Consider the following 144,179-nt stretch of genomic DNA (forward strand, 5'->3'; position numbering starts at 1 on the left):
CTTAATTTCTTGCATCTAAAAAAGCATATTATACGGTGCAAAATTTATGACAAAAGAGAAGAATTTTTTTTTTAAATTAGGTTAGTTGAACATCTTTTTAGTTTTCAATAAGAATGCTTTAAAAGTTTTTTTTAAGGAAATAATTTTTATTAAAATGAAAAGAAGTTTACTTTGATTTTAATAGAACTTAACAGATTCCATTTATTTTTATAAGAAATCTTATTATTTTTAAAAAGTTCATATAAGAAGAGCATCATTTTGATTCTAAGTGCCTTTTTTTCTAAGCAGAAAAAACTCAAGTACGCCTTCGTATTCAGTATACGCGATTTTTCTTGTCTAGACATGAGCGGCCGTCTGTTGAAAAAATAAAGGTTTCATTTTCAAGCAAAATGTAATTGTTGCGACAAGATTAATAAATTATATTTTTTATTTATCATTCAAGAACATGACATCATATAATAAAACGGCAAACACTTATTTTGTGGTACAAAATACGCGGCCCACAAAAACCGAAGGGGTATAAATTATATACCGAACGATAGGAAATTTTATCTAGATGTGCAGAATGTATACTTTATTTATATTTTTTTTTACCGAAATAGATAAAAACAATAAATTAAAATTGAGGAAAAAAACAAAAACAAATGTGCTGAACGCCCTCTCCCTTCTGGAAGTGGAAACTTCTAAAAGCAAAGACGAGAACCTTCGAAGACATTCTCGAATTTCGAATAAAATTAAGTGTTGCATATTCTTAGTAGTAAATAAAGTGATTTATATAGTGTGCTTATTTGAGCATAAATAAAAGTTACAATTGGCACTCGAATTTTGAGTGCGGGGTCGGCTAGTTTACATTAACATTTAACACACATATATGTTTTACTTATATGTACAAACAAATAATTTAAAAGGTTCTTCAAAATTCATTGATTTTATTTTGTAAAGTTATACAAAAACATAAATATTTCATACGTTGAAACGATTATCTGAAAATACAAAAAACATTAATTAAAAATATCTTTCAATATTTGCACTTTTTTTTCAAAAACCTCTTTAAAATATTCCATTGATACAGTTTTCAATTTTGAAGCCTGCAACTGCATGGGTCTATTAGCCTTAATCATCATAATCAAAATCGTCTTCCTGTACTTCGGTGTGCCTTCATACCAATTTTGGTCATAAATTGAAAATAATAATTTCGAACTCTATGGATTAATTAATATTTATTTTGAATTTGATAAAATTTAAAAAAAACCCAACTTACAGCCTCAAAAAGATTCATTCCAAGTGAACATCTAAAGTAAACTGACAAAAACAGCAGAAACAGTTGCAAAGCAAATGTTGGAGTTTTTACCAAATCATTCGAATTGATCAATGCAAACAAAAACAAACAAGCATAAATCCTTACACAAGTGAAGGCAAAAAAATTACCATAGCTATAAATTTCATTTATATCATTGCAAATACTGTGAAAAAAGATTGAAGATAGAAAAAGTTAAGAGTTATGAAAAGGTATTATAATTTACCTGTCTAATCGATATTGAAATCGAATCAATTTTCCCAATTTTTTATTAGATTCTTCTTCCTGCCTGGCATCAAGCTTACTCAATGTCTCACCTAAATATAAATAATGCATGCATAATTGAGCAATGGATGTTGCAATTATTACATCATCCTTGAAATAAATATAAGCTCCACCATAAACAGTTGCAACTTCAGAACAATAAATCACAGCATATGAAATAAAGCTTGAGTTACCAAACATATTCCAAGTAATAAAAGGATACAAAAACTGATAATCTTCGTCAGAAGTTGTCCAGTAAAAAATTGATTTACATATTGGTATTAGAACCAACAATGCACACGTAATTAAAAGTAAAATTCTAAATGTTTTATTCTTTTCAATAATTGATTTAGCATGGATATCGGTAATATAACTTTTTCGGTCATCATAATTATTCGGAAAAATTGAGTCCAAATTATTTAAAAGATCGACAATCTTCTTTTTCTTCGTAATGAATGTACATTCTCTATAAAATACTATCAAGCAACCAACAAGCCCTGAACCGAATTCAGATAATTCATTTAGATTCCAATTAAAGTCCTGAAAGTTGTACATCAGAATTGTTATCAAAAAGCCGAGTAATTGAAAAGATACTGGCGTAATACAAACTATCGACAGTTTTAGATTCAATTCTATGGGCGAAGTTGGTGTTTTTCGTTTGATAAAAGGATATTTAAAAAGCGAAATAAAATGTTCATCGAAAGTATAGATTTTTCTTCCAGCCATGATTAAAGTGAACTTTAAGATTTGATGTGGAATGAATGAAAACTCAATATTTACTAACCTAGATAATATTTAACTTAGAAATATATGCACAAAATTTTTTTTAATTAATTTTATGCCAAATGTAGATATTCAGAAGGCAATTAAAGAAGTACTAGATATAACTGAGTAAAAAAACATGTGCCGATAGAAACATATTCATTGTGTATTCCTTTTGACTTTTGAGGTTATTATTTTGAAATTACGTGATAATAATAGATAATAAGTTAGTTAATTTAACTTTAATTGTGATTTTAATTAAAGCACGCCAAAAAAGTAGGTTTATTTTTTTTTAAACTTTAATTCAATGAATTGAACAACTGTGTCTTTCTCACTTATATACTTAGATTTTTTGAAGTTTGTCTTCGTGTTTGTTGTTATCATGTCCTTAAAACTAAATTTTCTTCATTGCCACCCATTGAATCAGAATTACATGAATGGGTGTTATTCCAAAGCAGTGGTGTTTTTTTTTCTACAAGTGTGAGTTGCATAGATGAATAATGCACATTAGGGTGGGTAAAAAAAAAATCGAATTTTTTGTTTTGATTTTGTACTCCGATTAATAAAAGTTATTAAGACCTTTTTTATGGAGCAATATGTTTCCTACAGAATATGTCTTGCGCTTGATTATTATAATTTTTCAATTTGTTACAAAATTAAGAACAAAAGACGAATTTTTAAAGATTTTCTCGATTTTTGGACCTCAAATATCTATTGAAGGGTTGGAAAAGAGATCCTACAAGATCATGTAAAGATATTAGCTAAAAAGTCGATTTATAAAAAAAAAGATTTTTTTTTAGTAGAAGCTTGATGTAAAAATGGAAAATTGCTAAGCGGAGGACCTTCCCATTAATATAAAGAGCTCATATTTGGTGTGTATGTTTAAGAGGTGTCTAGCAATCGATTTTTTGGAGTACAAAATAAATAAAAAAAGAATTTCGATTTTTTGACCCACCCTAATGTACATGCAACGCAAATGATCGGAATCAGTGGCGGATCTATGAAGCGGGGTCGGTCGTAGGGGATTTAAAAAAAAAATGAATTTTTTTAATTTAATATTTTTTTAAACATTGCTGTCATTAAATTTTGGTTTCCATGGTTTATAAATAATGGCGTTTCAAACTTTATTTTTAATTAATTAAGTTGATTTCCCGTAAGAATATATAAATTTTAAGCCTAGTACCTACGGAAATCATGAACAATTTTATCTTCCATACAAAATTCTCTCCAAAATATAGATTACACTTCCCAAATCACATCACACAAAAATTTCCCAAAACCTTTATTTATCATTTCTTACTTAATTGAGGGTGTTGATTCCAAAAATAAAATTAATTTTTCTCAATCAGCTAGTTTTTTTTTTCTAAACGCACACAAGTTCATTAATGATTTTTTCAATTTTTTTTTTTTTTACTTAAATTTAATTTTTATTTTACTTACTGAACCGAAATACATTACATTTTTATTTATTAATGTATTACTTTAAAAGCGGATAGGATTAGAAAATCTAGAAAAAATATTATGAAATTACTCCCAAAATCTAAAAGATGAAAAAAATATCTCAAAAACTAGAGCTCATAGGAAGAAACCAAATGGATTTTTAATATAAATTTTCTTAGAATTTTTTTAACAAATGTTTAAAAGAAGGAAAACTTAAAAATTGGTATGAACATTAGGGTGGGTAAAAAAAAACACATTCTTCGAATTCCAAATCCTAATAGCGCGTAAAAGTTGCGAATGGTGAAGACTGGGGAAGGGTTTTTAAAAAATAATCAAAACCGGTTTGTTTCTTCTGCCTCCAGTTTGGGATTGAAAAATTTGTTTAGAAATTGTATTTTTAGAAACAAATTTGACCACCCTAACGTCGTATTTTTTAATATAATAGCTTTAGACAACTCTTTTATGAGTTAAATATTAAGAGGTATATTGTTAAAATTAAATAAGAACTTCCGGACTTCATGGCGTATTTATAGAAATACATAATGTAAAATTTGAATTTTTACGATATTTTTTCGTTTTTTTTTAATTTCATTATTTTTACCAAATAAGATATAAAAAGCAAGTTGACACAATCAGTGAAAGTCATGAACTCGATGAAGATTTAATAATCTGTAGGCCAAACTGGCTTTGACTATTTATCATTGTCCTCGCCACACAGTGGTGCATTTGTTGCTTTATGGCGTCAAATATCATTTGCATGCTCGTTAACTTTTATTTTTTCAAAATGGTGGTTCCAAATGTCAAAAAGATGTTCGCTCAACCAATCAAAGCAACATTTATGAAAGCTGTACGACTACCTAGAAAAATGTGGCAAATATTGCAACAAAAAAAAAAAAAACCTATTTTTCACCAAACGCAATTTTTATTTTTTATAATATATGTATGAATGAACCTCAATTTTCTTTTTTTATTTTGAAACAAAAATATAATCACTAAGGTATACAAAAAAAAATTAATTTTAACAGCCTCCAGAAATTGTTGTCCTTACCCAGTCCATATAATAATACACACTGGCTTGCATATCTGGAAAACCATTAGCGCAAGGCACTCCCCAATTCACCAAACCGTACAGCTTTCCATTGTGAACCAAGGGTCCACCTGAATCACCATGACAAGCTCCTTCTCCTTCAGTAGTCATAGTGCATATGTGACAAACACCAACACCTTCATCTCCGCTCATAGCCTCCTTACACTCTTCGTGAGGCACATAATTCACAGTAAGTTTTTGCAAGTCCTCAGGTGGATCACCATAAAGCTCGGTTGTTCCCCATCCTGACAAAATAAGCTGATCTCCTGGTTGTAAGGGCTCATCGGGAAGTGCAATCGATGCAGTCTTATCGTTGAATTCTAATGGTGAATTCAGCAGTAAAAGAGCAATGTCATTCGCAAACTCTGGATTGTTGTAGTTGCAATGGATAAATATTTGTTTGATAGATGTGGAGTTTCCAGGGTTACTGTATTGGTTTGTTCCACTTATGACCTTCAACTTGGAAGCTCCATTGCCTGTTTCATAACCGTCAACACAATGAGCAGCTGTGGCAATCCATAAGCTGTTCAATATAGCTCCTCCGCACATGTGATTATTTCTTTGGTCTTGCAATGAAATCTGGTAAGGAAATTCTCCATCTGCAGCTGCACTTCCTCCAACTATTCGACTTTCGATTCGATTACGTCCATAAAGTCTTTGCTTGAGAGGCTCTTTAATCCGTTTGGTAAGTACGGTACTTACAATTAAAAGTATAAGAAAGATCTGTTTTTTCATGGTCAGAGTCTTCTAGAGTACAAATTGGTATATCAGAATGACTGAAATGTTTCTATTTTTTATACTTTTTTTTGTAAATTTGTATTAATATTAAGCAAACAAAGCATTATGACTTTATAACACCGTTTAAGAATTTTTAAGGTTCTCATTGATTAGAACCTGTTAACTGCCAATATAATTAAAAAATTTTACAATATGACTGGAAGGTATTAGATATAAAAATGCCGACAAGACTTATTGATTGGCAGCAATTGTTTGTGATAAAAAATTATTACAGTGCAATACTGGATAAATTTATGAGATAACAGTACTCGAAGAATGTTCTGCTATTTTATTTAAGGGAAATGCATTTTTATTGGTTTATTTTTTCCTAGTTTTACTTAGAAAAACTTATTATTTTAAAGTTTAAAAGCAGAACAAAATTAAGCCAACCAACAAAGCTTTTGACTAGCAAGGTTTATTAAGAGTCTTTTTTTTTTACATTTAAATCAACTATTTTTGTAAAAAAAAAAAAAACAGCACGGAATACAGAACTTTTTTTAGTAGGAAGTAGTACACTGAGGGCAAAATCGCAACGTAAAATCTAATATTGTCAAAGTTGATTTAATGTTGGAAAACTAATAAATAAATTGAAAGAAACAACGTAATAAAATTTTAAATTTTTGTCGAACTTTAGTTTTTGTCTTTTTTTTTAAGTTAAAACAACTTTGATTTAAGGATGTTTTATAACTACAAAACACTTTAAACTAACGACTTTCTTCTTTGATTTTAAAATTTTCGTCTTCAACACAAAATCATTCCTAAAAATAGTAAAGTCAAGGTGGTTACTGTTGATTTAAGTTGTTTTTTCCCTCAGTGTAGTAGAAAAATTTGTAAATTGTTCATTTTTTTTTATAAAATTCACAATTATATCATTGGCTTTTGTCGTCAGCCAGAAAAAAGAGTAGGTATCTATAATAAAAACAAGTACAATATATATAAAGTAATTTTACCTTTTGTTTTACTTCTATAAAACCAATTTGAATTAATTGAAATTATTCAACAAGGCAATTATTAATAATAAGAATTAAAAAAAAAAAAAAAAAACAGTAAACTGAGGGAAAATCCACCATAAAACTATATAATTCAGTATTTTTAACGATTTTGCGTTGAAGATGATCTTTTTAAAATCAACATGGAAATAAGATTATTGACGTGATAACGTCTTATAAATCGATGAACCATGGCAGCCACCACAAAAAAAGTGGCCCCATTTTCTCCCGTTAAATAATATAAATATCTTTTATAGCTTAATAAAAAAAAAGGATTTTTAAAAATTCCGTCATTTAATAGGGTAAATAGGGGTTAAACAAAGTTGCAAAAAATTGGCTATTTTCTAAATGCGACATTGTAAAGAGTTGAATTTTTTTAATCGATAGAAAAATTCATTGCAAGACTGACAATGTTGAAAAATTTTCTAAAAAATTTCAAAACCAAGTAATAATTGGTGTTCTTTAACTAAAACATGAAATAGACCTTTGACGAAGTAGTGATTATAGGTAGGGGAATTTTTTTTTGACAATTTGATAAACGTCATTCGAAAGATAATAAAAAAAAATTAGGGGTATAGTACGGATTTTTTTTAAGTCTCTGCGTTTCGAAATATGAATTTTTGAAAAGCACCTACTTATTTTGAGGTGTTTTTGGGTACCTAAGTTGTTATTTTTTTTTTTTTTTTTTAAATCTAAAACTAATAGAACATGTAGTCTATGACCGTGCGCATACATGTTCAAAATCTTAGAATTTAAAAGGATTTTGACCGAATAACGGGAAAAACAAGTTTTTTGTTACAAGTTTTTTGACCGTTTTTAACCGTTTTTTATTTTTATCTTTTGTTCTTCAACAGATAAATGATAGACAGGACTATATCTGTGCAAAATTTAAATCAATTTTGTAGTCACATTTTTGAGATAACGGTAAAATAAAGTTATATTTTTCAACAGGTAATATCTTTTTTCTAGGCATCGCAGAAATATGATTGAAACGTCATATAAAAGGTGAAATACTGAGCTTTCACATTATATAAATTTTTTATAGGTTGTCATTGAAAAAAATTGATTCAATAGCATGAGAAGATAAAATTATCTGTTTTTTTTTTTTTGCTTTTTTTGATGAAAATTCTAGATGTCTAATAGACATGATCGATATAGCTATATATTTTGAGCTGAAGCAATAAGCTTTCAGATGATATAAAATGTATTATAGGTTGTTATATAAAAAAAAAATGTTGGCTTTTTAATGGTATAATTTTTTTTTTGTAAGCTTTTAAAATAAAAAATTAATACATATAATGAGAAAAAAAAAAAGTTATTTTTTTTTATGATTGTTTGAAATAAATAAACGCTTCAATTGACTCATTTTAAACAAAAGCACACAACCTGTTTTACGACGTTATCACGTAAAATCATCGTCCGTAAACCGGTTTTACAGACAACCTCCTTTTTACTTGCGATATAGGTATTATAGGGCAAGTTTAGGATTCGTAAAAAAATCGAACTTGAGATAACAATTTTACATGACATTACGATGATGGAGAATGCCAAAAAAGTGGGTCCGGCAATTCTGTCTGTCTGTCTGTCTGTCTGTCTGTCTGTCTGTCTGTCTGTCTGTCTGTCTGTCTGTCTGTCTGTCTGTCTGTCTGTCTGTCTGTCTGTCTGTCTGTGTGTCTGTCTCTATCTGGAGCTGCACCCTAAGCGAGTGAAGTGATTTTCTTCAAACTTGGTAGTTAGCAGTTTTTGGTGATTCCCTAGAGGGGAAATTGACCAAAACTAACGGTACCTGCCATATAACGGAAATAGAAAAGTTAATTTTTTTCAAAAACGGCTCTAACGATTTTGATTAAAATTTTTGTACTACACATAAGAGCCAACTTTTTAAATAAAAAAAATATTTTTTGTACCGTTATTAACGGTACCTGTCATAGAACGGTTTTTTTCGTTTCTGAATATCTCGTACAACATTAACCCGATTTAAATGAAAATTTTTATACAAAAGTGTGTAAGTAAAGATAATATTAAAATTTTAGAAAATTTTCAAAAAACGCATTTTTGGATTTTTGGAAATTTTTTTTTGAAAAATCAATTTTTTGAAAACAAATCAATGAAAAATTTTGAAATATAGTTTTTATGTGTAAATTAATTATTTCTTCAAAATGGCATACCAACTTTTTTTTTGAAAAATGTTAAAAAAATTTTATATATAAAAATTTATTTTTTTAAAAACGGCTCCTACAATTTTCGAAATTTTTTTTCTCAAAATACCTTTTTATACAAGAAATAAAATGGCATATTTGTTTTTTTTTTTTAAGATAATTTAAAACGGAGTTTAATTAATTATAAAAACAGATTTAATTTTTTTATACTACTTATGAAATTTCTTCAAAATATCAAATTTTAAATTTCTTGAATAAATAGCTTTAACATTATAGTTACTTTAAGCATAAGAGCAAGTACGTGCGACCCCAGTCGTGCAATTTATTTTTTGTGGTTTTCGATCTTATGTCAACATATTTCAAAGTATAGTTCATATTTGAAACAAAGAAGTTTCAACTTTAATTTATTTTTTCCCTAAGTGTACCTGGTGAAATGAAGAACATTATTCCGACCCCAACCGGACTCTGTTTATTTTAGATAAAGATCATCAAACTTTGAACCCCTTTGTCTAATAAACGAAATATTATTATTTTTTATTACAGCATAAATAAATTTACAATGTAATTAAATTTTCAGCACTAACTACCAGAAGCTTTCGGCTGGAATAAACGAAACAAAAATGCACATTTGTAAATAAATTGGTTTTAAAATCTAAAAGACTAATTTTTTTATTAAGTTCGGTAAACATTGTTCACCCAATTTAAATGTATAGTATACTTTTACTTATACTACACTCGTAGTTAAAATAAATTCCTTTATAATATAAATTTGGAGTTTTCCACTAATTTGGTTTTAATACTTTATAAACATTTTATAACTCTTCTAAATTGCACTGTGTGTTCCATTATTCTTTTCAAATTTCAAATGCTTATACAGTCGAATTCGAATATTTAAAAGTTGGTTATTATAATAACACATTTTGTGGATATTCAAAAAAATTATTTAAAATATCAATAAATTCTTATTTTTGATTATTGGTTTTTCGAAAGTTCGGTTCAATTTAAATTTTTATAAGACTACCATTTTTTAAAGCATAGTGCCGAACTTCAATGTTGATCTTCCACGTGATGATATATGTGGATTCTACTGTTCTTGTATTTTCTATAATACAACCCTTTGTCGCGTGCTGGCACAATTTTGTTTTTATTATAAGTCAATAAACCTACAAAATATTGCTAAAATAATTCAAGAAATTTGTTTAAAACGTCATAATCATAATCTTATCAAAAATATTGATATTTTGAAGCAATTTTTAGATAAAGCAAAATGTCTAGTCACTTTGTTTGGCTATAAAATGAAAAGGTTCACAACAAAATTCGATAATTTAAAATAATAACAGCTTTATCGTAATGCAAGTAGTAACTGTGTTATTAGTACTGGTAGTGAGTTCTACCTATGCCCACATTGTTAGGGATCGCATAAAGAACTCTAAAGTTAATAAAAACAAACGAATTTTCGGTGGTGAGCCTGCAGAACCAGGATTCGCAACATATCAAGTGTCAATACAAACACCATTATTCGAACACATTTGTGGAGGAAGTATTATCGGTGATCGATATATTCTTACTGCTGGACATTGTATAAAAAACTACATTAACAAGCACAGAGAGTCAGAATTGCAAATTGTAACTGGAACCAATCGTTATGACAAACCTGGTGGAGTATATTATGTTAAGGATTTGATTCTTCATTGCAACTATGGCATCAAGGAATACCACAATGATATTGGGCTGATTCGCCTAAATGAGTCAATAGTGTTTAATAAATTCACACAACCAATTCTTCTTCCAACTGAACCTTTGAAAGATGGTGACGAAGTTGTGCTAACTGGATGGGGTAATACGGATTATATCAATGATCTTCCGGATGATCTTCAAAAGATAACACTTAAGTATGTTCCACGAAAAGAATGCCTAGAAGCTTTGGATAACAATCCAGGACTGGATATTGGACATATTTGTACTTTTACAAAAGAAGGAGAAGGTGCTTGTTATGGTGATTCGGGAAGTCCATTGGTTAAGGACGGTTTTGTTTTTGGTGTTGTGAATTGGGGCTTCGCGTGTGCAACTGGTAAACCTGATGCACAGGCGAATGTGCACTTTTACAATGATTGGATAAGGACTCAAATGAAAGATTAATGGAATGACAGATATATCAAATAAGAAGCACGTGTGGATAAATTCATTTATAATATCAAATTTAATTTTAATAAAAAAAAGGCTTATTTTAAACTGGTAGGAAAAAAACTCGAATTTTGTAGCTGGAGATTTGCTTTATCAACTACAGTCAAACAATTTTCCAACAAAATATTCCACTTACCGAGAGTGGTTGAAAATTTGCAGCCAGCTCTTAGACCATAACAAAATATTACTCACCTTAGTGATATGCAATGTTTTTTGTCACTTATTTGTTGTAGTAATATTCCGATATAAATGATTTTTAACGTATATCCAATAGGAGTTGAATTTTGTTTTCTATTGTGTGAATCGTAATCGTGCGTGATGCGTAAATGTTATTCTTTTTGTCATTCACTTTCTGAACGGATTGTGTGCAAATGAGTGTAACCTGTAACGTGTTACTTTGTAAACACTAAAGTGGCCTAGAAGCACTGAAATACTATCAAGTTGGTTGGTTGGTAGGTATATACTGTTAAGCATTAGGTAGGTGTAACCTGGCATTATTGTTTTTCTTAAATTGGTTTCTTGTAGTGTAGAGCATTTCTGTATTACTGATGCTAGCCAACATTGTAGCAATAATAATGATGGTTTATATGTATTCGTGTCAATTTAGAGCTTTTAGTCATTCATTATAGTTTTCCCACAAATTTGTTTTGAATGATTGAGTTATGCAATTCATCACAAGTCCTTAAGTTGTGAACTTTAAATCCTCGATTGGAGACAGGGCAACCACTGAAGAAATGCTATGTGATCTATACAAAAAATCCTTTTTATTTTTATTTCAGAAATACATAGCGTCGCTGTAGTTTAAGATTAAATTGACACAAATTACATGAATCCAAGTTTTGTAGCTAGTCCTACAAAAAAGGAATAAATACAAAAATGTAAAATAGAGCACGTATACACCACAGTGCACGTGGACAACGCGCAAATGATGTGAATAGCAACTTTGGGCTTCGTGCCAAAATAACTAAATTGAAATTAAATAACACTTTCAACAAATAATTGAACAACTCTTTAAAATTTGACATAACGTTTCTTTAATATTTCTGTGAGTTTTATGTCGTTTTCGATTTGCTCTCCGGAAGCGTCCGGAATCATTTGAAGACCTCTGAAAGTGTTTTATTCACACAAATATGACAGGCAGAACGCTTCTCAGAATATAGAAATTCTCTTCTTGATTTCAACACAGAATTCAAATCAGAATTCACTCAAATGTCAAAAATAAAACACTCAATCAGTGTTTTTTTTTTGTTTTTCATTCGACAATTTATTGTTTTCTGAAATTTAAATTAATAACAAATCAAAAATTAATACATTAATGGGTAAATTACCATTTACTTCGAATAATAAATTCATAATTTTCCAACTCTAACGCCATAACTTTTGTTTGCAAGAAGAAAAGAATACAAATATTTGACATTTGAAATTTCAGACAAATAAAAAAAAAAACAGAATTGAGTGGAAGCGATTTGAGCTGTTCCATTCGATTTCAGAATGAGTGAAACCAATCGAAAACGACATAATATTTAAATATTTAAAAGTCAAATTAAATTTCTACCAGAAAAGCAAACAATTTTTATTTGATTACTCACCAATACAGGTGTAAAATTTCAGAATTGAGTGGAAGCGTTTCAGGCTGTTTTTTATTCGATTTCAGAATGAGAATTATGTTGTTTTTAACAAAAAAAATAATATTTTTTTCTGACTAGCAAATTTTTAATATAACTATCTGACACTTTGCTGATATTACAAAATATGGAAATGTAAATCAGAACGTTATGTCAAAATTTGAAAGCGATCAGTAAAGAACTTTTCAGATTCATCTTGATTTCAACTGAAGATTTCTCGAGATAGAATTTTTACTTGCACTATAGGGGGTGGATACAGGTGATATGGCGAATCGCCATTGGCGATGCCATTTTTTACGAAAACTGACATTTTGTTTATTTACGCATATCTTGTTAAAGGATGGATTGATTTTATTAAAACCATACGCACAGATATTTAATATCATTATCTTTTAAAAGAATTGTGTTATTCAAATTTCAAAAAAAATATGGTCTGGTTAGATTAGAAAACATTTTTTTTTTTTTCATTTTTTTTTTTCGTTAAAATTCCATTGGGAGCCTGTCAAAATTCGGACTTCAAAATTCTGCTTTTTTCAATAAAATTCTGTTTTTCAAAATTCTGCTTTTTTTCTATTCTGTCTTCATAATTCTACTTTTAAAAATTCTGCTTTTCAGAATTCTGCCAGCATTTTTTTTAGCCAAAAAATTTTGCTAATTCTGCTTTTTTTCATAGCATATGCGTTTACTATACCAAAATACACTCATTAATGTTTTTTTAGGTTGATATTTTCTTAACTGATTGCTGTTTAACAACCACAAATAATTTTCAAAATTTATACGAGTATACCTACCGTTAAAAACTAATTGTGTGATAAAGTATATTCCTTTTCTTATTTAATGTTTTGAATATCAATTTGTATTTGACTAAGGGCCAATTTTTCAATAGTCAGTTAAATAGTCAGTTAGTACTTATTCCTCAGATATAGCAAAAATCATTTTTTCAACAGGCAGATATAGCTATTCCTAGGAATAAAACTATCTGCTTCTTTCAGAGACGAATAAAAATTATTCTAAGGAATAATTTCCACACAAATTTTGTTTCAATTGTCAAAGCTACTTTGAAAGAATTTTGACAAAAAATTCAGAGGAACACAAGAAAACAAATACAATTATAAATAAAAACGACGTTTAATTTTGAATATTTTTGAATTTGACAATTTTTTTTTGTTATTCTGTAGAATAAATTATTCTTGATTGAAAAATTCAATGTTGTTATCTGGTTGTTTATGAGCCTAATAACTTTATACGTCGAACAGTTAACTGACTGTTTATTAGAAGATTGAAAAATCGGCTCTAAGAGTCAATTTTTCAATAGCCAGATAAACCCCAGTTAAGGCTTATTCTTAGGGACAAAATCCTAGCTCATATTTTTATAGAGGAGTTTTGAAAAAAAACCAACAAATAGGTGCAGGGAAAAATGATCAAATTTAAATACGATACAACAGCGGAGATAACCTTATTCAAATATGGTTTAAGATTAAGAAAAACAAATAGATTTATAAAAACAAAATTTTAATCACAAAACAACATTATTTACACAACAAAAAACTTAATAATTTCTAATATCATACAAAAGCCGACTATTTACATTGATATGATAAATAACTTCCTCCTTAGAATTGGGGTGGTAAATATGCACTGCTAGCGTGACCAGCATGTTGGCTGTAGCTACCCGACTGTTGACCATGTCCTCCATGTCCTTGTTCTACACTATTGCTACCAAGAGATCCAATAACAGATGTCACAGGAGCAAAACCTTCATCGGTAACCTGGCTAGATCCACCCAAAGAATCGTACTGAGATTGAATTTGTTCCTGAGCATGTGCAGCTTCTTCTGGTGTCTTGTACTTGATGAAGTAAACTTCTGGTTTGGTGGTAGAAGTGTGTGGTTCCAAGACTTCAGCATGAACATCAGCAGCATCAGTCTTTTTGTTGAGAACATAAATGACAGTCTTATCTTCATTAACAGCTGGAGTAATCTTGACGACAGTCTTCTTGGTTGACTTAGCTGGAGCCTTAATGAAGACTACATTGTAGTTCTTTCTTGGAGTTCCAACTGTAATGTGCTTTTCTCTGTATTCTTCATCATTCTCTTCTGGGGCAGAGTGGATAAAGAAACGTTTCGATACAATTGGTTCTTGTCTTTGAGGTTGTTGATGATGTGGTGAGAGATAGCTGCTTGATGGTGATCCATGGCCGAATGAAGTTTGAGGTTGAATTTGTTGATGCCCACCGCTGAAATAGCTCGATGAAGAACCAATGGATGATGGGTAGCTTCCTCCTAATCCTGATGATCCAACTGATGAAATTTGCTGATTATAGTTGTATCCTTGTGGAGCAGCCAAAGCCACAGCTGATAGGCATAAAACCTAGCAGAAATATATCAAAATTAAATTAGAAGAAATTTTAAAGAAGAAATATGAGAGAACTTACAATAAATCCACGCATCTTCTTGCTTAATTTGAAGTTATCCTTAAACGAAATTAAGTTTTTTGTTGATGAAGCTCTGTGATGGAACTGATGATGACTTAGACCCTGAACAAAGTTTATATACTCCAAATAATATAGCTCGAAGCACAATTGAACGCAAGATAATTATCCAGCCTTCAAGATTTGATCTCAAGACTTACTCAATTTAGCAAGATGAAGAAGAGATTCCCCCTCATCTGTCAAAAAAAAAAATAATAATCATTTCCCTCAAACGTTTCTGATTCAACATTCCAACACTTTTTTTTTTATTCGATTGTCTATCCATTTCGTTAATCATTTTTCAGTATAAAACTTATATACTTTCGCAATCATCAAAAAAAAAAAGTGAGTTGACCGAATGTTCGTTTTTTCGGTTTGCCTTTCCTTTTTTCATATTTTTTTTTTTTTATTATTATTTCATCTTTGACCAACTAACATAGTAAGACAAATGATGGTCATTATTAATAACACCGTAACAAGATTTCAAAGCTAATAATAGGAAGAAGGGGGAGAAGATGAGATATCTAAAGCCTAAACACTTTAGCGCATCTTAAAAAGTCTGAAGAATCATCTAAAGTCATCATCGCCCCATACAAATTTTAAAACCTCAAAAAAGAAAAAGGTAACTTTGCTTTCTAGATGCGTAACGAAAGTGAAAAAGATGGTAGGGAGAAAATTATTAATTTTTCTTATACCTTTATTTTGAATACAAAAAACAACCAAAGTTACTAATTAATTGTCTAATTGCTGTGGCAGCGAACGTTTTCCATTGTTTTCTTTCACCAAAATATTATGGACTAACCAAAATGCCACAACACATAAATATGAAAAAGAAGAGTAGGCAAAGTGTCCAAGCAAATCATTAATAATAGAAAAAAGATTGAAAAAGTCTTCGCGCGTCCGCTTTTGTTTAAAATTTTATTTTGTGTAGGTACACAAAAATTAATGAGAGGGAACTTTTTCTAGAGCAGCTTTTGTTGAGTGTTAATTTAAGGTTTTAGAAGTGAAGTAGGTTGTATAAATATTTAATGCATCTCTTTAGACATTGTTGAAGTCAATAAAAAGAGTATGTGAAGCGATTGTATTTTCAGTATGATTGAAAACATCACAGATATAAAAGCGTGAAATTTGGAAGCATATACAATTTATTTACGAGTGTGGTCACTTAAAAACAGGAAGAGGACAACGTATCGTTATTCTAAAAAACCATGACAACAAAAACAAAAGTTGATGAAATATTATATCCTCTTCTTTGGTGCAAAAGTTTTATAGCAACATAGTTTATAAGCCTTCAATAACACAATAAATTAGATCTAGGTAGTTCGTGTTCATTCACACACAAGTTAAAAGTTAAATTTAACTAAAATTCGACTTTACAAAGGTAGTTTTTAATTAAATAATTATTAAAAGTAGGGGAGCCAGGGATGCTAATTTTGCAGTAAGTAGAACTAATGAATTTTGATAGGTTCTAAGACAAAAAAGTCTTTCCATTTCAGGGAAAGAGAGTATAAATATTTTCACATGAAAATACTCGAGCGTGAAATCCTGCTCCATGTTTTTGTTAACCGATAGATATTTATCTGAGGGGTAGATAGTGAGCGGTGGGTGAAAAAAGCCTTACAAAAAATAAAAACAAAAAAAGTTATTCCAGCTTGTCAGATATTGAAAAGGAACGTTATGTGAAATCTAAACTTTATTTAAATTACTGACGTCGACGTGCGAAATTTTTCTATTCTTGGTTTAACTCTATGTCAGAGTCTCCCTAAATGATAATCTGACAGTAAAAAAAATTTCATGTGACAGTTTTTGAATAGACAATTTTTTTTTTTTGTTAATTTCTTTTGATTAAAAGCAAATAAGTGAAAAGTGTCGAGCAGCAGCTGATTGTTTAATTCTGAAAAAATTTTATTAAATGAATTAAAAGAAGGACATGAGATTTTTGACATAAATTATTAAATATCCAAACAAAGATAGAAAAAAAAAAAATTAATCTTCATGCAAAAATTGCTCTACCATACTTTTAAAAGGTTTTTCGGTAATAAGTTAGCAACTTTTATAATAATATGGGTTGACAGATGAACAAAAGTTATAACTTTTCAGAGACGTCAGATTGCGTTGATTTTAGATAATTTGGAATCAGCATTAAGAAAAACATTGGAATCATGTATCATATATATGCCTATTATTGCTTATTTCGAAAATCTAAATTTTGGGGTTTAACTGTAAAAAGCGTGAGGAAAGTTATAGAATGCCAAAACGAAGATATTAAGCAAAAAAAAATTCTATTAGCATTCATTTCGAGGCTAAGCCCTTATTTGACTGGACTGTTAAGTATCTTTTTAATAAGAAGAAAAATTCCAAATGTGCAAGCATTTTCTAATTAATAAATATTATTAAATTATAATTTATTTACATGAATGAAAAATCAAAAAAAAAAATATTTTTGTTTAGTTTTAAGATCCAAATCTGATAGGCAACAACCAACCCTATAAAACATGGAGTTGCTCTTTTCAGATCTTTTTTGTTCTGACAGTTTTTACATATTTGAGCTGTTCTAAATTTCTATTATTAAAGAAAAATAATTTAATCTTAAAAAAAACTTCAAATTAAAACTAATCCTGACAAATTTGACTTAAAGCCAATATTTTGACCACAAATTTGCAAAATGAGATGGGTATGAAACCGTTGAATCAGTTGAATCTGTCGGATCCTAGTTTTTTTTAAATTTTTTATTTTCGAACCAAATGCAGTTATTTTATCGACAGATGGAGTTGAATCTGTCGGATTATATCCGTCAACCAATTTTTGTTTAAAGTGTCTTTTCTTTGTAAACAAAATATTTTGATACATTGTGCTTTTAATTTGTAAAATATCAATTTCTCAGACTTTTCAGCGTCTGTGTGTTCATGGTATAACGATGGTTTTAACTTTATCACAGATTGAAAACCGTAGGATTATACGTTTTTTTATGTTTCTGATAGTATTTCCTTCTAATTAAGTTCGAATCGCAAAGCAGTCCAATACTTTTTTTTGGTATACTTTTTAAATAATTTCTTTTTATCTAAAGCACTTCACTCAACATGTTTTTTTTATGACGATATCACGTAAAATTATCGTCCATAAACTGAATTTATAAAAAAACATATTTTTATTTTGCAAATTCTAAATTTGACTTAAGTGCTGCTTTGCATTTGTATGATCTGTTATATCATTTAAAAGGTCAGATAATGGAAACAAGAGTTAACTCATCAGATAATAATTACTCAAACTTTGAATTTTCAATAAAAAAAATGTTCCACATACGCCACCGTGACCCTCTAAGATTTTTTTTTGGATTTAGATTTTTTTTAGGTTTAAAATTTAAGATTTAATCAAAGCTTTATCATTAAGGTGGGATTAATAAACTTTAAAATATTTACAGTTTTTTTCACATTATTAAAACTCTTTCATCAAATAGTCCGTGGAAAATGTTAGATGAAAAGGAAAAGTAATGAATATTCTTGTTCAAAAGTTTATTTTTTGGCATTTAAAAAAAAAATTTTCTAACGACGTTAAGCACCCTTAAAACCGCCTGAAAAATATATTTTGGTTCTTGTGGCAAAAATATTGCTGACCAGCGCATTGTTAAGGCCCAACAGTAGAAAGTGGCAGACAAAATTAAATTTTTTACTTTTATAAATAAGAAAATAAGTATCAAAAAATATATTTAACATATACATATGTATGTTAAATATATTATAATATACATACGTACCTTTTTATACACAATATAATTTATATTCGTGCCAAAATTTTATATTTTTTGAGCAAATATTACCAAAGTTATCTTGTTTGACGGTTTATATTTGATTTCTTATATAAACTTTCCGCCGTCTTGGGGACCGGGTTAATGTTAAAATAAAGAGCAGAGATTTTTTTTTTAATTATTTAGAACAACAGTCGAAATTCAACAAACAAAATTTATAAGGACCAGTCTAGTCTCCACACACTCTATTTTTGGTCAAGAACATTAAGAATATATAATGTACTATTTAATACAGTTAAATTTGACGAAAACGTGGATGTCATCACAAAGTCTTATATATATTATGTACCTTCAACAAAAAATTGAATGTAAATCAATTTTGCTGACTAATTGATTCAATCTCATTAGGATACTTGCATCTATACAATACTCATAAAAATTATGTTAAAAAAATATGTATAAATTGGAGAAGATGATTCTAAATACTCCTGCTTTTTAACTTGATTTGATTACATCATCGACCATCAGGTTTTTGGTTTACATTTAATCCTCACTGACATAAAAGGAAAGTCGCTTCTGACTGTATTGTGTTGTTGTACCACTATTTCAGTCGCTAACACCTTTTTTAACATTCTCCTTTTAATAGTCGTACAACTAATTTTACATTTGCTAAACCTATTAGTCTTATCTCTACAAAGCGATGATTAATTATTGACAATGGTTTCCCATTCTCAAAAAAAAATAACGTGTTGCTCACTTCTAGCTTAGACCTCCCATTTGGATAACCTCAATGATCTATTCATTCATATAACGCTCATAACTCAGGTTGATTGATGTTAACTCAAAAATTTAAGCTGTAAACGAATGTGGTGCGAAATTTACAACCAAAAATAATGTTACGTCGTTTGTTTTATTATGTTTTTTTTTTGCGAATTATTGTTAGCAAATCTAGCATTGAGTTTTTTTTACAAACTGGACTCAACGGACACATAAATAATAAATTAATTTACTAATAATTGATTTGAATGTGAGGAATCATAATTATACCTAATATTTGATGGTTTTTTTCAAGATTTAACACAAGATCGCCAGCCAAATTTAGGAAAGTGAATGTTCCTTTCTTCTTGACCTAACAATTATGCATGAAGTTCAACAAGGCGCTTCAGGTCAATATTTAACATTCTACAGTTTATAACACTTCGGGTTTCTCATAAGAAACATTCACAAAGTGTAGGTGCTTTGCCAAAAAAAAATTTAACTTGACAAATCAAAACACAAATTAAGGATACAGACACCACCCAGCGTTAGACACTCTTAATATTACTAATAAAAACCAAAAGTAAATTTGATTAAAAAAATGGTATTTCGACTTATTATGTAACGTGGACTGCACTCTGCTGTTTGATTGTTTTTATCAAACCATTCCAATACACGAAAAGCAATTGAGAGTTATAAAACTGCACCATGGTTCAATCTTTTCTTGCCGATTAAATTTATAATACACTGAACAAAATAAAAGTTCAAGTGGTTACGATAGAACTATTTTCTCTTCATTTTTAGATCAGTCATAAATATATCTATCAGCCATTTCAGACTTATCCATTTTATACTGGGTAAATGTTTTTTTTTATTTGCTCTTAGCAAATTTTGATATCAGAAAAAAAAAATCGAACTGCCATACAACCGATTTCTTTATTTTAACTTGTTCTAAATTTAGAAACATTTTCAAAATATAATTTTTTTATTTAAAAAAAAATGTTCAAACTAATTTTTTTATGAAGGACCGATGAATTTTTTTGAATTTTGTGAGCAACAATTCTAAACAAATTTTTTCTAACATCTTTTTTTTTCATTAAAATACCTAGGTACTTGGTTTGGAGTTTAAAACCAATCTAAAAGATATTTTTTTGTAATTTTAAAAACAAATTTTACGTTTTTATTCAAGTTTTTAACGAAAGGAGAATGCCCAAATAAAACCCAGCATCGATAAGAATGAGACCTATACGGCCTGAAAACGCTCCAATAGTAGATAACAAATCTTTGCCGCCGGGTACAAAGGGGGGGGTTAAGTCATAATTGATAGTTTGCCTGAAAATGTGAAGTTGAGCCAATCGATGAAATTTTGAGCATTGATCCTCTTATTTTTATAGAAAAGAGTTGTTCTAAATTTATGTTTTTGATACCAAATAAAAGAGAAAAAAGAGGTTATTCTTATTTCATCGAAACCCGGAAAGTGCAATTTTGTGACTTAACCCCTTTGTACCCTGCGGCAAAGAAATATGAAATTTTTTTCAAAAAACCATCCCGGAACTTGCTATGACGATTCTTATTATCAAACAATAAAGTGCTTTTTCAACAAAAACTTTTTTTCAGGGAAGTTCTATTGTCTTGGTTTTAGTTTTATGAGATGCAGCAATGATCATGTGCCATAAACTAAGGTTTATTTTTAACCCTCTGTCGGCATACGGGTGCGAATTTGGCAGGACGAAAATAAAAAAATTACGTTTTTTCAAAAAAAGTCGTCACAAAAAAGTCTCTTTATAAGGGTGAAAATATTTTTTTTCGGAATTCAATATACAATATTCGAATTCCTCGGAATATTCTACATCAATTTCATACTTGATTCTCTCTAAAATATTGTGACCGAAAAAAGTTCTAACGACATGAAAAAGTATAAACCAAATTCACAAGAGGTGTGCCTACAGAGGGTTAAATGACGTTGTTAGCTTGTTTTTGGTTAAAATGCACATGATAGATAAACTTTTACATTCAAACCAAAAAATCATATTCATCACATCTCAAACTGAGCGAGTATGACTTAGTTGAAGGCTGAAAACATTGCAGAACGGTTTATCTATTATATATATTAAAGTTTGGTTTTGTGTACGTTCGCTAACCGGCCACACCGACTGACTAATTTTCTTAATTTTTTTTTTAAATCAAAGAGGCATAAGAGGAGAAGGTTTAAGGCAAAAAAAATTTAAGATTTTATAGGGTAAATAGGGGTAACACGACATTGAAAAAAGAGGCTATTTTCTAAACGGCAAGTCGTAAAGAGTTGACTTTTTTTTTAAATGATAGACAAATTTATTCAATAGTTAAAAAAGACATTGAAAAAATTCAAAAAAATTTCAAACCCAAGTTGTGAAGGTTTTTTTGCAGTCATAGACCTTCGACAATAGACTAATTAGAGGTACGCAAAATTTTGCACAGAAATTTGAGTTACACCATGAGAAAGATATTTAAAAAGAAAATTAGGGGTCTAAAACGGATTTTTTTCATAGGCCCTGTATTTTGAAATAAAAATTTTTGAAAAACAACCTAATTTTTAGGGACATTTTTGAGTAGTCTTTTATTTTTTTGGAATTTTTAAAAGTCTGCAAAAAATCTCAAATTTATAGGAAATATAGGTTTTAATCATGCGCATGCATGTACAAACTTTTGAATTTTTAAAATGATTTTTGACCGAATAACGGGAAAAACAATTTTTTTTTGTCCCAAGTTTTTTGGCCGTTTTTAACAGTTTTTTATTTTTATCTTTTTTTCTTCAATAGATAAATGAATGAAATTTACAGTGTAGATAGATAATGGGCAAGACTATATTTGTACAAAGTTTCAATTAATTTTGTAATGACAAATTTGAAATAACGGTAAAATGAAACTCTATTTTTTAAACACGTTACATCTTTTGATCTGGAGCTTACAAAAATTTGATTTATCTTTATTGAGCATCCTGATAATATTACCTTTCATTTGATATATCACACATAACGCTACATTCACTACAAGCTTCACAATGGTAAATTAAAAAACTTCAGAAATACCTCAAAATACCTGTGGGGATCTGTTGCCCATGACGAGCCACCAGTGCGTTGCAGTGAGGGAAGTACCGTAATCTCAGTGTGTTATTTCGACGTGGTTGGCTTTAAAAAATTCTAACTTCTTTTGTAGTCATCTCAGAAATAAGATTGAACCGTCATGAGAAAGGTGAAACAATAAGCTTTCACGTGATATAAAATTTTTTATAGGTTGTCATTGAAAAAAAATTGATTCAATAGCGTGTGAAAAAAAATTATAAGTTTTTTTTGCTTTTTTGATGAAAATTGATCGTTTTCGCTTTTTTTCAAGAAATATGTACAGCTGTGTTCAAAATAATAGTAGTGCCTGCATCAAAATAACATTTTTTATAATTACGGTGCTTCTACGGTTAAAAATTTAGTTTCTTTGATGTCAAAGTTTGTAACGGTCAATTACTAATAAATGTATCATAGTTTTAAAATGAAAAAGAAGGTTCCAAATAATTTTTCATTGACTTTTGGTTGTTCTTTCTAATTTGACCTGTTCAAAATAATAGTAGTTAAAGTTATTTTTGAAGAATTTAAAAGCGGTTTATAACATAGAATATTTATTTTTGGTTTAAAAGTAAGTACTCATATAATAGGAACAATTTTTCAACAAAAAACGATTTGTTTCGGTTTTAATCTATTTAAAGTTCGAAGAGCAAAACACTGCAGTTCGGATAACGGAAACTTTTACGAAAGCTGCTTGAAGAAGGGAAAACCTACTTGGAAATTCAAGGTTTTATGAGGATGCTCCCCTGCAATGGAAGCCAATGCAATAAACTCAACGAAAAACCCCAAACGCGCGGTAGAAAAAGAAAAAAGACCGTCGTAGATGACAGGCGTACTGTCCAGATGAGCAAAGCTGAGCCTTCAGCATCGTCGTTTCGAATCCAGAAGGCTTTAAGCCTGGATTGCAGTGCAGTGAACATTCGGAGGCGACTGTTAGAGACTAATTTGTACGCTTGAAGTCCACGAAAAGTTCTGTGAAACATGTTAAAAAGCGTATCCAGTTTGTAAAAGATTACATAAACTGGCCAGCGAAGTAATAGCGTAACATATTGTTTACTGATGCGAGCAAATTTGTCCTCTTTGGTGGTACTGGATCTCCAGAATACGTCCGACGTCCACCCAATACGGAATATGTTCCAAAGTAAACGACGGAAAAAGTTAAACATGGAGGGTCGAAAATTTTAGTATTTTAACATATTTCTTTGTTAACAGCGGTACTTTATGTGAACTTCAAGCGTACAAATTAGTCTCTAACAGTCGCCTCCGAATGTTCACTGCACTGCAATCCAGGCTTAAAGCCTTCTGGATTCGAAACGACGATGCAGAAGGCTCAACTTTGCTCATCTGGACAATACGCCTGTCATCTACGACGGTCTTTTTTCTTTTTCTACCGCACGTTTCGGGTTTTTCGTTGAGTTTATTGCATTGGCTACCATTGTAGGGGAGCATCCTTATATAACCTTGAATTTCCAAGTAGGTTTTCCCTTCTTCAAGCAGCTTTCGTAAAAGTTTCCGTTATCCGAACTGCAGTGTTTTGCTCTTCGAACTTTAAATAGATTAAAACCGAAACAAATCGTTTTTTGTTGAAAAATTGTTCATATTATATGAGTACTTACTTTTAAACCAAAAATAAATATTCTATATTATAAACCGCTTTTAAATTCTTCAAAAATAACTTTAACTACTATTATTTTGAACAGGTCAAATTAGAAAGAACAACCAAAAGTCAATGAAAAATTATTTGGAACCTTCTTTTTCATTTTGAAACTATGATACATTTATCAGTAATTGACCGTTACAAACTTTGACATCAAAGAAACTAAATTTTTAACCGTAGAAGCACCGTAATTATAAAAAATGTTTTTTTGATGCAGCCACCACTATTATTTTGAACACAACTGTACGTACCTATGGATTAAAAAAATGTATGAAAAATTTAAAATATTGCAATCCACAGGAAAAAACACAAAATATTACATTTTTTACTGTCATGAATCCATTTGTTATCTATTATATATATTAAAGTTTGGTTTTGTGTACGTTCGCTAACCGGCCACACCGACTGACTAATTTTCTTAATTTTTTTTTTAAATCAAAGAGGCATAAGAGGAGAAGGTTTAAGGCAAAAAAAAATTTAAGATTTTATAGGGTAAATAGGGGTAACACGACATTGAAAAAAGAGGCTATTTTCTAAACGGTAAGTCGTAAAGAGTTGACTTTTTTTTTAAATGATAGACAAATTTATTCAATAGTTAAAAAAGACATTGAAAAAATTCAAAAAAATTTCAAATCCAAGTTGTGAAGGTTTTTTTGCAGTCATAGACCTTCGACAAAAGACTAATTAGAGGTACGCAAAATTTTGCACAGAAATTTGAATTACACCATGAGAAAGATATTTAAAAAGAAAAATAGGGGTCTAAAACGGATTTTTTTCATAGGCCCTGTATTTTGAAATAAAAATTTTTGAAAAACAACCTAATTTTTAGGGACATTTTTGAGTAGTCTTTTATTTTTTTGGAATTTTTAAAAGTCTGCAAAAAATCTCAAATTTATAGGAAATATAGGTTTTAATCATGCGCATGCATGAGTATTTTGCATAGGCCATTTTTGCTAAAAGTTTAAAAGTTAACATTTATAAACTCATTTTATGAACTTTTCAAGTTTTGATCCTCTTTTTACTTTGAAAACTTACTAATTCACAGTCGAAAATTATAAATAAATACAAGAAATGGCGGAACGAAGTCCGCCGGGTCAGCTAGTTGACTATAACTTGAAATTTTGAGGGCCTATGAAAAATTTCAAGTGCCATAAACATGATGTACTCATTCATACAATGCCGGTCGATAGAATAGGCTCAACCACTTTAAAGCAGGGTTCAAATGTTGTCAAAATAAAAATCCCCTTTTTTAACACCAAAAGTTTATTTTTCCCCTTTTTCGTAAAAAAATCCCCTTTTTTCCAGAAAAAAATGCAAGTATTTATTTTTTTTTTTAATTTTTTTATTTAAATCTTTTTTTAAACATATTAATTTTGTATTTAATTTATTCATAAAAATAAAAACTTTATAATGGGCATTAGTAAATAAAGAAAATTAACAAAAATGAAGCTCAAAATACCTACATATTTCATTTTCAAACTAAAATCAGTCAAAATAAAATTTATGGAGATACTTCATAAATTTTATTTTGAGGGTAAATCTTAAATATCAGTGCTAATTTAATAAAAAATGGATATTATTTTCTATATTTAATGTATTTTTGTAAATCATAGAGTATTTATGCCAATTAAGGCAGGCTTTTTTAAGAACGATGTCTTAAAAATGTATAAGTATTTTTTTTTACTTTTATTTTTTTTAATGCCGCGGCTGCTGGCTGAAAATTTCATTTGATATACCCAAAAAAGTACAGATTCCCTTATTGAAATATTTTGAGGAGTGAATTAAAAAATGGAATCACCCTAGTTTTTAGTAGAGCTGTCAAATTAAAAAATCCACTTAGCGTGGAATACGATAGTTTATTTCGAAATTAAGTTTTATTTAAATTGATTCCATTGTTCAAAGATTGTGTCTAACGTTTTTGTAAGTTTAAATTTTTCCCCTTTTAGATATTTTTTCCCCTTTTTTATCGCCGTCCCCTATTTTATCCCTTTCGTCTAAGAAAATCGGCAAAAATGGTGATTTTCCCCTCAACCTGGGAACCCTGCTTTAAAGTATGTTTGGGTTCAAAGGAACTTAGATTAGTGGGCGGGTTTTTTGGTATAGTAAAGATAGGTTTATTTAAATATGTTTTAAGGGAAAATCAGACAGACCAGGTGCCTAAGTTTCGAAGAAAAAAAAAATCAAGTTGTAGACCGAACAAAATTGAGGTGTGTGTGTAAAATCGAGAAATAATGAAAAACTGTAGATATAGAACCTAGTAGTTTTTTTAAAAATAAAAAAAAACTACAATAAAAATATGATATGAGGGGAAAAGAGCTTAAAAGTTAAAAAAAGCGCACTATCCTTTGGTTGGTATTCGATTCTTCCGCATTTAAATTTTAAATTAAATTTTCCCCTGCAAGTACTCTTAGTCTTTGAACTGTAGAAAGATTGATGAGAAGTACCCAAACTTAGATTACATTTAAAACCAATAGGAAACATTAAAAACTAGGAATCGAAAATAGGTTGAATTTCGAAAAGTGTCACATGAGTTAAAAACGAGATTTGCAGCGTGTGTGTTCTTTCCGAAGAATTAAATAAAATTTGTGTATCCTGGAAGGTTTAAATCATTTCTAATTTGATTTAGGAAGGGCGAACTGCTTTTGCAGCGACATTATAGCCATTATAGTCGATATTCCAAGTTTTGATAAGACAGGCCCTGATTTTCAATCGCCTTGTGTCACTGCAAATTATTAACACCTGACCACATTCTTTACCAAAAATAATGTTTCAGGTTTCAGTATATGCAGATAAAACACTTGTTATTGTAATATTAAGTAAATACCCGAGTCGAACATTTGGCACTATTTAAAACCTAAATATTAACTAAACATTCTTTGTTTAGATTTAATAGGTCATAAATATCACTAGATTTCTAAAGGAAATAGCCTCTACTTAAGACCCCAAATAGTCGGTTATCGGAAAAAATCCCATTTTGGGTAGTTATTTAGGACCAAAAAAAATTTCATTAAAGCCTGTTTAAAACCTAAATATTCTACGAAAACGCATTAAGTCCTATTTATTCTACTTATATTTCCAAAAATTCTATAGGCCCTTTTCTTCTCTCTAGGCTTACTTAATATTTGTTTTTAATAGTTTTCACTGAGCGAGTATGACTTAGTTGAAGGCTGAAAACATTGCAGAACGGTTTATTGACTATAACTTGAAATTTTGAGGGCCTATGAAAAATTTCAAGTGCCATAAACATGATGTACTCATTCATACAATGCCGGTCGATAGAATAGGCTCAACCACTTTAAAGCAGGGTTCAAATGTTGTCAAAATAAAAATCCCCTTTTTTAACACCAAAAGTTTATTTTTCCCCTTTTTCGTAAAAAAATCCCCTTTTTTCCAGAAAAAAATGCAAGTATTTATTTTTTTTTTTAATTTTTTTATTTAAATCTTTTTTTAAACATATTAATTTTGTATTTAATTTATTCATAAAAATAAAAACTTTATAATGGGCATTAGTAAATAAAGAAAATTAACAAAAATGAAGCTCAAAATACCTACATATTTCATTTTCAAACTAAAATCAGTCAAAATAAAATTTATGGAGATACTTCATAAATTTTATTTTGAGGGTAAATCTTAAATATCAGTGCTAATTTAATAAAAAATGGATATTATTTTCTATATTTAATGTATTTTTGTAAATCATAGAGTATTTATGCCAATTAAGGCAGGCTTTTTTAAGAACGATGTCTTAAAAATGTATAAGTATTTTTTTTTACTTTTATTTTTTTTAATGCCGCGGCTGCTGGCTGAAAATTTCATTTGATATACCCAAAAAAGTACAGATTCCCTTATTGAAATATTTTGAGGAGTGAATTAAAAAATGGAATCACCCTAGTTTTTAGTAGAGCTGTCAAATTAAAAAATCCACTTAGCGTGGAATACGATAGTTTATTTCGAAATTAAGTTTTATTTAAATTGATTCCATTGTTCAAAGATTGTGTCTAACGTTTTTGTAAGTTTAAATTTTTCCCCTTTTAGATATTTTTTCCCCTTTTTTATCGCCGTCCCCTATTTTATCCCTTTCGTCTAAGAAAATCGGCAAAAATGGTGATTTTCCCCTCAACCTGGGAACCCTGCTTTAAAGTATGTTTGGGTTCAAAGGAACTTAGATTAGTGGGCGGGTTTTTTGGTATAGTAAAGATAGGTTTATTTAAATATGTTTTAAGGGAAAATCAGACAGACCAGGTGCCTAAGTTTCGAAGAAAAAATAAAAATCAAGTTGTAGACCGAACAAAATTGAGGTGTGTGTGTAAAATCGAGAAATAATGAAAAACTGTAGATATAGAACCTAGTAGTTTTTTTAAAAATAAAAAAAAACTACAATAAAAATATGATATGAGGGGAAAAGAGCTTAAAAGTTAAAAAAAGCGCACTATCCTTTGGTTGGTATTCGATTCTTCCGCATTTAAATTTTAAATTAAATTTTCCCCTGCAAGTACTCTTAGTCTTTGAACTGTAGAAAGATTGATAAGAAGTACCCAAACTTAGATTACATTTAAAACCAATAGGAAACATTAAAAACTAGGAATCGAAAATAGGTTGAATTTCGAAAAGTGTCACATGAGTTAAAAACGAGATTTGCAGCGTGTGTGTTCTTTCCGAAGAATTAAATAAAATTTGTGTATCCTGGAAGGTTTAAATCATTTCTAATTTGATTTAGGAAGGGCGAACTGCTTTTGCAGCGACATTATAGCCATTATAGTCGATATTCCAAGTTTTGATAAGACAGGCCCTGATTTTCAATCGCCTTGTGTCACTGCAAATTATTAACACCTGACCACATTCTTTACCAAAAATAATGTTTCAGGTTTCAGTATATGCAGATAAAACACTTGTTATTGTAATATTAAGTAAATAAATACTTTTTCACAAATTAAAGCAGAGCTTGTGCTGTTTTACGAAACAAAAAAAGGAAACCGATATTTTCAAGCTATTTACATTTTACATTTTTCTTAATTGCTTTGATTTAAAAAAAAGTATGAGTTATTAATTTGCGTATAAAAAAAGTTTTTAATCAGAATATAGAAACAAGAATACAAAAGAACACAATTATTTAAAACCTAACAAAATTCAACAACAATGACTAAATAAAGAAAATAAATCAACAATCACATAGCTATACACTGCACTAATTAATAGTAATAGTTTGGTGGCAAGTATCCATTATTTGTGTTAACTGAATTGCTTATGGACACTGATGCTCCTTGTCCTGATGAGAAATTATTCTCCTGCAATGTATTACTTCCAACTGGAGTAATCGAAGCCAATTGCTGTTCAAGTTGATGTTGTTCTTCTTGTTGTTGTTCTTGTTTAAGTTTTTCTTCAATGGCACCAATAACCGATGTAACTGGAGCAATACCTTCATTAGTCACCTGGCTAGTTCCACCCAAGTTATCATATTCAGCTAGAAAAAGGATTTTGTTAATTTTCAATTCTTGAACAGTCTGTTTAAGACGTACCTTGAATTTTTTCTTGAGCATGAGCTGCCTCCTCTGGAGTCTTGTACTTAATAAAGTAGACCTCAGGTTTGGTTGTTGTTGTTGGCAATTCTTGAATTTGTGCATCAATATCAGAGGCGTCAGTCTTCTTGCTAAGCACATAAATGACAGTCTTCTCTTCATTGACGGCTGGAGTAATCTTGATGGATTGTTTCTTGGATGATTTAGCTGGTGCCTTGATGAAGACAACATTGTAGTTCTTGCTAGGTGTTCCAACTGTCAAATGTTTTTCTTTGTAGTCTTCTTCTTCCTCTTCTGGAGCAGAGTGAATGAAGAATCGCTTCGAGACTCGAACTTCTGGTTTAGGAGCAATTGGCTGCTGGACTGAACCAAAAGATTGCGATTGAAGACCAAGACCTTGTTGAGGTTGGGGCACTAGGACCATCTGTGGACGGAATTGTTGGTGATTAAGGTGAGATTCCTGATGATGATTTCCACCGATTGGAGCCAAATATTGGTTATTCACAGAAAGTTGTTGTTGTTGTCCATATCCTGATTGTTGATTGGAACTTAAGGGATAGTTGTATCCTTGGGGAGCAGCAACAGCTAAAGCTGAGAAGCACAATACCTAAAAAAAATGATGATTTATGAAAGAAGTCCTTTTAATCCTTTTTTTCTAAATAAAGTTGGCTTACAATAAAACCACGCATGTTCTAGCTTAATGTGTTTGGGTTAGTGAACAGGTGAGTTGTACTGCCGGAAATATTTCGGGTGGCAATTTATATACCAAAAAATCACAACCCGAACCTTCGGAATTTTCGTCTCAAGCGAAGAAGACTATAACCTTCATATACAGTTGAAGATATAGTAATTATTTTGTAGTTCTTCTCCGTTCCCTTTCATTTCAGTGGGGGAAGACTCAACTCGACACAGGTTTAAGTCAGCAAAGTGAAGATGTTTCCTCATGAAAAAAAGATAAAACGAGCACACATCACGCATCATCCCATAATGTAGGAGTTAATTAATTGTATCTCAACTATTTTGGGACCACTGTGTGTTGCTGGTTTGCTGGTGGTGATAGTTACATGGGTCAAGAAAGACATGTTTGTTGTTTGACGTTTGAAAAAGAATACCTTTTTCCTACCGAAGCCATTGCTTCAACAAAAAAAATGTGGGACACTCTTCATTCATCATTCGTGATGATATTTGTGTTAGTTTATGCCTTATGGGCAAATGATTGGCTTGCGATTAAATGATATGACCGACAGACACTAATCGAGTCAATCCATCAAGTGCATCGTTTTTGAGTGACCATTTCATCAATTGGCTGCCTGTAATTTTCTTTGAACTTGAAGAAGTAAAGAGAAAGAGTATCTCGCTGTATTAGCCCAGTCATTTTAGTCATTTTTAAGCCCAATCTGCGGAAAAATTCCTACTGGGCTGAATTTTGGTATACAGCTTAATGACGGCTTTGTTATCAAGATGTGAAAAATCGACATTGATATCGTGTCCGCGTTAAGAGTTATAGGGGTCAAAAGGTCACAAAAACTGGTTTTTCACGATTTTCAGCAAAATGGTAAGTCTTATCAAAAAAATTTCAATGCAAGAATTGTAGACCAGATTATTATACATAAAAAGTGTCATGACACTTTTATTCCTAAGACCCACCGTTTCTTAGGTATAACGATTCAAAAAGTTGAAGTTTAGTTGTAATCGTCATAATCCTATTCCTGAAAAAAAAACTCCTAACTGAAAAGTTCCTGAAATTTCATTATTTTTTTAGCTTGAATTTCGTTCCTCAACTGTTAAGAATATGGGGAAACAAAAAAAAAATGGAAATTTTCGCCATTTTTCCGATTGGGGCCCTTCTCCCGAAACCATTTCCCTGGGAATTTTTGTTTAGAATATGTCTGAAAATATACAGGGTGTGCAATAGAGAATGGACAACCCTAAAACGGCTTATAGCTACACTTATGATTGTTCTAAAAACAGATAGAAAAAAGTTCTATCGCAACCAGTTCATAAAATATGGACTTTTTTTCGTTCAGTGTATTTTAAATTTTATCATCTTATGTTTTCGTTCACTACAACCACGAATGAATGAATTTTATTTATTTCTTTTTTTTTATAATTTTCTACAATAATTGTATGAGTACATAAACGCTTTAAAAACTGCAAAGCTATTGCACATTTTCGTAAAAAAAAAATTTGAAATCTGTTTTTTGATGCAAAATGTAAAAAAAGTATTTTATGAAAAATTTTAAACACCTGTGGTATAAAATTAATCTGTAGAAACCTAGGTGGCCAACTTTCTTAAAAATATTCTGGTATAAGGAGAATATTTTTAAGAAAGATGGCCACCTAGGTTTCTATAGATTTATTTTATACCACAGGTGTTTAAAATTTTTCATAAAATACTTTTTTTACATTTTGCATCAAAAAACAGATTTCAAAATTTTTTTTTACGAAAATGTGCAATAGCTTTGCAGTTTTTAAAGCGTTTATGTACTCATACAATTATTGTAGAAAATTATAAAAAAAAAGAAATAAATAAAATTCATTCATTCGTGGTTGTAGTGAACGAAAACATAAGATGATAAAATTTAAAATACACTGAACGAAAAAAAGTCCATATTTTATGAACTGGTTGCGATAGAACTTTTTTCTATCTGTTTTTAGAACAATCATAAGTGTAGCTATAAGCCGTTTTAGGGTTGTCCATTCTCTATTGCACACCCTGTATATTTTCAGACATATTCTAAACAAAAATTCCCAGGGAAATGGTTTCGGGAGAAGGGCCCCAATCGGAAAAATGGCGAAAATTTCCATTTTTTTTTTGTTTCCCCATATTCTTAACAGTTGAGGAACGAAATTCAAGCTAAAAAAATAATGAAATTTCAGGAACTTTTCAGTTAGGAGTTTTTTTTTCAGGAATAGGATTATGACGATTACAACTAAACTTCAACTTTTTGAATCGTTATACCTAAGAAACGGTGGGTCTTAGGAAAAAAAGTGTCATGACACTTTTTATGTATAATAATCTGGTCTACAATTCTTGCATTGAAAATTTTTTGATAAGACTTACCATTTTGCTGAAAATCGTGAAAAACCAGTTTTTGTGACCTTTTGACCCCTATAACTCTTAACGCGGACACGATATCAATGTCGATTTTTCACATCTTGATAACAAAGCCGTCATTAAGCTGTATACCAAAATTCAGCCCAGTAGGAATTTTTCCGCAGATAAAACCTAAAATTACTGGACTATATAGGGTTTGGCCCATTTTAGGAAATACAATGTAGAGATTATTTTTAACAAGCTTAAGCAGATAAAGTCGTATTGTTGGTAATTTGTATTTAAGCGGTTTTTTTTTTTTGTCGGAATCGGGTTACAAGAATAAAGAGTGTGATCGATGGTATGTTTTTAGGTAATCAAATCAATATGAATTTTTTGTTTAGGATTATTACATGCAAGTGAAAGGAAGTGATGCATTTGAAAAGAATACGCGTTTATTTTTAAGTGAAAGCACGTGCTTTATAGAAGCGAACAATTAACCTATATTAAATTAATTATTCATTGTTAAATTGTGAGATAGCTAATTTTCGGCTGTTACCAAATGCACCGCGGGAGACTATTTTATTTTTTGTATTTCCTATTTTTTATTATAAATAGCACATGATTTTTTTACTCTATTTTTGGATATTAATTTTTTGCTATTCTTTGTTTTTCTTGACACTTTATGTCTAAAAAAATAAGAAAAAATAAATGTGGTGAATGATAAAAATAAAATGCACGACTGGGGTCGCACGTACTTGCTCTTGCAGTTAAAAACACTTAAATGTTGGTTTATTGTAGATTTTAAGAGCTGCCTCTATACAAATTTAAAGAAATTTTGTTGATGTTGGGGAAGAGCCGACATTTAGGGCAAAATTTTGTTAAATAATGAAAAAAAAAAATATTTTTTTATTTGAGGTTTTTTAAAAAAATAAAAATGCAGTTTTATTGAAATTGCTTCGAATATTACGTCTGCAAATTTTAATCAAAATCGTTAGAGCAGTTGTCGAGTTATTTGGTTTGAATTGAAAAATTTGTACACTGAGGGAAAAACAACGTAAAATCAACGAAAACCACGTTGATTCAACTATTTTTCGGAATGATTTTGCGTCGAAGACGAAAATTTTAAAATCAAAGTAGAACATCGTTAGTTTAAAGTGGTTTACCGTTATAAAACATCTTTAAATCAAAGTTGTTTCAACTTAAAAAAAAGTAGGTATCAATTTATTAAAAAAAAAGAAAAAATGGGCAGCCGCTGGGGATCGAACCTACAACTCTTGGGTTACTAGGCGAATGCTTTACCAACGTGCTATCTCACTGTTCAATATTAGAGTGATAAAATGCAACAAAAGCTGAAGTCCCACAAAAATAAAAAAGTTTCGTACGTTGTTTCAATTTTATTTTAAAGAAGTTTCATGTTAATTTTTTCAACATTAAATCAACGTTGAAAATTTGCGTTTTTTCCCTCAGTGTATGGGAGGTACACTTTCTAAGCGAAATATAAAAAAAAAACAAAAAAAAAACAACTTTCAGAATTCCTTAAAAATCATCTGTACCAAATTTGAAGGAAATCCATCCACCCGTTTAGGCTGTGGAAATGTGTACAGATGGACGCACAACCGCACAGACGCACGGACGGAATTGCGAGACCCACTTTTTGGAATTCTCCATCATCGTAATGTTGGTTTTGATTAAAACCTCAAATTTTTTTTCGACACGAAACCAATACTTGCCCTATAGATAGAGTAAGTAAACAAGTTATGGCCATATGCAAGAGACTTTGTATTGCTCCGGTTAAAAACACATCAGTGAAGAAATCGAATATTCCAAGAGTCCATCCTCGAAAAGACAGTAAGGAGGTTGGTTCCGTTCAATAAAATAAAAATAAATTTGTGGCACGATATGCCCCATGATGGAGCAAGGTCGAAAAATTCGATTTTGAAAATTGAACCTGGTCGCTAGAATCAGCCTCTTAGGTCCATTGGAATGAATCTCAAGCAAATCCGTCATCTCAAAAATTTCTAGGAAAACCTTGCCGTTAGGAAACAATGCCATTTTTGTTTCTAATTGACGAGTTGGTTAGACTTCTTGTCACTTGTGAAGTTACTATCTTGGTTTTTATTTTTCACTTTAAGTTCCATTTTGACAAAATTTTACTTTAGAAAATTGTAGGTCCCCTTTTTGGAACTAACTATATACTCACATAGGATTAGAGTTGTTAAACATGAGACGTTTATGGATTCGTCATGCTGCAAATTTATTTATTACTAGAAGAGGTTTATAAAATTATAAAAAAAGATGACCTTGCTAGACAAGATGAAAAATTCAAAAATTCTATTTAATAAATTATTAAAGAATAAAAAAGTTATGATTATGCCATTATTTTTGAACGGTTGGTTAAGCAGGTTTATGCGTTCTTCATGACGACGCACAGTGGGACGAGTGTATGAAAAAATATATATTTTGCATGTTATCACATTCTACATTGCATATCATTGTTATATACTAAAAAGTACATGGATGAATCTGCAATATCTGTCCCGCCTTAATCCAAACAAAAGAGCTGAGCAGCGAACTTTTTTTGTATTCAAACTTAATATCTCAAATCATGCAAACAATTCTCAAGCTTATATTTAATTTCGCATTCACAAATTTTATTCAATAAACTTCAAACATAATGTTATTAATAAGTAGTATGTAAAATAAATAATGATGAATAAATCGCTATCGCTCTCCGTTGTCCCATCTTTATAGTTTAAGTCTGTATTAAAACTCAAAAAATTTCATGTGTAAATAGTACTAATAACTGCGTACATTGTACGAATTTTATTCGTGGTTTTCAGCCACGAATATTATTCGTAAAATGCACCTTTATTAGTACTTTTGCCAATATTTTATTAGTATTCGTAGAAAATCATGCGTATATTGTACGAATACTATTAGTAGATTTACATTCCCATTCGTAGATTGTACGAATAATTTGTAGTATTTACTAATGCTTTTCTGATTCATTCGTACATTGTACAGTAGTATTCGTATATTGTACGAATAGCATTGTAATATTTACGAATGGCTTTACTAATAATTCGTACATTATACAGTGCTATTCGTATATTGTACGAATGTTATTTATTGTAGAACTTTCAGCCATTGAATTTTGTTCTTGAAATTTCCTGAAATATGTATTGTTGAAATAATTACCCAAGCAAAACTGTACTTCAAACTATAAAAATATATTGCATTAATTTTTCACATTTATAAAAATATAATGAATGTTTTTTTTTATCTTAAATATTATACCACATATATTCCACGGTGTTCATATTCTTTGTTATGGAAGGCCACTAAAAATATACAAACAATTAACATTGAAAATTGCTCGAAAAAATGTCTATACTTACAATAAATATTTTTAGAAAAGCACCAGTAACTTTGAAGTGATATGGGCCGCCATTTGCCAATTATTAAAGCTGATTGTTGATAAATTCGCTATGCCAACCTTGAAAGAATGTTCTAAAACGAAAAGTCAGAAAATAAGTCATGATTAATGAAATAACCTGTATATATGTTATTATAACACTTGTGTTTCATACACCTATGCCATAAAGTATAATGATTTAATTAATCTTAAACAAAAATTACTCACCTGGTTTTTGTTTTAATTGTAGTTGTTCAGTCGTTCCTCGGTTTTGTAAATACTTCATGTATAGATAGTAAAGTTAAATAATGATTTACACCACTGCTTAACTACAAGCACTTTCTTTTTCCGCACTGAACGAAAGTAAACTATTTTTACAAACTTTGTATTTCTTAAATATATTTATTTTATGAAATTATATTTTCCATTTAATATAAATGTTCTGTCATCGACGACGCGCGTATTTCAACTAACATTTTTTATGCTATTTAGGAATGGAAAACGTTTAACAAATAACGGATATTTCGGTTTAAAAATCAACGAATTATTCGTACATTCTACGAATAATGCGTACAGGCACCCTACGAATGAATTTGTCCTACGAATATTAGTATTTACTTAGTAAATAGTACGAATTTATTAGTAAATACTACGAATACAATGCATGAAATTACGAATTCATTCGTACGAAGAATTTACGAATGTTATTAGTTATATGTACGCAATAATTAGTACAATGTACTCATAAAAATTGTTGAATTTTTGTTTACGAATAGAATTAGTGCATTGAACGAATAAATTCGTGGATATTACTACAGTTATTAGTAAAATTTTACTAATGCATTCGTAAATATTTCACTGCACGAATACTTCGTGTATTTTACGACCATGCGTACAATGCACGAATATTTTTGCTACGAATGCCATTCGTAGCCGTTTTACTAATAAATTTTTTGAGTGATAATTAATACTGTTACAACTTCTAAGTTATTGTTTAGGAGACATTGGTCAAACTGTGGGTCAACTTTAAAAATATGCAAATTGATAATGGAACGTATGTATGTTTGAAATAAAAGCGGGCCACAGCACTCCATATTTCGTTTCACTTCCGAAAATCCGTATGATTTCTAAATTAATATTATTTTTCATTGTATTCCGTGTCAATCTCACGTGTCAATATCATTTGCTGATCGGCCTGGTGGTGCCAAAAAGGCTTTTAAACTCCAGCATTCAGTTTGCGAAAATTTTTCCGTATGTGCAGAAAATACATCGGATTTGGAACACGTGTCGCAAATATTTGTGTGCGTGTGAATGTCCCCATTGACAGAATAATAATGGGTCAAGTCCATTTGAAATTTGAGCATTATTTTGAACTTTGATAAGCCTTTTCTCAGGAACTAAAGGAACTTTTGAAATAGATGTTTTACAGATCAATAGCTCTATGTCTCCAGAATTCTTTCTCTTAAACTATTTATAATAAAACGAAACCCTTAATTGTTAAGACTTTAAAACATCCAACCTTTAGGGAAGTGGACTTCACCCATTATTATCATTCTGAACACCTCATATTTTAACACAACGTTAAACAAAAAAAAACGTAAACTTTTTTAAGAATTTGCAAAAGAATTCAATCCTTTTACTTTCCGAATCCTAAAAAATATATTTCTTCGGCAAAATTTTGGATATAATTTCGTATTTGGTAAAACTCAAAATACTACCTAAAGTACCGCGTTTTGTAGTGCGTACCTACTTTTTGTCCTTTTTTTATAGGGCAAATTACGGACTCGCAAAAAAAATCAAACTCGATATACCTAACAAGCGGGAAGTCCAGTTCTGTGTTTGTCTGTCTGTGTGTCTTTATCTCGAGCTACATCGCTAACCACTGAAGCAATTTGGTTCAAACTTGGTAGTTAAGTCTTTTGAGTGATTCCCTAGAGGGAAACTTGAAATTTTATTTTTAAGGTCAATATTGCGGTCCCTGAATTATGACTAAAATCCTCTCTAACGATTTTCATTAAAAATGTTCTGTGGACTTTATAATAAAGTCCTCCTTTAAAATTTAAAACTATTTCTATTATAAACGGTAGATACCTGTCATAAAGATGTTAACTTAAAAATGTGCTCCAGATTACCTAATTACACAATGCTCATTTGTCGTTCAATAACTACAGCTGACACATTCTTTATCAAGGTCTAAAAATTTCACTGTCAGGGGGTTCTGCGATGTCAGGTTAAAAACTATCAAAATCATCATTTTGCACGGTTGTCAGATTTTCGTTTGCGAAAAATTAGTGAGTCCGTTACAACTGTTTCCAGATATTGTGAGAAAATTAAAAACTTTTTCCATGTTTGTTATAGCGGAAAAATTGTCAAAAAGCTGTGAAAAATATCATTTGTCGGTCGTTGCTTGGCAAACCATGCTCTTCATAACCAATATTTAAATAAAAATACAATGAGAAACCATACGCATAGAAAATAAATACAAATTACTCAAGTTATCAATGTTTTGTTTACAGTTGAATTTATTATTCATCCAACCTGCAGCTCATTACCATATAAAATCTTTGACATGGTTTGTTAGCAATTTTGGCGGGGAAATTTCTTTCATTTTTCGAGTTCTTAGCTTTTATTGTTTAATATTCCACCATAAGATATTATCTTGTGATTCTTTTGTGTACTGTTACCAAAGAAAAAAATAAAAGAGGAATCATTCATAAAAAAATGTGAAGTTGCTTTCTTTTGCACTTTCGGCTAGTTTGTCTTGAACTCTTGGGTCGTTCGTCATCATAAATTATGCAATGTATTAAAAGCAGTTCACCTATCACGAATAATTTATCTTAAAGATGATGTATTACAATCACAACGTTTTTGAAGGCCTATGATGTTGTGTATTATTTTTGGTTTGCCTCCGGGCAGTGGTCATTTTAATGGGGACCCCATTGTTAACGGTTGTAGATTTAAATCGTTAAAAACAAAAAAAATTGGTGCACCCTAGCACACCCATCACTTTTTTATTTGAAAATGATTTATTTGAATTTATGTTACGAGTTGTCTGAACGATGGACATGATGTGTCTCTTAAGTGGTTATAGCCTCTCAGTAAAAACTGTTATTTAATAGTGATAGTAAGTGTTTATTGAGAAAAGTGGTTTGGTTTTTTTTTTTAAGTTCATTATTTTAATATGAAAGAAATTAAATTAAGTTTTTTTTTCTTTTTAAAGAACTTTTTAAAATAACTATAAAGTTCTTAAAAGATCTATTTATATTTTAAGTTGCCAAAAAAATATGTGTAAGAATTTAGTCTTTTGGTTGCGATAACAAAAAGGCTTTTAGAAAAACGTACTTACTGGATCAGATCAAATACTTTGAATAATAAGTATAGATATGTGGTAATGTTATTATGTGAGACACTATCTATTAATTAGATCAATATCCTCTGAATAACGAAATAAGCCTCTTCACAAAAAAAAAATTGCTTGCAAAGTACTACCTACTCTAGTAATACTTTAGCACCTTTTCTAAGAGAAAATGGCTATTACCTATAGAATTTTTCAGGTAATGATATGAGTCGTTATATTTAAAAGTGGTATAAGGCCCAATTTATTCACTCTCCATTAAATATAAAGCCGCGGTTAATTTTATAAAATTCACTCTATGTGTTATTTTACATAGACTTATTCCAAAAATAAAGAAATATCATTTTAAAGAAAAAAGAAAGAAAATACTTAAATTAATAAAAAAAAAAGAAATAGAAAGAAGTATCATTATAATAAATTGGGCAGGTTCAGAAACGTTAGGGACTAAATATTTAGGTAATTTCTTGGTCTCTGATTGGTCAACTGTCAAAAAAAATCCTTCCAATTTATGTAATTTTATTGGAAAGCTGACTGGAAAGTTAGGCAAGAAAATTTTCCCTAAAAAATTAGGAAAGTTTTTTTTGTCAGAATGACAGATGATTGTTTTTAATTACAAAAGAATTAAATTTATTTGTGTGAAAAACGAGTAAAAAGTGCATTATCGGTTATAACTAATATTATTTTTTTATTAAAGTGAAGTGAAATTTATTGTCTGCCTAATGCAATCTTTTAAATTCTCAAGTAAATTTTGAAATTTGATAATAATGGCGTATCCAAACTAATTTAGTCAATTTACTCAAATTTCCGTTCAGAAAATGACGTTACCTAAATATCTAGTCCCTAATATTTCCTGAACGTGCCCACTGAAACGTAAAATCTAGTGAATATTGACATTTAAATTGTCAAAGTGAAATTTTCATTTTCAACCTAAAAATAAAAAATGTCATAGTAATATGATAATCATATCAAAATTGATATTTTAACTGTTGGACGACTTTTGTCACTCAAAAATGTTAATTTGTTATTATCAAATTTTTTTGTCGTTGTAAAAGAAAACAAAATTCATTCGTTTTTTTTTTACAATTTAAAAACGTCACATTTATTTCATTAAATCGTCAACGTAAAGCAAAATTGTTCTAAGTCACAAAAATCAAATTTTACAGGGCACGATTTTTAAGCTTCAAATTGGTTTAATACGATAATTTTCTGCTCGTTTGCCATTTAAGTTATGTTTTTTTATAAAGTGTGTTTTTTTTTCTTGAATAAAATATACAAGTTTACCTCATTAGTACACCGAAAAAAAAATTGATAATAACAGCTATCATATTAACATTTTTCAGTGACAAAAGTCGTCCAACAATTAAAATATCAATTTTGATATTTTATCATATCATTTTGACATTTTTTAATTTCAGGTGGGATAGTGAAAATTTCACTTTGACAATTAAAATATCATTTTGACATTTTTTTAAGGTTAAGTGGATAGTGAAAATTTCACTTTGACAATTAAAATATCAATGTTGACTATACGTTTTAATTTATTATAATGAAACCTATTTCTTTCCTTTTCATTTTTATTATTTTAACCCTTTCGAACCCAAGCTATGAAAATCGATACTAAAAAATGTTTTTTCGGTATTATCGGGTCAAAAACATCACAACTAAGAAATATGAATAGCAAAAAGTTATTTTCCAAAATAATAAATAGCAAAACTAATGTGTTATTCTCATGTTCAATGTAAGTAACATGTACTGCCTATGACCACCAAAAAAAGTCGGAGAACTGAGAAAATAACTTTTTATGAAACTATAATGTATGCTACTTCTTCTAAGCAAAAAAAGAAAACACTTTCTGCATTAACATTTTTTATATCTTTTTTTCAAAATTATGACCATATTTAAAAAAAAAAATTTTTGCAAAAAAAAAATAAAATGTGAATTTCAGTCCCTTTTTCTATAGAAAAAAAATTAAAGGTATGATATTACACTAACTTTTTGTAATAATCCAGTAACTAGGCATTATTATCTTTCAATTAAGCCATCAAAACCTAAAAAATTGTTTAATTTAATATTTTTTACGAATTTTTAAAAAAATGTTACATGAGAGTAACGCTGGGTCCGAAAGGGTTAAGAATTTTCTTTCTTTTTTCAAAACATTACTGAAAGGGAATATTCTTTACAAAATAATGGTGATATTATTTTTTCTATTATAGGTGATATAATTGTTTTGTTATTTTCTCCCAAACTATGTGAAGTAAAATTTTAGTGCCGATCAAATTTTCTCAGTAAATCATACATTTTACTTCGAAAAAACACAAAGCGCCTTTAAATTAGTACACATTAAGAATTTTGTATTTAATATTTTTCAATAATTTGGAATGAGAAATTGATATGAAAAAATGATAATAAAATATTAAAAAAATTTCAAAAATGTGACATTTAAATATTATCCTGATAATAAAAATGTTGTTTTAACATTTTAAATATCATAAAACACATTTTATAGAGCATTTTTGGCTGATATTTAAAAAATGTTAATTTGATATTTAAAAAATGTTAAATTGATATTGGTTTTTTTTTTTGGTGAGGTGCATACTATTTTTAAATATTTTTTAAAACTAAAAACCCAAAATTGGACATAGAACATTTCCTATACAAGTACGTTTTTTCCTTAAATAAAAAGTGGACTTAGAACAAAATATGATGGGACTTAGAACAGTCAAGAATACTCGGGCTCATTTTCAAAAGGCTACTTCCCTGTTTTTATTGTTCTATGTCCCATTAAATTATATTATCTGCGGAATGAAATTTTTTTGACAAAAACTGTTTTCAAATTCGGAAAGAGCACCCTCAAATTAGTAAAACTGCATCATTAACTCATTTTCGGTAAAAATTGGATTTAGAACAATTTTGCTTTACGCCGACGAAATCATGGGCACTTCTTCAAATTATTTAGGATACAGATATCTTATAAAAAGGACAAAAGTAATAATTAGGTAATGTATATTTATACTACCCCAGAATAATACTTTGGACCTAAGTGATGTTTCTTAATAATAATTATGTGTCAATAAAAGTGCAGACGTATTTAGGTCAAACAAAAAGAAGAATACCTCAAGCTATGCACATTCTCCAAAATTAGCTATTTCATGAGAAACAAAAAATATCATTCTCAATTAAATATGTATTTTCATTGCCATACGAAAGATTCTCTCAGGCAATATTCATATATTTTGCAAAATGTTTTCTATAATCTAACAGCTAATTAACAACTCCGTTCGTGGTATATTCGAGGTTGTCGCTGGAGGCTTGCAAAACCAACTGATAACTAAATTAATGTAATTTTTTTTTCTAAACAACTCAGCAATCTTCATTGAACACGCTTGGAAGCACTCAAAATAATGCTTTGGGCCAGACAAAAAATAAACATTTTGTTAATATTTTTTTAATTTATTTTATTTTATTTCATTGGCATGTGAAAATTTGTGTGTTTTTGCATCAAATAACATCAAACATCTTTTTTATTTAGTTTTTAGATACAGAGTGTTTCAGAATTAAGCAAATAAATCCCTTTTAAACTTTTTTTTCTAGAATTAGTATGCAGTAAGTCTACAACGAATTCTTTTTTTTTTCCTTTAAACTAACTTATCGGGAACGCATTTTAATAATTTTTGTTTTATTTGAAATTTATTATTATTACAGTAGTCTCCCTATTATTTTGTATTTTTCGAATTTTTAATCGCTCGGCGATCTTACACTGATTTTTGTTGATGCAATTCCTCTCTCTCTACATTAAAGGTGTTTCATTCAGCTTCTCAGATGAAACAAATATCATGATATTCACTTGTTACATGCTTCTTTTTCAACTTATATGTAAATGCACTGTGATAAATTATTGAGCTCAGAACCTTTATTATTATAAATATCTATCTTTATAAAAATACTTTCAAAAATCATAATTAGTAGGTAGTAGAGGTACTTTCATAAAGAAAGAGCCAATGTCCCATGAAATCGAAAGTATATTATACCCACACATTTATTATTACGTCTATGGTCAATCTAACAACTTTGGACACATTGATCTTTTTAAACCACTCCCGCTCTTTTTTCTTTTGTCAAATATTTATTTTGTTCACCAATTAAGATTCAACGAATTAAACACAATGGAGATGTATTAAATGGTTTCTTTTTTATTCCCTCAATCAAATATCAACGTAATTACAATGTCTACCTTTCCTATAACAAATCAATAAAGTAGGTATAGTTGCTTTCATTCACATCACCCACGCTCAATCATGGCACAGCAATAAACTGTCGGAAATATGTATGATTTAATAAAATTTTTTTTACCGAAAAACGTAATAATGTTTAACAAACGTATGGTTGCCAACTCAAGGCATCTGTCTTTATTCCACTAAATTGTCTGTTATGAAACATTCCATTCTACTATTTTAATTAAATAATTTGTGTCCAGCATTTTACTATTGGGTTAAATTTTATGCATTTTTTTAGTAGTCTCATATAGAATGTTATTACTTTTTGACTTTTTCTCTTAGTATACAGCGAATAAAATTTCACCTCAATATAATATTTGACGCCATTTTATTGGTGGAAATGAAAGCTGCTCTTGAAAATCATATGTTTTTATAAAAAAATCTGATTTTAAGAATTCAGTTTTTTTTCTGCACTGTATTAAAAAAAAATTGATTCCAAAATTCTGGCACAAGACAAATCTGCTTATTTTGTATATCTTTTTTTATAGGATAAATTTCTAATTAACATACCTAGAAAAAAAAATTTTTTGATAGCAAAATTTTGTAAACCGTAGAATTTTTTTATTTTCTCATATCCTTTTTTTGTCATTTCCTTTTTTGCTTGCAATATTCATACGTTAGGTACTATAGGGCAAGTTAAGCATTCATACGGTGACTATCCAGAGCGCAAATTGATCGGTACCTGCAATATAACCAAAAGAGAGAAGAAATTTTTTTTTCAAAAACAGATCTAACGATTTTGATTATTATAATGAGAAGTTCAGAGTAAATGGGAAAAGCCCAGTTCTCTACAGGTGGGATGTTTTAAGGTCTTAAAAATTAAGTTTTTCGTTTTATCTTAAATAAAATGAAAGAAAGAAATTCTGGAGGTATAAAGCTATGAATCTGTGAAACATTTTTTTCAAAACTTTTTACTTTATTTCCTGAAAAAGAGCTTCCCAAAGCTCTGAATAATGCTTAAATTTCGAATGGACTTGACCCATTATTATTCAGAACGCCTCATATTTGTGTGTGATGATGTTAATAAGATTCTATTTTTGAAATAAAAAAAAATATTTTTTCGACCGATATCAACGGTAGGTATACTAGTCATTCATAGAGCTGTTTATTTTTTCATTTCTTAATTATTCAAAAAGTACTAAGCCCATTTAAAAGAAAGAAGAGTTGAATTAACCAAAAAGGTTAAAGTTTAACAAGATTTTCAAAAACTGATTTGAGTTTTAAAAAAAATTTTTTATTTTTTTTTGGAAAATCAATTTTTTTGAAAACGGGTTGATGATTTTTTTTTCAATGTTTCGTTTTTAATTTTTTGATTTATATTTTCTTAAATATTGGAAAACAAACTTTTTAAAAAAATGTAAGAAACTTTTTATCTAAAAAAAAATTTTGTTTTGCTGGCTAAAAACGGCTAATTCCGGTCTTAAACGTAAAAGAACATCCTTGTTGATAGTTGATGTATGTATCTTTCCCTGATTATCTGCGTAAAGGTCCATTGATTTAGAGTAAATTAATCCTTTGGGAACATGGGTGTCGGTCGGGTTTGAACGCGGGACCTTTCTGAGAGTTTTCAAATAGTTTTTTGATTTTCTTTAAATATTGGAACTGACGAAAGAGGGCAGAACTCGTTCAATGTCACACACACAGGCATCAAGTCCTCACTTCTCTCAAAAGTTCTATACATACAAATTATGAAATCCCTTAAGCGTTGCAAAAAACTTGATTAAAACTTTTTTTTAAATACTTTTTCTAATAACGAAGGCCAAGTTTACCACTGTCATTTCTTAAGTTTTTTTTATTTTATAAAACTATTTATACCTACTTCTGGATTCTTTCATTCTTCTAGCTTGATCAACGTCTTCTCCTTTCCTACTTTAATAATAATAAAAAAGAGTACGTATACGCCACAGTGTATATTAACACACCCTTATCCAAATTTAAAGAAAATACTTGCACTCAATAATTGAACAAAATGTTCATCTTCTTGTCATCAGTGTTAATCAATTAACAGAAAAACAAATTCCTTTCAAATAAGAAATAGCTACAAATTTAAAAATATTTCTTCAGCCTCGTTAATTATGATCATTTTTAAAATATTTCAAAACGAAAAAAAAAAAAATAAATACAAAATATATAGTTTTAATTACTTAGTAACTAAAAAGTCCCTTTTGGGACTTTTTTGGCTATCGAATACGCAATCTTGTAAGGGGAATGTGGCGCTAAATCTCATTCATAGCAGATATTTTTCCCGATGTACCTTCTGTATACAGTACATATAATAATTTATTCAATAGTGTAGGTTGATAAAATTTGCTTGGTTGATGAAATGCTGCTTTAATATTATGAATCTGTGCTCTACTATTTTACTAAGCTGGCAACCATGATCATCATTAGAAAGCACAAAACAAAAGTAATATCCAAAAATTATGCCCGATAAATTAAAAAAAACCCAAAAAATTGCAATACCATAAATCATCACAACATCATCGGTAGGTATGTAATTGTGTGTGCAATAATATAATTGACTTCAAAAAAACAAGCGGAACCAACGATAATCCCATTTCGAAAGATTTAACCCAGCATGCATGCATTTCTTGAAAACCATTTCCCTCATGGCGGTGCCTCAGGCTTATTTTTATTATGTTGTAAAATATAAAATCGTGAAAATAAAATGAAATGCTCTCTTTTTGAGGCGCTTCAAAACCCAAATCTACTTCAACCAAAAAGACCTTATGCAATCGACACCTAAATTCTTTGATTCAACTGACCTTTCCAAGAGCGTGGCTAAAACGTACTTCCCCCATCAAAATAAAAAAAAAGTAAAAGAAGTTCCGCCATAAAAAAAATGATTAGCACTCTCACAATGTTTGTGTTTATAATGAAGTTTTTGGATTTGATAATACCTACAACTGATATTGAGATGGAGGGAATGGTACCAATGAGTTGGTTTTTTTCTTGGCCAAAAGCTATGATAGTGATGGTACGCTAACCAAGATAGTTCTTCTCCCCCTTCGAATAATGATGATGCTAAGGAAACATAGATATTAATAAGATTAAAACCGATGAGGCAGTGCGAAGGTGCTTTGGAATGTTTGTTGTGAGGTTTGAGGTTGTATTTTTTTTTTTTTTATTTTTTATTACATATACATAAAATTAAAAAAATTTGTATCTCGATATAAAAGTTAAGGTCGAAGACTAATAGATATTTAGTTTGAATTAAGGTGTCAAAGTGAGTGCAATTGTTTGACGTTGCTTTGTCAGAATAAAAAAACAATGTTTAAAAAAATGCGATTGTTCCTTGTGAGTTGATAAACCGTTTAAACTAATTTATGTATTTTGTTACCAAAGTTTCATAAAAATCTTGTTTTTAGATAACTGTGTCATTAGCACTTGCTTCTGCTGTGCCTGCATACAATTACCAGCCACAACATTTGCATACAAATACCCTTGGTCCAATTAATAACCAGGGTTCATCTACTCAAGGACATCAATTTCTGCAGAATGCACTACAAAACTCACCAGCTTTCTTAGGACATGGTGCATCATCTTCAAATCAAAACCTACAACAACAATCATCAAACTTTAATAATGGACAACTTTTTGCTCCTGCCAATAACCAATTTTCCCAACAACAACAACAATTTAACTATCAGTTTCTAGCTCCGATTGTTAGCAAAGATATTTACGTTCATGTTCCACCAGAGGAGCCTGAAGAAAACTATCAAGTTCCTCAAGCCCCAATTCAGCCTCCTAGAAAACATTACCGAATTGTGTTTATCAAAGCTCCAACACAAAAGATAAATACGGCTTCATTGAGAATTACTCAAGCTCCAACTGAGGAAAAGACTATTATCTATGTTTTAAGCAAGAAACAAGATCCTTTGGATTTAGAAGCTGTTTTTAAGAATGTTGCACCAACTCAACCAAGTAAACCGGAAGTATTCTTCATCAAGTACAAGACGCAAGAAGAAGCTGTTCATGCACAACAATCAATTCAAGGTGAGTTAAAACCAAAGATACTAAGTGGGTTATGAAGATGCTGAAGAAGTGTGTTACCATCATTTATCATCAATATTTTGATGTGTTTATACTTTCTTTCTTCAATTAAGATTCACTTTCGTTACGCAAAATTTATTATATTACGTTTTGGATAAACCTACCGAAAACTTACTTAAGAGGTTTGAATTGTGAAGTTTGGTAGTAACGCGTGAAATGAGTTTTTTAATATGTTATGACTTAAAGAGTCGATTATGATTTATTTTATGTGGGTGCTTGATGAAAACATCATGAAATATGCTAATGTCGGATTAACTTTTAAATTTTACAAATTTGTTTTGGTTATAATTTTTTGATTTTGTGATGGTCGGCTTTCTGTCAACGTGCCTAATGATAAAATTTCACTCGATCCCTTGCTAATTTTTTGAAACAAATATTTGTCCGTGGGTAGGTGTTGAAAATCGAAAAGGGTTTATGAGGACCGTAGAACGCATATAATCAAGCTTAAAGATGTGTGGATTAATACTGCACGAATACAACCTCGTCCCAATTGCAACTATGTTCTGACTGATGAAATTTATTTAATAATTTACCTTTCTCGAAGTGTGCTGACTTGTTCCAGATGACCTTCAGGAGAAAATTCATTCCCTTCTGATACCACGATTCTTAAGCGGTTCGCCGCATAGTTGAAAGGTTAAGTTCTTCGCATAACTTCGCCTTAAGAATTTGCCTTTGAACTAATAAAATGTAGTATTATTGATAAAATAATAGGTTAGTAATGTTGTCTAAGTAACCAGTTAGGTGGCCCCCCGGTGAAAACCAGTACATTTTCCATAACTTATTGTGAGAATGCAGATTTATTAGAACATGCTTATATACAGCTTTTTGTTTGCCCCGGACGGGATAGGGGGATTTTACAAACGCTTTGGTTTTTAGTTTTGTTGGTCTGAGCTCTGAGGTTAAGTCATTTTAATTTTTCAATTTGTTTATTTTAATTTTATTATTAGTATTTTTCTCAGTCTCTGATAAAGTTACAAAATTTTTTGTCGTTAGCAAAGTTATAGAGTATCAAATTTCCAATATTTTGATACACTTTTGAAGCTCTAATGTTTAGTCAAAGATCTTGCCATCTTACCATCATCGTTATACCAGTTGAGATTTCTATTTTCTTAAAGGTAGTGTTTAAAGAAACAGTTTGCACAAGGGTTGCCTAGCGACATCCTGTGCGGGCATAGGGTTGCCACGCTCTAAAGTTAATTTTTTGAGTTGTTTTGACTTAGAGGTGTAAAAAAAAAATATTTTGTCAGAGAAAATTTAATTTAAAAAATTGAAATTTGCTAAATTTATCTCTGTCCATGTCCATGTCTTTAACCTTTTTTTAGGAAAACGTTATAGTCTATGATTTGAGTAAAAAATGTACGTCAAAAAATTCATACTTTAGAAGCTAGGTGCAAAAATTCGCAATTTTTTAATTTCGACCAAATCAAATTTTTTTTTTTTACTTTTGAAAAACTACTGTAACAAAAAAGGTAGTTATAGCTATAAAGGAGCACATTATCTAACAGTTTTTCCAAAACATCTTTTCGATAGGACTCATCGTTTAAGAGTAATAGGCAAAAAACCGATATTTTCGACATTTGACATTTTTTAAAATCTTCTAAACGATATCTCGTAGAAAAAAAGTGTTACCATATTTTTTTAAGGGAATTACAAAACTTACAAATCATCCATATATGTACTTTTTTATAGCTTCTGCCGCTGCAAAGTTATTTATGAAAAACCTTAATTTTCGACATTAAACTTGAATAACTTTTTATGCACTCATGGGACTTTCGCGGACTTTTGACATTTTTTTAAAAGAGTAACAATTTTTTTTTAAGAGTACAAAAAATAAAAAAAATGTAACAAACTCGGAATAATCACAGTTTCAAAATATGTAAACCTGTAAACTACAGAAAAAACTTAGGTCCATTTTCATGGACCTTATGCTGCTGCAGGAGAACTAATTTCTAAGCCTTATAATTTTTTTGGAAAATAGCCCCACATTTTAATTAATTTGTTTTGAGATTTGTAGGTACTTGCAGAAGGGTTATGCATTCATGAAAAAATCAAAAAATTCGAAGTTGAGACACCAATTAAACATGACATTACGATGATAGAGTGTGCGAAAAAGCGTGGAATCAATTTAAAATTGTAGCGTTTTGTAGAGGCCCTTTGAAAATAATTTTTCTGAACCAAAAATAACGTTACACATGTCATAAGCTGTTTTTGAAAGTCATTAATTTTGTATTTCTGAATTTCTCCTTATCTGCTAATTGAATTCCAGTGCAATTTATACAAAAGCCCTTTAGTATACATAAATCAAAATACAATTTAAGAAAAAATTAATTTTACACATTTCAATAAAAAAGTTTGATTTTTACTTGCTCTATAGGGCACTTGGTTTCGTGTCGAAAAAAAAAATTGAGGTTTTAATCAAAACCAACATTACGATGATGGAGGAGTCCGAAAAAGTGGGTCTCGCAATTCCGTCCGTGCGTCTGTACGTCTGTGCGTCTGTGCGTCCATCTGTACACATTTCCACAGCCTAAACGGATGGATGGATTTTCTTCAAATTTGGTACAGATGATTTTTATGGAATTCTAAAAGTTGGTTTTTTTTTGTTTTTTTATATCTCGTTTAGAACGTATACCTCCCATACAAAAAAATACGATATTACGAATTTCTCGAAAACGGCTCTAACGATTTTGATTAAATTTTGTTTACGTAATATTTAAAGCAGTGGCAATAAAACTGCATTTTTATTTTTTCTCAAAAAAGTCAAATTACAAAAAAAAATTTTTTTCATTTAACAAAATTTTGCCCTAAATGTCGGCTCTTCCCCAATATCAAGTTTTTTAAAATTTAGATCCAGCTTTTAAAATCTACAAGTAGACTAACATAAAAGTGCTTTGAACTGCAAGAGCAAGTACGTGCGACCCCAGTCGTGCATTTTATTTTTTTTGTAATCAAATTTCCGAAAACGGGACATTGATTTATTTGAAATTTAAGTTTTAAGTGTTGATTAATAATTTATTAAATCAAATTAAAATTGACATAAAAGACATAGGTACCAGCTTTATTTAGTTTTAAAAAAAGCTCTTACATCTTAACTGCAGGTATACTATTTTTGGAGCTCAGTTTCATTTGAAATATTGGTTTTTCCTTTTAGCTCAGGGCAATTAGTCAAAATATGGGCATGAAATCGCATTTTTCGCGGGACAAAATTTTTTTCATGGAATGTGTTCGGGTGGTTGTCCTTATCATAAAAGTCAATTTGTTGGGAAAATTGGAGGTTGGGAACAGCCGCCATCTTGGAAAAGAGATTGGTAGCGTTTTTATTGAATAGCTCCATTGTTATTCATTTTAACAGAAAATGACAAAGGTAGGACTTATTAACAATAAAATTATCTAAACAATGATATACAAAACAATTCCGTGAGTTGATTAAATAAAATTTTATAGTTAGTCAAAGTGCGGGTTTGTATCGCAAGGTTGGGACAAAATGACATTTTTTCATATATCTGACGAACTTTTGATTTGTTTGGATAATTCTTCAAGAATGAATTATAGTACTTATAATTACCTATAAAATGAGCCCACAATCGTTATTGTAACCATCGTATTGTAGAAGTAATCTAACTCCGAAACTCTCCATGTACTAGTCAAAAGTGAGAAAAAAGCTAGTTTTTTGCTAGTAGGCCGAGAAAATTTTGGGAGTAGAGGTATAACCAAAATATAAGTACGCAGTTTTGCTGCCATACTCGTGTTAATGTCGATTTCAAAGGTCTGACAACTCTAATTTTGGGCTTTATACGGTTTTTGGGGGGTTTAATAACGTAAGTTTTCCAGTTAACGTGAATGGGCTAAATTTATACTATTTGAAATTATAAATATACAAGCTGATTCCCTATTATTTTTCCTAAATCTAGACACCCCAATCTTGAGGATGTGACCAATAGAACTCAAGATATGTATAAGCCGTTTATACGATTATGTTTTAGAGGCTTTTTTGTTTCGATTTTTGTTTGTTTATTTGAATTGAAAAGCCTGATATGGTTAGTTAAAAAAGCTTATATCGTGAGTTCTATTAACCCCATAGCCGAGATTAAGGTGTCCAGATTTAGGAAAAATAATAGAGCATCAGCTTGTATATTTATAATTTCAAATAGTACAAATTTAGCCCATTCACGTTAACTGGAAAATTTAAGTTATTTAACCCCCCAAAAACCGTATAAAGCCCAAAATTAGAGTTGTCAGACCTTTGAAATCGACATTAACACGAGTATGGCAGCAAAACTGCGTACTTATATTTTGGTTATACCTCTACTCCCAAAATTTTCTCGGCCTACTAGCAAAAAACTAGCTTTTTTCTCACTTTTGACTAGTACATGGAGAGTTTCGGAGTTAGATTACTTCTACAATACGATGGTTACAATAACGATTGTGGGCTCATTTTATAGGTAATTATAAGTACTATAATACATTCTTGAAGAATTATCCAAACAAATCAAAAGTTCGTCAGATATATGAAAAAATGTCATTTTGTCCCAACCTTGCGATACAAACCCGCACTTTGACCAACTATAAAATTTTATTTAATCAACTCACGGAATTGTTTTGTATATCATTGTTTAGATAATTTTATTGTTAATAAGTCCTACCTTTGTCATTTTCTGTTAAAATGAATAACAATGGAGCTATTCAATAAAAACGCTACCAATCTCTTTTCCAAGATGGCGGCTGTTCCCAACCTCCAATTTTCCCAACAAATTGACTTTTATGATAAGGACAACCACCCGAACACATTCCATGAAAAAAATTTTGTCCCGCGAAAAATGCGATTTAAATTACTAATTTCCCTGGGCTATTTGAAGAACGATTTATTGGTCTTATTTTTATGTAGGTACATCAACCAAATTTGTTCCTACAATTTCTGTCTAATATGAAATTTTAGACTTTCATTCTCTAAACACTTGAATTGAAAAAGTCTGTCAGCACTGATCATATGCCTCTTTCATTGTCTGAACCCTTCAATAACTGCGCTATGGCAACACTGATCACCAATAAGGTAGCTTCAAATTTTATGAGAAAAATCTTAATCTATTGTTATTATTATGTTAACCTTGAATGATTCATATAGTATTTCTGTGATTTTTTTTCATTTACTTCTTTTATTATCTAATTAAAATACCTCCATAAAATTTTATTCAAAAAATATGAAAATTCATTAAAAAAAAAAACACAAAACAAAAAATAACAATTATTATTATCTCATCCCATTCAAAACCGGCTTGGGATATTTTGTTGTTACTATTTTAAACTAGGTCGAAATAAAATTATCATTTGTCATTGTTTTAATGAAACTATAGTTTCTGTTTGGACTCTTTATCTTCGGTTAGAGAATGTTAAAATTTTCAAATTTATTTTTTTCTTCTTTTTGGTTAAGTGTTTGATCTTTTCTTTTATTTTGACTTAAGAAAAAAAAAATTAAATCAGTGTCAGTAACTTATTCATGATAGTTAGTTCGCACATTAAATCTTATTAGGTGAGAAAAGAGACACATTCTTTGCCAAAACAGCTTGGCGCCAGTTGTTTAATAAATACTCATAAATAGCTTTCGTTACAAGTTGATATTTTTAGATTATTTTTAATAGTTATTTGGTCAACGGATTTGTGTTGTAAGATACGAAACTTAATTTTTGTTTTAATTTATCATTTGTTTTTTGTTTATTTCAGCACAATACGACAAACTTGGAGGTACTTCGGAATATTCTGATGAGGGTATTGCTCCAGTAACTTCAGTTATCGGTTCATTACAAAATCAACAATCATCATCGATTGGATCTTTCTCAAATGGCCATAACGATGACGAGTCATCGTCATCATTATCATCGTATTTACCACCAAGCCATTGAGATTTATAAAATAACCCTTAAAGGGCTGTGATTTTTTAATACTTACCAAACTTAATATACTACTAACATAATGAGTCATATGGAATAAAATGAGCTTAAGCTTTTTTCTCACTTTTTAGTACATTTTCTTGAGATCTATCTAAAAAAATGAGATCGATCTCAAAAAAATTTTTGTGAAAAGTGAGAAAAGGGCTTAAACTCATTTTTTTGCATACGACCTCAATGTCTTGTTTTTTTCTTATGCACATTTTGTATTTATCTCATCATAATTGTTAAGTTTGTTGTTTATTTTTAAATAAAAATATTTTGTTTTGTTAATAACATTAAATAAATTTTATCATCATAAAATTTAACATTTAATTGAATCTCGTAACTGGGTAAGAAGAAAATAATCCTATTTTGTTTCTCAATTCAACTCCCATAAAAAAATCATCTGAACCAGCTTGGAAGCCACCCGTGGGATTATATGAGAGTTCACACCAGGGAATTTCAGAACTGTGTTCTTTCCTTTCCCGATTTTACGAATTATGAACTTCCAGTGTTCATTAATAAGGAAATTGTAATTAGAGTAACATTTAATAATATAAATCTAATAATATATATACCAGTAATATATCTGAATTCTGTTGTAGGCATTTTATTCTATGAGTTGGCCATTAAGAGGGGAAACTTTTTAAAAATGTCTTCCTTGAACACTCAAATAAACGAATATTTTTTCTTGGAAATAAGTATTAATATAAGATATAACAAAATGGATAAATAGTCCTGGCAGATTTGTAAAAGAAATTGCATTTTTTGCGGGACAACATTTTTCTCATGGAACGTGTTTGGGTGTAGGTATTTCCTGATTATAATAATCTGAAGAACTTTTTATTTGTTTGTGGTGATTCTTGAAAAATTAATTGAAGCATCTATTTCTAATTATGTATCTATAAAATGAGCTCTCAAACGTTATTATAACCATCACTTGAAGAAGAAATCTTACGTGGAAATATCATTAATTATGGTACGAAAAAATTAAATTTCAATTTAGCCCCTAGGGAATCTCTCATAACTATCAGGTTTGCACAAATAGAAAAGCTTCCAGCGTTGAGACTATTCTAAATTCGTAGAACCAATACGTTCCCAAGCTCCTTTTTGTATTGGTCCTGCGTTATGGAATTTTCCACAATATGAAAGGAATCTAATCTATTCCCTTAGAGAGAGCAGAGTGAGTCTGGTCTACTACGAAAAGAAACTACTCCAAATCTAAGAAAGTACTGTTTATTTTTTTCGAACAAGACCAGTCGATAAAAAAATGTAAGTATTCGACCCATAAACAAAAAATACCAAGACTGGAAAATTTCGTACGTCTTTCCCCCCAAAACCCTTTTGTGTACATTGCTGTCTGTGAATATATGTGAAAGCCACCACGTTGGTAAATGACGTTAACACGCACACATTTATAGATTCACGACATTCACCACACATTTGACACGAACACAACGATAGGTTCACGACATTCACCACACCTCGCAGCTTGTAGGCAAACGTCAGTTGACCGCCGAGTTTCCAGTCTTGGTATTTTTTGTTTATGATTCGACCGGTCAGGTAATTCTCCGGTCTCCGGACATGAATTCCATAGGAAACGCCTTTTGGAGTTTATCCCCTCTTGTTCGTTATTTTTATCAAATTGTATAAAAACAAAAACCTTAAAAATTATGCAACATAAACCAAAAAGATTATCTCTTTTGCTTGAGCCTAATAAAATATGACAAGGTACCCAGGGGCCCAATAAAGGTACGGGGATCCCAGCAATTGTGTGGACAACCATCAATGCAGAACGCAAAAGGGCCCCTAATTTGTATTTCTTGTGTTCCTGGTGATTTAAAGTTGTCAAATAATGGGTCTTAAATCATAAAATTTCAGGCAAGGTCATTGTCAACGCAAGTAATCTGGCTGAAAATCTATTGAAAATTTTGGAGCATATGTTCAGGTTAGTTTTAGAACCACAAATTCAACAGTGAGCTTAAGGATTGTATTTAATTTAAATACACCCGAATTTTCAAATTATTTGTTCACAATTTTGTAGATAGTATGTCGGGACATAGTTATAAGTGGTAAAATGAATTCTAGTGAACTAAACACATTAAAAAAAAGCCTTTTTCAAAAAAAACGAGCAGAATTGGTTAAATTCAAAGACCAATTTGACACTCTATTTTTTTAGGTTTTTTGTAGGTAGAATTACAATGAAGCAATTTTCAAAAAATTAAATAGGGAAGAAAATGGCGGCAAAATATTGAAAATAAAAATAAAACATTAATTTATATAACAACACTTATAAAGTTTAAACGACTTTTTCAAAAAAGGCGATACATTTGACCAATTTTGCACGTCACTGTATCTATATTTCTAATTCACCTTATTCAAAATATAAACTTATAAAAAACGGACGCTAAGCTTTTGAAATTTTAAATTCGCTAAGAAAAAAAATTATATTTCTGAATTTGTTGAGTTTGTTATGATTTTTAATTTAAACAACAATAAACGTTTATTTAACTGGCAACCAACAACCACCACACTACATAGTTTAAAAGTTAAGATTGATTTAAAACCAAAATCATTCCTGCTATGACAACAATACTATTTAAATCATTTTATCATTAAACCACTTGAACGTATATCTTTTTCTTAAAGTGCAGTAAACGAAAACGATTTACAATCTCAACTTAATCAATAAAAATGTTCGAAACAACAAAAACCAACATCGTCAATTTGTTTTGGTTTGATCGAACGTTTTACATCCCAAAACCATATTTTGTTAATACAAATGTATCTTGACCAATATACTTCTAATTCGTCTCCATAGTGTTTACGTATCATATTAATTATGTGCATAAATTACAAACATTTTTAAGGCCAAAAATTATTCAAAAATTTGTAACCGAACATCTTTGTTTTTTTTTTTTTTTAATCCAGGGGACATGCTATATGGAAAAAAGGTTTTAGTCATTTGAAATGAAGTTCAAAAGTGGAGGCATTTCACAAGTTATTTGGCTTGTGGTTACGCTATATATGGAAAAGTTGTATAACGGTTAAAGATGCATTTTTAGGTTTTTTTGATTATGGACAAATAACTCTTATAGATCTTCGACGTAACATAATAAGATTATAATCAATATAAAAGCACCTTGACCGCTGGCAACTTGTATCAGTTTAAGGTTTTGATTTGGTGAATTAACAAAGCGGAGAAGATACAAAATGGGTTTTCAATTTAAAGGATTTATGGTAAGCTTAGAGATTTTGGGATTTTAAAAAGCCTTTTGTTAAAACTTTATATTACTTTCAGTTCTGTTTGATGATTGGTTTAGCTGCATCTCGACCACAGTACAATTATCAATCAAGTTCTTCCAGTCAATCCTTGACTTTGCCATTAAATCTGGGCTCGAATGCCCAGATTATGCAAATAGTCCCATCACAACCCTTATCACACACATACCTTCCACCACAACAAGCTCAACCAGTGTTCCCACCAGCAGTTCCAGCTCCACAATATGCTCAACCCCTACAGTCTGCGGCCTCAGGACAACAGGTCTTTAAGGATGTCTCACAAATTCCATTGCAACAAGGTCACAATCATGCATTTTCTGGACAGTCAACAAACTCTTATCAGAGCTTAGCGGGTCAGTCAAATTCGTTTAGTGGACCTGTTTCAAATGGACTCAGTGGACAGTCTCAAGGTGGATTTATTGGACAGTCTCAAGGATTTTCAGGTGGTTCCAATGGACAGTCTCAAGGCTTTTTAGGAAATTCTCAGGGCTCTTTGGGTGGTAAATCGCAAGGCTTTGTAGGTCAATCAAGCTCATTGAATCAGCAAGCCGCCTTCCGACCACAACCAAGAACTATTGTTACCAAAGATATTTTCGTGCACACTGCCCCTCCAGATGCAGAAGAAGAACAAAGTTTAGGCAAACAACTTGAATCAGTTCCTATCCGGAAGAACTATCGCATTATCTTCATTAAGGCACCTACATCGAACCTAAATAGTGCAGCTCAAGCCTTAAAACAAGCTCAATTTATCAATGAAGAAAAAACCGTCATTTATGTTTTGTCTAAAAAAGCTGACGTGGTTGAATTACAAAATCAAATTAGCCAAATTCAAGCTCCTCAAACTGTTAACCAGAAACCAGAGGTATACTTTATCAAGTACAAAACTAACGAAGAAGCTCAGAGAGCTCAACAAGAGATTCAGGCACAATATGATAAATTGGGTGGATCAACAAGTATATCGAATGAAGGTATCGCCCCAGTTGTTGGTGCTTTGGGTTCTTCTGGCAATCTGTCAGCTAGTGGTAGCGGACAGTCGGCATCGATAAGTGCACCTGTTCGGCAATATCTGCCATCGAAAGTTTGATTGCTAGAACAAATATTTATGGGCCCTAAATCTAAGTCATTTTTTAAACTTAAATTATTTAAAGAAAACATTATTAAATGCATTTGTTTTAAATTGCAATTATGTATTTTATTTTTTGAGTCAATGGATCTTAAGTAAGGTTTTAGTTCACAATGTTTAATGTTCAAAAATAGTTCGATTGCAAATGATTCAGCAACCCGAACTCATACAAACTTTTGGTTTTCAGTTATAAATAGAATGCTTTCTTTTGATGTCTCATTTCATGGATTTGGAGAAAATTTTTGAAAATTCCAAATTTTTAGAGAGCAACCCGAACTCCTGCAAACTTTTGGTTTTCAGTTATGAATAGAGTTTTAAGAGCGCTTTCTTTAGATGTCTCATTCCATGGATTTGGAGAAATTTTTTGAAAATTCCGAATTTTAAGACAAGGATAATTTTCGAAAGTCTTAAAAAAATAAATTTGTAATTATATCAGCTGAATGCATAGGCCTTTTCATTGTGATCTCATATCTGTAAACCAAAACATGTGATCCGAAAATATCTGTTTCCGAATGAAAAAAAAAAATATTTCGATTGCAAATTATTCAGCAACCCGAACTCCCACAAACTTTTGGTTTTCAGTTATGAAAAGAGTATTAAAATTGCTTTCTTTTGATGTTTCATTCGATGGATTTGGAGAAATTTTATGAAAATTCCGAATTTTAAGACAAAGGGTACCCCTTGGATAATTTTCGAAAATCTTAAAAAAATAAATTTGTTATTTTTTTAGCTGAACGCATAGGCCTTTTCATTGTGATCTCATATCTGTAAACCAAAACATGTGATCCGAAAATATCTGTTTCCGAATGAAAAAAAAAATATTTCGATTGCAAATTATTCAGCAACCCGAACTCCCACAAACTTTTGGTTTTCAGTTATGAAAAGAGTATTAAAATTGCTTTCTTTTGATGTTTCATTCGATGGATTTGGAGAAATTTTATGAAAATTCCGAATTTTAAGACAAGGGGTACCCCTTGGATAATTTTCGAAAATCTTAAAAAAATAAATTTGTTATTTTTTTAGCTGAACGCATAGGCCTGTTCACTGTGATATCATATCTGTAAACCAAAACTTGTTTCGAGACTTTGATCCGAAACTATCTTTTTCCGAATGAAAAAAAAAATATTTCGATTGCAAATTAATTAGCAACCCGAACTCCAACAAACTTTTGGTTTTCAGTTATGAAAAGAGTATTAAAATTGCTTTCTTTTGATGTTTCATTCGATGGATTTGGAGAAAATTTTTGAAAATTAAGAATTTTAAGACAAGGGGTACCCCTTGGATAATTTTCGAAAATCTTAAAAAAAAGATATTGTAATTTTTTTAGCTGAACGCATAGGCCTGTTCACTGTGATATCATATCTGTAAACCAAAACTTGTTTCGAGACTTTGATCCGAAATTATCTTTTTCCGAATGAAAAAAAAAATATTTCGATTGCAAATTATTCAGCAACCCGAACTCCAACAAACTTTTGGTTTTCAGTTATGAAAAGAGTATTAAATTAAAATTGCTTTCTTTTGATGTTTCATTCGATGGATTTGGAGAAATTTTATGAAAATTCCGAATTTTAAGACAAGGGGTACCCCTTGGATAATTTTCGAAAATCTTAAAAAAATAAATTTGTTATTTTTTTAGCTGAACGGGTAGGCCTGTTCACTGTGATCTCATATCTGTAAACCAAAACATGTGATCCGAAAATATCTGTTTCCGAATGAAAAAAAAAATATTTCGATTGCAAATTATTCAGCAACCCGAACTCCAACAAACTTTTGGTTTTCAGTTATGAAAAGAGTATTAAAATTGCTTTCTTTTGATGTTTCATTCGATGGATTTGGAGAAATTTTTTGAAAATTCCGAATTTTAAGACAAGGATAAGTTTTGAAAATCTTAAAAAAATAAATTTGTAATTTTTTTAGCTGAATACATAACCCTTTTCATTGTGATCTCATATCTGTTAACCAAAATTTGTTTTGATTGCAAATTATTCAGCAACCCGAACTCCAACAAAATTTTGGTTTTCAGGTATAAATAGAGTCCTAAGAGTGCTTTCTTTTGATGTCTCATTCGATGGATTTGGAGAAAATTTTTGAAAACTCCGAATTTTTAGACCCCTTGGATAATTTTCGAAAATCTTAAAAAAATAAATTTTTAATTTTATTTGCTGAATGCATAGGCCTGTTCACTGTGATCTCAAATCTGTTAACTAAAACTTGTTTCGGGACTTTGATCCGAAAATAGCTGCTTTCGAAGAAAATAAAAGAAAATGAAAAAGTCTAAAGAGCGCTTTCTTTTGATGTCTCATTCGATGGATTTTTGAAAATTCCGAATTTTCAGACAAGGGGTAGGTACTTGGATAATTTTCGAAAATCTTAAAAAAATAAATGTATTATTAGGGCATTTGGAAATCACATAAAATTGCTTTGAACTGCAAGATCAAGTATAGGTACCTGCTACCCAGTCGTGCATTTTATTCATTTTTGCCTGACGTTTATAATAAAATCATACAAAAGAATTTGCTCTAATCTTTTTTAATTGGACACTAAAATAATAAATTTCCAATTTTGTGTTCTCAGTTTATGTTAATAATTCGTAAAACTTCCGGAAACAAGTATAAAAACTTATAAATCTACAAAGAATAAGTATTTTATTTTATATTCATTTTAATTACCATAATGCTATCAACAACCTATTAATGCTTATTCAATTTCATTATACCCCAATGCTAATTTTTCTTTGTAGGTAACATATCGATAGACATAAAATAATGTTTAACTATAAAAGATATTGATTTTTTGTTTGTTTTGTTGAATGAAATCATCATAAATAATGAATATTTAATAGATTTTTTTTTAATTTTTTTTCTTGCAAATATAGATCACCCCCACATTTTGTTAAACAAAAATTTGACCTGCTTACTGTGGCATTTAAAACCAATAAAAAACCAAAATAGTTTTAAAAAGTGCAACCTTTTAGAGATATATAAAATTTGCAATACAAAATTGTACACCAAAAACTGTAACTGATCAACAAGCAAAATGATGCCATACAAAAATTTTAATAAATTAATTAAATTTGACACCAATGTCAGAGCTTCAACACGTATTTGAAGGAAGACGCCTTAAACCAAAATGCTTGATGACAAACACATTGTATGTTTTTACGATTTTTTGCCACTGATCGACGTCAAACAAAATGAATCTACATATTTTGAGAATTGACCGTTTTCAAAGGTTTCGGTGGTTCAAGCCTGCATCGAAGGCATACATTATCACCTTCAAGGCTCTTGATGGTAATTTGGTTATGGTGTCTCTTGAATAGTTTTTATTTGGTATAAATAGTAAAACCGATTAAGAGATTGAGTATAGTTTCAAGAGAATCTAATCAAAGAAGATACAATGCGCGCTTTTGTGGTAAAATAAACATCCTTTTCTATAAAACCGGGGAGTTTTAACCCTTCTTGTTTTTTTTTTATAGATTTTAAGTTTCATCGCAGTTGCATCTGCAGGACGTTTGGGATACAACTACCAACAAGGAGTATCTGGTAGCAATGATTACGCTTCATCCGGATCGAGTTTCAATCCTTCTCTGGCCCTTGGTAGCGGCAGTGGGCAAGGTCTTGGAAGTGCAGGATTTGGAGGAGCTGATTTTGGAGGACAAGCTCAAGGATCTGGTATCAGTTATGGCCTTAGCAGTGGATCAATTGGATCTGGACTTGGTGGTGGAATTGGTTTCGGATCATCTGGAGGTCAATCATTTGGATCGGGATCATCATCAATCGGTGGTAGTGGTCTTGGAGGATCTGGAATCAGCTATGGATCATCATCTGGTTCATCTGGATCAGTTGGAGGTGGTGTCAGCTATCAACCTGGATCCAATCGCGTTATCGATGGTGGACTCACTAAGGAATATTTCATTTACTCCGCTCCAGAGGAACAAGTTCAACAAGGTCAAAACACAGAAAGTATCGAAACCGTTATCAAGAAGAACCTTCGTGTAATCTTCATCAAGGCCCCAGAAAACAGCGCTGTCCACAATGCTGCTCTCCAAGTTGCCAAACAAGCAACTGAAGACAGAACTGCCATTTATGTCTTGAGCAAGGAAGCTGATGTATCAGAAATCGCTAACCAAGTTCAACAAATCAGCGAGAATGTTCGTGCTAAGCCAGAAGTCCGTTTCATCAAGTACAGGACAAATGAGGATGCTCTTAATGCTCAACGCACCATTCAACAACAATACGAAGCTTTGGGTGGAACTTCACAGAGCTCAAATGAAGGTGTTGCTCCAGTTTTGAACTTTGCTTCACCCGCAGCTGCTGGTCACCATGCAGGACATGCTCATGGTTCAAGCGGTGGTTCCAATTTGATTGCATCTGGTTCATCAATCAGCTCGTCTTCCAGTTCACCAGCTCTTAACATTGGTTCTGCATCAGAACAAAGTTCACAGAGCGTTAATTTGGGCAGCATTGGATCATCTTCCAACAATGTTGCTGTCAAGTCTGAAAATGAATACTTGCCACCAGCTGTTAAGAAATAAGTTTGATAGTTTATATTACTTATAAGGACTGTGCATTTTATTAAGGAACAAAATACAATTTATTATTTATGAAGAAAATGTGTTTTTGTATTAGCTAAAAAGCAAAAGTTGTTTTTTTGCTGCAGGGAAGTCAGAACTATCTACCTGTAACTATAGGTAAGGTATAACACTTTTCCATAGCTACATGTTACATGAAATACGTGGACTTTAATAAAAGTTTCTTGTCTTCTGTTTCGATATTTTGAACGGTGAAGTTGATCTTCAGTTGAAGTTTTTCGTGCAAAAAATTACAGGGACTCATATTTGAACATGTTTTGAAGCATAACACAGTACATTACATACATATACATTACATATATTATATATGTATACTAGGGTGGCCCTTATTTTACTCTTTTGCGAAAAGAGTAAAAATTTCAATTTTGAATTTCAAAAATGCTTTTTCGATTTGCTCGGAAAGTGGAAAAATTTTGAAAAAATATGCTGTTTTTATTTTATTAATTTTTTTTTCAGTCCGCAATTATTTTAGTTTTTTTGGCGTAAGCCCCATATTTGAAAAAAGTCCAAATTTCTAAAAATTTTTTTGTAGTTTGCAGATTTTTAAGAAACCTATAAACTGAGGAAAAAAACAATTATTTTACAGAGTGATTTTGCGTTGTAGACAAACTTCGTTAGTTAAAAGTTGTTTGACGTTATAAAACATCTTTAAATCAAAGTTGTTTCAACTTTGAAAAAGAGCATCAATTTATTAAAAAAAAAAGTAAAAATAGAAAAGGGATGGAATCTAAAACTCTTGGGTCACTAGGCGAATGCTTTACCAACGTGCTATTTCACTGTTGGAAATAAGGGTGAAAAAATGCAACAAAAGCTGAAGTCTGACGATACCAAAACCACTTTAGCGATTACAATTAAGTTCGCGTTTTGGACGCGTTCTGGACGCGTTTCAGACGCGTGTTGGACACGTTTTGGGCTCGTTTAAGACGCGTTTTGGACGCGTTTCAGACGCGTTTTGGACGTATTTGGAAGCGTTTTGTAAGCGTTTTGAACGCGTTTCGGACGCATTTTAGACGCGTTTTGGACACGTTTCAGACACGTTTTGGACGCGTTTTTGAAGCGTTTTGAACGCGTTTTGGACGCGTTTCAGACACGTTTCAGACGCATTTGGACGCGTTTCAGACGCGTTTTGGGCTTGTTTCAGACGCGTTTTGGCCGCGTTTCAGACACGTTGTAGACGCGTTTTGTACGCGATTCAGACGCATTTTGGGCGCGTTTCGGGCGCGTTTTGGACGCCTTTCAGATGCGTTTATGACGCGTTTCAGAGGCGTTTCGTACGCGTTTTGTACGCGTTTCAGACGCATTTTGGGCGCGTTTTGGACGCGTTTGGGACGCATTTCGGACGCGTTTCAGGTGGGTTTCAGGCGCGTTTCAGACGCATTTTGGGCGCGTTTTGGACGCGTTTGGGACGCATTTCGGACGCGTTTCAGGTGGGTTTCAGGCGAGTTTCAGACGCATTTTGGGCGCGTTTTGGACGCGTTTCGGACGCATTTTGGGTGCGTTTTGGAAGCGATTTGGAATACTTATAAGAAGCGTTCAAGGGGCAGGTAGCCAGGGCCGTCTGTAACTAGCCTGGGGCCCTTAGGCACACAAGAATTTTGGACCCTTTTGGAAAGTAAAATAAGTTTACTATGGCTGGCTAAAAGGCAATGGTTGGTTAAAAAGGGATGCAAATAATATCGTTCCATGTAAAGTAACTAGTGTCTTTATTATTCGCAGGGGCTACCAATAATACGTTCATTGGAACATCAATCGTTGTCACTCCTAACAATTGTACTTTATATACAGTAAAACCCGGATAAGTACCTCACCTTAAATGCCCCGTTTTGTTAGGCACTAAAGCGGGTAAGTTACTTACAAGAACCCGCTTAAGTGCTCATAGGCACTTATCTCTATATTTACTTAAAAATAAAAAAAAACATGTTTGATTTATTAAAAACAGAATCTTCACAAACAAAATAACTTTGAAAGTTTAAAATAACTAACTACTTAGTTTCTATTTTTAGTAGAATTTTTGAATCTTAAAGCGCTTTAGCAAATGAAGTTTTTCTTACTGCTGAAACTTGTTTCAAATGTGTACTTAAAAGAATTTCCTGCAAGTAAATTCAATTATAAGTATTTAAAATAGAAGGTAGTTAAGCGGGAAAGGCAGTTAAGCGAAAGGTACTTAAAAGATGAGTTTTATATGAAAAAATCCTTAAAATTTTGGTTCTAAAAAACAAAGGCACTTATGCGGGTTAGGCACTTAAGCGAGAGGCACTTATCCGGGTTTTACTGTACTGCCAATAATTATACCCTGTATCCGTTGTAAGTTTCAGTTTGAGAAATTGCTAAAACTAAAAAAAAATATTTTTAGATTTTTAAAAAAAGTTATTGTTTTTTTTTTTGTTTAATCATTTTTTTTTAGGTTATTTAATGAATTTTATGTGTCAATCTTTAAATACGAGAGTAATTTGCAATTCAAAGTGAAAAAATGTTTGGGGGTGCCAACCATTGTACCAGTTACGCTATGCCGTTTTCCATTTGGTAGATGGTCTGCCCGACAAAAATGTTTTGAGAATTAATGTGTGAGAATAGGGACCCTGGGCACGTGCCCCGTGTGCCCTTATGGTGAAGACGGTATTGCAGGTAGCTGTTCCCCAGTTATCTTCTAATTACCAAACTCTTTAAAATCAAAATTTGTTTTATTCTTTGTAAAATTATCCTTTTTACACATTTTGTTGGAATTACCATGGTTTATCGAGAAATTTCGATTTTCAAGAGGCTACCATTCTTTTGAAGAAAATTTCTTAGTTTTTTAACTAAGGGTTGACTAACGAAAAAAAAATCAGGCTATCCTGGGCTAACCTTGGGCAAACGAAGCAATCAGGTTTAAAAATAATTTGAGGTACTATCTTTGTATAGCCATTATGGAGCTCTATCCCACCGAGGTTTGTTGGCACACACATGGAAACCGATTCGATGCACCAACTTTTATATGACAAAATTTATCGTAGATAAGTTTATCTTTGATATACCCTCTATTATCTACTTAAATTTTAAATTTATTTATGCATCCCAAAATTGATACAACCCAATAAAACTTTTGTTTGAAATGCAAAACGTTTAGATGACCTATTGAATTAAATTAAAAATGATAATCAAAATATTCTCGTCTTTCTTTGTATGTCACTTTTGCATTCATGTTTATAATTCGTAGGTATTTGAATTTGAGAATTAAAACTTGACCATGTTTTCTTTAAGGGCTAGTTGTTTAGACCTTTAAGCTTTAATCTCAACTGAATCAACAAACTAGGTGAATAATTCTGAGTAGGAACAGAAATGTTCATCATTCATACCAAGCGCACAAGAACTGATTTTATGACTCTTGTAGGGAAACAGTTTCATAAATTTGTATGCATACTAACAAACCAATCTTATGTTCTTAAGTTTGAATTTGAATAACACAGGTGATGAGGGCAAAGATTTAAATTAATACAAAATTGATTACTTGGAATGAAACGAATAGATTTTAATAAATTAAAAGAATTATTGAAATCAATGTCATCTACCTTGGCAATACCTATTGACAAGAATCAAAACAAACAAAAAAGACAACATAAAAAATAGATACATCTTCCATTTGGGTGTAGCTTCTTCCGCTTTTTCTCGAACTGCCAAAGATAGGAAATGAAAATATCCGCATGTTTAAAAGAATCGTTATTAATTAATATTCCTCGCATCCAAAAGTTTGTGGTATCTTTCGACAATGACCTTAGCATTAGCATGACGTTTTCTTAAATTATTGCAAGACTTGCCCATGGTATGAATAAATAAGTTTTGAAGTGTGGCGTAAAATATAAATAGTCAATCAATTTGACCAAATGAGCATAGTATCAAGAGGATTCAGTTATAGAGAAGATCAATAATGCGCGCTTTTGTGGTAAGCTTGAATGCCTTTTACAAATGCAACTTCTTGGATTAAATAACTTCTTTTCTATTTTAGATTTTGAGTGTTATCGCAGTTGCATCTGCAGGACGTTTGGGATACAACTACCAACAAGGAGTATCTGGTAGCAATGATTACGCATCATCCGGATCAGGTTTAAACTCTGTCTTGGCACTAGGAAATGGACAGGGACAGGGACTTGGAGGAGCTGATTTCGGAGGACAAGCTCAAGGATCTGGTATCAGCTACGGACTTAGCAGTGGATCAATTGGATCTGGACTTGGTGGTGGAATTGGTTTTGGATCATCTGGAGGTCAATCATTTGGATCGGGATCATCATCAATCGGTGGTAGTGGTCTTGGAGGATCTGGAATCAGCTATGGATCATCATCTGGTTCATCTGGATCAGTTGGAGGTGGTGTCAGCTATCAACCTGGATCCAATCGCGTTATCGATGGTGGACTTACTAAGGAATACTTCATTTACTCCGCTCCAGAGGAACAAGTTCAACAAGGTCAAAACACAGAAAGTATCGAAACCGTTATCAAGAAGAACCTTCGTGTGATCTTCATCAAGGCCCCAGAAAACAGCGCCGTCCACAATGCTGCTCTCCAAGTTGCCAAACAAGCAACTGAAGACAGAACTGCCATCTATGTCTTGAGCAAGGAACCTGATGTATCAGAAATCACCAGTCAAGTTCAACAAATCAGCGAGAATGTTCGTGCTAAGCCTGAAGTCCGTTTCATCAAATACAGGACAAATGAAGATGCTCTTAATGCTCAACGCACCATTCAACAACAATATGAAGCTTTGGGTGGAACTTCACAGAGCTCAAATGAAGGTGTTGCTCCAGTTTTGAACTTTGCTTCTCCCGCAGCTGCTGGTCATCATGCAGGACACGCCCATGGCGTTAGCGGTGGTTCCAATTTGATTGCATCTGGTTCATCAATCAGCTCGTCTTCCAGTTCACCAGCTCTTAACATTGGTTCTGCATCAGAACAAAGTTCACAGAGCGTTAATTTGGGCAGCATTGGATCATCTTCCAACAATGTCGCTGTCAAATCTCAAAACGAATACTTGCCCCCAGCTGTTAAGAAATAAGTTTGCATATATTTAAATTATAAGGATCGTGCATTATTAAGACTCAAATAAAATATAATATTTATATAGAAATCTCTTTGTTTGTATATTATTACAAGATTCAACATTCTACATGATCACTGAAAGTGATAATAACAAATGTTCGAAATGTTAGAAAAACTTTAAAATTTGACAAATTTTTTTTTAAACTGGCAAATGTCTTGCTGTGTTTAACATTGTGAATCTCCAGATGGAAGTTTTGCTTGTTGAAGAAAGCAAGGCAAGTGCAAAGAAGATGCTCAACTGTTTTCTCTTTGTTCATGCAACTTCCACAGACATCATTAGAAAATACACCAAGTCATCTTATGTTGGTTTTTCTTAAAAGTGGGTATACCTATAATGTTCGTAGTCTTGGACTGTAATGGAATTTGTAGAGACAAAAGCAAGTCTGCTGTCTGAGAAGATTTGAATATTCGTAGTGGATATCACATATTTTTAAGATACAACTTCCTTTATCGCCAGAATTTTCGCTGGGAATTTTTTTCTGTAGCTAACTAGAAAAAACAATTTAATTTATATTATAGTCGTATTCCTTTCTTAGACCGTGAGTTTCAACAACCAAAAAGGTGATAGACACTTATTCAAAGAGATTGAATGAACCAGAAGCTTAACATTGGGCGCCATTTGTGCAAGAATGTTTAGAATCAGGTAGGAAACTTCATTAAAAAAAAAATCAAAAATAACTCCCGACAATGAAAATTCATCCTAAAACTTAATTCGTGAGCCATGCCAGAGTGTGTTTGCTAATGATTCTTGAAGAACCAACTGCCTCTACTAACAATACAGCGGCCCACGGACCTCCGGACCTACGTATCATTATGTATTTCGTCGCTCTGAATCCGAATGTGAGGTCAATTTTCCTTAGCGCACTCTCAAATTTTAAGGAAATATCAAAGAACCATAAGAATCCGCATGCAATCCTACGTTTTTTTTTTTGGAATGTACTATAGACTTGGACTTACTTTCTTAACCAGCACCTATAGGTGTTGCATGCTACAATCCATTGCAGCCTACACTATCCTTAGCTAGCTCCTTCGCACGCCAAGTTGATGTTCAACGGCTCCATCAACGCCTTCCTGTGGTGACATTGAGTGCATTGTACAACCTAAAATTGTTGAAGGCCCTCCAGCGTGTGAGCTGTTGCCGTTGGGGTAGCTGCCCGGCCAGAAGTAAGATGTAGTTTTAGAACACCTTGACGATCTTTGCTTTAAAAAAAATACAATATTTAAGAATGAAAAAATTACACAATCGCTTAAAATCACAAGAAATTCTTACCAATTGACTTTTGCTACTTTTTCAACGCTAAAAGAAACAAGATATTTCTAGACCTGAATGAGGGAACTCCAAATCCTTTTTTTTAACCAATATTTTCCAAACTAAGGAGCAGTTTTATCCATATGACTTAAACATGGCTCGACTGAATCTACATTGGTTAAAAGCCACCAAAATCGCATTCTTTTTAACAAGGGGAGTAACGAAATATATGTTTTGAAATAATCTGCTAGAAACACTTTATTTTACATACAAAGAACAAATTTGCGTGTTTTTAAAATTCACCTTAACATCGACCTTTTAAGAATATTCCTAAACATTTAAATAACATAACGAAGAAAAAAATAACAAAAATAATAAAAATTATTTAAATTATTTCTATTTTAAGTGGAGCGATTGAATATAATTCAATTTTAAAGTTCAAGTGACCTCAACTCCAAATTTATAAAGCGTTTCGCCCAGGTACGACAGTGGGCTCATCAGTTAGATCTGTCGTACCCACGGGCATACATTTTTCTAAGGTCTGAATTTAAACAAATTCCCTTTGAATATTAGAATTCACAGTATATTCATGCTGTGAGTTTTATATAGAGTCGGTAAACATCGACCAAAATAAGGCGTCTTAGTAAGGGTACGACAGATCTAACTGATGAGCCCACTGTCGTACCTGGGCGAAACGCTTTATAAATTTGGAGTTGAGGTCACTTGAACTTTAAAATTCATTTAAATAACAATTATCTACCTACTCGATTCAGTTAAAATCACCATATTTTAACTGATTGATTAGATTTTTTAATTCAAAATTTGTCACAAAATTTTTCTAAAAACACTATTATCACTAAACAAGTCGTTAAGTAAAGATTTGAATATCAAATTTTGAAAGAGTTAAATAAATAATTATGAAAACGAGACATTAAAATAGTAATAAAAATGGATTAATCCGCTAGATTTTAGTTTAATAAAAAAATCAATGTCAGCTTGTGTCTTCAAAAGAATCTACACAAAAGAAACCGCAGAATACAATTTGGGTGTAAATTTTATATCCGGTATTTTGATCTTCTAAAATAGGAAATAGCTATATCCGATTGTTTTAAGAATCGATCTTTATTAAATACTGAAAAGAATATTATGACCTTCGGTGAACTCTTTTTTAATTATTATATTTGTGAAATATGAATAGTTTTGATAACAGTGAGAAATATAAATAGGCATACAAACTGAGTAAATTCAGTATAGTATCGTGAAGATTCAAATCGACAATACAAGCAAAAACAATGCGTGCTTTTATGGTAAGAAATTTTAAGTCCTACTAACCTAATGAAATGCTAACCATACTTTTATTTATTTCAGATTTTAAGTGTCATCGCAGTTGCATCTGCACAACGATTGGGATACAACTACCAACAAGGAGTATCTGGATCCAATCCCCAAGCTTTTGGTCAGGGACAAAGCTTCATCTCAGGCAACGCTGGATATGGAGGTGATTTCGGAGGACAAGCTCAAGGATCTGGTCTCAGCTACGGTCTAAGTGGTGGATCAATTGGATCTGGATTTGGGGGTAACTCAGGATTTGGCAGTGGTTCAATAGGATCAGGTATTGGAGGTGGATTCGGATCAGGAAGCAGCTATGGATCATCTGGATCGGTTGGAGGTGGAGTCAGTTATCAACCTGGAACAAATCGTGTCATCGATGGTGGACTTAGCAAGGAATATTTCCTTTATTCTGCTCCAGCCGAACAAGCTCAAGAAGGACATTTCACAAAGAATGTCGAAACAATTATTAAGAAGAATCTCCGCGTAATCTTCATCAAGGCTCCAGAAAACAATGCCGTCCACAATGCTGCCCTCAAGATAGCCAAACAAGCAACTGAAGACAGAACTGCCATCTATGTCTTGAGCAAGGAACCCGATGTATCAGAAATCGCCACTCAAGTTCAACAAATCAGCGAGAATGTCCGTGCTAAGCCTGAGGTCCGTTTCATCAAGTACAGGACAAATGAGGATGCTCTTAATGCTCAACGTACCATTCAGCAGCAATATGAAGCTTTGGGTGGAACTTCTCAGAGTTCCAATGAAGGTGTTGCTCCAGTTTTGAACTTTGCTTCCCCCGCTAAGAATGATGGACAAGGTCGTGCAAATTTGATTGCAGCTGGTTCTTCGATCAGCTCATCCAATTTCGGCAGCTTAGGATCGTCTTCGAATAACATTGGTGTTGGTGTCAAATCAAACGAATATCTGCCCCCAGCTGTTAAGAAATAAGAACTGATATTTAGGATTGTAATTATTTATTTGGATTATGAATTGTTAAGGTTGAAATATACTATGGATAACGACTACGAAATTATGTTATAAAAAAATTTATCTTTTCTTTCTTTTTTTTTTTAATTTATCGACTTTTTAATTAATTCACAAAGCCTGATAAAAGGACTCCGTACTTTAACTATATGGGAAATGTGGTTCCAGTGAGATTTCATGGAATTGTTGTAAGTTGAAGTCACGAGCATGGTCTGTATTTTTCCCATGGAACATTCGACTTTTTAGAACTATAGGTGTTTGTTTTCAATAACTAGTTGTTCACTCTTAGCTGTCTTTTAGATAGAATAAGGAAAAATACGGCTTTAAAATTACAGCAAAATATCTCACAGCCGTATAACAAAATTGGTAACAGGGTTGTACAAAATCATTTTTTTCAATTTATTTGTTTTCCATTACAAATTTAAAAAAAAATGCATGAAGACACAAAATATTTATTGCAACTGAAAAAAAAATTGTATTAAAAAATTTGACTGCCTAAAAAATATTTTGCATTAAAAAAAAATTCAATGCGAAATATTTTTTTTTTTTTAATGTTCGTCGAATTTCTTTCAATTCTGACTATAGCGTATTTTGTAAGAAATTCGACGAGTATTACAAAAAAAAAATATTTAATGTACACATTTTGCATTTTTTTAGTGAGAAATTTTTCTAGTTGCATAGTAATTTTTTTAATGCATTTTTTTAATTGATATTCTTACAACCCTGATTTGAAATAATAAATAGTATGAAAGTAAATTTTTTTCCCCTGTTCAGCTTACCAATCGCAGCCGAAAGCTTAGGCTTACGAACTTAAGATCACGTAGTCTATATTATACTGACCAATTTTCATAGCAGGAGGTGGAGAAGTATCTATAGTTATCTCTAACATATAGAAATGGTTTTCGACTTCGTTGGCTTCAATGATAAACATATGGATAGTTACATAATTAGCAATTTGAGAAATTTCTATAAAGTGTAAATGCATCACAATTCACAACATATAATGCAACATTCCTGTCCAGTAAAAGGATTTGAAACTCATGCTGAACGTGTTTATCAACAAAATCTGGATTTATTAGGGAAAGATGGTCTTAAATGGCTCCTCTAAGGAAAATGTCCCATATCTCGAAAAAAAAGTAAAAAAGTATAGCATTTAATGCTATATATTTTGTATTTTTCAAAAATTAATCAAACAACAATTTTTTGCTTTGCTACTTAAAAAAAATCGGAGAAGTATTTAAAGTATACCTATATTATTCAAAACGTTTTGAATTTCACTAATCAAGATTACCAGGGTAAACTGGCACACTATCGAAACATAGCTGCGTGACTTTAAAAGCAAAATAATATAGTCAAAGGTCTTCTATTCCATTTTCTTGGAAAAAGTGGTGTTAAATCTCCCCAGATCTTTCTATTAGGTTGATCGTCTCTTTAGTGTAGTTTCTGTAACTTCGAATGTTTTGGTTGCTTTTGCCAGATTTTGGAAGAAATCAAGGCCTTTTGATGATGCGTCTTAGTCCTCTCTGTAGATCGTTTATATTTAGCAACCATTTTCACTTCATAAAAAAAAAATTGCACGACTGGGGTCACACGTACTTGCTCTTATGCTTAAAGTAACTCTAATGTTCAAAACATAAAATATGTTTTTATAATTAATAAAACACCGTTTTAAATGATCTTTTACAAAAAACGAAGTATGCCATTTTATTTCTTTATAAAAAGGTATTTTTAGAAAAAAAAAACGAAAATCGTTGGAGTCGTTTTTTAAAAAAATAATTTTTTACCTATACATATAAAAATTTTCTAACATTAAAAAAAAAAAAGTTGGTATGCCATTTTGAAGAAATAATTAATTTACACAAAAAAACGAAATTTCAAAATTTTTCGTGAATCCGTTTTCAAAAAATTGATTTTTCGACTAAAAAATTTTTAAATATTTTTTAAAAATCCAAAAATGTGTTTTTTGAAAATTTAATTTAATTTTAATATTATTTCTACTTAAACGCTTTTGTATAAAAAATTTCGTTGAAGTCGGGTGAGTCTTGTACGAGATATTTAGAAACCAAAAAACAGTTCTATGGCAGGTACCGTTTATAACGGTACAAAAAATATTTTTTTTATTTCAAAAGTTGGCTTTAATGTGTAATACTACACACAAAAATTTAAATCGATATCGTTAGAGCCGTTTTTGAAAAAAAAATTAACTTTTGTATTTCCGTTATATGGCAGGTATCGTTAGTTTTGGCCATAAAAATAAAATTTCAATTTCTCCTCTAGGGAATCACCCAAAACTGCTGAATACCAAGTTTGAAGAAAATCACTTCACTCGTTTAGGCTGCAGCTCCGGATAGAGACAGACAGACGGACAGACAGACAGAATTGCCGGACCAACTTTTTTGGCATTCTCCATCATCGTAATGTCACGTAAAATTGTTATCTCGAGTTCGATTTTTTTTACGAATCCTAAACTTGCCCTATAGTACCTATATCGCAAATAAAAAATGAAAGACTTAAGTGCTAGGTAGGCCATTGTGCTAAGTAGGCCATTTTGTCCGTTTCGGGTTTTTTATTTAAGTTTTATACCGAAAAATCTGAAATCATTCTAAGCCAACATACATATTTCAGTAAATTAATAAGAAATACTTCGACTACATACAATAAAAACTTTCTCCAAAATACGATATTTGTCTACAGTTTCTTTGCAAAAAAAAATTTCACAAAATTTTAAAGGGTAGGTAGCTATACTTTTTAAGGTGGCTAGGGACAGTTTGGCCTGCAAAATTTCAAATAACGGCTTAAAATTGCTAACTCGTATAATGACGGTTTTGCCCGATAAACTAAAGAATCGCATTTACAAAGCCTTCTAAATCTGTTCGATTCTACGATGCAAAGGGGTCATATTACCTCGAGGTGCCATTTTAGGCCACTTTCCCCTAACCAAACAAAGCTAATTTTACAAAAATCAAAACTGAGATTTTGGCTTTTACATTTGTTTGTAGGTATTGATTGGTTTTTGTAATCTTGACTTCATATTTCTTATAAATTGGTGACCGTTTTTTTTTATCGTGAAGAAAGTTTAAAATCAAATAGAAGAAAACGGAGGTTCAGAAAGAAATCCGTTGTCAAGTGGATTGGTGAGTCACTTACCCCATACAAAAGTGCCTCCTCTCAGATTAAGATTTAAAATTGCAATATCTTTGCTGATTGATTTGGATTTAAATCCAAAATACATACATCTTAAAGCACTTTTATCATTAAAAAAGTCGTTAGCTTAAGATTTGAATATTAAAGTGCAAGAAAGGGCAAGATTCGTTTCATTAATAAAATCCAAAGAATAAAAAAAAAAACAAACAAAAATAGAATAAACCGCTAGATTTTAGCTTATTAAAACAAAACTTTATTAATGGCTGCTTGGGTCTTCAAGACAATCAAAACAAAAGAAAACCGCAAATACAATTTGGGTGTAAATTTTATATCCGGTATTTTTAGGAAATACAAGAATCGATCTTTATTAAATACTTAAAAAAATATTATAACCTTCGGTGAGCTCTTCTTTAATTATTGCAAGACATTTACTTATGAAAATATGAATAGTTATGATAACAGCGTGAAATATAAATAGGCATACAATCCGAGTAAATTGAGTATAGTATCGTGAAGATTCAAATCGACAAGACAAGTAAAAACAATGCGTGCTTTTATGGTAAGTAACATAAGTATTAACTTAAATGATTGTAGTATTAACAATCATTTTTTTTTTTCATTTAAGATTTTAAGTGTTATCGCAGTTGCATCTGCACAACGATTGGGATACAACTACCAACAAGGAGTATCTGGATCCAATCCCAAAGCTTTTGGTCAGGGACAAAGCTTCATCTCAGGCAACGCTGGATATGGAGGTGATTTCGGAGGACAAGCTCAAGGATCTGGTCTCAGCTACGGTCTAAGTGGTGGATCAATTGGATCTGGATTTGGGGGTAGCTCATTTGGTTCAGGAATTGGCAGTGGATCAATAGGATCAGGTATTGGTGGTGGATTCGGATCAGGAAGCAGCTATGGATCATCTGGATCGGTTGGAGGTGGAGTCAGTTATCAACCTGGAACAAACCGTGTCATCGATGGTGGACTTAGCAAGGAATATTTCCTTTATTCTGCTCCAGCCGAACAAGCTCAAGAAGGACATTTCACAAAGAATGTCGAAACAATAATTAAGAAGAATCTCCGCGTCATCTTCATCAAGGCACCAGAAAACAACGCTGTCCACAATGCTGCCCTCAAAATCGCCAAACAAGCCACTGAAGACAGAACTGCTATCTATGTCTTGAGCAAGGAACCCGATGTATCAGAAATTGCCACCCAAGTACAAGAAATCAGCGAAAATGTCCGTGCTAAGCCTGAGGTCCGTTTCATCAAGTACAGGACAAATGAGGATGCTCTTAATGCTCAACGTACTATTCAGCAGCAATATGAAGCTTTGGGTGGAACTTCTCAGAGTTCCAATGAAGGTGTTGCTCCAGTTTTGAACTTTGCTTCCCCCGCTAAGAATGATGGACAAGGTCGTGCAAATTTGATTGCAGCTGGTTCGTCTACCAGCTCATCCAATTTCGGCAGCTTAGGATCATCTTCGAATAGCATTGGTGTTGGTGTCAAATCAAACGAATACCTGCCCCCAGCTGTTAAGAAATAAGAACTGATATTTAGGATTGTAATTATTTATTTGGATTATGAATTGTTATGGTTGAAATATACTATGGATAACGAATACGAAATTATGTTAAACAAAATTGATCTGTTCTTTTGTTTATTATTTATCGAGTTTTTCCGTGCAAAAAAAATTGTTTTTCAAATAAGTCGTTTTAACGCAAGCCAAGGGCGCTTGTTTTTACTGCAAGCTGGAACAGGTAATATAAAAACGAAATTCATGTGAAAAAACATGATACTCCGGTGAAATTCGGAATGAGGTTTTTAGATGAAGCACAAATAGGGAATTCATAAGGTTCTCAAATCTTTGTTGTCAAAGGGTATTTTTGTGGGGGTTAATTTGTTGTGAGAAATGTTCCATAAAAACTAACATAAATTTTGTTTAATTTTTTAGTTTTTAAACTAGGTGAAAAAGTTTCGATAGTCTGCAAAATTATCTTGAGTGAAAGGGTGTTTTTTTTGGAAATGCTGAAATCCAGAAATTCTACAAAAAAAAAAACTATGACGAAAATGGCACCCCAGTGAAAATTGACAAAAATGTTTCTTTTACCACAGGCACTAAGGATCTCAACAATCTTGAGTCTATGAAAAATATTTTAGTTAAAAGGGCTTTTTTTGGGAAAACTAGGAAAGCCCGCGATTAGTTGAATGAAATCAATGGTATAAATAGTACCCTTAAGAATTTTTACTTGCGATATAGGTACTATATATCAAGTTATGCATTCGTACAAAAAAAAAAGTTGAGATAACATTTTTCCATGACATTACGATGGTAGACAATGCCAAAAAAATGGGTCCCCGAAGTCCGTCTGTCAGTCTGTCTGTCTGTATAAGAAGCTACAGCCTAAATTGATGGACCGATTGACTTCAAACTTGGTATGTAGCGTTTTTTGGAGACTCTCCAGAGGAGTTTTTGGAATTAATTTTTTTGTACCAAAAATAACGGTACTTGTCATATACCGATTTTAGTAAAGTTGAAATTGCTCAAAAACGGCTCCAACGATTTTGTTTAAAAAATTCCAATGTAAGTTTTGAAACAAGTTCTATTTTCTAACGAAATTTTTTTTTTTGAAAATCATTATTAACGGTACCTGCCATAGAATCGTTTTTTTTTTTTAAATCCGATTTTCTCTGAAACTGCTTATTCTATTTCAGCGAAACTTTTTGTGAAGAAGCATTTATATAATTTTAATATAAGCCAAAAATAAAATTTCGAAAAAAATCATTTTTGAACTTTTAAGAAAATTTAGAAATTTTTTTTTTTGAAAAATTAAATTTTCGAAAACGGGACATTGAATTTTTTTGAAATTTTGGTTTTAGATGTTGATTAGTGATTTCTACAAAATGGCATACCAATTTTTTTTCCAAAAAATTATTTATAAAAAATTAGTTTTTTTAAAAAACGGCTCTAACGATTTTGAAATTTTTTTCTAAAAATGCATCTTAATTGATTTGATTTCAGATTTTATTTTATTAAAAAACGAATTTTATTTTTTGTTTTGTTTTGTACCTACATATATAGTAGGTACCTACATTTTCCAAATTTCTATATAAAAAGTCTTAAAAATTTAAGCAACTTTAACTCTAAGAGCAAGTTCGTGCGACCCAGTCGTGCATTTTATTTATAAATGCTATCTTTGCCATGGGAACTTCAAGTTAAATAAGTCTTTTAAATTTTTTTAAATTCAGCAATAATTTATGTTATTTTTGAAATTAAAATAAAAAATTAAAAGTGTTTGTCATCTAATGGTTGAAAGGGTGTGTTTTTTTTTTAAATAAATTTTGGGCCACCCCAAAGAAATTTAGTAACAATGATATATTGGGGATAGAAAGCAAGTTTTAAAAGTCTTAATCAAATAATTGGAAGATTTTTTTGGAGAGGGAGTAAATTTTATAATAAGTCAAGTCCCATAAAGCTAACATGATTCGTTTAGAACGTAGGTAAATGACGTTTTTTTATAATGAAAACGAATAAAAAATGAGCCTTCCGGTGAAAAAAGGATCTCTCAAATAAAAATCTCTACATACGAGTATCTTTAAAAAAAAAACCCTTTAATCCAATATAATTGTATGGCCTCCATAGATACTTCACTCCTTATAAGGTAACATTATTACTACAATTAAATCGGGTTCCATTTTTAAAACAGATTTTGGGAAATAAATACTTGTGTATCCACCCGAAATACACGCTTTCACCTAAAGTTTAATATTATTTTTGGTTTAAATAAGATTTATTATTCATTGGCTTTTTGAAACTTATTACAAAATTTATTTGTATTTTAAATGGCAAAAGTAACATTTTTAGTAAGTTTATAAGGTATTTAGGTATGTGGAATAACACGAGTACATTGAATTTATTAAGTAAAAAAAAATCATGCAATCTACGAGTATCAGTCGATTTCACAGTTTATACAAATTTTTTTAAATTCTTAGTTTTCTGTAAAAAAAAAAAAGTAAAATTGTATGAAAACTAAAATGAAAAGCTTTCAATCCAAAAAGCCATATTTTTAAAAATTATTATCTACTCTATAATTTAGTACCTACCTTAATTTATATTATTAAAATTCAATTTAATGGTTTAAACAAAAAGGGTTTTATTTGAAGGTTGGACGGAAAAGAACAAAAAAGAAAAATTAGATTTATTCCAATGATTTTATTCGACTTATAGCGGATTTTCCCTATTTACTAAAAAAAAAACACCCTTTCAAACAAAATATTCTTATAGGCAGCAAAAATGTTTGGTCCCTGTTTTACCAGTTTTCACTGGGCTACTATAAATGTCAGTGTTTCTTTTTAGTATTATTTCTACATTTCAGCATTTCTTAAAAATAAAACACTCTTTGACTTTGGTAAATCTATATAACAAATGAAACTTCTTTAACAAGTTTGAAAAATAAACAAAATCAATGTTAGCTGTTATGGAACATTTCTCAAAAACAATTCAACCTCCAAAAAAACACCCTTTGACATATTTTTTTTTTAAGAATTCCCTATTTGTGCTTCATCTAAAAACCTCATTCCGAATTTCACCGGAGTATCATGTTTTTTTCACATGAATTTTGGTTTTATATTACCTGTTCCAGCTTGCAGTAAAAACAAGCGCCCTTGGCTTGCGTTAAAACGACTTATTTGAAAAACAATTTTTTTTGCACGGAAAAACTCGATAAATAATAAACAAAAGAACAGATCAATTTTGTTTAACATAATTTCGTATTCGTTATCCATAGTATATTTCAACCATAACAATTCATAATCCAAATAAATAATTACAATCCTAGAAATCAATTCTTATTTCTTAACAGCTGGGGGCAGGTATTCGTTTGATTTGACACCAACACCAATGTTATTCGAAGACGATCCTAAGCTGCCGAAATTGGATGAGCTGATCGAAGAACCAGCTGCAATCAAATTTGCACGACCTTGTCCATCATTCTTAGCGGGGGAAGCAAAGTTCAAAACTGGAGCAACACCTTCATTGGAACTCTGAGAAGTTCCACCCAAAGCTTCATATTGCTGCTGAATAGTACGTTGAGCATTAAGAGCATCCTCATTTGTCCTGTACTTGATGAAACGGACCTCAGGCTTAGCACGGACATTTTCGCTGATTTCTTGTACTTGGGTGGCAATTTCTGATACATCGGGTTCCTTGCTCAAGACATAGATAGCAGTTCTGTCTTCAGTGGCTTGTTTGGCGATTTTGAGGGCAGCATTGTGGACAGCGTTGTTTTCTGGTGCCTTGATGAAGATGACGCGGAGATTCTTCTTAATTATTGTTTCGACATTCTTTGTGAAATGTCCTTCTTGAGCTTGTTCGGCTGGAGCAGAATAAAGGAAATATTCCTTGCTAAGTCCACCATCGATGACACGGTTTGTTCCAGGTTGATAACTGACTCCACCTCCAACCGATCCAGATGATCCATAGCTGCTTCCTGATCCGAATCCACCACCAATACCTGATCCTATTGATCCACTGCCAATTCCTGAACCAAATGAGATACCCCCAAATCCAGATCCAATTGATCCACCACTTAGACCGTAGCTGAGACCAGATCCTTGAGCTTGTCCTCCGAAATCACCTCCATATCCAGCGTTGCCTGAGATGAAGCTTTGTCCCTGACCAAAAGCTTGGGGATTGGATCCAGATACTCCTTGTTGGTAGTTGTATCCCAATCGTTGTGCAGATGCAACTGCGATAACACTTAAAATCTTAAATGAAAACAAAATTATCGTTAACACTACAATTATTTAAGTGTGAGCTTATGTTACTTACCATAAAAGCACGCATTGTCTTGTCAAACTGAATCTTCACGATACTATACTGAATTTACTCAATTTGGATGAGTATTTATATATCCAAAATAAAGATAGATTCTTTAATCATTCGGATGTATTTCCTATCATAGAAGATGGAAATTCCGGATATAAGATTGTATTTGCGGTTTTCTTTGTTTTAATTATTATTTAAAACATACAAACTGACATTAACATAGAGGCGATTCTATTTTAATTTGATTTGTATTCTATGTTTTCATTCATGTTTTGTTTATCTTTCCATTCCTTGTAGTTTGATATTCAAATCCTAACTCAACGAATTTTTTTTAATAATGAAAGTGCTTTAAGACAAATTTTGGATTAGAAAAATTCAATCAATCAGTAGAGTGCAGAGATATTGAAATTCGTACCGAATCAAATTCAAATGAAAAAAGTTCAACATAAGGTCGATATTTAGGCCGACAGAACTTGTCTCAACTATGAGAAACCTGCGTTTCATGAGAAGTACGCAAAGATAAATGGCCGAAATGGCCGAATTACATCTTCTGGTTCTGATGGTGTCTCGACTCGATAATCCACTGGGTGATTCCTTACAGGGAGGATTGAAATTTTGTTTAACTGTACGTGTCAAATAGCCAATATGAAAAACCTATTTTTTTTATAAAACGACTTCATTTGAAATTAAAGCGGTTACGTTTGAAATAGGTGGCAGTTTAAATTTTTGAAACATTGGTTAGAACTTTAAAAAAAGTCAATACAAATAAAATGCACGACTGGGTCGCATGTACTTACTTTAATGGTAAAAGTGGTCTTATCTTAAAGCTTTTTATAAACAAAAATAAGGGAAACATTTAATTTGATATTATTATTCGATAATGTATAGAGATTGTATAATTGATAAAACACTATTTTTAATGGCTTTAATCACAAAACGAGGTATGTCATCTGATTTCTTGTATAAAAAGGAAATTTTTTATTTTTTTTTTATACAAATTTTCCAACATTTTTCACAAAAATGGTTGGTATGCCATTTTGAAGAAAGGTTTTTATGTAGGTAGGGGAGAGTGCGGACAGTGAGACAGTGCAAACAGTGAGACAATCCATTTTTCTCGTTTCTGAAAATAAGCACAGTAACGCTAGTTTGGGTCAAAACGTTTATTTCCCCGTCTGTGTCTTTTAATTTTGTACCGACTAAATTAAAGCTGTCCATTTTCCTACACCCTAAAATATCACACAAAATCAGGTGAAAGTAATTTTTGGAGTGTTATAAAAAGAGTGTATAACACAAAAAAAATCTGGTTAGTGACAGAACTTTTTTTACATATGTATTATATTTATATGTTCTTTTATAAAAAAATATCATGTAATTAGAATTCCTTCTCGTTTTTTGTAATTTTATATCTTTCCGAAAAATGAAAAAAGTAAACAGTGAGACTTTATTAAAAAGCAAACAGTGAGACATAGTTTTTAAAAAGCAAACAGTGAGACATAGATTTTTAAAAAGCAAACAGTGAGACATAGATTTTAAAAAAATCTATTATTTTAGCATGACTTCAATATGATTTCGTAGTGTTTTTTCTTTCGTTTTTTATTGGCTTTTTGTTATTTTTTTTTTTTTGAAAAATGGGTTAAAGTAACATTAATTAATTAATTATATACTTGTCAATTACCTAATTATTTGACGTTTTCGTTAATTTTTTTTCACCTAAGAATGTCTCACTGATCGCACCCCTTGCAAACAGTGAGATTTTTTGACTTTTTCTACATTTTAGTCCATTGTGATACTCTCATTCATTCTTTAACTAAAAGTTTTTTGCAACATTAAGATAAAATATTACTTAAACTGACTTCAAAGTTTCGTTAAGCTATCATGAAAACATTCTAAGATATACCAATTTAAAAAAAAAAAGGGTGTCTCACCTCTCCCCTATACAAATCTTAAAAATAAAAAAATTGGTATGCCATTTAAAAATAAATATTAATCGACTCATAAAAACAAATTTTCTTTGTTTCTTTATCCTTTATTTGGTGTGTTTTTTTGTTTATCTATGAATATGGATTTTGTGCAAAAAACGACATCGGGATTTTTGAAATCCGTCCAAATCCAAATGTTTGTCACCACTGTACATACACTTTGGCAGCTGTCTGTCAAAAATGTGCCGTGCACCAAAAATTATTTGTATATTCTTAGCTACATTTTAAGACCATGACCATTAAAATTAGTTGCGTCGTTCTTGTGTTATAAGCATTTGAAGGTAGCCATATTGAATTCTTTTCGATTTTTTTTTAAATCAAACGTGGAAACTTTTGTATTTTTATTTCTAATTTTTCGAAAAAAAAACGTTGGTAATTTTATATATATATTTGTTCAACAATCTTATCAGAATCCATTTAAGAATTTTATCTGAAAAGTACATAGCGTATATCTCGAAATATTAACATTTCAATGTAACCATATCAAAAAAATGTTTGATTATTTTTTTCTATAGCTGCGTTCCTTTGGAAACATTTATCTACTGCTTAGTACTTAAAACTACTTTGAACTGCTTTTGCTGTACTGAAAAAGTAGTTCAAAGCAGCTTTGAGTACTAAGCAGTAGATAAATATTTCCAAAGGAACGCAGCTTATGAGAGCTTTTTTCAAACCCCATTTTCTCCGCTTTTTTTTTGTTAATATTTTTAGATATATCTGTATAAGATACCTATAAGCTATAACACAACAAATAAAGTACCTTGGCACTACTATTTTTATGGAGAGAAAGTAAAATCTGGATAAATCTTAATATTGAAGAAAAGTGGAATTTCACCACAATTGCCGCCCGGGTGCCACCCGGGTGCCTGAAAACGGATTAGTTATTTGTGAAAAAATTTAATTAAAAAAAAATTGTTTTGTAGGAAGAAAAATTTTGTTTTTCCCAAAAATAACATTCTTCGTAAAAAGTGATTAATGTATTTCTTGCACCGTACCTATTTGAAAAAGATTAAAATCTCCCAAAATTGGTACATATATGTTTATAGTTGGTACAGCAATTGTTGGCAAAAAAAAAACGAAAACCCCTCTAGACAAATCTGCAAAATGCTGGTTAAAATTTCTTAACACAATATTCAAACAAAGGTGTATTTTATGTATTTTTCTTCTAGATGCTTCTATATTCAATACAATTTAATCACACAGCCTATCACCAACCCCAGCGGACAAACGAAATGCTTCCAACAATAATTTATTCGTCAAATTACGATAAGTAGTTTCGAAGTTATAATTGACCAGATGTATAGATACTCAGAACTCAGGCTATTATCTGTCAGCTGTGACTAAGAAAAACTAGAACGGTTCGTAGTGCTCCTAATTAAATTTATCGAACGTAAAATGTCAATATTTTTTTTTACTAAAAAGAAAATTGATTTCAACCCAAAAATAAATCAGCTTAAATTAAACCGCGGCATTAAAATATGTTTATATATTCATTCAATTTATTATCAATGTCAAATGTTCAGGTATCATCTTGGAGAGAATCAAAGGCAAACAACAATTAAGATGACAAACTCCAATCGGTTGTTGATCTTATATCCGTCATTTGATCTATACGAAAAGGAACACGAAATAGTCGCGGTTTTGTTTTATGACCCATGTTGGCTAAATGCAAAGATAACAAACGCCCTGCATAATAACTGAAGACTCTATGGCATTATAGCATAGTGACCTTAAAGACTGACTTTTTTTGCACGTCATAGAGATTTGACCAAGTTTGATCTTTTTGTTGTGCTATAAATAGTCAACAATTTGATATCATTGAGTATAGTTTCAAGAGAACTCAATAGAAGAAGACAATAGAAAAATAATGCGTGCTTTTGTGGTAAGAACTAAAAGCTTCTATTAATTTATTGTTTTTATGTTAACAATTTGTTTGTCCTTTAAGATTTTAAGTGTCATCGCAGTTGCATCTGCAGGACGATTGGGATACAACTACCAACAAGGAGTATCTGGAACCAATGATTATGCTTCATCTGGATCGGGTTTGAACTCCGTCTTTTCACTTGGTAGCGGACAAGGACTTGGAGGCGGTGATTTCGGTGGACAAGCTCAAGGATCTGGTATCAGCTATGGTCTTAGCGGTGGATCACTTGGTGGTGGATCAATTGGATCTGGATTTGGAGGCAGCTCATTTGGATCAGGAATTGGTGGTGGTTCAATTGGATCAGGTATTGGCGGTGGTTTCGGATCAGGAAGCAGCTATGGATCATCTGGATCGATTGGAGGTGGAGTCAGTTATCAACCAGGATCAAACCGTGTTATCGATGGTGGACTCACTAAGGAATATTACATTTATTCTGCTCCAGAGGAACAAGCTCAAGAAGGACACAACACCCAAAGTATCGAAACTGTTATCAAGAAGAACCTTCGTGTGATCTTCATCAAGGCTCCAGAAAACAACGCTGTCCACAATGCTGCCCTCAACATTGCCAAACAAGCAACTGAAGACAGAACTGCCATCTATGTTTTGAGCAAGGAACCTGATGTATCAGAAATTGCCAGTCAAGTTCAACAAATCAGCGAAAATGTTCGTGCTAAACCAGAAGTCCGTTTCATCAAGTACAGGACAAATGAAGATGCTCTTAATGCTCAACGCACCATTCAACAACAATATGAAGCTTTGGGTGGAACTTCTCAGAGTTCCAATGAAGGTGTTGCTCCAGTTTTGAACTTTGCTTCTCCTGCCGCTCATGCCGGTCATGGACAAGGTCATGCTAATTTGTTAGGATCTGGTTCGTCAATCAGTTCCGCCAGTTCACCAGCTCTTAACTTTGGTTCTGCATCAGAACAAAGTTCACAGAGTGTTAGTTTGGGTAACTTAGGATCGTCTTCCAATAGCGTTGGTGTAAAATCAAACGAATACCTGCCCCCAGCTGTTAAGAAATAAGAATTGATTTCTAGGATTGTTATTATTTATTTGGATTGCGCACTGTTGAGGTTGAAATATACTACGAATTAAAACTTTATATTAAAAAAAAAAATTGTTTTTGTATTGACTAGAAAAAATGTTCGATTATAGGTACAATTCAAAATCGAAACTGCAACCTTTTTTAAAAAAAATAGGTACTATCATATTTTCTAAAACTACAAAATCTCATCTTATATGTAGAATAATCTGGGTTCTGGAGTACACTTAAATCCAGGGCACGTTAAACAAAAGATGAGTTGAGATTGAGTATTAGAACTCTCTTTGCAAAATGCTTCCGTTGTTAACTCAAAGCGCAGCAAAAGCTAATCCAAAAAAGAAAGCAAAAGATTCTACATACATCGTACAATTTGATTTTAACGTAAAAAAAAGCTCAACCAGAGAGAAGCCCAAAGAAAATGTCTGAAATGTTTGCTCTTTGCGAACAATATTATTTTTTGAATTTGTATAGTTTTTAAGAGCAACTTATCTCCATTCTCCACTCCTGAAGAATTACCAGTTTGAATCTTTTTGCGCAGGAAGTACCCAAACGGACGATTATGTATCCAAAAACATACTTTAAGCCCTTACCACTGGTTTAACCCCGTGTTGAGATTATTTAAACTCGACATCAATTGTTTTAAGGCTGCGTTCACGTTCAAAATTTGTTATCGTTACGATGCCCCGAAGCCTCTTTATTGAGTTGCTGAAGATTCACTGTTTTTTTTTTTTTGTATGTTAATGATACTAATAGAAACAGAAATTAAAAGTTAACATATTGAACATCTGTGACAGTTCCCCGGAGCCAAGTACACGGTTTAAAATTCTGTCGTAGTTTTTAAAACAACCTTTGAAAAATAAATTTAAAAAATTGAATTTGTGTACTAATTTGAAGGTGCTTTGTGTATTTCGGCAATATGATTTTACCTAACAAAGATTATGAAAGAAATAATGGAGATAATAATATCAATAGTATTATATGTATTTATGATAAATAATCATCACTATCAGTACGTTTTTGTTTCGCAGAAAGAAAAATTCTTTGTTAATAAAAAAGAAAAAAAAGCAGTGATTCCAACTATAATAAAACTATTATTTAATATCTTAAATTAAGTGGTTTTTGGCTTAATTTAAGATGGAAGTCATCTGTCAAAAAACTATGCAGAAATCCGCTTGTTTTTTGGTGGTCTTTTCCCGTGTAATTTTCAGTACTTTTTTCATAGGTACATTCCTATCATGAAGCTTGTGCGCTTTGTAGTCTAGAATCTTAATCAATAATTAAAAAGTTATTTAAAACTTTCATTCCTGGACTATATACAATATACATTAATAGTAAAATAATTTCGATATTGTGTGTACTTACAACATCAACGACGCGACGCCTTCTTGTTCTTTGAAGTCTTCCAAAGATGACCACTTCCGTGCGAATAGGTTTCCCACTTCAATATTGGAATTTCAAATAGGTACCTACATACATATGTAGACGTAAATACGTATGTAAAACTAATTGATTTGAAGCATTTGTTTGTTTATTTTAATTTTAACTATCATCTTTATGTATGTTTATAACCCCCACATTTGATATTTTAACAATTAAAGGTCAACGTATAGGGTCTTTTGAAGTGCTCAATTGCTTAAAAAATACCTGACCGATATAACTTTTGAGTATGCATTTTAAACTCATGAAGTATCTTTTGACCACAAAACAGTTCACTGTCACTGTTCACATCCTAATATGGGCCGTGCAAGTGCATTGACCTTTATTTGTATAGCTTTTTAACAAGAGCATCTATTTGTTCATCAGAAAAGACATTTTTAAAGATGAATTACGTGGTCTTTTGTTTGTTATAAATCGCATTGATAATTTTGTTACTAATTCAGTTTTTGTTTGAAATCAGTTCGATCAAGACCAGTAGTTATCAAAAAAGATATAAACATTGTATTATAAAAGAAAAAATGGTAATACTACTATCAAATTCAATTTAATCTTTCGTAACACCTAAGTTTTCATTTTCAACATTCATTTACAATAGATTTTTGGAATTTTAATAATAACTTTTTGCATCAATGGTTACCTTCATGCTGGACCAGTTCCATCTCAGCTTCAAGGTGGTTCCCCATACTTACCACCATTACCTGAATCATCGTCTGATTATGCAAAAGAAGTCTTGAAAAATACAAACACAATTTCGTATAAAACAAATCATAATTCCCAAAATGGCTCAGAGACTACTCCCCAATTAAAGTCAGAATCTAGTTATAGTCGAACATACCATAACTCATATGCTGCACAACCTTCAGGAATTGGTAAGTTTTGTCAAAAATCAAATTTAAATTATAATTAAGAATTCCTTAAGCAAGCAGTCTTCCAATTTATACTTAAACTAAGTTTTGAAAAATTATCTGAATTTTCAAGAATTTAGTATTTTTTTATTTCAATAATTTCAATAAATTTAAGGAGAAAACCTTTTACTTCCACCGACATCAGAACCTTTACCATCATTAATTCCAAGCACAGTCCTGAATCAATTAAAATCAACTTCATCAACAACATTTCCTACCTTAATAAACAACTCAATAGTTAGTTCAACATTCAGCAATAATGATGAAAACAGCTTGTTGCCGCCATCAATTGTAATGGTGGACAGTTCAATGGAAGTATTGACACCATCGCAAAACCAAACAATCCTTGCTGCCAAATTGTTGGCCGAGTCACTTTTACAAAAAACCGAAGATAGTTCTTCAACGAAATTTGATAATTTAGAACCGAATGAAGAAAAGAAATTTATTCCAAAAGATATGTATATTGTCAAAGCTCAAAAAAATGCATACATTGTTCCAAGTAAGTAAATCCTCCTTTAACTTAGGTATTTAATGTTCTTTTAAATCAGTTATAAAAAAAAAGAAATTTTCAATAAATGATAATTTGTTCTTTTCTATTACAGACAATTTGAATACAATGGACATGGACATTCAAGAACTATACAGCATGCGTAATAATCTAGACAAAGCTTACATCAATCAGTTTATTTTTATTGTTAAACCGGAAAATATTAATTTTTTGAACAAATTAGTTTAAAATATTGTAAATGTTTGTATTGTTTATGTTTTTATTTAAATTTTAAACTTGTTTGTGTGTTTTTCTGTATTAAATAAAATTTGTTGTCTCATTATTATTACTTGAGGATTTTTGTTTTAATGAATTTTCATTTTTAAGAGTTTTTTTATTTAGTCAACAATTTTGTAAAAAAAATAGACTAAATAAAAAAAAAAAAAATGCACAACTGGTTGGCACGAATTTTCTCTTACAGTTTAAAGTTCAATTTGCCTAATTTTTTTAAATTCGTAAAATTATTTTTAAAAAATATTAAATTCGTTTTTGAGAGAAAAAAAAACAACACATCAAAAGATTTTGAGCTCCAAAAACGTAGGTACCTATGTGATTTGATATTTTTTATTAAGCATATTTAGGAAAAAAAAATTTCATAACATTTAAAAAATTTGGCTTTAATAAATAATCAAAAAAAAAATTATATAAACTTGGTATGAAATTTTTAGTAGTTAAATATTAATCAATATCAAAAATCAAAGTTTCAAAAAAGTTCAAAGTCCTGCTTTCGAAAATTCGAAAGCATTTTTCATTCATGGTTAGTTATAGTGTTAAAAAAAATGTCCTCAAAAGATAAAACATAAATTACATTTTTCTAAAATTGGTAAACAAAAGGTATAGTCCAGTCAAATTAGCTCAAAAAAAGGCAAGTAGCCAAATTAATAAGGTAAAAGCTGAAATTTGGAAAAAAGCTGAAATTTTGAAAGATCACACAGCAAAAAATAAAGCTTACAAAATTCTCTACAAAAAAGATTTAAATAATTTTTTTCATATCTTGAGTTAGTTTTTTGCTATACAGCGGTAAACACAAAAAATATTGTCACTTATATAGTAGAAGATCCCGCCATAAAAGTTGATAAAAATTCCCGCTTAAAAAAAAATTCGTTTTAAGAATAAAATCTGGAAAAAACACAAAAGAGGTAATGAAGTTAACAATCAGTAATGTTTTTGAAAAATTGATTTTAAAAATTGTTTTCTGTCTCCGCTATACCCACTTGTTAATTTTTCAAAGATTACATCTCATTCTATAAATTTTGTTACTCTGCACATATTGGACTCATATGGTTCTGAATCGAAATTTACACATTAACTTATCAGAATTGATATTCTATGCCTCGGTCTCAACACATTACATTAGGTTTGACAACAAAACACAGAATAAATATTTTTTAGTCAAACACTAGCAGATTAAAATTTAATCATTAATAAAGGTACATTTATCTTTAACAAAACAAAACACATAGAAATAGAACACTCAAAACAAAAGTAGGTATACAACAATCAATAACTTATTTTTTGGTTGAGTATTGGTTTCCTGCTTGTACATTATGGAATTCAGAAGTTCCACCTAATTGCTCGTATTGTGCTAAAATATAATATAAAAACATATGTATACTTTAATCTCTTTTATTACAAAAACTTTAATTGACTTACCAATAATGCTTTGAATAATGTTGTCTGCTTCTGCTTCATTCTTGTATTTAAGATAATTTATTTTTGGCTCAGAAGATTGAGTTTGAGGTTTGGCTGCACTAAGAGCAATCAAACCAGCCAAGAGAACAACAAGAGTCTAGAAATATAAATTTTTAATTTAACACTTCCTTTATAATTTATTATATTTGAATAGTATTTTACCAATAATAATCCCTTCATTTTAAACGATAAAATAAAAAGTCTTTTACCAATCGAAAGATAAAAACTAAATGAAAGGAATTTTGATGTGCGTGAAGTCTTATAACTAGAATCTAATCACATACTCAAGATGTTACGTAAAATGATATTAGCACATTTAATTATGCTAAAATCAAAATAAAATAAACATGTTTTTTTTTTTTAAGTAGACACAATATGGAGGAGTAACAAAATAAACTATAAAACGAGTTCGTTTTTTTTTAAACTATGTCGGTTTAAGTATTAAAGAACATTCGTCAAAATAATCTGAATATTGAATTTTTAATAAAAACAAAATATTTAATGAGTTATTCTAAAAAAATTACACTACCTCCTGATGGCAAATATACGAGTTATGGGGCTTATTCAGAGTTGAATTTGAACTCAAATTAGTCCAGTGCATTTATAATTCGACCCAGCCAGTTTGTATCACCCCCAATTTTTTTTGCACATTCGATAGAACATTGGCTGAATATCATTACCCCGATTTTTCGCTATCGTGAAATTCACCGTCACCGGCCACCGTCTTGGATTTTAGTTTTTGTTAAATATCTTGATTTCTGTTTATCCTACATAAAAGTTGTGTATACAAAAAACGTAGACAATTAAATTTCTCGTCCTTTATACAAAAGTAATTAATGCTTTTTTGTTAAAAAAATGCTGCTTTTTGTTTGTGTTTCTTATCTTTACTTTTTTGCTTAAATTTTTTTTTACCAAATCTTGAATTTTAAATGATAAGTATCTAAGTATCTTATAGCTTTGTGTAACAAGAGAAAATTCAGGACCTGCAATTTTTCTATTTTTAAGTCTCATCATTTCATAAAAAAGGGGTATTTTTTAACAAGAAATTATTAATAACTTTTTTTAGTTTTAAAATAGGAAGTATTCAATTCGTCTGTATTTTTTTTTTTTTTATGTTTGTTACCTCATAACATTGCAATGTTATGTCCAATGCATTGGACTGAGTGACTGAGTGAACCAATTTTGATAATTCTTTTTGTATTGGAAAGCTGCTGTCTGCAGTGTGATCCCATTTCCATTTTGTTCAGTTATGGCCATAAAAACTATTAGAAAATCTATAAAACACACTTTTGATCCATGGAAGTCGGTTTTGTTTTTTTGATAAAAATGATTATCTTAGCAATAGCTTAAAAAGGGTATATGAATACGTCCCCGTATGTTCAAAAAACTTTGTTGAGTGTTTAAGACGAAAAAAGCACTGAAAAATATTATGGCAATAATGCGCTAAAATCTATGAAAAACCTATTTTCTTAAATCTGTTTACGTCTGTAACTGAGCCGATTCTTTTGAAAATTCATCAATAGGTATTTCTATACTGTCTTTAATAAAACATAATTATTTTACTTAATTTTAAAATAAAATCTATAAACAAAGAGTTTTTACTTTGTTCTAACTCCAACAAAAAACTAAAGGGTTTGTGGTAACATAACAGAATAGCTTTAGTCGAAAAAAAAATTTTAAGAAAAATCAACTCCTTTATTTTCTCACTACGTTTAAGTTTTAATATGAAAACAAAATTACAGATGACTTAATATTTAAGTGTTGACAAAAAGTTCAGCTCAATTAAAATTAAAAACTTAAATAAAATATAAATGAAAATGTAATTTTAAAGAAATTTTTTTGTTCACATAAGCTATTCTGTGGAACTGCCACAGATATTAGTCTTGTAGTCTTTGACTACTACAATAGAAACCTCCAAATAACTTCCCAAAAACCGGAAACAATATTATAATTTCAAGTAAAAGTATTAAGTGGAAAGATTAATTTAAATAAAATCTACTAAAAATTCAAGTGAATTTCAACTGCAAATGCATTTGCTTGAGTATGGCATCGTGCCAATTGTTAGTTTTGTATATTTTTAAGCGATCTTATTAAAAACGTGATCATCATTGGAAATACCTGTTGTGTTGATGATACTTAATTTATTTCAGCAATACATAAACTTCACAAGCATGTCGCATAGTCTTGAGCTTTTGAACTTTATTGGCACATACTTAAAGGTAAGTGTAGGACTCGTAGAAAAAATGGAGATAACCAATAAAAAATACAAAAATTACACGTTTTTGGTATTATCCATCCATGACTAACGATGATGGAGAATACCAAAAATGTGTAATTTTTGTATTTTTTATTATCTCTTAAATTTTTAAACAAGAACAAACAACAAGTAAGTGGCGGTGTAGGTACTTACTTACTTCAAAACGATTTTATCGCAAAAGAAGTTTTATCATTTTTTTCGTAGACTTATGGCTTTCAATTAGTAGAGAAATAAATAAAATTAGAAAGGAGCAATGTGTTCGTATTTTCAGTTTTTTGCACTCTTAGATAAAATACAAACGCTATTAATTTTATTAAAAACTGAGTTCGCAGGTTTTTCTTACGAGTATAATTGAACAAAGTTTTTCTTACTTTAAAATATCCTATAAATTATATGTTTTCTTTAATATCCCCCAAAAAAACCCTTTTCGATGTATAGTTCTACAGACTTTTTTTTCAGGCTTTAAATCATATCATTGATATTATGTATTAATTAATGATTTGTTGTTTTTTTGACGAATCCAAGATGTTGCCTCAGGACAAGCCAAAAAAATTAAATGCATAGTAATTTTGTTGTGTTTGGTAACTTAACTTACTAAGAAAAAAAAAATAGCTATACATACCGGTTTATTGGTAGCTTTTAAATTTTGTATTCAATTTTGTTATGGTGATTATGGTGCCGGCTTTCCAGTTTAACAAACAAATTTCTTAATTCTTTATCTACCGGTTATTGTTAGCAGTAAGCACTACTTAACCAGTACTACTAAACCATTACGACCGAGTAACTGGTTGACGGTTTAGCTGCAAAACTCATCTTAGGCTTTTCCTATTTTTGTCTAATTAATTTAATTTATTATAAGAATAAAAGGTAAAATAACCAATTTTGGAAGGTTTCAAAAAACTGTCTGACTTTGATGATTTTTTTTTTTCTAAATACTTGTTTTTTTTAATTTTTTGTTGGAATCAGAAACCTTTTGAAGTAAGGAAATAATTTTTATATTGCTTAAACAAAACGTATTTTTCTTCATGTAAACATAGACATAGGCTTGATATAGACAACTGACAATACTTCTTGCTAGTTGTCTTATTAAACACAATATTTGTTTTTCTGTTAAATTCTCTTCATTAATTAATTAATTATTTTTTATTAAACAAAAACTGTTCTGAAAAACACTTATTTTCGATCAATTAATTTATAAAAAGGTTAACTTTTTATAAAATAAATTTGGATCCTGTTGAAAAAATTCAAATACAAATTTTTAAAAATGGTTTTTGAAAAATCAAATTTTCAATTTTTTTTTGAAATTTTGGTTTTAGATGTTGTTAAATAACACTGGTCTGCAAAATTTAACTTTCTTTTTCTCCTTCAAACAATTTTTTGATATTATGAAAAATTTGACTTTCCTAAATCTAAATCTGTTTTTAGAAAAATACCATCACTCACCATTCAAATTCATTAGCAAATAGTAGATACGTTTGCTCGTGGAACAAATAAATATGATTTTTTTAGATCAGTTTATTTATGGTTCCTACTCACATAAATTTAAGAAAGAGATGTTGAGAAGATCGAAACTGAATTTGAAAACCGCAACAAATTCAGTTGAAAATTGTTTTACCTTAAGTCAAAATATTGCTTCGAAAATAGAAAAGAATGTGTTTTTTGTAACAGTAATAATATCTAAAAAATCTGATGTGCCAGAGCAACTCCGACTTCGGAATCAGCATACCAAAATCCTGTAGATAAGAATAGTTTTATTAAAAGAAGGATTATTTGCAGACCAGTGTAATTGTTACCAAATGACATGCCAGCTTTCTTATAAAAAATGATTTCCAAACAAATTTAAATTAAAAAAAGTTCACACGATCCAGTAATGTATTTTATTTATTTTTGACTTTCAATTTTATAAAGCTCAGGTTTAATTATAAGAAGTTATTCTACTGTACTATTTACTAAAAATGTTAATGGCTAAAAACCCATATTTCGGAAATCGCAAAGTTGTTTAAAAAACACATAATAAAGTAAATACAAAAATTAATAAAAATAAATTAAACCCAAATAAATCAAATTTCTTCTATAAGCAAAATGATTGAGCTACACCAAAAAAGAAATCACCGAAAGTATTGTGACGATGATGTTCGTCACAGTATTGTCTCTTGTAAAGACTTGTAAAGAGGACCAGATCAATATTAAAAGTAAATTAAAACCACTTTACAAATCATATATTTTTTTTTCACCAGGCACCAGACACAAAACCGGAATTCTTCAAACAAAAATCACAGTGAAAGGCTAACCCGAATTTTGAATTGCATCAAAATGATAACGATTCCAGTGCTGGACTCCTCTATACAAATTTAGTAACTTTCTATATGGGAGCGATTTATTACTCGAGTTCACTTAATTTGCTTTCATATTTGAAATGCTCAAAAATTGAATAGATCTAGATTCTTTAGTGAAAGTCGATTATACTTTTATACTTATATGTAATAACTTTCAGGCCACCTATAAAAAGAAACAAAAAAAAAACAAACACCGAATTTCAGGGCCCATTAGTATTCTCCACAGGCGCAGCATTCAGTTCAACCTGACACAACCTGAACAATATTTCTGGCATCTTTTTATGGCATGATTCTCAAGAAGTTAAAAGTATCTTTTAAAATTAAAATCAAATTAAGTAATAGACAATACACAAATTTTGTTTTGTTTGCTTATCTGACAAAGGCCTATATGCGACTCATTTATTTTGTGGACAAAATTTTTTGTAGATTTTGGGAATCACAAAAACTATACCAACAGTCATTTTCAAAGTCAGGGTTTTTGTTTACGTTTCATGGGTTCAAAAGATAAGAAGTCTGACAAGATTTTTTTTTGTGTTGTGAATTGAGATTAAGAAACGCAGAATTATTTCTCAATCTTTTCTGTGATGAGTAGGGTTAGTGTTGGCCAAGACATTGTTAAAAAGAGATCGATTTTTGTTATGAACAACGGTAAATTTGTTGAATTTTTAATTTTTGCTATCGGTTTGGTGCTATTGGTGGGATCAAATGCCCAAGTTGGCTATGATTATGACAATGGTAGTTATGATTCGGGAAGTAATAGTGGTCGGAATGGTGGAGGTCGAATAGTATCGGTTCCATCAACTTCATCTTCATTAACCGCAAATCGTAATGATGCATATCAAAACACGGCACAATTCAATCAAGGAAGACCATCAAATCAGGTATAATTGTATTTAAAATGGATACATTTACTTTGAAGTCTAAAAAAGATATCGATGCAGTTCGCAAGCACAGGAGGATCTCGACCTTCTCAAGTCGTTAGTCAAGATTACAATACTAATTCTGGCATCGGTTATCAAAACAATAATGGACTGGTTAATCAGCGACAACCAATTCAGCAGGTACGAGTATAATCGTAATATCAAACATTTTAAGTTTTAAACTTTGGAGTAAATTATCTTTCGGGTTCAGAATAGCGGTATATATTCCACCAACAACAACAATAATGTCTTGTCCCAGCCTTTACAAACTCAAAATCAAAACAGCGATTATAGTCAAAGTGATGGGTATCAAAACAGCGGTCAATCGACTCAAGTAAGGCCACGTCCTTCAGTTTCTACTGATAACAATTACAACAGTGGACAATATAATCAGGGAAGACCTACGCTTCAAGTAAGTATAATTATTTATTTTATATAATTTGAGTTTATAATAATTCAATTTTAGTCTGGTATTACAAACCAAGGATCAAATACAAATAATTTTGGACAAGGTTCATTTAACCGGCCTTCATTACAAAGTCAACAAACCAATAACCGGGATACTATTTACAACAATAACGACAATAATGACAATAGTTATCAAAATAATCCTCAGACAAATCAAAAAAGACCAACAAATGAGGTAGGTTACAATCATAGATTTAGTATTGATTTAAACCCCATACAAAGCTTCAAAAAAATCAATTATTTGTTTAAAAAAAAAATGAAATGAAAACAAAAAAACTGAATGTTGCAGGTTAACGGTCCAAAAAATATTTTTTTTTATTTCCTTATTTGCCAAAGTAAATACATACATATATTTTTTAGTCAAATTCTTTACAACCGTTTTAGAGAAAAAATAACCTTTTACATTTTGGTATTATGGCAAGTATCGTTAATGTTGGTTTTAAAATTTTTAACGAAATCCTCGTATTAACTTAAGTATTTAGCAGATGGATAGAATAATGTTGCTCTGAATTCAGGTGTATTACAAAATTCAATTTTAGAGCCCTTTATAAATAAAAATGTTTCTAACTAATATTTTGCTGACCAATTTTTCAAAAACTTACTTTTTACTAGATTGAAGCTTAATTGAAACATAAAAATGTACCTACCTACTTTCCATTTTTTTTTTTTTCATAAACGTTTCATTCAATTTTTTTAATCTTGCAATTTTATTTACTTCTTTTTTTAATTTATAAATTCAAATTTTTCATTTTTATTTGCCCTAGAGGCAAATTGAAATTATTTTTTCAAATACGAGTAAGGATAAACAACATAAGTCAGTTTTTACTACAGGGAAGCGTTTTGAAAGTTTTCCTTCCCATTACAAATCAATGCTGATGTCATTTTTCTTTTACCTGTAATTCATAAACGGCTTGAGATAAAAATACGAAAAAAAATATGCAGATGTAATCGCTTATTGTGCATCAGATTTAGTAAAGAACTCAATTTCGACTTTAGTTGACTTATGTTGTTATTCCTTGTTGCCACAGATATAATAAAAAGAGAGATGTTTATTTTTCTTTACAACCAACGGCTCTTACGATTTGATTAAAATTTTGTTTGTGTAGTTAAGGAAATAAGACGGAGCTTTTGTGATAAAAAAAAATATTAAACGTACCTAGTAAGCGATTTTTAACGAAAATTTTTAAATAACAATACTAACCTTAATATTTAAAACTTGCAAGATTTTCAAAAACATACATTTTTTTTTTGAAGAATTCATCTTTTGAAAACGGGTTGATGATTTTTTTCGAAACTTATTTATTTAACAAAAAAAAAAAACACCCTTTCACATATATTTTCTTTAAAGACTGCTTAAATTCCTGGTTTCTGTGATAAATGAAATATTTTTACCAATTTTCATTTTTGTACTAGTATTTGTGGTACTTATTCTGAATTTCTCCATTTCATAAAAAAAAAAACACCCTATCACTCAAGACAATTTTGTATAGGTACTCTTTAGATACTTAGATTATTCTTTAGATTCTTAGTTCTTATACTCGTAACAAAAGAAAAATTTTCACCAAGGTTAAAAAATTAACAAAATTTATATAGCTGTTATAATACCCTCAAAAAAACACCCTTTCACCAAAAATATTTTTAAAAACTTTATGGATTCTTTGTCCCTGCTGTATTTAAAACCTTCTTATCGAATTTCATCAGTGTATCTTTCACATGGGTTTCGATTATATTTTACCTGTTGAAGTCAAAAAACAAGTAAACTTGAATTTAATAGGGAATAACTTTTCTTAGAGCAATCTTTTTTTATGTAATTAGATGCAGCATCAAAAAAAAAAAAAAAAAACATAAAACATGGTGTCATATGATTATATTCCACAAACAATTTTTTTGTACAATTTGTTAACTTTTATTTTCAGTTTACCTCTGGTGGAAATGAATATTCAGGCAGCAGCAACCAAAGAATTACTACCCGGTCTCCACAATTGTCGGACAGTGATACTGCTTATAACAGCAATGGAAATACCAATGGCCAGAACAATGGACAGTGGAACTCACAGCCAACAAAAAATGTAACTCGTTTAATAATAAATTATTCAAAAAATAAAACCAAACCGTAGCCTTAATTTTTAATATCATTAATTACAGAAAGGAACTTCTGGTCTGGGAATAATAGCTTCTAACGATGGATTTGTCAATCCTCGACCTTCGCAAGATCGAAATACTAATCCATATGCAAACATTGAAAACAAACCAACCTTCCAATCCAATCAAAATAGGCCAACATCACAGGTAGCAAAACAAATTTCGTTAATTTTTGTATTTTAAAAAATCTAGAACTTTTAAAAACTCAATAGTTTGCAGGTTCAAACTTCTAATTCGTTTGGAGGAGTTTCTAATTCTCGACCGTCTCAAACAAATGATTACAATACAAACGATTATTCTGGAAGTGGAAATAACTACAGGCCAATTAATAAGGTAGGTATTAAAAGTTTTGGTACTAATTACCATCTTTACTAATACATTATTTATGATTTAATTAACAGGTGGAAGGAAACAGCAACAACCGTCCGAACAACGGAAATCAATTTTACGATTCTGATTCCTATGAGGATTCTCATGAGTCCAGTCCGGCACATAAAGTGAATAAAAATAATAATGGAAACAACAATAAAAATAAAAACAAAAATAACAATGGCAACAACGGTAATAACGGTAACAAAGGTAATAACGGTAACAACGGTAATAACGGTAACAAAGGTAATAACGGTAATAACGGTAACAACGGTAACAGTAACAACGGGAACGGTAACGGAAACAATCGTAATGGAAATAAGAACGGAAATGACAATTTATCTGGAGAAAAACACTCAAATTCAAAAAATAATAACAACAGATTTCCTCAAACATCAGCTGGTCATCAAGGAAGTAAAACTACGACGAAACCAAATATAAATTCTTTTATAAACAGTAGCAGAAATAATGGAAATGATAAGCCGAAAACACCCAACAATGGAGGAAATCCCAAAAAGAGGGTCAGTCAAATCAGTAAGTTTGATTATTCAGTTGTCGAAAAATTGATAATGATATTTCAAATTTTCTTTTCTTCTTAGAATATGAACAGTACCTTTCGAGCATATTTCCTGATCTGGACGATAAGGATGTGCAGGAAGTTACAGATTTCAAGGGAAGGAAACTAGCACGCCCGGGACAATTTCCACATATGGTTTGTACAGTATTACCTATTACACAAAGAAAAAAATGTTTTTTTAAGTTATATATTCACTATCACAACCGATTTTAACTATTCTTATATTTTCTATATCAAAACCCTAAAAAAAAGTTTGTGTTTGGAGTTGTCAGGAATAAAAAGACGAAAACTTAAACTCTATTGTTGGACATTAAAAATATTGTTACATCAATAACTGTTAATATCTTCAAATTGTATTTAAAAGGTCCCTTCGGGTACTTCCTGGACCAAAATATTTAAACTGTACAATTTTAAGTGGGAATGAAATACACTGAAAAACTACACAAACTATAGAACAATAATAGTTATTACATATAATAGAATACATTGAACAAAAATGTGTGCCGCAGAAAAATCAACACCGACAAATATGTAAAACTCACTTTTTCGTACACAAACACGATTTGGTTTTAAATTAGGTATCCACATTTGAAAACCCAATCGGAAATAATATCGTCCATTAATTGACTAATCGCAAAAAAATGAGATTCTATAGTTTTTGAAACATTTGAACAAAAATGTTCGTTGATACCTAGCTAAAGAGTTTCATTAATTTCCTTTTTTATAAAACGTCACTTTTTGACGAATGTCAAAAAGTTTATTATTGAACTAGAAAATCGTGGAATATGTAACATTTTCATTGTTTTCATAATATGTAATTATTATTTCGAATTTTTTTTAATCATTAGGATCGTACTATTTTATAGTTTTTGGTAAAACAAAAAAATTTTAATGGTTTGCCATTTTTACAAGTAATTATTTATTAATCGAAACATAAAAACAAAGATCTGTCGTACCCTTACTAAGACGCCTTATTTTGGTCGATCTAACTGATGAGCCCACTGTTGTACCTGGGCGAAACATAAAAACAAAGTTTCATTAAAATTCATTTCCCCATTTTCAAAAAATTTCGATTTTTTAAATTCAAAAATAATTTTTAAAGTGTTTCCTAACTTTAACCCTAGGGGTTATGGAACGTTTTTGTACAAAAATTTGCATTGAAAACAGTGAGCACACATTGAACCTATAGACCAGGGTCGATAATTTTTGAAACCAAAAAAAATCATAGTAGAATTAAACCCATTGGAAAAGGAGGTGAATATGATGAAAATTAAAGGAAAAATAAATTACGGGTGAGCCGAGTTCGGGAAGTGGGTGGGTTGAGTTTTTAATGGTAAAAAATGGTATATCTCGATTTCCCGCAAAACTACAAGTCCTATAGAAAAAAGGTTGTATAGCAAAGTTGTAGGTAATAAAATGATCTACAACTTTTGTATCAACAATTTTTTCACATAACCTCAAAATTTATTTGAAAAATTCAAAAAACCGAGTTTTTGGTTTTTTATTTTTATCTTTTTCAAAAACAAAAATTTTTCTACGAAATTTGGTGAAAACTTACCTTATTATGTCCCAAATACACTGTAATTTATTTGATTTAAAATATTAATTTGTTCACCTTATTTTGACTTATTACCAAAAAAACACCCTAATTTTCAATCGAAAATTCACGTGTCAAAATATCAGCTTTTTTCAAAAAGTCAGTGAGCATGACGTTCGTTAAAATGTCTATTTTCTGATGGTGTAAAAAAAATTTTACATTAGTATACTATAGAACATGTTCTAGTAAAATTCAAAAAATGAAAAAAGCTTGAATTCGAAAATTTTTTTTATCATTGTTTACAATTTTGGCCTATTTATTCAAATTTACACTTTAATTACTCAAAAAACGTAAGATTAATCAATGTTACATGAAATCTTACGTTTTTTGAGTAATTAAAGTGTAAATTTGAATAAATAGGCCAAAATTGTAAACAATGATAAAAAATTTTTTTCGAATTCAAGCTTTTTTCATTTTTTGAATTTTACTAGAACATGTTCTATAGTATACTAATGTAAAATTTTTTTTACACCATCAGAAAATAGACATTTTAACGAACGTCATGCTCACTGACTTTTTGAAAAAAGCTGATATTTTGACACGTGAATTTTCGATTGAAAATTAGGGTGTTTTTTTGGTAATAAGTCAAAATAAGGTGAACAAATTAATATTTTAAATCAAATAAATTACAGTGTATTTGGGACATAATAAGGTAAGTTTTCACCAAATTTCGTAGAAAAATTTTTGTTTTTGAAAAAGATAAAAATAAAAAACCAAAAACTCGGTTTTTTGAATTTTTCACATAAATTTTGAGGTTATGTGAAAAAATTGTTGATACAAAAGTTGTAGATCTTTTTATTACCTATAACTTTGCAAAACAACTTTTTTCGATAGGATTTGTAGTTTTGCCGGAAATCGAGATATACCATTTTTTACCATTAAAAACTCAACCCACCCACTTCCCGAACTCGGCTCGCCCGTAATTTATTTTTCCTTTCATTCTTATCATATTTCCCTCCTTTTCAAATGGGTTTCATCCTACTATGATTTTTTTGTACTTTTTAATGTTTTTGAAGGCATCGGCACTGGTCTACTAATCGTTAAAAAGCCAATATATAGAAACATCGGAGTTAATAAGAAATCTCAACAAAATTTAAAAATACAAGAAGCTTTCTATGCATTCATAAAGTTTTAAATGAACAAACTTAGAGAAACCCGCTCAAGAGAAAACCCCGCACTTATCTATAACACTTTTTTTATCCCTGAGTATTTGTCGATCAATTACCTTTGAAACACACCGCATAGGCGATTCACATAAGAAAAAACCTCGGCCATTTGTAACATATTTCAGTTAAATTGTATATTTTTCACAATACCGAAACCAGCCAGTGTATTACAGGTATAACTATAGATGTGTGCAAAAAACTTAAAAAAGATACGTATACACCACAGTGAACATAACTATTTTTCTTTCTCTATTAAATAGTATTTGCTTAAGCCACCAAATTTTTTGTTTTGAAAAGTTTCCTTCAAGCTTAGTAGTCATGAGTTTTCTAAGTTTTCCTAGAGGCAACCGTACCTGCAGCCTGTTATTTTAACTAAAACGTTAAAAAAATTACTTTATTCAAATACGCCGTATACGGCTCCAATGATTTTGATAAAATTTTCTGTTTTTTTGAACCCATATGAACGGCACCTGTCCTATAAAATAAATACAATTTTAGGAAAATATATTATACCATACATATGTATTTGAATTTTTTTAAAAGAAATTCCAAAATTTTGTTTTTGAAAAATCAATTTTTTGTAAACCGTTTGATAAATTTATTATAACTTTGTTCTTAAGTATTGATTGATTTTTTCTTAAAAATGGTACCTATGCCAACTTTTCTTTGAAAATTATTTGAAAATTTTTTACCTATAAATAATTTTTTTTTGTCTTTATTTAAAACGAATCTAAGGAATTTCCTTTGTATACAAGAACACAAGAGGTACACTTCCTTTTGTGGTTAAAGTCATTTGAAACGGTATTTAAGTGCTTATGAATTTTTTTAAATAAAGAGAATACAAATTGTTTTACAAACCAAAGCTTTTTCCATCACTTTTGTAAGTTTTTCAGTCGGAAGTACCATCAAAATTTCGTTTGAAAATGTTCACTTTTGCTATTTTTCTCAATTTAATTAAGGCATAACGCACGCTTTTCTTTTTTTTTATAATTTAAATTGAATATTTTTCATTGCTTTTCGTTCAAGTATTCCGTTCCGTTGCCCTAATTTAAACTATTAAATAATATTTCAGATGTAAGACATACTTGTCAAATCACTGTATGTGTAAAATGTGCGGTTACAACACCTATTATACTGATTTATGCAAAATAAAAATACTATACTTCTACTAGAATAAATTAACTTTTATTAAATTTTGCATTAATAATATTTTTCTTTAAAATTTTAATATAATCGTATATTTTTCTTAAATAGGGTGCTATAGGATTTAAAAACAAAGTACTAAATAAAACCGAATATAAATGTGGAGCTAGTCTTATTAGTGACATTTGGACTATAACGACAGCACATTGTACTGATAACAATGGGTAAGCCTTCTTAAAACAATAAACGTACATTATTATTCTTTCAAAAATATTCATATTTTTTTTTTTTTCTTTAAGATTAAAACCAACCTATGTTCGCTTTGGTGACCTTAACTTAAAAGCAGCTGAAGAAGATGTCGATCCTCAAACAAGAAGAATATCCTTAATAGTAAACCATCCATCGTACAGAGATGATTCTCTTTATAATGACATAGCTTTGCTGCAGTTAAATAAAGTTGTATTGTAAGTCAGTCATAATTTAAGGATTCAAAAACATTCCCTATAGCTTGATTACGATTTGATTTCAGATTTACTGAATTTGTGCAACCTATTCGAATATGGTATCGAGATGAGATTCCATTTACTATGGCCTATGCTATGGGATTTGGAGCAGTTGAATTTGCAGGAGCACAAACAAATCGTCTCACCCAACTTGACTTGACTATAATACCAAATGATGTTTGTGCTAGACAAATGCCGGAACAAACAAATGCTAAGCGAGGAATTATTTCTAGTCAAATATGTGCAATTGATAATAAGAAAACAGGAAGTGATACTTTTCAAGTGAGTAAAAGATCGATTTTAGATTGGAGCAGAGAATTGAAAATTTTTTCATAGGGTGATTCTGGAGGACCGTTACAAATTAGTTTCTTTGGAGAGGAAGGTGGCCGTCCACGTCATTATTTGATTGGAATGACATCTTTTGGTGTTGTAGGAACGACGCGATTACCAGGCGTTTATACAAGGGTTTCATCATTTGTCGATTGGATTGAAAAAACCGTTTGGTCTGCTGATTATATTGCTTAGTTAAATATAGATTTATATTCTTATAAAAGGCAACAAAAAATTGTAAAATTAGCAAAAATTAATTTGTAAAACATATTTGTAATTTTGTGCACCTCCTCCAAAAAATTTGGAAACACATTCAAATATCACATTTTTTTCAAAATTGCGGTTTCAAACTTTTGATGTGTGTGTATGTGCATTAATGAATTGTTCAATAGTACCTTTAATTTATTTCATTCCTACATGACAAATCAAATATAAAAAATTAATAATATTTCCCACCTTCAAGAATTTTGAACTAGTCATAATAAAAAAACATTTCCCAAAAAAAAAGGTTTTTTACTGTAATTTTATGCACTTTAAAATCTAAAAATAGCTTTTAAATCTTTAACCAAAAAAGGATCTGCAAAAATTTTAGTGAGTATCATGTATAAACAAATGGACCTTTACAATTTTAAACTCCTTAAAATCTATATCTTATGTTGTTGAAACCAACGCACAAAATAACGTAAGTGTTTTTGATTAAAAAAAAAGCTCTTTAATATTAAAACTTTAATAAGAGTGGTTTGAAAAAGAACTAAATAAGTTTTATTTCAAGCTTTCAATGAATTAAACTTTTTTTAAACTTTATGAAAAAGTGGTGAAAGCTTTCATTGACGAGAATCATATATTTTGATGCGATGTAACCATAATAAAAGCATACAGGTCTTGATTCCAAATCTATCACAGAAAGTTTCGAGGAGAAACTTACACTTAACAAATTACAAAACTTAAAATAATGTGCTACAGTAATTTTGTTTACTGGTTTTTACTTGCTTTGCATTGTGCATTTAATATTTACAAATTACTGCACATATTTTGTATTTACATTTTACATTTTACACTTTACATTTTACATTTTACATTTTACATTTTACATTTTACATTTTACATTTTACATTTTACATTTTACATTTTACATTTTACATTTTACATTTTACATTTTACATTTTACATTTTACATTTTACATTTTACATTTTACATTTTACATTTTACATTTTACATTTTACATTTTACATTTTACATTTTACATTTTACATTTTACATTTTACATTTTACATTTTACATATTTACAAATTACTGCACATATTTTGTATTTACATTTTACATTTTACACTTTACATTTTACATTTTACATTTTACATTTTACATTTTACATTTTACATTTTACATTTTACATTTTACATTTTACATTTTACATTTTACATTTTACATTTTACATTTTACATTTTACATTTTACATTTTACATTTTACATTTTACATTTTACATTTTACATTTTACATTTTACATTTTACATTTTACATTTTACATTTTACATTTTACATTTTACATTTTACATTTTACATTTTACATTTTACATTTTACATTTTACATTTTACATTTTACATTTTACATTTTACATTTTACATTTTACATTTTACATTTTACATTTTACATTTTACATTTTACATTTTACATTTTACATTTTACATTTTACATTTTACATTTTACATTTTACATTTTACATTTTACATTTTACATTTTACATTTTACATTTTACATTTTACATTTTACATTTTACATTTTACATTTTACATTTTACATTTTACATTTTACATTTTACATTTTACATTTTACATTTTACATTTTACATTTTACATTTTACATTTTACATTTTACATTTTACATTTTACATTTTACATTTTACATTTTACATTTTACATTTTACATTTTACATTTTACATTTTACATTTTACATTTTACATTTTACATTTTACATTTTACATTTTACATTTTACATTTTACATTTTACATTTTACATTTTACATTTTACATTTTACATTTTACATTTTACATTTTACATTTTACATTTTACATTTTACATTTTACATTTTACATTTTACATTTTACATTTTACATTTTACATTTTACATTTTACATTTTACATTTTACATTTTACATTTTACATTTTACATTTTACATTTTACATTTTACATTTTACATTTTACATTTTACATTTTACATTTTACATTTTACATTTTACATTTTACATTTTACATTTTACATTTTACATTTTACATTTTACATTTTACATTTTACATTTTACATTTTACATTTTACATTTTACATTTTACATTTTACATTTTACATTTTACATTTTACATTTTACATTTTACATTTTACATTTTACATTTTACATTTTACATTTTACATTTTACATTTGACATTTTGTTTTGAATTGATTTCGTTTTGCATTCAGCATTAACAATATGAAGGGTCCAGGGGAAAAATAGCACAAGTCCATTCCAACTCATTTCAAAAAACCATTTTAAAATTTTGTTCTCCATACAAATTAGTACTAAAAGCAGACAATTTATTTATTTTCAGCATGGCTTAAATTTGTTTTATAGAAGTATGGATGCCATCAGATAGTGCTCAGTAAATACTACAAGACCTCAGCGGAAATGTGCCGTTTTTCTCTGGACCCTTCATATGTACATATCTTAAAATAGTCTGTTATACAGGGTGTTCCAAAAGTCAACGTCGAAACGGTCACCCTGTGACGGTTTTTTATGTGCCGTGACTACAAATCTTAATTTTTCTCATTTTTTTCTTTTGTTACGGAACCTTGAATAACACTGCTTCCAAATGCATTCAAAAATTTTAACTCAGCTGCATCAGTTTTAAAGCAAATATAACTTTTTTTCCCAACTAAGTAATAAACAATTTTACATGACTCTAATTCAATGAACCGTAGTGTAAAAAAAAATGCACTACGATGTTTCGGCAAGTTACCTTAAAAGTTGGTGTATTCAATTCTCTTTTCAAAATAATATAACATTTTTGAGAATATTCCATAAATAACCGAGATAAAATTTTTATTACGGAGTTGTAATGAAGATGTGAAAAATCGACATTGACATCGTGCCGGCTTAAAAAGTTATAATGGTCAAAAGGTCACGAAAATCAGTTTTTTGCAAATATCTCGCGACATATTGCTTTAAGGTAATCAGAGGTCATTATAAAATTTGTTTATCATGAAATTATCTATCACAACAAAAACATTACTGTTAAAAAAAGAGCCAAGTTATCCTATGTTGAAATTATGCTGGCACAAAAAGTATTGAGATATAAAAGTGTACCAAGTTCTAAAGCTTGGGTTCAAATTCGTATCAATAAAATTTTGATTGCTTACTTGACAATTTTTGTTTTAAATACCGATTTTTAAAGTTATTTCAAAAACTTGCCAAGTAAACAATCAAAATTTTATTGATACGAATTTGAACCCAAGCTTTAGAACTTGGTACACTTTTATATCTCAATACTTTTTGTGCCAGCATAATTTCAACATAGGATAACTTGGCTCTTTTTTTAACAGTAATGTTTTTGTTGTGATTTCACTACTTTTTGCAAGGTATGGCTGTAGAATTGAAAATCTCTATATTTGATGAAAATTCAGTGAAAATGGGCGGTTGCCACGCCCCCTGGCTGAAATTCTCAAACTTTAATTTTTTTCCTTTGTATAATCTATACCATCTCTACCATTCTAAAAAATTTCAAGATACTCCGATAATCAGAAGGGCTCTAAAATATTTAATGAAAATTCAGCGGAAATGGGCGGTTGCCATGCCCCCTGGCTAAAATTCTCAAATTTAAAATTTTTTCCTTTGTATAAATTACCAGCTCTACCATTCTACCAAATTTCAAGATTCTACGATAATCAGAAGTGCTCTATAATATTTGATGAAAATTCAGCGGAAATGGGCGGTTGCCACGCCCATTTGCTAAAATTCTCAAATTCTAAATTTTTTCCTTTGTATAAGCTACTTGCTCTACCATTCTACCAAATTTCAAGATTCTACGATAATCAGAAGTGCTCTATAATATTTGATGAAAATTCAGTGAAAATGGGCGGTTGCCACGCCCTCTGGCTAAAATTCTCAAATTTTAAATTTTTTCCTTTGTATAAACTATCAGCTCTACCATTCTACCAAATTTCAAGATTCTACGATAATCAGAAGTGCTCTATAATAATTGATGAAAATTCGGCGAAAATGGGCGGTTACCACGCCCCCTGAATTGAAAATCTAAAATTTTCGATTTTTTCCTTTGTATACACCACAAGTCCTATCACCATGTAAAATTTCAAGTTTCTACGATAGCGGGAAGGTCTCCATAATTTTGATGATCTGTCTTTGAGTCAGTGAGTCAGTTACGGTTTTCGCGATTTTTGAAGTCCTTTATCTCAGAAACTACTCATCGTAAGAAGCTGAAATTTTGTGAGGAATTTGGGTTCGGCGAGCTCAACAAATGTAGCGAGAACAAATGGCATCTTTGGTGTGGAAGTTAGAGCGGGGTCGAAAATGGCCTGAGTTGTTTCCTGTAAATAAGGGTGTAGTGCCAAAGTTGCTAGAGAACTTGGCTGGGCACTACCGTGCCCCTTGATAACATTTGCTTATAACATTTTCTGTAAAATGAATCGTTTCGGGAGTAGAGCGCAAAGAAGGTAACCAGACTAAGATACAAAAGGGGAAACCACGCTTTTTTGGAAATTTTTTATATTTCCCTTTTTGCTACAGTAAGCGCCTTCATTACTTAGAACACACGTTTTTAAACATGGTTTAATTTTAGTTTTTAATTTTAGTTTTGTTATCAATCTTAAATTACCTTTAAGCTTTTCCAGCTGCTAATTTTGGACTTTTTAAGATATTCTGCATATCTAAGCAATATTTTAAATTGGCTTTCGTCAAAATCCAGAACTATCAACTTTGTTGAAAATTATGATTTCAGTTGTATCTTTGCCTCTTGCAGTTTGAAATAAAACTACTTTCGGACTTATTCCGTTACAACTGTAGATTTAAAAATAGTATCAATAATTACCGCACTTCGAAAAAGTAGCGCTGCAGTCGTTTGACCTGTTGCTTGAGTTTTATTCTTCAGAACGTGTAAACAATAGGTCTCTTTCTCAGAGTTCTTTTTGAAACAAATAAATTGCCTTACAGTCTACATATCGTAGCTCTCTTACAAAAATATTGAATAGAATTTTCTCAATGGAGAAAAAAAAGTCCTGCGCATAGAAATACTTCTAATTTCCTTCCACAAATAAAACTGTTGTTTCGAATTGGCTTCAATATTCTTTCGTCAAGTTCTCCTGAAGAGAATAGAGCTGAGAGGGATAATGTTTTTATTTCACATTCCACAAAAGCAGAAGATGAGTTATTCCACTGCAGTCAGTGTAGCAGTAGGACATTAACATTCTACAGGTTGTGCAGGAATAAATTAGATTTGGAATGAGAGGAGGTGAACTTCTATACTCCCATTTTTTGATCCCAGGGAAACCACAACGCAGGACTAAGGTCATGAGCTCTTTAATGTACAACGATAACTCTTGCTCTGGCAATTATTGCTACTGTTTCTGTTTCAATTTAAATTTTGTACGAATTTGTTGGCGTTGTCAAAGCGACTATGTCAGCAATATTATGCCGAACAAAAGGATGCCTTTTCAAGAAGATTATTCCGACCGACAGTATAGCAGCCGTACACAGGTTGGAAAATACACATAATATAGAAATTTTGTACTGAAGGCAGACGCACGCCCACAAGCGATATGGAACTTGTGATTGTGGTGATGTATATCCTTGTATCCTTTGCATTTTGTACACATCACGTGAAGAGGACTTTAAGAATGTGGATTATATTATTATTACAAAACTTATCAACTTTGTTGAAAGTTAATTAAATTTTAAGTACGCTGGGCTCTTTTGGGTGCGTAGGTAGTACAGTGTACACAATCTTTGTCGATGACAACGCACACAAGATATGTGTGAAAAAGTCCTTCCTGATGAGATTGAAGTATTATGGCATATTATGTTGTGATTTTATTGTCTGTGCGAAAAAAAAAAATAATAAATCCTCCTTAGTTATAAAAATATTGTATTTAGTTATTACAAAAAAGTCTATATCTAGCAGAAGATTGAATAATATTTGTATGTACGCAGTATGAAATGTTCCCGGCAAAAGAATATATAAATCTAGTCAATCAAGTATATTATTCTGTCGTTGAAAAAATACACCCAACCCAACAGTTACTTATTGTAAGAAGCGTATCATAGAGTACTCTGCTTTCCTGGGCTCCACTGTAAACAACGAGTAGGTATGTGAATTTAACCTTTTCTTAAAATTGTTATTTTTGAAATAAAATTCAATAAATTAAGGAATGTTCCAATATTTTTTCTAAGATTTTTCAAAACTGGGTGTTCTAAATCAAAAAATAAAGTTTTTGAACCAGTCCCACTTATTTCGAAAATTGAATTTTTGATAGTTTTAAAAGTTCTTTCTTAGAATGTTTGGGCCTCTTAATAATTCGAACGCAAGAGTCCAAAAACAATTAGCTTTAATATAGTTTCTTTCCAAAAACTTAAGGTCGTACAATTTGGGAGTTTTTCATTTCCTTTAAAAATTTTGTGGAACATTCAAGTGAATAATCCTCTATCTTCTTGAAAGTTTGAAAGTCAATTCCACAGGAGTATTTTGTTGTTCACGAATACAATTAAGTAGCAAAGCCCTATCTCGAACATCTAAAGCGGTCATGTAAAAGATTTTTATAATTTGATTTTTTTTTTATTTTATCCATAAATCCTGGAATTGTGCCGCTATGAAAGAGGCTAAAACTTGGTTATCTATCACTTCCGTCCCTACAATCGGTTGTCTCTGTTATGTATTTTTTTTCACAAAGTATGCCAATTGCCAATCAAATTTTGCCAGCAATTCATACATTTTACTAAGAAAAAACACAAAGCACCTACAAGTTAGTGCAAATTCACAATTTTTGTTTTCAATTTTTTTTGCCAGAAAGAGGACCGCCAAATGCATTTTTTTAGAAGAAAACATTTGTATAGGTACTTTTTCAGGTTACTGTAACTTTGAAACTAGGGACAAGAACTTTTTTCTTTTTTTAAAATGGCTGCTGCTGTTTGATTTAAATTTAATATTTTTGTATTTAATTCAATAAAAAGAATATAAATATTTAATTTTAATTCTTACCAAGATCAAGTTAGAATTTATGTAGGTGGCTAGAGGAATTAGTTTTTAAATAAAATTTCTTATATTTTAATACGTATGATTAAATTTTAATGTCTTTTGTGTTCAAAATAAAGTTTTTAGTACAAAAATATTTGAATTTAACAAAAAAATATTAAAGAAGTGTGTAATAAAATTGGTTTATTAAAAAAACAATTTTCTAATTCCAAAGGTTGTCTTAAAAACTACGACAGAATTTTTAACCTGATATCGTCGGAGAATAATAATTTTACACTCCTCTTTTCTGATCAAAAACAATTGAACAAGATTTTGGAATTCCATTCAAATGACTCATAATTTTAGCGGGTTTAATAATTTTTTTTTTATTTAACAGTTCTTTGTCTTCTTAGGGATAGTAAAAATTTAGATTTAAAAAAATTACCAAATTGGTGAACGTGGCGTATACGTACTTTTTTGTATTATTTTTTATAAAAACAAAAGTTTTAGTAGATTCGTAAAATAATATGATGTTAAAGTAAAAGAATAAATAAAAATACACTAGGTAAAACCATCCAAAATCCAGTTTGATAAAAATTTCTGTCAAAAGCGTTACATAAAAAGGAAACAATATTAAGTAGAACAAGTTTAAATTTATATGAATTCTCGTTCGAGTAAAACCAAAATGTATAAAATCAGTTGTAATTAACACTATTTTGACAAAAACAAAATTAATATATATTCAAAAACAGCGACATGTAAATAAAGTTATTATAGTACCTATGTGTTTATCTGAAGATTTATACTTTAGTAATTGTATTCCTGGAAAATAATATATTTGGTTTGACCATAAACTTGTTTCATTTTTGGAATTTCATACCAAATACGGCTAAACATTTTATTTAATTTTGAGTTCTCAGACCAAAAAAACATTGTGGTAGCCTTTCTTATACTAAAAATAGAAAACCAGCAAAATTTAATACCTCAGTAAAAAATGTTCGACCGCTCTGGGATCCAGAAATGAGGAAAGCCATAAACAAACAAGTTATATCAACGAAAAAGCTCTTCCAAATTGAATCACACCATTGTGGTTGTGGTGGGTAGAATAATTGTCTAAAAGAAAAGTAGAAAAAAATATATAAAAAAAAGGTATGAAGCCAAAGCAAGGACATCGTATAACCTTTTTTTTTGCCACCACCGCACCGTGATATTATATTTCTTCATTAAAATTGAAAAACAAAGAAAATTTCATGCCTTTTCCGATTGTTTCCTTATTATTATCTTCGGCGAGCGAGCAACCAACGGACGTCTTCAATTTCAAATTTCTTATTAAATTGCATTTACAAATTCATTTCTATTCGTAGATCACATCATAGTATGCCTCTTCTCATACCTAACTTCTTTTGCTTGTCTCTGTATTAAACTTATATATTTCTATAGGTATATAAAATGTTGCCTGCAGGATACTTACTCAAAGATGAACAGAACCCACAAAGTGGATGGGAATTCTTGGTAAAAGGAGTGAAGGAGTGAAGTGAAGTGAAGTGGAGGTAGTTGAGCGGAAGTCAGGAAGAAGAAAAGGATTTTTGTGGTTTCAAGATGATGGTGAATGAAATGGCATCAACTATTTGAAATCCTATTGCATTGTTATGTACTCTCCTCTTTTTGTCTTTTGCCGATTAACGAGACTGGCAGGAGCACAAACAACGACCTAACCGAACGTCAACTTAACACAGATACAAGTCGAAATAATAATAATATGTATATGTCTACCAACATAGCACCGATTGAAACTTAGACGTTGGCGTTTGGCATTGGAAAGATATGGCAGGCAGTGTGAGAGAAGATTGACATAGAGCGGAGGCGGCCCGGCCGGGGGGAGCAAGGACATTGTTGTGGAGCGCGAAATAAAAGGGATGACTTAAATTTTCTGCCATATCAGGAAGTCCTTGCGTTTATATTTCCTGCTTTTCAACTTCATTGGTTTTGATATTATTGTGGGAAATCCTGTTACGGATCATTATCAAGAATATAAACGAGCATCAAGATGACAGGCTCTGAGAGTTGTTTGTGGGGAATGGGGGCCAAATAGATGTAGGCGAAACGAAATTCCAGCCTATGTAATAAAAATACCACCATCACTTGAGATGTAGACAATAAATTGAATTTTCTATAATTAGACAACTGAATATCTTTGGTTAGAAAACCTACATACAAATTTTGATAAAAAATGAGCTGAATTGAATATAATAGGTATAAAAAACGATATTGGTTAGGAAGTCCTACTATCTATTTGGTCTTGTAATGAAAGAGTTTATTACTGAAGCATTGACTTTTGTCTAATACTTTATCTTAAATTTTGGGTAAAATTGAATGCACTATATTGTCTGTAGTAATTTAAAATATATGCTGATAAATTTTGAACCAAATTGAAGTCTTCTTAAACGAGTTATAAGGAAAAACACTTTTTTTCAGAGGAAAGGAAAATTGTTCTAAGTCAAATGATATGTGCGAAATATATTAGGGTAGGATGGTATAAGAGTGCGCGGTTGATAAGAGAGTGTGCAAAGCGATTTTCTACGATTTGAAAGGGAATATTGGACTGAATGCACTTATTTTGGAAAGATCTAAGTGAGTTTGATCAGCTGTCAAAAATTCATGCAAATGTGTTTGTAAACAGAGGTGCTAGTTAAGTTTAAGTTTTTTAACTCTTTTTTTTTCTAATTTCTTATTTCTTGCCAAACAAATTAAATTTGCCACTAAACAGCAAGAAATTACAATAAACAAAGTATGGGATATTGAAAAGTCGACAAAAAGAAAACATTTGAGGAACACGAAAGATTGGTCATAAAGTGCATTGCGAAATGCATATACTCTTCGATTACATGTCTGAAAGTGTAAGAGTGCGCATCATTATAAAGTATAACAGTGCGCGTGTTATAAGAGCAGTAAATGCTATAACTGGCATTTGTCCATTAATCGAAGACAAAATAGAATGTTCCTCATGCAAGGAGTGATAGGTCTAATGTGATACTCTGTTTGTTTAAAGATAGGCAGTTTTATTTGCGACTTTTGTGCGAATTACACCTGTGCGCAGCTGCGCACTCTTACAAACTAAGCTGCGCAATCTTACACAATAGTATGTATAAGAGTGCGCAAATGACCTAATGTGGAATTTTGTTTATAACTTTTGAATTAATACATTTTCGTTACCAGTTTTAAGTTTTTTTCGTTGCATTGATTATAAACTAAAACAAAAGAGCGTGTGTACACATGTACACGCGACTGAAGTTATACTTCTCATTCAGTATTATGTAAATGAATTTCATTTGATATTTTTAATTTCTATTATTAAATTAATTAATCTACACTTCGTTTTTTACATTTTTATCAAGTGAACAATAAATTAATTCTTTCATCCTCCTTGCGTCCATGTAGTTTTCAATTTATTTCAATTTTATGAGAATTGTGTGTGCTTCAGCACTAGTAGTAGCAATATGCAACTTGCAGGGTTGCTACAAAGCTCAAAAGTGAGCTGAGCTGCTGAAAGTGAGCTGAGCTGCTGAAAGTGAGCTGAGCTGCTGAAAGTGAACTGAGCTGCTGAAAGTGAGCTGAGCTGCTGAAAGTGAGCTGAGCTGATGGTTGAGCTGAGCTGAGCTGTTGGGTGAGCTAAGGTAAAGTGAGCTGAGCTGTGATGGGTGAGAGGATACATTGATTTTTATTTGGAAAGTATAATGAAATATGAAGATATTTTAAACTTTTATAAAACACCATAGCTTAAGATTTTGGTTCTAGTTATTAATGGAATTATTTTAACACATGGATATTTTTGTAAATAAAACAGATAATTTTTCGTGATCTTTTCTCTTGGTTTTTTTAATAGTAAAAATATTTTTTTAATAAAATATTTCTTTTTTTATCATAAAATTCCTAGATATATAGGCGTTGGAAGTTGGGGGCGCGAAAAAGCTTCTGGGAGCTGAACGCTTTAACCTAGAGACAAGGGAGTGGTGCCATATTTAAGCTTATATTCTCAGCTACTCGATGGTGTTATAATCTGTTTTTTTTCGATTTTTTTCAAAATTCCGAGAAAATCGCGTTTAAAAGTTAGGGTAAAATTTTTTTCGAAAAATCCCCGAATATTTGAACGCTCCTGGAAGCTAAACCGCTTGAGAACAATTTGAGTGATGCCAAATGATTGCTTGTGTCATGGGCCTACGCTTTCCACATTTTCAGATTTTTAAAAAATCGCCTTTCATGTTAAACCACCACATCATGCCTATTTTTTCAGAATCGTGCCTTTTTTTTACTTTTAAGTTCTCCCGGTTTGAGAACGCGTGGACTTACAGGGATGGAAGTTGTACCCAAATGTAGGTTTAAGTCCCCGCTACCTTTTGGCATCAACAAAATTTTTTTCATTTTCTTAAATGAAAAAATAGCTGAGCTCAAATGAGCTGAGCTATGGTACCTAGCTCAAATGAGTTGAGCTATGGTACCTAGCTCAAAAGTGAGCTAGCTCAAATTTGAGCTGAGCTGTGAGCTGAGCTGAAATTTGAGCTTTTTGCAACCCTGGCAACTTACCACATGGAAATTACCACATGCAACTTGCCAAACGCAACTTGCTCAATGCAACTTGCCGCATGCAACTTCCCTACTCTTGCGCATGCGATAAAAAAAATACAAAATAAAACACGTATACTCCACAGTGTATGTCGACAAAATGCAAATGATGTGAATTTCAATTATGTCCTTAATGCCAACATATGAACATACCCAAATCGAATTCAATGGTACTTTTTACGTTTGTTGTTAAACTTATTAAGAATTTGTAAATGGCTTTGGAAATTGGTAATTGAACAAGGTTTTTTTATCTAATTCCGAATTTTATTTCATTTTGTTAATGCCGTTATCAAGTTTATACCAATAACCACAGATATAGGCAATATATTCCGTATTAAAAGTAAAGACTAAAGACACTCATTTCAAAATTCAACTAATTTTCACTTTGTAAAACTATTCACACACACATTTATTTTTATCGCAATTTCTTCATTTCATTGTTTTATTGGAAAAACCAAAAAAAAAAATGTTTTTCTTTTTATCAAATTTAAACGCAGAATGCAATCATAATATAAAATACAAACGTTATAATACTCGTTTTCATTATATTCGTCTTTATAATTAAAACAAAACTCCTTGCATACTGAGATTAACTTACCCTCTCAACAATTTTTTTGTGCCTACGGTTTTGAATCCAATCCACACAGTTTTCGACTTTATCCCGAATAAAATTTTCTCTTTTCATTTTGCATTTGCGTGGAGATTTTTGTATTTTGCATAGTTGGCAGTTTTTTTTTTTTTTTTGTTCTATCGCACAACTAGAACAAGGATCTGAAAGATAAAGAGATTTTCAAGGACTTAAACCTCCGAACACTTTATCCAAAAAAGATTTCCTTCGCCTTCTTGGAGTTTTATTCCACCATTGGCGTGGCCATTCCGCAAGAAGGGACAATGACTGTCCTCTCTCTTATATAATATAGTCTGGCGGTCGTCGCACTATATCTCATTCAAGCATCTTTATCGAAGTCGTTTGTTCCTTCTTTTGTCCTGTGGTCGTTTCACGTTTATATAACGATGACTATGTCCTCGTCGTTGTCGTCATAGTCGGTCGTTGTCGCTCCTTTCCTTCAAGTGCATCGTCCACGCTATGCATTTTTAATTACACCATTTTCGGTTAGTTGTTGCGGTTTGAAAATGCAAATGAGGACAGCAAAAATGCATTTAATTTGCATGGCGATCTTTCGAATACGTGAAAAGTTTTTCGCCGACGCTATGGGTGTTCAAATGAACGGATATGGACTTGTGGGCGGTAAGCGATAGCAATGAAAACCAATTATGTATAAATATAAAGTCATTTCGTTTGGCTATAGAAATAGCAAAAAAAAATCTTCCCAGTGTTTACCTAAAATATACTTTGGTTTTTATATACATAGAGTCATTACTGTGACTTTTTATATACACAACCTCGGGGAGAGCCTTGCTGCAGAAGGTTTTATTTAAATATACAGAAAGATTTAACATCTTTTCATTCATACCTCGCTTTTCCAACTATAAGCCGATTAATATCTTTTTTTTTTTTTGAGTTCATACAAAAATATGAATTCGTGAAAAGTATAAAATTAAAAGAGTCTGTCGTATTTTTCAGAATTTTAAACTCAAAAATAATATACGAGTTGTTCCGGTTCAGAACCAAACGATTTGTGTTCCAGATCGTATTTTACGACTTAAATCTGTACTAGTAATCTACTGTCAGTAATTAAAAAAAAAAGCCTGGAGTGTCATTCCACCAAAATAGGTGAAGAAAATAAGTCTGTTTCGTATCTTCGAATTATGCAATTAAAGAAGCTTTGCGTGCTGACATACTCAGTCAATTCCTTGTACAGTACATATTGGAGTAGAAGACTTCATTTAATATGTTCAAGTCCAAGTTATTTTTTTCAACCAGCCTTTTCCTCCCATTTACTCTTGAATATGCTGTTTAAAAAAAGCCAATAAAAAAAAGCACGTATACGCCACAGTGCATATGTGTACAACGTGCAATGTGATTACAACTTTGATCTAAAAGCTAACACACCTTAATCAAAATCAAATCATTAATTGATATCAATTATTAATCAAAATGTTCATCCTTATTTCGTCAACGTTAATAAATAAATAGGAAAACAAAATCCTTTCAAATAAACCTAATCTTTAGTGAGCCAAAAAGTGAAAAGTACAAAAGTGAAAATTTTTAAACTGATTTTGTAATGGTTATTTTCTCTTTTGTATTTTTGCAAAAAGTGGCCAATGTCAAGCCTTATGCCAAATTTTCACGAGTCGATTTTAGCAGTGCGCGAAGCTTTTCGACATAAGTCGACTCGTGTGAACCATGTCTTAGCAGCATAACTCTAAGTAAACTAGTTTCACAGATTTCCAATGGTCCTAACCACACTTAACTCCTTTTTCCAAAATTATGTTTGACTATAATGGCATAACTCCAACTTGTGCTGTTTTGACCAATCAAAAATGTTTAAACTTTTAAATAAGTGTTTGGTGAAAATAGCACAACTTAGTTCCTTTGCTTTTTTGATCAATGACGAAATGACGGGAAAATATTTTAGTCGATTGATTAGTTTAAAAAAACAAAAGTAAATCGCGATTAGTCGAAAAATTTAAATTCTTAAAAAAAAACTAACTCCAATATTGGCACTAAGGACACAACTCAAAATAATCTTATTTTTGAACGAAAAACAGTTTGGTCATAACAACATATCTCACTAAAAACATATAAATTCGCTCAAAAATTAAAATTTTTTACTTTATTTGTGTAAATTTTATTATTTAAAAATTAATTTCATCCCAATATTTGTGTATAACCTAAATAAAACTGGATTTAGAGGAATTTTTGTAACTTTAAAATGCATTTATCTCAAAACTACGATTTTGGACTTATGTTGTTAATACCAAACTCCATAGAATTTTAATTTAGTTTTTTCCACAAAATATACCTACACAATTTTATTATTATGTAAAGCGACTGTAGTGTTAAATCTCATTCATAGCGGACCTTTTTTGCGGTGCTACTTTTGTACAATTATTCAATATAATTATTCAATAATTATTTAATAATTATTCTGAATAAGTAAAATGTATTGCAGGGTTGTAAAAAATCATTTTTTCTATTGCTTTTGTTGTCCTTTACAAATTTTAAAAAATACAAATACAAAAAAATTTGTTTTAAAAAAATATTCAGTGCCTACGTATTTATTGCAACTGAAAAAAAAATTGCATTAAAAGTAATTTTTTTATTGGAAATAAAAATATCTTCCATTAAAAAAATATGTAATTGCGAATGAAAAAAATTCTGCTTCGAAAAAAATTCAATGCAAATTATGTGCGTTAAATATATTTTTAGTACTCGTCGAATTTCTATATACATAAATAATATTTAAAAAAAAACATTAAATGCCCTCATTTTGCATTGACTTTTATTTTAATATATATTTATTTATTGTAGCAAAATTTTTACATTATTTTTTTCTTAGAACTCAATTGCACTTTTTTTTAATGCAGAAATTTTTTTATTTGAAATAACATTTTTTTTAAATGCAAAATATTTTTTTCGTCAGTAAATATTTTTTTTTTTAATTGATCTCAAAAGCCATGACAAAAAACTGTCCCACCCCTAACATTAATGATTAATTTTTGTATAAAAGTAATTTTTCAAGTACCTAAGTTCACTTTTTTAAAGGAGCTAGGAATGTTTTTTTTTTCAAAACCAAAGGACTTAAATATTTTCTTAAATAAATAAGCAGAACATAATCTGCCTTTTTTTCCCACCCTTGACGTTCGGAAATTTATATAATCTGGTAGAACAAAAAAATTATCTTCAAACTAAAAGGTAAGTGCATTCTCAGAATCTTCTTGTCAAGTCAATACGAAACTTTGATATATCTCACGATAAAATTTATCGGGTCAATAATAGTTAAGCAGCATGTCCACATTTACTCCATCTTGTTGATCAAGTGAGCTGATCATCTCATCACAAACCAACATTATGTGGACGCTGCTTAAAAACCTGAAAGAGCTCAAAATGCTATGTTTAAATATTTATAAGAATAGAAAAAGGACAATAGATAGAATAGAAAAAAAAATCTTTCAAAGTAACTATGATATTTTTATACTTCAAAAAGAACATTATTGCTAAAATCTTTGTATGTTTCCCTTTTTACTTGCGATATAGGTACTATATATCAAGTTATGCATTCGTACAAAAAAAAAAGTTGAGATAACATTTTTCCATGACATTACGATGGTAGAGAATGCCAAAAAAGTGGGTCCTGGAAGTCCGTCTGTCTGTCTGTCTGTCTGTCAGTCTGTCTGTCTGTCTGTCTGTATAAGCTGCAGCCTAAACGGATGGGCCGATTGATTTCAAACTTGGTATGTAGCATTTTTTGGGGACTCTCCAGAGGAGTTTTTGGAATTAATTTTTTTGGACCAAAAATAACGGTACTTGTCATATACCGTTTTTAGTAAAGTTATAATTGCTCAAAAACGCCTCTAACGATTTTGTTTAAAAAATTCAAATAATAGTTTTAAGACAAGGTCTATCTTTTACTGAAAAATGTTTTTTTTTTTTTAAATCATTATTAACGGTACCTACCATAGAACCGTTTTTTTTTTTCAAATCCGATTATCTCCGAAACTGCTTATTTGATTTCAACGAAACTTTTTGTGAAGTAGCATATACATAATTTAAATATAAACCAAAAATAATATTTTGAAAAAAATAATTTTTGGATTTTTAAATTTTCGAAAACGGGACATTGAATTTTTTTGTGTGTAGATGTTGATTAGTGATTTCTACAAAATGGCATACCAATTTTCTTTTAAAACTTTTTTTCCAAAAAATTATTTATAAAAAATTAGTGCATTTTCTTAAAATGCATCTTAATATATCAATCAAAACTGCATGCTTGTTTTTGGGGGCAATTTGATTTCAGATTTTATATTATTTTTTTAAAAAACGAATTTTATTTTTTATTTTTTTTTCTGTACCCATGTAGTAGGTACCTACATTTTCCAAATTTCTATATAAAATGTCTTAAAAATGATAGCAACTTGAACTCTAAGAGCAAGTTCGTGCGACCCAGTCGTGCATTTTATTTCGTTTAAAACTCTTTCTCGACAAGAAACAAACACACACAGTACAAGTAATAGATGATTTTCAATTATTGATATAAGCCAAGGCAATGAACCGGTTGCTGTCATTTCTTTTAATAACGTTTCATGATTTCTTTTCAAATTCACTCTCAACCAGTGTTCCATTCAAAAATAACAACTTAACCGATCAAACGGAAAATTAAGTAAAAAGTGAAAAAAAAAAAAAAAACACAGATGAATGACTTCAAACAAAAGCTTTAGTACACTCTTTTTCTAACGACAACCACCCGTTGAGATTTCATAAAATGTGGGAGAGGACCATCAGGACGTTCTGTCCATACATATACTCTCTCTAACCCACGGCAATATCAACGATATAAAGGTGAATGAAAGTTGAGAAAATGACTTTAAAAGTAAAGGAGTGACCTAAACTTGCAACAATTTTTTTACATAACATCAAAGAATATTACCCTTTGGGGTTTCTGATGTGAAAGTGGCTGCGGTTATATTCTGGGAAGATATTGTTGCAAATATGTTATTATGTTAATAAATTCTACTATTGAATCCATTAGATATTTTGAAAAGTCCGCTTAATAAAATATTTTAGGAAGAACAAAAAAGTGGATAGTATTTTTGTATAGACAATATAAAACAGTTCTTTTCTGACCATTTAGAAACACCATAATATTTATATTTAAGGAATTTTTTTTAAATTCTAAGTAATGATTTAATAAGAAACAAAAAATAAATATGAAAATATGTTTTAAAATGCCAAACAAAATTATGACAATAAACATATTGAACACCAAGAAACTTTTGAACTTTTATAAACATTTGAGCCATTTTTTAAAATAGTTTTTTGTTTACCATTAGAAAATCTTACCGATTTCGAAAAAAATCCAAAAAACCTCAAATTTTGACCATTAACCATGAATAACTTTTGTTGCACACATAGGATCGATGGATATTTTTAAAACTTTGTTTGTAATGGTAAACCCTAACTTTATACCAAAATTTGGCATTCCGGCAATTTTCGTTATTTCAAATGTCTAAATTGACCGGGCTATTAGGTAAATAAATATTATGTAATCAAAAGAAGTGCAAAAGTAAGTGAAAAGTATAGGTACACAAAATTTTCTAATCATGCTCTTTAGAACCGTTTTCGAGAAAAATAAGATTTTCAAATTTCACACATACAAGGATGTTTGTGTATTTAATTTTCGTCCTGAATTTAAATTTTTGATTTCCCCTCTAAAACTCTTAGAAACTTGAATGAAAAAAACCCAAGAAATTTTGTTCGCTGAAAATTGACAAAAAAGAATATAATTTGGAAAATAGAACAGGTATGTTTCAAATTGTACCAGCCTTCTATGGAAATAGGGCCAGAAAAATGATATTTTAGGCTTAATTGCCAAACTTTATTTTGGAAAAAGAGTCAGATTCACTGTTTTTTATATTTTAGTATCATAATTAAATGTATAATAGTTGTTAGTTCGATACAAAGAAAAAGACCAAATACAATAAAATATTTGTAATTTCAGTTTTGAATATATTGCAAAAGTACTTGTTTAACTTTTAGTTGTTCAATTATTATCAATCTAATTTTATTTAAAAACCGAACGCTATAAAAATATAAAAATATAAATCAGTTAAACAGCCTAAACCACTGAAGCGATTAAGGTGAAATGTCAGAGCATCAGTGTTTATATTCAGAATGTGAATTTGTGTTGATTTAGCCTATTCGCATTAGGTAATTGGAAAACTCGCGATATTTGATCTCCTCAAAACCATATAAGCCTACGATTTAAACTGCCAGACTTTTGAATTTGTTATAAGAACGCATAAGGCTATAAAAATGCATACTCACATTTGGTTATCACTCCACTCCCGAAATTGGCTGTGGGCTATTAGACTAAATGGTAAAAAAAATTTACCTACTTAGTGCTGCAAAAAGACCTCTATTTTTTAAATAAAAAAAAAATTACTTGTATATTACGGTACTTGTCATATAGAACGGTTTTCTTGATTTCTGACTTTCTCCTTAAACCATGTCTAATTTCAACAAAAATTCAGCTCTTGGAAGACCTGATCTTAATCTTAAAATAATGTTGCAATAATCAAAACTATATTTTCTTGTCTATCTTCCAAGAATTTTGTGCAACTGGACTACTAAAAGTCTGACGATTAACTCATATACTGGAAACGCACATTAATAACTGTGTGAAACTGTGCGAAAAGTCGAGCGTCGAGGCTCAGATTCAAAAATTGTCCTAGAATAAATGAGGTATCCGAATCAACTAGAATAAATGAGGAATGAGGTATCCGAAAAAACTCATTAGATGAAAGGAAGAAAGCGTAATTTATTCGGTCGGAAATTATAGGAAGAAAAAACCTCTCAGATCTCACTACTTTTGTCAGGCTCATTCCCTTCAACTGAAGAGAAGAACTGGATTAAACCAGCCCACAAACCTCCTGATCTACAAGCAACTTTTCGACTTGTTGAAGCTTTGAATCTCACAAGTGTAATGATGTCTTAAGTAACTTCCTTGATCCTTAATGTTCCAAAAAGAAACGCTATCAATCAGACTATCAGTGTATGTTGTACGATTTGACTAGAACACACCGGGTGACACCAATATTCGATGACATGGACTGAAACTTAATTAAAAACTTTGAAATTTTTGTTACACAAACTACATCCGAGAAGTTTACTCATAAAGCCATGTTCCTGACTCTAGACTTTGAGTGTGTTGTGTGTGTGAATGTGAATATTTGTGTGCGTAGCATAGGTACATGGTACAGAGAGAAAGAAGATCTAGCGCTCACAGCTTTTGCAAATTTTAGGAATACGGACATCGATTGTGGGATTCCGCAGAGTATCCACATCCGGTTGGTTAGTGTTGGAGCAAAAAACAAAACGAAACGAAAAAAAAAGATGTACTCAAGTGGTAGTTGATACTCGAAAGAGTGGTTAGCTCTAGTTACCATTTATTTCTAAGCTTTTTCGTACAGGTTAGGTTTTTTTTATCCTTTTTATGAGTGTATCGCTCTGGTAACCTTTTTGTCCGCAAACGATTAATATCAATCACGTTGGACTCTGTGGGGTAATTAAGGTGGGCGGTGGTGTTAGGTGGTTCGGATATCACATCTCTACTCCCTTCAGAGTGCAGTGTCCTATTGTGACATCCTACCTTTTGTGTGTGCGCTTTGTATATATATGAAGTTGATGTGTAATGAGTATGCGTTTGCCTTGTACAAAGAAACTCCAGAGGTGATAATTGAATATTAATGTGTACACAAAGAGCAAATTGTCTTGTTAAACGCAATGAATTGAACGACACGAGAGAAGCGGCTAAATGGACACTTACACAAGGAGATGAATGAGATTATTATACTTTGTCCACCTGTTAGTGCGATAATTGGGACGTGTCGTTGTTTGTTTCAAAGAGTTAAACAAAAAAAAAAAAAGAAAACAAAAACCAATTAGACGTTGGATAGAATTGGACATAATGTTTAAAAGCCAACAAACGGTCAGTTATAATACAATCTGGAAATTGCTTTACCAGAGAGAATTGAACAATGTTTTGTCTCATAATAGAAGGAATTATTTGTAAAGATAACTTTTGAAATGAAAAGCGTACTAATAAATGTGTATAGGTTAAGTTAAGCTGCATGATTTTTTGTTTCTTTTTATGTGGTTTTTTTCTCCAGACGAAGTAAATGTGTTTTGATTCTTGTACAAAAAAATTAAATAGTAAGAATTTTTGTATACATTTAATTTTAATTCATGGAACCTAAGTGAATATTTAGACAAAAGAAATCAGCGTTAAAAAACAAACAACATGAACACGGCCAATAGCCCACAAAATCAACTCCTTATCCTTTTCCATACATAAGATTGCTTTGCCATAATAATGAATATTCACAAAGCTTAAGGAATATTTTCTGTTCCTGATATTTTATATAATTTCCCCCACATTTTGATATCCATCATCTTTTCTTTTTTCCAGTCGAGCGCCAATTCAATAGGACGACGACACGAAGAGTCGCGACTCAGAGAAAAAAAAAAAGTTCTTGTCCTTGCGGGTGTATCCTGTCGCTTTGAATAAGCTATTTTATTGGAAAATTTATTTTGACTTTTAGTTTATGGAGTGTTTTCGTTTTGTTTCTTCTCCTCTTCCGCTAGAGTCCATCTAGAGGTCCCTTTTATCAGTGGCAATTGTTTTGTTAATCATTTTATTGGCTTGTTTTTATAAGAGGACAGTAGAAAACATTTCGTCATTTCATTCTACAATATTCAAAATTCTTTGTTAGAGTTTGTGTATTTGTTATCGTTTGGGTTGGGTTTTTGAATAATTTTTGTTTCTGTGTTTTGTTTTTTCTATGAGCCTCAAGCATTAGAGAACGTCAACGTAGACGAAGGAGTTTTGAGGGAAATATTGTATTGCGTTGAGATTAAACTTCAACAAAAACCATCGAGATATTCTATAAAAAATTGCTTAATTATACAATTCTATTGTATATTAAAGGGGCCATCACATTTTGACTCCCGTCGTCGTCGCCCGTCACAACAGAAATACAAAAAAAAAACAACATTGTTGCGAGAAATAACGTAAAGATCTTATTGTTTTTTTTTTGGTTCCCTGGTCTATATAATGTCTATACAAACTTGAGACTTTATTATTTGCATCATTCATTTGATTAATGCAGACCATAGATAGCTTGAAGCAGAAACTTTTATGCGCCAGAAAAAAATATTGATAACTTTGTTGTTTTTTTTATTTTCATTTGCATTCAACTTCTTGTTTCCTGAAGCTCAATGATTTTTTTAATGAGTTTAAATTTCCATTTTTGTTTGGTGTATTGAGGTGACGTGAAATAACGACAAGCGAAATAACTCGGAATACCCGGATACGCCGGATTTAAATTGAAAATTAAGGCCGAGCCGATTATTAGAAAATTAAGAATAAAAGCAGGGACATAACGCCCAGGTTAAAAACATTTTTGTTTAGTTCGAAACAGATATAAGGCTCAAATCTCAAATTAATTAGAACATAAGTTCCAAATTCAATTTTGTATTTATGTTCCTCCCACCGAAGCATATACATATGTACATTAGGATGGGTCAAAAAAAATCGAAATTCTTTTTTTTGGTACTCCGAAAAATCGATTGCTAGACACCTCTAGAACATACACACTAAATATGAGCTCTTTATATTAATGGGAAGGTCCTCCGCTTTGCAATTTTCCATTTTTACATCAAGCTTCTACTAAACAAAAATCATTTTTTTGTTAATTGACTTTTTAGCAAATTTCTTTTCATATTCTTGTAGGAAATTGAACGCGCTACAAAAAAGGCTTTCTTCACTTTTTTCGTTTACCTAACCGTTAAATAGATATTTGAGGTCCAAAAATCGAGAAAATCTTTAAAAATTCGTGTTTTCTTCTTAATTTTGTAACAAATTGAAAAATTCAAAACGCGCAAGACTTATTCTTGTAGGAAATTCTTTGTTCCAAAAAAAAGGTGTTGATAACTTTTTTCATTAACCTAACCATTCTAAAGATATTTGAGGTCAAAGTTAAAAAAAATTATAAAAACATTTTTTACTTTTCCAAATTTTCTAATTTACTGAAAGTTCATTATTATCAAGTAAGCAAGATGTATTCTTGTAGGGGCTTGAACGTTCTACAAAAAATTCCTTGGCATCAAATTGATTGCTTTGACCGTTTAGAAGTTATTCTAAATATCTATTATCTTTCTGTGAGCCATTCAGAATCTTGATCTCGTTTGTTTCCCGTCTTCTTTGGGTAGTTTTTGGAACTCCGACTGTTTTCGATGCTTTTTCCAGCCCAATTTTTTTTTTTGCTCGTCATCAACGGCTTTTGATAGTGCCTCTCTGTAGATCGTTTATATTTAGGTACTTTTTAAAATGGTTAGAAAGAGTGTGACTTGTAAAATTTGAAATAATGGCCAGTTAAACTTAAGAATTATATTGACAAAACCTTATATTTCTGTTGGACTCCACGATTTCTAGCAACGTGGCCATTTAACCTTGGTGGACCATTTTAGGCCACCATCCAGTACTGGGGTAGATTTTGCATCCAGGAGGTAGATGACATTTCATGTAAATTAAGTTTTTGTGCAGTTGAAAACAGAAACTATAAGAATTCTAGTTTTAGAGAGTTTGATAAAAAATAAAATTTAAAGATATATCTCTACCCGGACAGGGTGGTCCAAAAAAATATTTTTTTCGATATTTCGACGGGCCACTCGCTAAATTTGTTCCACTTATCTACAACATTTAGGTACGTTGTGAAATTTTGAAGTTACTACCTTTACCTCAAGAGGGTGCTGATAACAGTTCAATGTTTAGGTTTTTTGAAAATTAAATATTTTATTTAAATTTTACTTGTCTTTATAAAACATATAAAATATTATTTTTTCAAAAAAAAAATGTGAGCAATAATTAATAATAAAATCATTAATAAGCAAAAAGTGCAAATAAAAATTCCTCAACAAATAGCGGTGAGTGGTGGAAATAGCACTAGAAATTATTATTTCGATTTTTTTTTTTTTTTTTCAGAAAAAGTACAATTTTTTACTTTTTTCAAAAAAAAAATACAAATTTAATTTTCTTAATTTTTCAAAAAAAAAAAATGCAAAATTCAAAAGGATGTGGAACCAAACTAGGGGGTTGCCCGACAACTTTTTGAATATTTTATTTTGCCCATACAACGTCAAAATAAGAATAAGATAAGAAAATTTTAAGGAGTGATCATCGTTTATATTCTAAGAAAATAAAATTATTCTACAGTGACGTTCTATCTGCAAAGTTGATACCATTTAGCGACGATTTAAGAAAACCCTTACTACAGTATCTCTGTTAATAATAGTGATAAAAACTTTGTAAAGATTTTTCTTTTAAGAAAAATGTAATTTTTTTATATATGTTTAAAATTTTGTAATATCTTTTTTTGATTGCTCATATATTAATTTTTAAATCTGTAATTTTATCTTTTCAATTTCAATTTTGTTTTATTGAACATACTATATACAATTGACTTAAGCTTAACTTATTTCTAATAAGATACATTGGTTGATATAAAATTTGTTGGCACATATGGGGCCTAACCTTATACAATGGATAAAAGATAAAATATATATAAATATAGTACATGAATAGGCTTAATTTTACAAGTCTGCTGACTAGGTTATCCTCGGGGTGTTCCGTCCCGGTTGTCCAATTGTGGTGTTGATTATGGTGGGTTGGGTGGTATGGCATTTAGCCGCGGTAGTAGGCCGATTGCGTATCGGCGTAAAAGTAAACTACTTCCTCGTTGTCGGTTGGGATTATGTGCTCATCCAGAATATCCAAAGCACTAAGGTATCTACCCGTATAAACTTAGCATGACAACTTTTGAAAAGTTAATTTTTTTTTGGCTCAGTAATTGCCGCATAATTGCCGTGTTTATGCCGTGAAGTCAAAAAAATTGCCGCGCGCTTAGTTTGGTCAGAATCGGTAAACCAAGTTTGTCATGCTAACTTTATATAAAGTTAGCATGACAACTTTTAATTTTTGATCAATTTCAATTTTTTTTTCGCTAATTATTTAAAGTTTAATTGCCGTAATTATGCCGTGAAATCGAAAATAAACTATCTCTTTTGGTTTTCTCAAAAAAAAAAAAAAAAATCTATTTTTTGTTAACCCTATTCATATAAAGTATCTGTATCTCTTAAATCCTTGGTCAATTTTAAAATTTTTTTGGCCAAATCATTGCCGCATTGGGTTAATATAAAAACTGCAAACTCAAAAAAATTGCCGCGCTTTTGGTTTTTTCAAAAAAAAATTAAAACTGTTTTTGGCCTCATATCGTATAAAGTTAGCATGACAAACCATCTATTTCTTAAATCCTTGGTCAATTTTAAAATTTTTTTGGCCAATTAATCGCCGCATTGGGTTAATATAAAAACTGCAAACTCAAAAAAATTGCCGCGCTTTTGGTTTTTTCAAAAAAAAAAATTAAAACTGTTTTTGGCCTCATATCGTATAAAGTTAGCATGACAAACCATCTATTTCTTAAATTATTGGTCAATTTTAAAATTTTTTTGGCCAATTAATTGCTGCATTGGGTTAATATAAAAACTGCAAACTTAAAAAAATTGCCGCGTTTTTGGTTTTTTCAAAAAAAAATTAAAACTGTTTTTGGCCTCATATCGTATAAAGTTAGCATGACAAACCATCTATTTCTTAAATCCTTGGTCAATTTTAAATTTTTTTTGGCCAATTAATCGCCGCATTGGGTTAATATAAAAACTGCAAATTCAAAAAAATTGCCGCGCTTTTGGTTTTTTCAAAAAAAAATTAAAAACTGTTTTTGACCTCATATCGTATAAAGTTAGCAGGATATACCCTCTGTTTCATAAATCGCTGATCAAAATTTAATTTTTTTTGCCAAATAATTGTCACACTTGATTTTATGTAAAATGCAAACTTGAAATTATTTTGGAATTGTTTTTTTTTTCAAAGTAAAGGAAAAAAACTTCAATTTTATTTATGTAACTACATTCTTTGTTAAGTGGTTGCTATAAGTCATAAAAAAAAAAAACATTTTTGGTGGCGAGGTAAGGTGTTCTTGAATTGTGTAGGTCAATCGCATGCACCATTTATTTTTGAACTATCTTTATTTCTAGGACGTGCTAACTTTATACGATATGAGGTCAAAAACAGTTTTAATGTTTTTTTTGAAAAACAGAAAAGCGCGGCAATTTTTTTGAGTTTGCATTGGCCAAAAAAATTTTAAAATTGACCAAGGATTTAAAAGATACAGGGTGTGTCATGCTAACTTTATATGGAATAGGGTTAACAAAAAATAGATTTTATTTTTTTTTTAGAAAACCAAAAGAGATAGTTTATTTTCGATTTCACGGCATAATTACGGCAATTAAACTTTAAATAATTAGCGAAAAAAAAATTGAAATTGATCAAAAATTAAAAGTTGTCATGCTAACTTTATATAAAGTTAGCATGACAAACTTGGTTTACCGATTCTGACCAAACTAAGCGCGCGGCAATTTTTTTGACTTCACGGCATAAACACGGCAATTATGCGGCAATTACTGAGCCAAAAAAAATTAACTTTTCAAAAGTTGTCATGCTAAGTTTATACGGGTAAGGTATCTGGGTTCGGGATGTCGTTGTTGGGTTCTCATGCTTCTCATCAGCTGATTGGGGTGGTTGGCGATGCTTCCGACAAGTTTCTTTGCAGATTGCAGCAGATACTTTTCCAACGTCATGATGTTTGCTTCCTCGTAAAGTCGCTCGTTGCTGTAGTATTTTTGTCGCTGTCGATCGAAGTAAAGTCCGGTGCAGATCCTCAGGATTTTCCTCTCAAAAATTTGAAGTTCCTTCATGGCTGTCTTGGAAATGGTATACCATACCGGAAAGCTATAGGCGATGACAGGTCGAAGAAGCTGCTTGTAGATCAGGAGCTTCGTTGGTTGGCTTAATCCGTTTCTTCTCTTCATCAGGGGGTGAAGGCGATGGAAGGCGTAGTTGGCTTTTTTCAGGAATGATTAATTTTTAACTTTGAACCCAATTTTCTTCGAGAATTGTGTGATAAGAACAGTGTTTTTGTTTTTATTGATTCTTATGAAGAATACAATAAAATAGAAAATAAAATGCACGACTGGGGCCGCACGTACTTGCTCTTATGATAAAAGTAGCTTTTATGTCAAAGATTTAGAAAAAAATAATTTTGAATTAGTTAAAATTTGATTTTTTTAAGGAATTTCATAAGAAATACAAAAATACGAAATTATTTTTTTTTTTGGTTTTTCTTACGCCATATTTTTGTTACTCGTGTTTTTTTTGACAAAAACAAAAAATGCAATTAGCTACATATATTAAAATCACTTAAAGCATTATGTATGTCAAATTTAGTCTAGAAAATTGTAATAACTCATTAACGGTGTACGGGAAGAGCCGACATCAAAGATTAAAAAAAATGTAAAGTCATATTTCCATTATCCGTATTTTTTTGAGAAAAACTAAAAATGCAGTTAAGTTAGATTTACGTATAACATTACTTGTGTAAAATTTAATCGAAATCGTTAGAGTCATTTACGAGAAAATTGCAATAACTCCATTAAGATGTACGGGAAGAGCCGACATCCGCGATTTAAAAAAGAGTTAATGTCATATTTTCACTATCCGCATTTTTTGAGAAAAACTAAAAACGCAGTTATGTTAGAACTACAAACAGCATTACGTATGTTAAATTTAATCAAAATCGTTAGAGCCGTTTTCGAGAAAGTTGCAATAACTCCAAAACTTTGTATGGGAGGTATACGTTTAAAGCGAGATATTAAAAAACAAAAAAAAACCAACCTTGGAAATTACAAAAAAATCATCTGTACCAAATTTCAAGAAAATCCCTCAACCCGTTTAGACTGCAGCTTCATGTACAGCTTTTTGTGACGACGCACCGACGCACCGACGCACCGACGCACCGACGCACCGACGCACAGACCGACGGACGTCATGACGAAAACCACTTTTTCGGACTTCTCCATCATCGTAATGTTAGTTTTGATTAAAACCTCGAATTTTTTTTTTACACGAAACCAATACTTGCCCTATTGAGCAAGTAAAAATGATTTATAAGTTTACCACAAAACCTATACATTTTATGATACTTGGGAAAACATGCACCAGGTAAAATCTATAAAAAAAAATTATTTTTTTGCTTTAGTTTTAAAAAATAATTCATTTTTGTTGTTTAAAATAATTTTTATTTAAAAAACATATATCAACAAATAGTTGAATTCTCTATTACTTTTATTAACAGATTAATTGTATTATCAGAGAAATTATTTCAACACATTCATGCAAATTATTTTATGGCAAAAATTCGTAACCTGTTCCTGTTTAATTTAATTGATAACTTTGCCACTAGCTCCTTTCCCTTCAAGCTCTGTGTGAAGGTTAATCCTTGAATACTAAAAAAAAAGAAAGCAAATATATCTCCATTTCAGTGACTAGTGCAGGGATGCTTATTTTATTTCATATACACCTTTTACTTGAAAAAAGTTCGTGGAGAAGAACACTCATATCGTAAAAGCCCGTAGAAAAGAAGTGAGTTATTCTCCCAGGGAAACAACTATGCTTTAAACTTGTCTCCGCGAACATCAGGGAATAAAGCACAGGGAGTGCATAAACATGGTGTAGTTTTGTTTTTTTGCTTTCATGTTCTCTGAACCTTGCCATTAAAACTACTATATTATGTCCTTACGACATAAAAATATATGAGAAAATTATATTTTGATGCGTCTAGAGATCCCGAAGTAAAGTTCTTCGAAAAGATTATACAAACATGACTTTTTTCCCTTTTTTCAAGTAAATCACAGATCTATTTAAAAAAATATTGAATTTTTCTCTTGATTGACTGGAAGGATTCGTCCGTCAACCTGTTGATTTGCAATATTGTAGTATATAATATTTAATGAATAAATTGTTTATTCCCATACACAAATCTTAAGTGATTCTGGATTCTTCCAATACAAATATTAATAATATTAAGTCTAGTCTCTGGTAATACTGCTAACACCATACACAGGGGCGGACTGGCCAACCGGGCAACCGGGAATTTTCCCGGTAGGCCCTCGGGCAAGAAGAAAATTTTTAAAAGCACTTGAAATTCTATTTTGTAAAAGAAAACTTTCTCATAAAATGCTTGGTTGTTAGTCAATATAAACATATTGTGGCCTCCTATAAATCTTTCGAGGTGCACAGAATTATATTTTTGTGGCCCCCTATAGATCTTTGAAGGCCCACCGAATTTTGTTTGTGGCCCTTTATTCAATGTAGGACCTCTTTTGATCTTTCAAGGTTCACAGAATTATGCTTGTGGTCGTTTTAGTAAATGTAGGCCCCCTATAGATCTTTGAAGGCCCACCGAATTTTGTTTGTGGTCCTTTAGTCAATGTAGGCCCTCTTTCGATCTTTTAAGGTTCACAGAATTATGCTTGTGGCCCTCTTAGTAAATGTAGGCCCCCTATAGATCTTTGAAGGCCCACCGAATTTTGTTTGTTGCCCTTTAGTCAATGTAGGCCCTCTTTCGATCTTTCAAGGTTCACAGAATTATGCTTGTGGCCCTCTTAGTAAATGTAGGCCCCCTATAGATCTTTGAAGGCCCACCGAATTTTGTTTGTGGCCCTTTAGTCAATGTAGGCCTCCTATGGATCTTTTACAATAATAATTTGAATTAGATACTCCACTTTAAAGTTCCTATCGATATGCATCCTTTTGAAATTTTTACTTGCGATATAGGTACTATATATCAAGTTATGCATTCGTACAAAAAAAAAAAGTTGAGATAGCATTTTTCCATGACATTACGATGGTAGACAATGCCAAAAAAGTGGGTCCCGGAAGTCCGTCTGTCTGTCTGTCAGTCTGTCTGTCTGTCTGTCTGTATAAGGAGCTACAGCCTAAACGGATGGACCGATTAATGTCAAACTTGGTATGTAGCGTTATTTAGCGACTCTCCAGAGGGGTTTTTGGAATTCATTTTTTTGGACCAAAAATAACGGTACTTGTCATATACCGATTTTAGTAAAATTGAAATATCTCGAAAACGGCTCCAACGATTTTGTTTAAAAAATTCAAATATTAGTTTTAAGCTAAAGTCTATATTTCAATGCAAAAATTTTTTTTTTTTAAATCATTATTAACGGTACCTGCCATAGAACTGTTTTTTCAAATTCGAATATCTCCGAAACTTCTAATTCGATTTCAACGAAACTTCTTGTGAAGAAGCATTTATATAATTTAAATATAAGCCAAAAATAAAATTTTTAAAAAAATAATTTTTGGATTTTTAAAAAAATTTTGAAAATTTTTTTTTGAAAAATCAAATTTTCGAAAACGGGACATTGAATTTTTTTGAAATTTTGTTTTTAGATGTTGATTAGTGATTTCTACAAAATGGCATACCAATTTTATTTTAAAACTTTTTTTCCAAAAAATTATTTATAAAAAATTGTTTTTTTAAAAAACGGCTCTAACGATTTTGAAAATTTTTTTTTCTAAAAATGCACGTTAATATGCAATCAAAACTGCATACTTGTTTTGGAGGGCAATTTAATTTCAGATTTTATTTTATTTTTTTTTATTTTTTAACGAATTTTATTTTTTTTTTCCAAATTTCTATATAAAAAGTCTTAAAAATTTAAGCAACTTTAACTCCAAGAGCAAGTTCGTGCGACCCAGTCGTGCATTTTATTTTAATTAAAATATTGTAAAAAACTTATAGTATCGTTAATAACTGTAATTGCTGCCGTTGTTTTTTAATAATTTTTTTTTATTTAAAGTATTTTTTTAGAAAATTGCCGTTCCCGCCTAAAAGGGGGCAGATAGACCCTCCCCCCTTTCCATAATAAACATTCACTGTATTAAGCGGCCCACAGACAAGACACTTTTGGAGGAAATTTAATCTCTTTTTTAGAGCAATATTTATGTCTTACTCAGCCCAAAAAAGAGATACGATCAAAATAACAAAAAAAACTAAAAAAATTGAAATTTTTGATTTTCTTTAGTGTTTTTTTCGACTGTTTAGATACGCAAATTTTTTTCTGAATTTAAAAAAAAATATAATTCTTATAGGAAAAAAACATTATTCTTATAGGAAATTTAATTCTCTACAAAAAAGTTTTCAATGCGATACATAAAAATTTTGCTTTGTTTGTGAGATATATCGAGAACTTCAAAAATGGGGCTTTTGTACCCCTATCTTCAATTTTCACCCTCTCATTTAATAGCACTCCGCGGTTTTATGTTTAGAAAATAGTTTCGGGATTTAGGATAAACAATATCATATGAAATCGTTTTTTCTTATAAAATAATGCTTTAAATTGATAAAAATATGCTACTTGTATTTTTTATAAAGAGAAATGGCTTAAAAAGATCAAAATCAGTAGATTTTCAAAGTCCATATTTTATCCAATTTTAGCCGTATTTAATTTTTGTGACCATTATGTTGAAAGATAAAGTAGTATTCTCTTTTCTCCTTTATATCTAAAAATAATCAAAGGATACAAAAAAAACTATTAGTAAAAACATCAAAAATGTCGTTTTTTTCCCATTTTTGAATAGTTTTTTCTTAAGTTTTTTACAATTTTTTAATTTGAAAAAAAATTTTAAAGGATACATATCGATAGAAAATTTATTTATCTTCAAAATATTACTTAATAAAAATTTTCAAATTCAGCTTGGTTTTCAAGTTATAGACAAAAACAAAAAAGGAACAAAAAGGGTCGAAAATATTGATAGTCACAATCCATAGATTTTGAAGAAAAGTATTTTGTTATCTTTTCCAAAAAACGTACTACACATGCAAAATTTAAAACGATGAGGATTCGAAAGATTTTGATTTTTTCTTTCAGTAAGAAATTTTTTTGTCAAAAATTTACTTTAAAAATCTTTTTATACATTGCTCTTAAGCATCTGGAGTGACCCAAAAAAATATTTTAGTGTTTGTTGCTTATTTATTCAGCTATCAGGGCCGGTTTTTCTGTTCAGATTGGTCGTTTATTACTCAAGATATTGCCCGAATGGGTACTAACAATGGTGGGAAAACACAACGACAAAAAACTGAGAAATTATGTCTCGAAAACGTATCCATCGTAATTTTTTGTAAAAAATTTCCGAGACCCTTAGGTCAAAGCACGTAAGAAAATAAAATGCACGACTGGGTCGCACTTACTTGCTCTTGTAGTTAAAAGTATCTTTATCTTAAATATCTATTGGATATTTAAGATTTTGTTAAGTTCCGAGAAAAAAAAATTTAAAAAAATATAAAGTTAAAAAATTAAATTTAAAATATAAACTTTTTTTAAATTTTGTTTTGCATTTTACACTTTGAAATGATAAGAAATATCTTAAATTGGCTTATGCTTTTATGAAATATAGAAACCTAAAAAATATGACAATTTTTGCAAAAACGACAACGCCATATTTCCGTTTTCCGAATTTTTTGAGAAAAACTAAAAATGCAGTTTAGTTAACATCCAAAAGACTATTAGGTACACAAAATTTCGAGAGCCATTTTCGAGAAAAATTCAATACCTCCAAAACGGTATATTGAAAAAAAAAAAAAAACGGGTCTTTGGAACTAGGTAAAAATCATCTGTACCAAGTTTCAAGGAAATCCATCTACCATCTATCCGTTTACGCCCTAGCTCATAGGACAGACCGACGACGGACGGCATGCATGACGAAACCCACTTTTTTGATCTTCTCCATTATGGTAATGTTGGTTTTGATTAAAACCTCAATTTTTTCTACACGAAACCAACACTTGCCCTATAGTAAAGTAAAAATAGTGGGATTGAGTGTCCATTTTGGCTGTAAACCAGTTCAATTAGAAGTGTTATAGTTTCAAAAGTTTGTGAAATATATTAAATAAAATACACTACTGGGGTCCCACGCACTTGCTCTTAAGATAAAAGTAACTCTGATGTTAAAGAACTTTACTGAACAAAATTAGGGAAAATTAAAATTTGATATTTTTAAGGAATTCTATAAGTAGTCAAAATAAATAAAATCTGTTTTTGTAATTAATTAAACACCGTTTTAAATGATCTTTTACACAAAACTAAGTACCTATGCTATTTGATATCTTCCATGAAAAGGATCTTTCAGAAAAAAATTTCGAAAATCGTTAAAGCCGTTTTGTAAAAAAATAATTTTTTAAAATTTTTCTAACATTTTTCAAAAAATATAGTTGGTATGCCATTTATTAGAAATAAAAAAACGAAATTTCCATAAAATTTATCAACCCGTTTTCAAAAAATCGATTTTTTAAAAGACAGGTAGGTACCGTTAGTTTTGGCCCTAAAAAAAATTTCAATTTGTCCTCCAGGGAATCACCCAAAACTATTAACTACCAAGTTTGAAAAAAATCGCTCCATTAGTTTAGGCTATAACTCGCGGTACTTACAGACGGACAGACAGACCAGAATAGCGTGACCCACTTTTTTAGCATACTCTATCATCTTAATGTCATGTCTGATTGTTATCTCAAGTCCTATTATTTTTTCGAATCCTTAACTTGCCCTATAGTACCAATATAGGGATATAATTCTTTTTCATTTAAAGAATCTGAAACAAAACGCGAATAAAATAGAAAAAAAGTTATTCTACATTATTATTTTATGTTTCGAAAAGTGTGGGGCTTATGTCCCATTTAAATAAAAAATATGTTGGGCTATGTCTCACTCAAGTGGGATATAATTCTTAAATTAAATGTCGTTCCACTCAAGTGGAACATAACTCCCAAAAATAAAGAGTGGGCGTTATGTCCTTGGGTCTTATGTCCCAGCGCCACATTTTTATCACATCTTGAAACTTATCTAGGTTAATGAATAATTAAGAGGCATATAAGAGCCAAAACTTTTTTGGAACCTATACCTCGATGGGATGGGCATAAGTCCCAAATTGGTATGGGAGCCATTGTGCCCAAATAAATTTGGGCCTTATATGCATTTGAAAATAAGAAAAAGGGTAACATACCGGTTAACTTGCGTCTGCTCTTATGCTGACTTTTCTAACATTCGGCCTTATTTCTCAGTTGGGACTCGGCGTTATTTCACTTTGACAAAGTGCAATAAGGCCGAATGTTGAAATTCGGCGTTATTTCGCTTTTGTAAAGTGAATTCGGCGTTATTTCGCTCGGCGTTATTTCACGGCACCGTTATAAAATTGAATTTATTATAGCCACGGAATTCGTTAGAACATCATTTTTTAGATAATTTTATTGTGAATAAGACTGTTAAAATGAGTAAAAATGGAGCTATTAAATATAAATGGTACCAACCTCTTTTCCAAGATGGCGGCTGCTTTCGACATCCTACCATAACAAAAACTTGACTTTTATGATAAGGACATTCACCCAAATACATTCCACGAAAAAAAATTTAGTCCTGCGAAAAATGCGATTTGATTTACTAATTTGCCTGGGCTATAGTTTCATTCTAGAACGTTGTGTTGAGATCGAATAATAATAATAATAACATTCTACATTAGTCAAACAAATTAAGATAAAGATTTTTTCGATTTATATTTGTACATATTCTTGGAAGAGGTGGACATTTATGAAAAGTGACATTCGATATATTGATATATAAAGACCTTATATTAGATATATAAAGAATACATATTTTCTTTTGACTAAACTGAAAGTAACACCCACTTAACGTTTTAAAATGAATGTTATATAACTTAGCCCTGTACATTTTTTTTATTTTCAATCACTCAAATAAATTGACCCGCCTGTTCACAGATTATAGATCAATAAACGTGAAAAAACTTAAACAGTTTCTGCATATCAACTTTTCTTTTTAAAAATTTTAAAAGTGAATTATGTATTTGTGGCCCTTTTCCTCAAAGTCCCGGGAGGCCCTTTGACCCCCAGTCCGCCCCTGACCATACATAGCTTTATTTGTTTCTTTATTTTCTATAAGAAACCATTGAAATAGGATTCGGTATCCTCGCTATGAATGCATGTATAACCTTTGGGATGACAGTTATGAGCACTAATTAGGAAAATCCTTCTCGCTAATACGATTGGTTGGTGTTAAACAGGATTATAATTCAAAAATACTTTTGTGTATATTCTTGCTTAGCAAGAAATGCTTAGCTTAAAAGATAATAATTATTAGTTTTAAGCTGTACTCTCGGTCTTTAAGAAAAATGGATTAGTTGAAAGGCAAATAAAGCTTTAATGATTTGGATGCGCTCTAGGTGGCGTCCAAAATAATATGGATAATGCGATCGATTGAGTGTTGTTGGTACATAACATGCAGAAGAGTGTAATGGTTGTAAGACACATTACAGAAGGATGCTCGTGATTTTATGAAAGGTCTTTTTATAACCTAATATTATTTTATTTTCCTAATTAATATTTTTTTGTGAATTCATTATAATATTTTTTGTTCCATTACCTAAAAGTAAATATTTTTAAAACTTGAGTTCTATGTGATGCGTGAGAAAATGTACCTACTGATTAAAAGTTTAAATTTTTAATTATTATTAAGTATAGGTATTATCTTAAAGTGCCAAAAATGTTACTTGAATAATCGTAGCGACAAAAAAATGATACATCAGGGGCCAAAAAAAAAAGTAGGGCGTATACGTACATTTTTATTTGTTCTTTTTTTCTATATCAAAGGTACTTTCAAATATGAAATGAGCCCCAAAATTTAGTCTTACCCCGGGACCCCGGCATGCATCTCAATGTACGCCTCTGGAGGCAACGCCCAAAAAAACTGTTTAAATTTCATACTTATTATTATTACATTTTTAAGTCTAATAGGTACATGATTTATGTATCTAATTTAATATTTTTGTAAACAAGGATGTTCTTTAAAATATTAAGTTTTTGTTTGTTTTAATGATATTAATCCCTTTTCTCTTTTATTAGGGGAAAGTGGCCTAAAATGGCACCCCAAGGTAAAATGGCCCCCTTGCTAGAAATCGTAGAATCGAAAATAATTAGAATGTTTTATGAACGCGATTCTTTAGTTTATCTGGCAAAACCAACATATACGAAATTTCAGGAACTTCAAGCCATTATTTGAAATTTGACAGGTCAAACTGTCTCTATCCACATCAAAAAGTACACTCGTTAAAATTTTGTGAAATTTTTTTTGCAAAAAAAAAGTATAAAAAACATTGTATTTTGGAAAAAGAAGTTAATGTGTGTACGCATGAAGTATTTGTTGTTATAAGTTGGTTTAAAACAATTTTAAATTTTTTGGTGTAAAAATTAAATTGAAAAAACTCAAAATGGGCAAAATGGCCTACTTAGTGCTCGGGTAAAATGGCATACCTATTTCACATGTCATTTTAAATTTTTTTTTCACATTTTCATTTTTTTAAAGTGAAAATAGTTGCTATTTATGAACGATGTACAGAGAGGAAGTCCTGGACTGAAGAAAGCCCTTGATTCCGTCAAAAACGTAGAAAAAGGCTTCCAAAACACTCAAAGTTGCAAAAACTACAAAAAAGAGACGAGCAACCAACAAGAACTGGGTTTTGAATGACTCGATGAAAGATCTGGGGGGATTAAGCACCACTTGTTCCAAGAAAATGGAAAAGAAGCCCTTTGATTCAATTTTGCATTTAAAATCACGTATGTTTGGACAGTGTGCCATTTTACCCGGGTAAATTTGATCAGTGAAATTTGTAGACGTCTTGAAAATTAAAAAAATTAAATACTTTTTGGAACTTTTTCAACTCGCAAATGAAATAAAATGCACGACTGGGGCCGCACGTACTTGCTCTTATGATAAAAGTAGCTTTTATGTCAAAGATTTAGAAAAAAATAATTTTGAATTAGTTAAAATTTGATTTTTTTAAGGAATTTCATAAGAAATACAAAAATACGAAATTATTTTTTTTTTTGGTTTTTCTTACGCCATATTTTTGTTACTCGTGTTTTTTTTGACAAAAACAAAAAATGCAATTAGCTACATATATTAAAATCACTTAAAGCATTATGTATGTCAAATTTAGTCTAGAAAATTGTAATAACTCATTAACGGTGTACGGGAAGAGCCGACATCAAAGATTAAAAAAAATGTAAAGTCATATTTCCATTATCCGTATTTTTTTGAGAAAAACTAAAAATGCAGTTAAGTTAGATTTACGTATAACATTACTTGTGTAAAATTTAATCGAAATCGTTAGAGTCATTTACGAGAAAATTGCAATAACTCCATTAAGATGTACGGGAAGAGCCGACATCCGCGATTTAAAAAAGAGTTAATGTCATATTTTCACTATCCGCATTTTTTGAGAAAAACTAAAAACGCAGTTATGTTAGAACTACAAACAGCATTACGTATGTTAAATTTAATCAAAATCGTTAGAGCCGTTTTCGAGAAAGTTGCAATAACTCCAAAACTTTGTATGGGAGGTATACGTTTAAAGCGAGATATTAAAAAACAAAAAAAAACCAACCTTGGAAATTACAAAAAAATCATCTGTACCAAATTTCAAGAAAATCCCTCAACCCGTTTAGACTGCAGCTTCATGTACAGCTTTTTGTGACGACGCACCGACGCACCGACGCACCGACGCACCGACGCACAGACCGACGGACGTCATGACGAAAACCACTTTTTCGGACTTCTCCATCATCGTAATGTTAGTTTTGATTAAAACCTCGAATTTTTTTTTTTACACGAAACCAATACTTGCCCTATTGAGCAAGTAAAAAATGTGAGATTAATATATTAAACTTTGAAAAGTATATAGCATTTAAGTTTGAATGCTACTGTTTTTCGAGATATAGGACATTTTCCTTAGGGGGGCCATTTTAGGCCACCTTCCCCTACTTTAAGGACTTTCTTTCTTACTTCTTTGAAATTAAAGAAAACCTAACTGAAAGTGATTATTCATCATAAATATAATATTGGTTAATTATTAATTATTTACTACGCAAACAATGTTAAGTAAAATCTTTTTGGCGATCAAATTTTGTCAGTAATTCATACATTTTACTTTGAAAAAATACAATGTGCCTTTCAAATAAGTGCAAACTCAGATTTTCTTAGTTTATTTATTTTTTATCAGAAAAAGGTTTTTTTATCAAAATACTTTTAACAAAATACTTTCATATGTTCAAAATGTCTTCCAGTGTCGTTTCCGTTTTTAATTCAGTTTTTGATTTAAATTTAATAGTCTAAAATCCAAAAATTAATATTTTTCTAAACTAACGTTTAAAATAGGTGAAACGCATACTCGTAACAAAAAAAAAATACAATATAGTACACATAACAAAGTAATTTTTTACCAGGTTCCAGGTTTTGTTAAAATGCAATTATTTTTGTTAAAAAAATCGTATTTTTGCATTTTTCTCAGTATTTTTGAGGTTATACCTATAACAAATGGTTGTTGTAGATCTTTTTATCATCTACAACTTTTATATTTAAATTTTTTCAATAGAAGGAAAAATTGTAAGAAAACACGATTTTTGACACTTTTTTGCTCACCCACCCCATTTCCCCCAATTTGTTTGTGGGCCTTTTATTTTTATCTTTCATGTACCATTTATCCTGAATTTTTCTACCACTTTTCATTTTGCGGTTAACAATTTGGTCTGGTCTATAAGGTGCACAAGAAAACTAACAAAAAAGTTTGTTTTTTCCCTTCGATGTGTCTAGGTTAGGTAGATTTTATCAGCACACTATTTTATCAACACAAATATTTACTTGGATAAACTATCAACCTTTATAGTTCCTTATTTAAGCTTAAAAAAATAACCAGTTGGGATGGGAAATAAAGGAAGTGTCTGGATATGCGGTAGTATAAAAAAACGAGTCAAAACATCATTTTGTCCCAAACAAAAATGCATCCGAAAAAAATATTTGAGATTGAGATATGAATAAAATCACGATGTTAACATTCAAGACCTACATTATCAGGAATATGTTAACGGATACCAATTCACCGTTGTCAACGCATATCTAACCTTAGCTACATTTTAGCATGTTGAGCATGGATTTTGACGCAAGACCAATTCCCTTGTTGAAATTCTTATTTTTGTATTCTCATTTTGTTTTTATTTAATCTTTAAAACATTTTCTACTCGTAGTGTTCTTCATTGTACTACATTGCTATCGTCGCCTTTAGTCATCGTATAGTAGTTGGAGTTGGAAATAGTTCCCCAACGTTCCCTCTCTTCCATCTCTCTTGTACTCGGAATATACAAACTTTCTTACACCCATGTCGCTCAAGTTTTCCAATATTAACTTTTATCGAAGTTCATGGTTTATTTGAAATTTTGCTTTTTTTTATTATTATTTGGATGAATATGAAAATAAATTGAAAATATGGTTATAGTTTGGCTTGAAGGTTGTTTACTTTTGCTTATTTTTAGTCGATCTAAGGAAGTAAAGTGATTTTCAATTTGTGTACTTAAGTTTTAGAAAAAAATATAAAAAATAAAAATATAATGTACAATAAAACTATGTATATTGAATCAATAGGTAAGGTAGTATAAGTAACTTGATGTTCCTTTTTATAAAGGATATGAAATGGGATTATATGAGAACATAACTTTTTATTTGCAGTCTTTAAGCTCAAAATTTCAAAATTGGTCTCAAAAGTTTTATAAAGAGACCTTGTGTTTGCCTAGCTGAAAAGTTGGATTGAGTGGTTAAATTCTAGTGAAAAACGAAAAACGTAGTCCTTTGAAACTAAATTAAAATTTTCAAAATTGGAATATAATTATTTAAATTGAAGGTTACTAAAAAAAGTAATATTTTTTTGTTTGCTTGTGAGAAAATATCTGTGATTAGTTTTTTTAATTAGAACTTCAGATATAAGTCTATCTCTACGAAGTCTGAATGTTTCCGAGGGATAAGTTTTTCGATCAGTTTTTTTAAGTACGTTTTCTTATAGGAAATGATAATAATGGACCCTAAAATCAAAAGATCTCAAATGAGTAGTATAGCACTACCAATAAACCCAGTGCTCATTATAACCAGCAGACGCAAGACGTTTCCTTCCTTGAGCTTTGAATTTTGACGTTCGGTCTTATTTTATCATGAAAAACTTAAATAATACCAATTCGACATACATACCCAAGTTAACCATTTCATTTTGAAAAAATGAAAAAAAAAAAATTCCCTGCACCACCGCAGCACAACGACTGCACCACGTCCGCACCATTTCATTTTGAATGAAAAATTCGGTGCACCACCGCTGCACGACATCTGCACCATGATCAAAAATTCTATTCTCGTAATTATACAAATGTTTAAATCGTCTTCAAAGATATTTTGACTTAAGCAACAAATTGCCAATTCGTACAAACATGACTTTGTGGTCGAGTGGTTAAGGCGTTGCACTTCTAATTGAAAGTGCTCTGGATACTTGGGTTCGAATGTCTTTCTGGTCGGTAGTTTTTTTTTTATTTTTCAATAATCCAAAGTTATGTATCATGGTGCAGCGAATTGTTCATACAAAATGAAATGGTGAGTACGTGGTGCAGTCGTGGTGCTCCGAAATTTTCCACCAAACGGCTGCGGTGGTGCAGCTGTAGTGCGGCGGTCAAGATTTATTTTCTTTTTTTCTTTAATTTATTTCTATTTTTACTCGGGTTACAGGAGGCTTGCAGGGGGAAACCTTATTTGCCTTTTATGACAAGAGGAGTAGCATTTCAGAAACCTGTCTTTGCACAGGAAATTTGACAGAAATAACAGTTTAATGTTAATCCTGAGTTAAAAAAGAAACACCCTTTGCAATATAAGAAAACGTTCATTGAAAAAAAAACTATTTTAACAATTTCAATAGCAGCCATCAAGAAATCTTAAATTAAGGAAAATATAAGATAAATGTGTGTCTATGGCTATAGGCACTAAAAATTAAAGCCGTACATTTTCAACTTTCTT

At 30.6% G+C, this 144,179-nt stretch overlaps 15 protein-coding genes across 15 annotated transcripts; 9 read left to right on the plus strand and 6 right to left on the minus strand.

Moving 5' to 3' along the window:
* Positions 1-911: 911 nt before the first annotated feature.
* LOC129916202 (odorant receptor 88a-like) lies at positions 912-1,772 on the minus strand. The gene is made up of 4 exons (XM_055996034.1): positions 1,524-1,772; positions 1,262-1,463; positions 1,047-1,202; positions 912-983 (listed from the first exon to the last, which is right to left on the minus strand). The coding sequence occupies exons 1-4, from the start codon at positions 1,760-1,762 to the stop codon at positions 930-932; spliced, it is 651 nt and encodes a 216-aa protein (XP_055852009.1). The 5' UTR covers positions 1,763-1,772; the 3' UTR covers positions 912-929.
* A 2,947-nt stretch (positions 1,773-4,719) lies between these two features.
* LOC129916200 (chymotrypsin-2-like) lies at positions 4,720-5,614 on the minus strand. The gene has a single exon (XM_055996032.1). The coding sequence runs from the start codon at positions 5,583-5,585 to the stop codon at positions 4,782-4,784; it is 804 nt and encodes a 267-aa protein (XP_055852007.1). The 5' UTR covers positions 5,586-5,614; the 3' UTR covers positions 4,720-4,781.
* A 4,409-nt stretch (positions 5,615-10,023) lies between these two features.
* On the plus strand, positions 10,024-11,234 carry LOC129916201 (chymotrypsin-2-like). The gene has a single exon (XM_055996033.1). The coding sequence runs from the start codon at positions 10,126-10,128 to the stop codon at positions 10,912-10,914; it is 789 nt and encodes a 262-aa protein (XP_055852008.1). The 5' UTR covers positions 10,024-10,125; the 3' UTR covers positions 10,915-11,234.
* A 2,890-nt stretch (positions 11,235-14,124) lies between these two features.
* On the minus strand, positions 14,125-15,032 carry LOC129915072 (uncharacterized). The gene is made up of 2 exons (XM_055994533.1): positions 15,018-15,032; positions 14,125-14,953 (listed from the first exon to the last, which is right to left on the minus strand). Exons 1-2 carry the CDS (start codon positions 15,030-15,032, stop codon positions 14,198-14,200), a joined length of 771 nt encoding a protein of 256 aa, XP_055850508.1. The 3' UTR covers positions 14,125-14,197.
* Positions 15,033-29,495: 14,463 nt separating this feature from the next.
* Positions 29,496-30,511, minus strand: LOC129915074 (uncharacterized). The gene is made up of 3 exons (XM_055994534.1): positions 30,497-30,511; positions 29,823-30,429; positions 29,496-29,767 (listed from the first exon to the last, which is right to left on the minus strand). Exons 1-3 carry the CDS (start codon positions 30,509-30,511, stop codon positions 29,496-29,498), a joined length of 894 nt encoding a protein of 297 aa, XP_055850509.1.
* Positions 30,512-47,110: 16,599 nt separating this feature from the next.
* On the plus strand, positions 47,111-53,884 carry LOC129916205 (uncharacterized). The gene is made up of 3 exons (XM_055996036.1): positions 47,111-47,200; positions 47,272-47,899; positions 53,675-53,884. The coding sequence occupies exons 1-3, from the start codon at positions 47,174-47,176 to the stop codon at positions 53,851-53,853; spliced, it is 834 nt and encodes a 277-aa protein (XP_055852011.1). The 5' UTR covers positions 47,111-47,173; the 3' UTR covers positions 53,854-53,884.
* Positions 53,885-57,093: 3,209 nt separating this feature from the next.
* On the plus strand, positions 57,094-62,819 carry LOC129915075 (uncharacterized). Its single transcript, XM_055994535.1, has 3 exons — positions 57,094-57,120; positions 57,182-58,240; positions 61,761-62,819. Exons 1-3 carry the CDS (start codon positions 57,094-57,096, stop codon positions 62,817-62,819), a joined length of 2,145 nt encoding a protein of 714 aa, XP_055850510.1.
* A 3,961-nt stretch (positions 62,820-66,780) lies between these two features.
* On the plus strand, positions 66,781-67,919 carry LOC129915076 (glycine, alanine and asparagine-rich protein-like). Its single transcript, XM_055994536.1, has 2 exons — positions 66,781-66,795; positions 66,859-67,919. The coding sequence occupies exons 1-2, from the start codon at positions 66,781-66,783 to the stop codon at positions 67,900-67,902; spliced, it is 1,059 nt and encodes a 352-aa protein (XP_055850511.1). The 3' UTR covers positions 67,903-67,919.
* Positions 67,920-70,069: 2,150 nt separating this feature from the next.
* On the plus strand, positions 70,070-71,536 carry LOC129916197 (keratin, type II cytoskeletal 1b-like). Its single transcript, XM_055996028.1, has 2 exons — positions 70,070-70,502; positions 70,564-71,536. Exons 1-2 carry the CDS (start codon positions 70,488-70,490, stop codon positions 71,470-71,472), a joined length of 924 nt encoding a protein of 307 aa, XP_055852003.1. The 5' UTR covers positions 70,070-70,487; the 3' UTR covers positions 71,473-71,536.
* A 3,615-nt stretch (positions 71,537-75,151) lies between these two features.
* Positions 75,152-76,266, plus strand: LOC129916196 (keratin, type II cytoskeletal 1-like). The gene is made up of 2 exons (XM_055996026.1): positions 75,152-75,211; positions 75,278-76,266. Exons 1-2 carry the CDS (start codon positions 75,197-75,199, stop codon positions 76,193-76,195), a joined length of 933 nt encoding a protein of 310 aa, XP_055852001.1. The 5' UTR covers positions 75,152-75,196; the 3' UTR covers positions 76,196-76,266.
* A 3,231-nt stretch (positions 76,267-79,497) lies between these two features.
* LOC129915077 (keratin, type II cytoskeletal 1b-like) lies at positions 79,498-80,765 on the minus strand. Its single transcript, XM_055994538.1, has 2 exons — positions 80,480-80,765; positions 79,498-80,415 (listed from the first exon to the last, which is right to left on the minus strand). The coding sequence occupies exons 1-2, from the start codon at positions 80,492-80,494 to the stop codon at positions 79,498-79,500; spliced, it is 933 nt and encodes a 310-aa protein (XP_055850513.1). The 5' UTR covers positions 80,495-80,765.
* Positions 80,766-84,319: 3,554 nt separating this feature from the next.
* On the plus strand, positions 84,320-85,455 carry LOC129915078 (glycine, alanine and asparagine-rich protein-like). The gene is made up of 2 exons (XM_055994539.1): positions 84,320-84,334; positions 84,398-85,455. Exons 1-2 carry the CDS (start codon positions 84,320-84,322, stop codon positions 85,397-85,399), a joined length of 1,017 nt encoding a protein of 338 aa, XP_055850514.1. The 3' UTR covers positions 85,400-85,455.
* A 254-nt stretch (positions 85,456-85,709) lies between these two features.
* On the plus strand, positions 85,710-88,496 carry LOC129915079 (uncharacterized). Its single transcript, XM_055994540.1, has 4 exons — positions 85,710-85,799; positions 87,451-87,724; positions 87,876-88,259; positions 88,363-88,496. Exons 1-4 carry the CDS (start codon positions 85,710-85,712, stop codon positions 88,494-88,496), a joined length of 882 nt encoding a protein of 293 aa, XP_055850515.1.
* A 1,193-nt stretch (positions 88,497-89,689) lies between these two features.
* Positions 89,690-90,259, minus strand: LOC129916203 (uncharacterized). Its single transcript, XM_055996035.1, has 3 exons — positions 90,162-90,259; positions 89,961-90,096; positions 89,690-89,892 (listed from the first exon to the last, which is right to left on the minus strand). Exons 1-3 carry the CDS (start codon positions 90,177-90,179, stop codon positions 89,816-89,818), a joined length of 231 nt encoding a protein of 76 aa, XP_055852010.1. The 5' UTR covers positions 90,180-90,259; the 3' UTR covers positions 89,690-89,815.
* Positions 90,260-94,819: 4,560 nt separating this feature from the next.
* On the plus strand, positions 94,820-104,299 carry LOC129916190 (probable serine/threonine-protein kinase clkA). The gene is made up of 13 exons (XM_055996020.1): positions 94,820-95,473; positions 95,534-95,653; positions 95,724-95,924; positions 95,979-96,155; positions 97,897-98,049; positions 98,126-98,269; positions 98,342-98,455; positions 98,524-99,025; positions 99,091-99,203; positions 103,086-103,198; positions 103,274-103,438; positions 103,504-103,759; positions 103,814-104,299. The coding sequence occupies exons 1-13, from the start codon at positions 95,177-95,179 to the stop codon at positions 104,000-104,002; spliced, it is 2,544 nt and encodes an 847-aa protein (XP_055851995.1). The 5' UTR covers positions 94,820-95,176; the 3' UTR covers positions 104,003-104,299.
* Positions 104,300-144,179: the final 39,880 nt, after the last annotated feature.

The sequence above is a fragment of the Episyrphus balteatus genome, chromosome 3 (assembly GCF_945859705.1).
Source record: "Episyrphus balteatus chromosome 3, idEpiBalt1.1, whole genome shotgun sequence".
In the NCBI taxonomy this organism is placed as follows: domain Eukaryota; kingdom Metazoa; phylum Arthropoda; class Insecta; order Diptera; family Syrphidae; genus Episyrphus; species Episyrphus balteatus.

Excerpts from the sequence above, each read along its gene's own strand:
- LOC129916202 (XM_055996034.1), bottom strand. The coding sequence starts at position 1,762 with ATGTTTGGTAACTCAAGCTTTATTTCATATGCTGTGATTTATTGTTCT. Across the intron at positions 1,203-1,261 it reads GAATGAATCTTTTTGAGGCT|AGTTCGAAATTATTATTTTC; the intron begins GTAAGTTGGGTT and ends ATTAATCCATAG. Across the intron at positions 984-1,046 it reads CAATGGAATATTTTAAAGAG|ATAATCGTTTCAACGTATGA; the intron begins GTTTTTGAAAAA and ends TTGTATTTTCAG.
- LOC129916200 (XM_055996032.1), bottom strand. The coding sequence starts at position 5,585 with ATGAAAAAACAGATCTTTCTTATACTTTTAATTGTAAGTACCGTACTT.
- LOC129916201 (XM_055996033.1), top strand. The coding sequence starts at position 10,126 with ATGCAAGTAGTAACTGTGTTATTAGTACTGGTAGTGAGTTCTACCTAT.
- LOC129915074 (XM_055994534.1), bottom strand. Across the intron at positions 29,768-29,822 it reads TGCTCAAGAAAAAATTCAAG|CTGAATATGATAACTTGGGT; the intron begins GTACGTCTTAAA and ends TCCTTTTTCTAG.
- LOC129916205 (XM_055996036.1), top strand. The coding sequence starts at position 47,174 with ATGTTTAAAAAAATGCGATTGTTCCTT. Across the intron at positions 47,201-47,271 it reads AAAAAATGCGATTGTTCCTT|ATAACTGTGTCATTAGCACT; the intron begins GTGAGTTGATAA and ends TCTTGTTTTTAG. Across the intron at positions 47,900-53,674 it reads TGCACAACAATCAATTCAAG|CACAATACGACAAACTTGGA; the intron begins GTGAGTTAAAAC and ends TGTTTATTTCAG.
- LOC129915075 (XM_055994535.1), top strand. The coding sequence starts at position 57,094 with ATGGGTTTTCAATTTAAAGGATTTATG. Across the intron at positions 57,121-57,181 it reads TTCAATTTAAAGGATTTATG|TTCTGTTTGATGATTGGTTT; the intron begins GTAAGCTTAGAG and ends TATTACTTTCAG. Across the intron at positions 58,241-61,760 it reads GGCAATATCTGCCATCGAAA|ATTTTAAGTTTCATCGCAGT; the intron begins GTTTGATTGCTA and ends TTTTTTTTATAG.
- LOC129915079 (XM_055994540.1), top strand. The coding sequence starts at position 85,710 with ATGCTTCCGTTGTTAACTCAAAGCGCAGCAAAAGCTAATCCAAAAAAG. Across the intron at positions 85,800-87,450 it reads TCGTACAATTTGATTTTAAC|ATTTTTGGAATTTTAATAAT; the intron begins GTAAAAAAAAGC and ends CATTTACAATAG. Across the intron at positions 88,260-88,362 it reads AAATGCATACATTGTTCCAA|ACAATTTGAATACAATGGAC; the intron begins GTAAGTAAATCC and ends TTTCTATTACAG.
- LOC129916203 (XM_055996035.1), bottom strand. Across the intron at positions 89,893-89,960 it reads CATTATTCAAAGCATTATTG|CACAATACGAGCAATTAGGT; the intron begins GTAAGTCAATTA and ends ATTATATTTTAG.
- LOC129916190 (XM_055996020.1), top strand. The coding sequence starts at position 95,177 with ATGAGTAGGGTTAGTGTTGGCCAAGACATTGTTAAAAAGAGATCGATT. Across the intron at positions 95,654-95,723 it reads AGCGACAACCAATTCAGCAG|AATAGCGGTATATATTCCAC; the intron begins GTACGAGTATAA and ends TTTCGGGTTCAG. Across the intron at positions 103,199-103,273 it reads CATTGTACTGATAACAATGG|ATTAAAACCAACCTATGTTC; the intron begins GTAAGCCTTCTT and ends TTTTTCTTTAAG.